The sequence below is a fragment of the Oncorhynchus keta genome, chromosome 27 (assembly GCF_023373465.1).
Source record: "Oncorhynchus keta strain PuntledgeMale-10-30-2019 chromosome 27, Oket_V2, whole genome shotgun sequence".
Classification (NCBI taxonomy): domain Eukaryota; kingdom Metazoa; phylum Chordata; class Actinopteri; order Salmoniformes; family Salmonidae; genus Oncorhynchus; species Oncorhynchus keta.
Genome location: NC_068447.1, coordinates 8077042 through 8221220, shown reverse-complemented (window position 1 = coordinate 8221220; position 144179 = coordinate 8077042). Strand labels below are relative to the sequence as shown.

Sequence of the window (144179 nt, the reverse complement as noted above, 5' to 3'; positions counted from 1 at the left end):
AAAGCAAATTACGGACTCCTCTTTAAATCTGCGTATTCCTTCAAAGCTCAGTTGTCCTGAGTCTGACAACTCTGCCAGGACCTAGGATCAAGAGAGACACTCAAGTGTTTTAGTACTATATCTCTTGACACAATGATGAAAATAATCATGGCCTCTAAACCTTCAAGCTGCATACTGGACCCTATTCCAACTAAACTACTGAAAGAGCTGCTTCCTGTGCTTGGCCCTCCTATGTTGAACATAATAAACGGCTGTCTATCCACCGGAGGTGTACCAAACTCACTAAAAGTGGCAGTAATAAAGCCTCTCTTGAAAAAGCCAAACCTTGACCCAGAAAATATAAAAAACTTATCAGCCTATATCGAATCTTCCATTCCTCTCAAAGATTTTAGAAAAGGCTGTTGCGCAGCAACTCACTGCCTTCCTGAAGACAAATAATATAATAATAAGACAAACAATAGACAATGCATCAGTCTGGTTTTAGACCCCATCATAGCACTGAGACTGCACTTGTGAAGGTGGTAAATGACCTTTTAATGGCATCAGACCGAGGCTCTGCATCTGTCCTAGTGCTTCTAGACCTTAGTGCTGCTTTTGATACCATCGATCACCACATTCTTCTGAAGAGATTGGAAACCCAAATTGGTCTACACGGACAAGTTCTGGCCTGGTTTAGATCTTATCTGTCGGAAAGATATCAGTTTGTCTCTGTGAATGGTTTGTCCTCTGACAAATCAACTGTACATTTCAGTGTTCCTCAAGGTTCTGTTTTAGGACCACTATTGTTTTCACTATATGTTTTACCTCTCAGGGATGTAATTCGAAAACATAATGTTAACTTTCACTGCAATGCGGATGACACACAGCTGTACATTTCAATGAAACATGGTGAAGCCCCAAAATTGCCCTCGCTAGAAGCATGTGTTTCAGACATAAGGCAGTGGATGGCTGCAAACTTTATACTTTTAAACTCAGACAAAACAGAGATGCTTGTTCTAGGTCCCAAGAAACAAAGAGATCTTCTGTTGAATCTGACAATTAATCTTAATGGTTGTACAGTCGTCTCAAATAAAACTGTGAAGGACCTCGGCGTTACTCTGGACCCCGATCTCTCTTTTGAAGAACATATCAAGACCATTTCAAGAACAGCTTTTTTCCATCTACGTAACATTGCAAAAATCTGAAACTTTCTGTCCAAAAATTATGCAGAAAAATTAATCCATGCTTTTGTCACTTCTAGGTTAGACTACTGCAATGCTCTACTTTCCGGCTACCCGGATAAAGCACTAAATAAACTTCAGTTAGTGCTAAATACGGCTGCTAGAATCCTGACGAGAACCAAAAAATGGATCATATTACTCTAGTGCTAGCCTGCCTACACTGGCTTCCTGTCAAGGCAAGGGCTGATTTCAAGGTGTTACTGCTAACCTGCAAAGCATTACATGGGCTTGCTCCTACCTATCTCTCTGATTTGGTCCTGCCGTACATACCTATACGTACGCTCCGGTCACAAGACGCGGGCCTCCTAATTGTCCCTAGAATTTCTAAGCAAACAGCTGGAGGCAGGGCTTTCTCCAATAGAGCTCCATTTTTATGGAATGGTCTGCCTACCCATGTGAGAGACGCAAACTTGGTCTCTCTTCAGTGGGTCATATGATTGAGTGTAGTCTGGCCCAGGAGTGGGAAGGTGAACGGAAAGGCTCTGGAGCAACGAACCACCCTTGCTGTCTCTGCCTGGCCGGTTCCCCTCTTTCCACTGGGATTCTCTGCCTCTAACCCTATTACAGGGGCTGAGTCACTGGCTTACTGGGGCTCTCTCATACCGTCCCTGGGAGGGGTGCGTCACCTGAGTGGGTTGAGTCACTGATGTGATCGTCTTGTCTGGGTTGGCGACCCCCCTTGGGTTGTGCCGTGGCGGAGATCTTTGTGGGCTATACTCAGCCTCGTCTCAGGATGGTAAGTTGGTGGTTGAAGATATCCCTCTAGTGGTGTGGGGGCTGTGCTTTGGCAAAGTGGGTGGGGTTATATCCTTCCTGTTTGGCCCTGTCCAGGGGTGTCCTCGGATGGGGCCACAGTGTCTCCTGACCCCTCCTGTCTCAGCCTCCAGTATTTATGCTGCAGTAGTTTGTGTTCTATAGAGTTTTTCTTAGCCACCGTGCTTCTACACCTGCATTGCTTGCTGTTTGGGGTTTTAGGCTGGGTTTCTGTACAGCACTTTGAGATATCAGTTGATGTACGAAGGGCTATATACATGAATTTGATTTGATCAAATCAATTCTCTGTAATTCATATTACGTGATTAAACTAAAAACGTAAATGTAATTAACTAGGAAGTCGAGGCACCAAGGAAAATCTTCAGATTAAAGTTATAATTTTCGTCATATAACTATTCAGATATTTTAATATCTGATCAATTATTCTTATTAATTAATTATTCTTTACCTCACGTTAGTCTCATTCCAAACATTGTAAATTGTTGGTTATCTGCACGAACCCAGCCTTTACTATGAATCATTCATACATCAATTGTCTTAATCATTTATTTACTAACTAAATAATCACAGAAATGCATAAACAAACAGTAGATATGGTTACAAGGAAATGATAGGGAGGTTCCCTAGTGGGCTAAGCCGATAGGACGACTTGGTTGACAAAGGTAAGTGGGTGTGGACTGAAAAGGCAGGAAAGTACAGAAGGAGTCACTACACAGTTGATAATTCTATTAATTGAAATGCTAATCCTTTGCACATGAACGCTCACTCATTCGGGTATAATTGCAATCAATTTATATATTTATGCCCAGTGTGTCGTCATGATCTCTGTTGGAGAGTCAGTTCATCATCGTCTCTCTCTCTCTGCCTCCCTGAAGATCAAAAGTATTTCCGTGGTTAGAACGGACACTTCAGAAATGTTCTCATAGAATAACTTTTGGCGGTTGTCGTTCTTCGCATCCCAGGTTGACATCATTTCTAGCTGCAGACTTTTAATTAGTATCTATTATTTGCTCTTATTCTGTTGGGATTGATAGTCTCAGAGTTGAACCATTTCCACCTGTGTAGCCAATGCTCCACGTGGTATGGTTAGGAATTCAACTACCATTCTAACCTTAGCGGACATTGATTTTTTTGTGGTCTGAACTCAACCTGCGCCCCATCGGTGTCCATCGAGGTACGCGTGGTCTGAAGAGGATTTCTTCAGGAGGGTTTTTATTAGTAACAGTAGAAAAGGGCTGTTCAATGACGCCAGATCATGTCTGTGCTCACGGCGGCGGGCCAATGACTAGGTTCAACTTTAAAGGGAATACAATTCTCTTTCATCAGAGGTTTAACATTACCTTACATCATTTCACAAATAGTTTCATCATTACTCATTAATTTTATAAAAGACTTAGATGCAAACCTCATAACGGAGGCACCTGTATAAACAGAGTTATGGTCATGTATTGGCTGTATTGTCTTTCATGAGGTCACAAACATGAAACAAAATGGACCAGGTCATAGCTGGCTTCTCCACCGACTGTTTACACATTCTCCAAAACATGGATATTGTTCAGTTCTCAAGTTCTGTGATGTAGAAGGAGTTCCTTTGTTCTACTGTGAAACTCTCTCTCTCTATATACTGCATGGCCAGGAGGAGAGAGTCTCCTCCAGGAATTTACGGCCTGAGATAACAGAACCTGGGTGTAGGAGAGAGAGAGGGGGAAGCCACGATCTATACGCAGAAAGGGCCACGTCATGACAGTTGGTATACACTGTATTGTAATCTGTCACAAAATCCTCTTCCCTATTACAGGAGACAGGTTTTGAGTTTCATTATATTAGTGGCAGTGGCGGTCAGTGGTAGCCTAGTGGTTAGAGAAAAAAAGAAAAAGAAAAAGTGCCGTTTATGATGAGGGAGGACAAAAAAAAAAGCATGGACTTATTTCTATTACAGCATATTGGACGACTGTCATTCATATTCTATTCACCCAGTTCAATGTAACATTGATAGGTTTATGATACTCATGTGGTAGTATTTTCCCAATACCAATCATGAGGTTGCTTCAACCTAGCCTATGAATGAAAGTTTACAATGTACACACAAGTCAAGAGAAACATTTGAGATGACAGACAGTGACACATGGACAGAGAGTGACACATTCAATACCGCCTTGCACACTCTTGCCTGCATCTAGCTGATTTGTGTGTAATCATTAATCCAACAGTTTCAAACGAGAGTTTCTATTAAACAAATTCCGGGTATTTTTTTATTATCCCCGTTTCATTTGCTTCTGTTTAAGAAACGTTTTTCAACAGAATCGGTGGAATGACCCCTGATCACGTGTGAAGCACATTTCACTTTCTTAGCAGCCACGTTGTATTCCTTCTCTCACCTTTTCACTCGGTCGCTTGTGGGCTTCAATGCACAATATCAGCTGTATGTGACCACGAGAAAAAAACCTGCTTCGTTGTCACCTATATTAGCTAAAGTAACGTCCTAGTCAACATAGCTAATAGAACTAATGCGTTAGTAAACCCGCTACAATCATGCAGTAACGTTACAGTGTATAGTCAGTAAGCAGTTTAACATTTACACCACTGGGCCCCGGTGGCAATAAATTAATAAAACCAAAAGTACTGCATCTTTATGTAATATATGTATCACTAGCCACTTTAAACTATGCCACTTTGTTTACATACCCTACATTACTCATCTCATATGTATATACTGTACTTGATACCATCTACTGCATCCTGCCTATGCCGCTCTGTACCATCACTCGTTCATATATTTTTATGTACATATTCTTCATCCCTTTACACTTGTGTGTATAATGTAGTTGTTGTGAAATTGTTAGGGTAGATTACTCGCTGGTTATTACTGCATTGTCGGAACTAGAAGCATAAGCATTTCGCTACACTCGCATTCACATCTGCTTACCATTGTGTATGTGACAAATAAAATGTTGTTTTTTTGGTCTTAAAGGGACACTTGTATTTTGAGACAGGCTTGAATAAGCTAAGTAGCCAATAGGCAGAGGGTAGCATCATTTGTCAGATTCTTTGTTATAATGGTATGGGAATCATAATGCATTTTATTTTGTAATAGTTTTTTGCATCAAACAACAACAATATTTAAAGCCTTCTCCTTGTCTGAAGGACACGTGGATAAACAGATTAATGCCAAGCCCTGCATGTTTTTTTTTCCAGACGTCTCATGGAATGTAGGCCTACATTGAACACCACACATTGGCTGCTACTGTAGGCTTAATGATAGAACAGCTATTTCCATGTTAAAATGTTATGGGATGCATTTTCTCCAATGTTTTTGATGGTATGCCACTCTGGTAAGCCTACATTATGACCAAATAGCCACAGTAGCCTACTTGGCCAAACTGTAACTTAAAGTTGGTACAGCCTCAGTGTTCACAGTAAAACTGTAACTTAAAGCAGGTACAGCCTCAGTGTTCACAGTAAAACTGTAACTTAAAGCAGGTACAGCCTCAGTGTTCACAGTAAACGTGCGCTGGAAGTTGCACACAATTTTCACAACATTCAAGTTTGACATAAATTCTGAAAAAAAGGAGGGGGACTTTGATTGTAACTGCGTATGCATGTCGCACGTGGCTAGTCGAACACCGAACTTTTCATTGAGACAATGCTGAAACATCAATCCCTGGGTAAGTCAGTGCCACATGTTCATTGGTAGGAGAATGAAAATGAAAGAAAAGTTATCTGGCTAGTTCAGCAGGCTTTATTTGACGTTAATTCCGTCTCCTTGTCAAAGCATGAGCACCTTTTTTTTCCCCCCCTCCTGTCGTTTTATGTTTTATGTTCCGGAGTTCTAAATTGAGCAGCTGCTGAAAAATGAGCTCCTGTATATATTGAGATTTAAATTGTTTTTTAGAGTGAAGTACATCGAAAAAATCAAGAGAAAACTGCAAGACTCAATAGAAGACAAAACAAGGAACAAACCAAAAAAGACAGGCTTTTGAAAAATTAACTATTTTTCATAAAATTGTACAGTTATCTTAGCTAGCTGAATTGCTAGCAGAATTGTTTAGTTGTTGCTAAGCAGTTGCTAGGGACTCTCCTGGAAGAAGCTAGCTAGCTTACAAAGAATAACAACAAAAAATATCTAGTTAACAGAAGAAAGGAAGACAAAATAAGGACAAAAGAAGGACAGAAGAAAAAGGAAAAGAAAGAGGACAACAAAGTGAAACAGTCAGCACTTCTATTGCAACTTCGTATTTCGTCGTCCTAACGTAGTCTACACTGCTATCTCCCCAGCAGCTAGCCAGCTAGCAAACGTCCACCGTCTACCGAATAGCAGCACTGTAGAAACTATTACACTCAACTGAACGACTTGATTAGTGTAGTGTTAGCTAGCTATATAGTTGTCTTTGCTGTCTTCGTATCCAAGATAATTGTGTAGTTTAGAGCGTGTAGTCTTAGAGTGATTATCTTAATTTACCGAGGTTAGCTAGCCAGCTATTTGTCGTCCTTAACGTAGGAGACACTGCTAGCTAGCCAACATCTAGCCAACGTCTACTGAATAGAACTTCCGCACTCAACAACCCGGTCGCATTCCGCTTCGCTCCACAGGTAGTATCACATTTTCATTTCATTTCATTACAGCACAACGGTTTGATTTGTTTGATCGCTAGCTACATAGCTAGCTACATAGCCGTCTGTGTATCAAAGATAATTGTGTAGTCTAGAGCGATTTTCTAGGTTAGCTAGCCAGCTATTGTCGTTCTTTTAACGCAACGTAACGTAATCAACACTGCTAGCTAGCCAGCTAGCCCCGAATAGCAGCACTGTAGAAACTATTACACTCAACGGAACGACTTGATTAGTGTAGTGTCAACAACGCAGCCACTGCCAGCTAGCCTACAAAGTCAACAACGCAGCCACTGCCAGCTAGCCTACTTCAGCAGTACTGTATCATTTTAATCATTTTAGTCAATAAGATTCTTGCTACGTAAGCTTAACTTTCTGAACATTCGAGACGTGTAGTCCACTTGTCATTCCAATCTCCTTGCATTAGCGTAGCCTCTTCTGTAGCCTGTCAACTATGTGTCTGTCTATCCCTGTTATCTCCTCTCTGCACAGACGATACAAACGCTCCACACCGCGTGGCCGCGGCCACCCTAATCTGGTGGTCCCAGCGCACGACCCACGTGGAGTTCCAGGTCTCCGGTAGCCTCTGGAACTGCCGATCTGCGGCCAACAAGGCAGAGTTCATCTCAGCCTATGCCTCCCTCCAGTCCCTCGACTTCTTGGCACTGACGGAAACATGGATCACCACAGATAACACTGCTACTCCTACTGCTCTCTCTTCGTCCGCCCACGTGTTCTCGCACACCCCGAGAGCTTCTGGTCAGCGGGGTGGTGGCACCGGGATCCTCATCTCTCCCAAGTGGTCATTCTCTCTTTCTCCCCTTACCCATCTGTCTATCGCCTCCTTTGAATTTCATGCTGTCACAGTTACCAGCCCTTTCAAGCTTAACATCCTTATCATTTATCGCCCTCCAGGTCCCCTCGGAGAGTTCATCAATGAGCTTGATGTCTTGATAAGCTCCTTTCCTGAGGACGGCTCACCTCTCACAGTTCTGGGCGACTTTAACCTCCCCACGTCTACCTTTGACTCATTCCTCTCTGCCTCCTTCTTTCCACTCCTTTCCTCTTTTGACCTCACCCTCTCACCTTCCCCCTACTCACAAGGCAGGCAATACGCTCGACCTCATCTTTACTAGATGCTGTTCTTCCACTAACCTCATTGCAACTCCCCTCCAAGTCTCCGACCACTACCTTTTATCCTTTTCCCTCTCGCTCTCATCCAACACTTCCCACACTGCCCCTACTCGGATGGTATCGCGCCGTCCCAACCTTCGCTCTCTCTCCCCCGCTACTCTCTCCTCTTCCATCCTATCATCTCTTCCCTCTGCTCAAACCTTCTCCAACCTATCTCCTGATTCTGCCTCCTCAACCCTCCTCTCCTCCCTTTCTGCATCCTTTGACTCTCTATGTCCCCTATCTTCCAGGCCGGCTCGGTCCTCCCCTCCCGCTCCGTGGCTCGACGACTCATTGCGAGCTCACAGAACAGGGCTCCGGGCAGCCGAGCGGAAATGGAGGAAAACTCGCCTCCCTGCGGACCTGGCATCCTTTCACTCCCTCCTCTCTACATTTTCCTCCTCTGTCTCTGCTGCTAAAGCCACTTTCTACCACTCTAAATTCCAAGCATCTGCCTCTAACCCTAGGAAGCTCTTTGCCACCTTCTCCTCCCTCCTGAATCCTCCTCCCCCTCCCCCTCCTCCCTCTCTGCAGATGACTTCGTCAACCATTTTGAAAAGAAGGTCGACGACATCCGATCCTCGTTTGCTAAGTCAAACGACACCGCTGGTTCTGCTCACACTGCCCTACCCTGTGCTCTGACCTCTTTCTCCCCTCTCTCTCCAGATGAAATCTTGCGTCTTGTGACGGCCGGCCGCCCAACAACCTGCCCGCTCGACCCTATCCCCTCCTCTCTTCTCCAGACCATTTCCGGAGACCTTCTCCCTTACCTCACCTCGCTCATCAACTCATCCCTGACCGCTGGCTACGTCCTTTCCGTCTTCAAGAGAGCGAGAGTTGCACCCCTTCTGAAAAAACCTACACTCGATCCCTCCGATGTCAACAACTACAGACCAGTATCCCTTCTTTCTTTTCTCTCCAAAACTCTTGAACGTGCCGTCCTTGGCCAGCTCTCCCGCTATCTCTCTCAGAATGACCTTCTTGATCCAAATCAGTCAGGTTTCAAGACTAGTCATTCAACTGAGACTGCTCTTCTCTGTATCACAGAGGCGCTCCGCACTGCTAAAGCTAACTCTCTCTCCTCTGCTCTCATCCTTCTAGACCTATCGGCTGCCTTCGATACTGTGAACCATCAGATCCTCCTCTCCACCCTCTCCGAGTTGGGCATCTCCGGCGCGGCCCACGCTTGATTGCGTCCTACCTGACAGGTCGCTCCTACCAGGTGGCGTGGCGAGAATCTGTCTCCTCACCACGCGCTCTCACCACTGGTGTCCCCCAGGGCTCTGTTCTAGGCCCTCTCCTATTCTCGCTATACACCAAGTCACTTGGCTCTGTCATAACCTCACATGGTCTCTCCTATCATTGCTATGCAGACGACACACAATTAATCTTCTCCTTTCCCCCTTCTGATGACCAGGTGGCGAATCGCATCTCTGCATGTCTGGCAGACATATCAGTGTGGATGACGGATCACCACCTCAAGCTGAACCTCGGCAAGACGGAGCTGCTCTTCCTCCCGGGAAGGACTGCCCGTTCCATGATCTCGCCATCACGGTTGACAACTCCATTGTGTCCTCCTCCCAGAGCGCTAAGAACCTTGGCGTGATCCTGGACAACACCCTGTCGTTCTCAACTAACATCAAGGCGGTGGCCCGTTCCTGTAGGTTCATGCTCTACAACATCCGCAGAGTACGACCCTGCCTCACACAGGAAGCGGCGCAGGTCCTAATCCAGGCACTTGTCATCTCCCGTCTGGATTACTGCAACTCGCTGTTGGCTGGGCTCCCTGCCTGTGCCATTAAACCCCTACAACTCACCCAGAACGCCGCAGCCCGTCTGGTGTTCAACCTTCCCAAGTTCTCTCACGTCACCCCGCTCCTCCGCTCTCTCCACTGGCTTCCAGTTGAAGCTCGCATCCGCTACAAGACCATGGTGCTTGCCTACGGAGCTGTGAGGGGAACGGCACCTCAGTACCTCCAGGCTCTGATCAGGCCCTACACCCAAACAAGGGCACTGCGTCCATCCACCTCTGGCCTGCTCGCCTCCCTACCACTGAGGAAGTACAGTTCCCGCTCAGCCCAGTCAAAACTGTTCGCTGCTCTGGCTCCCCAATGGTGGAACACACTCCCTCACGACGCCAGGACAGCGGAGTCAATCACCACCTTCCGGAGACACCTGAAACCCCACCTCTTTAAGGAATACCTAGGATAGGATAAAGTAATCCTTCTCACCCCCCTTAAAAGATTTAGATGCACTATTGTAAAGTGGCTGTTCCACTGGATGTCATAAGGTGAATGCACCTATTTGTAAGTCGCTCTGGATAAGAGCGTCTGCTAAATGACTTAAATGTAAATGTTAAATGTTTTAAGATAATTTTATCATAATAGTAATTGTATTTGTCATACAAACGTTTTACTGTGCATGAAGATTCAAATGCATTCTGTCATTATTAAATAATGTAATAGGTATGTTAACATTTTAGAATTTTTTAACACACAAAAAACATTTGATTAATACAAATTGTAAAGTCCCAATGGAGTCAAAAACCAAATGTGCCTGTGTTTTATATACACTGAGTGTACAAAACATTAGAAACACCTGCTCTTTCCATGACATAGACTGACCAGCTGAATCCAGATGAAAGCTATGATCCCTTATTGATGGCACTTGTTAAATCCACTTCAATCAGTGTAGATGAAGAGGAGGAGACAGGTTAAAGAAGGATTTTTAAGACTTTTGAAACATGCATTGTGTATGTGTGCCATTCAGAGGGTGAATGGACCAGAAAAAATATGTAAGTGCCTTTGAACAGGATACGGTAGTAGGTGCCAGGCGCACCGGTTTGAGTGTGTCAGGAACTGCAACGCTGCTGGATTTTTCACACAATGGTTTCCTGTGTGTATCAAGGTCCATAAAGCCAACTTGATACAACTGTGGGAAGCATTGGAGTCAACATTGGCCAGAATCCCCGTGGAATGCTTTCAACTCCTTGTATTTATTTTATATTTATTTAACATTTACCTAACTAGGCAAGTCAGTTATCAACTAATTCTTATTTACAATGACGGCCTACCATGCCCCAACGAAACTGAGGCTGTTCTGAGGCCAAACGAGGGTGTAACTGAATATTAGGACGGTGTTCCTAATGTTTTGTACACTTAATGAATGGATGGAATAATCCTGTGATATTGTGAAAATAATGACGATGATAATGGCCTTTTAGTGTATGCTGTTCGAGAAGACGGCTGAAATTTCAGTCTGTTGTGGTGGGATGGAGTTTTGGCCTGCCTGGTGACATCACCAGGTGGTAAATTGTTTAATAGACAAAAAATAAAAAGTTCCAAACCTCTCTGCCAACAGCTAGTTTTCAGTTTTTCCCTCCCTACTCAGACAGTCCTTGTTTGAGAAATTGTTCTTTGCTAAGAAGATATGTTTCTTTTGACCATTTTAATTGAAAACAATCAACAGCAAAGTACTTAACTGTTATGGCTGCAATCCCGATACCGGGATCGTTATGACAACTGCCAGTGAAAATAGAGGGCGCCAAAATCAAACCACAGAAATCGCATAATTACAATTCCTAAAACATACATGTGTCTCATATCATTTTAAAGGTAATCTTGTTGTTAATCCCACCAAAGTGTCCAATTCCAAATAGTCTTTTCAGGGAAAGCACTACAAACGATTATGTTAGGTCTCCACCAAACCACAATAAGCACAGCCATTTTCCAGCAAAATGTAGCATTCACAAAAAACAGAAATAAAGATAAAATGTATCACTAACCTTGAATTATCTTCATCAGATGACACTCATAGGACTTCACCACAGCCGCAAAGATGGCGTCAACATAAACAAGAAATTACATGATAAATATTCCCTTACCTTTGATGATCTACATCAGAAAGCACTCCAGGAATCCCAGGTCCACAATAAATGTTTGTTTTGTTCGAAAATGTCCGCTATTTATGTCCAAATACCTTCTTTTGTTAGCGCGTTTGGTATACATATCCAAACGCTAACTCTGGTCAGCGTTATATCGGACAAAAACTTCAAAAAGTGATATTACCGGTCGAAGAAACATTTCAAACTAAGTACAGAATCAATCATTAGGATGTTTTTAACATATAGCTTCAATAAAGTTCCAACCGGAGTATTCCTTCTTGTCTTCGTGAGCCATGAGGAAAAAGTGCAATCACAAAATGGCTGCTTGATGGACATCTGATATATTCTGCTCTCATTCACTCCCACAACAACATAGAAGCCTCATTATAATTTCTATTGATGGTTGACCCCTAGGCAGTGCAACATCATTCATATCTCAAGGGGATTTCATTGGTGACTCTGGTGAATACATACAAGCTCAGATTTCTGACTTCCTGTTTTGATTTCAACTCAGCCAATATCAAATAAAATCAAATGTATTTATATAGCCCTTCGTACATCAGCTGATATCTCAAAGTGCTGTACAGAAACCCTACAGAAATATGAAATATGAGTTCTGTTATACTCACAGACATAATTCAAACAGTTTTAGAAACGTCAGAGTGTTTTCTATCAAATACTAATAATAATATGCAAATATTAGCAACTATGACTGAGGAGCAGGCCGTTTGATATGGGCACCTTTCATCCAAGCTACTCAATACTGCCCCTGCAGCCATAAAAAGTTAATCAAAACTGATTCGTAGGATACCCCTCTGACTTCTAGGTAAAAGGATACTCTCTCTCTGTCTATCTTTAGGAAAAACACAGCAATAACAGAAATCATCCAGAGACGTGAACCCTGTCGTCCTGGTTACTGGGTAAAGGTCAACACATGCAATATGAGCAGAGGTCGAATAACAGGAAGGATAGGGATCACCATAACAAATCATTGCCTAAAGGCTAATGGCTACCTCGATAGCAAAAACACAGTGATATGATTAGACAAAAACAAAATGCTTTACACACTGAGTCATGAGGCATAGACTGCCGTAGGCTATACACCAGTGGCGGTTGGTGCCATTTAAGACGAGGGAGGAAGATGTTACTGACATTTGTTTTTTAAATTATGACCCTGGCTTTATTTCCATTACAACATATTGGATGACTGTAATTCATATTCCATTCACCCAGTTCAATGTAACAACAATAGATTTAGGCTACTACATGACACTCAAATGTTCCCTAAACCCATAATAATGAGGTTGCTACAACCAAGCCTACGAATGAAAGTCTACAACGTACAGTAGGTGCACAGGTCGAGGGAAAATGGAGTAATCAAGGTGCCTGTGCATGTATTGAATTTGATCTTGGTTGTAATCATTAGTCCAACAGTTGCAAACTGCAGGTATGTTTATCAAATCTAATTTTATTTGTCACGTGCGCCGAATACAACAGGTGTAGGTAGACAAGCTCTGAACCAACAATGCAGTTTAAAAAATAACAATAATAATGAGGGAGTATACAGGGGGTCTATTGCAGTGGTAAAGGTTAGTCGAGGTAATTTGTAGGTAGGGGTAAAGTGACTTTGCATAGATAATAAACAGCGAGTGACAACAGTGTAAAAACAAAGGGGGGTGTTAGATGAATTTATTTCTTATGTGTTCATTAACCAATTCAATTATAACACTCTGTCTTTTTCTAAGAATTTGTAAGGTTCTTATTTGCATAAAATGGACAGAGACCAGCCACCAAAAATTTGCCAATAGCCACTATTACTACAAGTCCAAGGTCTCTCCCCTCCCTGGGTGGGGACAGAATAAGGAACACAGTATTCCAGCCGGTCTGATGATAGCTCCATTAGTTTCTAACAAGGAATATAAAGTCCTTGTTCTAATTCTTGACTAAAACTACACACATTATATTCAGTGTTATGATTATAATAAGATTCATACATTCATACAGTGACAGAGTAGTATTCTGTTTAGTTATAATATAATAATAATAATATATGCCATTTAGCTGACGCTTTTATCCAAAGCGACTTACAGTCATGTGTGCATACATTCTACGTATGGGTGGTCCCGGGAATCGAACCCACTACCCTGGCGTTACAAGCGCCATGCTCTACCAACTGAGCCACAGAAGGACCTATTAGTTCTACGTTAAATGTTATAGTTCTACGTTAAATGTACACATCATTTAGTCATTATTCATAAAAATCCCATAACAGGGGGTCAATGCAAATAGTCTGGGTGGTCATTTGATTAGTTGTTCAGCAGTCTTATGGCTTAGGGGTAGAACCTGTTCAGAAGCCTCGTGGACCTAGACTTGGTGCTCCGGTACCGCTTGCCGTGCGGTAGCAGAGAGAACAGTCTATGACATGGGTGACTGGAGTCTGACATTTTTTTGGGGCCTTCATCGGACACCGCCTAGTTTAAAGGTCCTGGATGGCAGGAAGCTTGGCCCCAGTTATATACTGGGCCATATGCACTACCCTCTGTAGTGCCTTACGGTCGGATGCCGAGCAGTTGCCATACCCAGGGGGTGATGCAACTGGTCAAGATGCTCTCAATGGTGCAGCTGTAAAACTTGGGGACCCATGCCAAATTTTTTCAGTCTCCTGAGGGGGTAAAGGCATTGTTGTGTCCCGTTCACAACTTTCTTGGTGTGTTTGGACCATGATAGTTTGTGAGTGATGACGACACCAAGAAACTTGAAACTCGCGACCCGCTCCACTACAGCCCTCCTTTTCCTGTAGTCCATGATCATCTCCTTTGTCTTGCTCACATTGAGGGAAAGATTGTTGTCCTGGCACCACACTGCCAGGTCCCTCACCTCCCTATAGGCTACCTCATCGTTGTCGGGGATCAGGCCTACCATCGTTGTGCCGTCAGCAAACTTAATGATGATGGAGTCGTGCTTGGCCGTGCAGTCATGGATGAACAGGGAGTACAGGAGGGGACTAAGCTTGCACCCACCCCTGAGGGGCCCCCGTGTTGAGGATCAGTGAGGCAGATGTGTTGTCCAGGATTCAGTTGCAGAGGGAGGTGTTTAGTCCCAGGGTCCGTAGCTTAATAATGAGCATTGTGGGCATTATGTTGTTGAACACTATGCTGTATTCAATGAACAGCATTCTCACATAGGTGTTTATTTTGTTCAGGTGGGAAAGGGCAGTGTGGAGTGTGATTGAGATTGCGTCATCTGTGGATCTGTTGGGTCAGTATGCGAATTGGAGTGGGTGTAGGGTTTCCGGGATGATGATGTTGATGTGAACCATGACCAGCCTTTCAAAGCACTTCATGGCTACCGACATGAGTGCTACAGGGCAGTAGACATTTAGGCAGGTTACCCGAGTGGCACAGCAGTCTAAGGCACTGCATCCCAGTGCTAGAGGCGTCACTACAGACCCTGGTTCGGTTCCAGGCTGTATCACACCCGGACGTGATTGGGAGTACCATAGGGCAGCGCACAATTGGCCCAGCGGCGTCTGGGTTAGGGTTTGGCTGGGGTAGGCCGTCATTGTAAATAGGAATTTGTTCTTAACTGGCCTGCTTAGTTAAATAAAGGTTAAATCATTTTTTACAACTTTGCTTTCTTGGCCACATGGACAATGGTGGTCTGCTTGAAACATGTAGGTATTACAGAGGTTCAAAATGTCAGTGAATACACTTGCCAGTTGGTCGGCGCATGCGCTGACTACATGTCCTGGTAATCTATCTGGCCCCGCAGCCTTGTGAATCTTGACCTGTTTAATTAAAGGTCTTGCTCACATCAGCTAACGGAGAGTGTGATCACACAGTTACACCAGCTCTGTCAGGAGGAATGGGACAAAAATTCCCCCAATTTATTGTTGGAAGCTTGTAGAAGGCTACCCGAAACGTTTGACCCAAGTTAAACAATTTAAAGCCAATGCTACCAAATACTAATTGAGTGTGTGTAAACGTCTGTCCCACTGGGAATGTGATGAAAGAAATAAAATATGAAATAAATTCTCTCTAAAATTATTCTGACATTTCACATTCTTAAAATAAAGTGGTGATCCTAACTGACTTAAGACAGGGAAATTTTACTCTGATTAAATGTCAGGAATTGTGAAAAACTGAGTTTAAATGTATTTGGCTAAGGTGCATGTAAACTTCCGACTTCAACTATATACAGTACTACAAAATATAGCTAGTTCTCCCTCTCACCTTCTCTTCTCCTTAATTTTGGAAGAAATTAATTTGATATAAAATGTTCGACTAATTGTCATTCTCTCTCTTGAGGCAACTACTCACCACATTTTAATTACTACAGTAGGATGTCATTTTAAATAAGAATTTGTTCTTAACTGACTTGCCTAGTTAAATAAAAATGTTTAAAAATTAAAAAATTAAAAATACATGTATGCACTGCTAGCTTGCTGTAGCTTATGCTTTCAGTACTAGACTCATTCTCTGATCCTTTGATTGGGTGGACAACATGTCAGTTCATGCTGCAAGAGCTCTGATAGGTTGGAGGACTTCATATCATAACTACTATGGAAGTCTATGGAAGGGGGTGAGAACCATGAGCCACAATGGTACTACCCTACAGACTGCTGTTGAAGCTACTGTAGACCTTCATTGCAAAACAGTGTGTTTTAATACATTATTTGGTGATGTGTAAATATTAAGCATAGTTTTATCTAAAAAGGATAACTTTAATGTTTCACTATTTTTATTTTTATGAAATTCACGGAGGTGGATGGTCCTCCCCCTCTTCCTCTGAAGAGCCTTCACTGCTATACACTATAGACTGCTGCAGCCTACACAGTATATACTGCTGTAGGCTATACACTATAGACTGCTGTAGGCTATACACTATAGACTGCTGTAGGCTATACACTATAGACTGCTGCAGCCTACACAGTATATACTGCTGTAGGCTATACACTATAGACTACTGCAGCCTACACAGTATATACTGCTGTAGGCTATACACTATAGACTGCTGTAGGCTATACACTATAGGCCAAACACATGCATTTGGGAGATAGGGAATAGTTAGATGAAACTTGTAGATAGGAAAACTGTTCACCATTGTTATGAGACTTTATGTGCGGAGTCGGGATATACTCATGTCCTGACTGAACTCCAGTGACTCATCCCATGTTATAAGTGTTTTAGCTTCAAGTCCTACATTTTCTTTCAATCTTGAGTGGATGGACACACCAGCTATCTGACCATCCAACATAACTGATATCTGATGGGGGAGCGTGTGACATGTCTGCTGGAGGTCAAAGTGTACTATCATGTGTTGTACTTTTTTTCAATCACCATTCACTCCAGCCGCTAATCATCAGTCTGTTTCCCTGCACGTTGACATCTGTCTTGCCTGAAAGCATCTGGTTCAACTTGGGTAACGGTGACTTTTCTCAGAATGTGTCTACGTGACATAATGGGTGATCTCTAACAAACAAGGTGAAGAACCAACCAACCAACCAATGGATAGGCATGCATGAACAAAGACTTGGTGATGAATTTATCATTTTCAAAGATGAGGCTTCTACGGGTTAATGTTTAGTAGTACTCTCACAGGACACAGGAGAAAAAAATATTATCATTGCTTATTAAAGTTATACATCAATCGGAAGGAGATGTGTACACTATACGGGTCAACTGAATGTAATGACACATTAAATCACATTATGTGTCACATGAGCCGAATACAACGAGTGTAGACGTTAAAGTAAAATGCTTGCTTACGATCCAATGATACAGAGTTTAAAAAATCATAATAAAAAGAAAAACGGTGAATACAAGAGGAATAAAATAAAATACACATAAATGGAGCAATGTACACAGAGGCTCCAGGTTTTTATTTTATTTATTTAACAAGGCTAGTCAGTTAAGAACAAATTCTTATTTTCAATGACTGCCTAGGAAACATGGGTTCAGGGGCAGAACGACAGATTTGTACCTTCTCAGCTCAGGGGTTTGAACTTGCAACCTTCCGGTTACTAGTCCAACGCTCTAACCACTAGGCTACCCTGCCACCCCATTAGGTAATAGGTAATTGAGGTAGATATGTAAATGAATACATGTTAAAGTGACTTGGTACGGTGCCGTCAGAAAGTTTTCACACCCCTTCACTTTTTTCCCCATTTTGTTGTTGTTACAGCCTGAATTTAAAATGGATTAAATGTAGATTTTGTGTCACTGACCTACACACAATACCCCATGATGTCAAAGTGGAATTATGTTTTTTTTTTTTTATGTTTTGAAATTAATTGAAAATGAAAAGCTGAAATGTCTTGAGTCAATACGCTTTCAACCCCTTTGTTTTGGCAAGCCTAAATAAGAATTTTAAACACAGATCCAACTGCAAGGACCATTGAGGTTTTCCAATGTCTCGCAAAGAAGGGCACCTATTGGTAGATGTATAATAAAAATAATACAGACATTGAATATCCGTTTGAGCACGGTGAAGTTATTAATTACACTTTGGATGGGGAACTCTATGTCCTCAATACAAAGCGTTATGTTTGGGGCAAATCTAACATAACACATTACTTAGTACCACTCTTCATATTTTCAAGCATGATGTGGCTGCATCATGTTGTGGGTATGCTTGCCAAAGATAAGAAGTTTTTGTTTTTGTAAAAAAATCATCTGAATAGAGCTAAGCACATGCAAAAGATGTTTGGCTCTCACAGACCTGTAACTTCTTCTTTAAGAGGCTCCTCTGTCCTCCACTCGTTACCTGTATTAATGGCACCTGTTTGAACTTGTTATCAGTATAAAAGACACCTGTCCACAACCTCAAACAGTCACACTCCAAACTCCACTGTGGCCAAAACCAAAGAGCTGTCAAAGGACACCAGAAACAAAATTGTAGACCTGCACCGGGCTGGGAAGACTGAATCTGCAATAGATAAGCAGCTTGGTTTGAAGAAATCAACTGTGGGAGCAATTATTAGGAAATGGAAGACATACAAGACCACTGATAATCTCCCTCGATCTGGGGCTCCACGCAAGATCTCACCCCGTGGGGTCAAAATGATCACAAGAACGGTGAGCAAAAATTCCAGAACCACACGGGGGGACCGAGTGAATGACCTGCAGAGAGCTGGGACCAAAGTAACCAAGTCTACCATAAGTAACACACTACGCCGCCAGGGACTCAAATCCTGCAGTGCCAGACGTGTCCCCCTGCTTAAGCCAGTACATGTCCAGGCCCGTCTGAAGTTTGCTAGAGAGCATTTGGATGATCCAGAAGAAGATTGGGAGAATGTCATATGGTCAGATGATAAAGGATAAAGAATGCTGAGTTGCATCCAAAGAACACCATACCTACTGTGAAGCATGGGGGTGGAAACATCATGCTTTGGGGCTGTTTTTCTGCAAAGGGACCAGGACGACTGATCCGTGTAAAGGAAAGAATGAATGGGGCCATGTATCGTGAGATGTTGAGTGAAAACCTCCTTCCATCAGCAAGGGCATTGAAGATGAAACGTGACTGGGTCTTTCAGCATGACAATGATTCCAAACACACCGCCCGGGCAACGAAGGAGTGGCTTCGTAAGAAGCATTTCAAGGTCCTGGAGTGGCCTAGCCAGTCTCCAGATCTCAACCCCATAGAAAATCTTTGGAGGGAGTTGAAAGTCTGTGTTTCCCAGCAACAGCCCCAAAACATCACTGCTCTAGAGGAGATCTGCATAGAGGAATGGGCCAAAATACCAGCAACAGTGTGTGAAAACCTTGTGAAGACTTACAGAAAACGTTTGACCTATGTCATTGCCAACAAAGGGTATATAACAAAGTATTGAGATAAACTTTTGTTATTGACCAAATACTTATTTTCCACCATAATTTGAAAATAAATTCATTAAAAATCCTACAATGTGATTTTCTGGATTTTTTTTCAAATTTTGTCTGTCATAGTTGAAGTGTACCTATGGTTACAATTACAGGCCTCTCTTATCTTTTTAAGTTGGAGAACTTGCACAATTGGTGGCTGACTAAATACTTTTTTGCCCCACTGTATGATGAGTGTATAAGTGTGTGTGTGTTTGTTTTGTATGTGTGTGCAAATCTAGTGTTTTGTGTGAGAGTGTAGTGTGTGTGTGGATGACTGTGAATATAGTGTTTATATATAGTCTTGTGAGTGTGCATAGAGTCTTTGCAAAGATAGGGTCAGTGCAGATAGTCCGGTTAATCATTTAATTAACTATTTAGCAGTCTTATTGCTATTTAGAAGTCTTATTGCTTGGGGGCAGAAGCTGTCTCGGAGCCTGTTGGTCCGAGAGCCGATGCTCCGGTACCATTTGCCGGACTGTAGCAGAGTGAACAGTCTACGGTTTGGGTGGCTGGAGTCTTTGTCAATTTTTCGGCACGCGTGATATAAAGGTCCTGGATGGCAGCGAGGTCGGCCCCAGTGATGTACTGGGCTGCCACATCACCCTCTAACTCTTTGTGGTCGAGGGCGGTGCCTTTTCCATACCAAGCGATGATGCAGCCAGTCAAGATGCTCTCGATGGTGCAGCTGTATACATTTTTTTTGGGGGGGGGAGAATCCAAGGACCCATGCCAAATCTTGTCAGCCTTCTGAGGGTGAAGAGGCGCTGTCGTGCCCTCTTCACGGGTGTGTGGACCATGTTAAGTCCTTAGTGATGTGGATGCCAAAGAACTTGAAGCTCTCGACCCGGTACACTAAAGCCCTGTCTATGTGGATGGGGGCGTGCTATCCCCTCTTTCTCCTATAGTCCACAATCAGCTCATTGATCTTGCTGACATTGAGGGAGAGGTTGTTGTCCTGGCACCACACTACTAAGTCTATGCTTTCCTCTCTTTAGGCCTCTCTGTCTCATCATGTCTCATCATCTCTTTCCTCTCTGTCTCATCATTGTCGGAGATCAAGCCTACCACAGTTGTGGTGTCAGCAAACTAGATGATGTGCGTGGCCACACAGTAGTGGCTGAACAGGTAGTATAGGAGGGGACTGAAAATACATTTGATGGACCCTCGTGTTAATATTGCAGCTTTTCAATTCTTTCAATTCAATTCTGTCTTATAGATGAGATTTGTTCAAAAGTCTCCTATCTTTCTGGACAACTTTCTGTAAAAAGTAAAGATAAACACGTAAAAAAAAGTAACTAACGAGCCTAAGCCTGGTTGAAATGTTGCTCTTCTCCGTCGACGCAATCTTTACAGGAAGAATGATATGATAGCATAGCAGTACTGTTGCGTATTTATAGGCTACTCATGAATGCATGAATCAATTTGCAAAGCCTATATGGATATTGACTTCATAAATATAAATATATTTATATTATTTCATGTAGATCCCATTATCTGAGGGAGGCTGAATCCTGAATCCTGAGATGAGAGTTCTTCAGTGTGAGCTTATACTGTAAGTGAACACAAAGAGAGAGACATTGTTGACGTAGCAGGCTGTGTCACAGCAGTTGGCTAGCTTGGCCAGCCGGCTTTGTCCAGATTGCAGATAAGAATCAACATCCCTTTTCAAATATTTACCAGACACTTCTGTTGAGTTGAATAGAATATGTGTTTTTATAGCACCATGATAAGGACACAGATTGGTGGTGGCTCAGATATGATCCTATCATAGAAGATAACTGCCAAAATAAAGGAAACACCGACATAAAGTGTCTTAATTAACTCAGGAACAACACCCGTGTGGAAGCATCTACTTTCAATATACTTTGTATTCCTCATTTACTCAAGTGTTTCCATTATTTTGGCAGTTACCTGTACCTAAAAGCCCTGTCGAGCATCAGTTGAAGATAATTCCTCCCTCACCAAACACAGGTGATATTTTTCCTCCCTCACCAAACATAGATGATATTTTTACACCCTCACCAAACATAGATGATATTTTTACACCCTCACCAAACATAGATGATATTTTTACACCCTCACCAAACATAGATTATATTTTTACACCCTCACCAAACATAGATGATATTTTTCCTCCCTCACCAAACATAGATTATATTTTTCCTCCCTCGCCAAACATAGATGATATTTTTCCTCCCTCACCAAACATAGATTATATTTTTCCTCCCTCGCCTATCATAGGTGATATTTTTCCTCCCTCACCAAACATAGGTGATATTTTTCCTCCCTCGCCTATCATAGGTGATATTTTTCCTCACTCCCAAACACAGGTGATATTTTTACACCCTCGCCAAACACAGGTGATATTTTTACACCCTCGCCAAACACAAGTGATATTTTTACACCCTCACCAAACATAGGCTAAATAATTATGCACATGTCATGTTGAAAGATTGATTTGTCGAGAGAAGACTTTAAAACATTAAATAAGTGTAAATGAAATATGTTATGTAGGGGAGAGTGGGGTAAGTTGAGCCAAAGGCATATGTTGAGCCACCCTTGTTTGATTTGACCAAATATTTAGGAAGAGGCCATCATTTCATGGAGTCTGTGAAGAAAGAAAACACATGGGAAAAGTGGTAAGCAAGTTAAGTCCCCAAAAAGTATTTTCGCCAAGTCAAATGTATTTGTGTTCGAGGTTTCATGATTGTATGTAAACCAAAGTAGATATTTTTAAGATTGTTCTATACATCAGTTGGGGTCTCTATAAGGTTCATTATAAGGTAATAAACCTAGCATGAAAGTGTATCCTTGTAGCTGTGTGGGCTAATATAGTAAAAATGTTTGCCTTGGGTTAAGTTGAGCCAATGGTTGAGCAAACGGCAAGTTGAGCAAATTTAAGTGTTTTCTTCCCAGGCGTAATATAATGCATTATTGCTGGGATATGGGTTAGCAATAGGGCCTATGTTAAACATATTTTTTTAAGTACAAAGTATTTGTTAGGTGTTATACAACAGGTGGGTCTAGTCCTGAATGCTGATTGGTTAAAACCGCATTCCAGCCATTGTCTATTCCACAAGTTACCACCGACTAAATCTATTACGTTAAATACCTGTTTGCTCTGTTCCATTTGACTGCGCAATACGCTGTCTCATCAGCCGCAATTTATAAACTTGATCTCCACTATAAAAACATTTGGACATTATCTCATATTTATTTTAGACTAACATTTAGTTTTCAACAGCAGAGATTTGTATAAATCTTGCTGTCTGTTGCTCCAACATTTGCACCATTGTTTCAATTTTCAAATTCGATCTCTAGCTGTCCCATAGTAACGAGCGTGTCGGGAGTCTGGATGAGACAGACAAGCAGGCAGCTTTTCTCAGCCAGTTGAAATTATGAATCAGCAGGCATCATTTTTATGGATACATACAAAGAAATGTCTATTGGAATAAAGGTCAAATGAAAAAAGGTCAAATGGAATAAAGGTCAAATGAAACGAAGTGCAGCTAGTTTGCAGTCTTTCCAGCTCCAGTTTGAAGTGATTGTGTTTTCTGTGGTGTTGGCTAGCTCCTCTGAACAACAGTGTCCTGACGAGAGAGCACGGGTAGCAAACAGCTTGGGTAGCAAACATAGATTTGTGTCGGGACCATATATTATCTTGTGTAAGTGTAGCCGATGTGAAATGGCTAGCTAGTTAGCGCTAGTGGCGTTTCAATCGGTGACGTCACTTGCTCTGAGACCTTGAAGTAGTGGTTCCCCTTGCTCTGCAAGGGCCGTGGCTTTTGTGGAGCGATGGGTAACAATGCTTCAAGGGTGACTGTTGACGTGTGCAGAGCGTCCCTGGTTCGCGCCCAGGTCGGGGCGAGGGTAACGGACGTAAAGTCTACACTGTTACATAAGAATGAAATAGTATGAATAAATTAATCAAAATAACATTTTTAATTAAGATATGTCAATCATTATTTGAATGTGTTGGTAACCCATTGTATAAAAGTGATAATGCCCTTGAAGCCGGGGTGTTTGGAGTATATATTGACACAGTTTGCCGACCCTCGACTTCGTCTCTGGCCCAATAACACCCGTGCCAATATATCCTACAAACACCGGCTTCTCGGGCGTTATCACCTAATTAAACCTGTGTTAAAAGGTGCTTACGATGATTAAACGTTTTTAAAAAGCCATTGTTATTGTGTTGAATTGTGTTGGGGAAATAAAGAGAAACATGGTTTTAAAAAAGTAGTGGTAATATTCCCTTCTGTGCAGAAAAGTGTAGTTGGCATAATTTACCCTGTCCCGTGGCTCAACTTTCCCCATAAGTTGTGCCAAGAGAGAACTTTTTTTGAACAAGCTATATTTTCGAAACTGTAATGTTTACATGAATTCTGATTATTTCCAGGGATACACAACATCCTGAAATATTTATAGATATATTTTTTTGGAGAGAATACTATATTTCCCTTGATGGTGTGATGCTGAAAATTTTGCTCATCTTAGCCCACTCTCCCCTAGGCTAAAGTCGATACGGCAGGGTAGCCTAGTGGTTAGAGAATTGGACTAGTAACTGAAAGGTTGCAAGTTCAAATTCCTGAGCTGACAAGGTACAAAATGTGTTGTTCTGCCCTTGAACAGGCAATTAACCCACTGTTCCTAGGCTGTCATTGAAAATACAAATTTGTTCTTAACTGACTTGCCTAGTAAAATAAAGGTTAAAAAAAATGTAAACATCAGGGTGGCTGATGGCACTGCAGTCCCAGGGTGCTCTTCTCATTTTGCTTACTGTAGCTAAATGCACAGTGTCAGCGAGGCTGTAACTCAGCGTGGGATATACACAGTATGCTCATCTATTTTAATAAAAAGGGTCAAATTTGAGTTTGGAATCATTTTCACTGAGTGAATCACTCTGGGATGTATGCACATTTTGTTTATTTATCAATCACTTAAGGCCTAGTTGGTAAAGGATATCAATCTTCACTGGTTCTCAAACATCTCCTCGGGGAGCCTCAGACTTTTCACAAATTTGTTGAAGCACTGAACAAGCTCAGTCGATTCATCAATTCAAGGGCTTGACTCAGGTGTGCTAGCTCTGGAAAATATCAAATACATGGAACGGCTGGGGGATCCTGACTGAGGAGAGTGAGATTGAAAAAGATGATGGAAGTGGATGTTGATGTGGAGCGTGAATATAATGGCGGGGTAATCAAGGAGAATTGGAATATTGTCTAAAAAATTAGAAAACTGAGCAATTAGCAAACAGGGATGAGAATGCCCCTTCTTATCCCGTAGGAATCCATTTTCTTAATGAGGAGCAGCTGATTGGATTACCAATTTTGAAGAATCTATTTGATATACCCAAACTGGTGGAGAGAGTTTTGGGTAAAGTGAAGGCTGTGAGGATCACGAGAGGCCGGCTTGTTTAGATTTTTTTTTTGTTCATCTGAGGAGCAGAAAATGTGTGTGTTGCGTCTCACCAGATTTGAAAAGTTTGATGTGTCCTGTGTGTCTCTTCGGAACAGGGCACGTCTACAGGGGGTAATATCTGGCGTCTTTTGGGAAGTCTACGTTACAGAGATGGAAAATATTCCTGGAGTGATTGATGTTTGTCGGATGAATCGTATGGTCAATGAGGAGAAAGTGAAGAGTATCTGTTCTGTTTTTTTTTATTTAAGTGGAGTCTCTCCCTACTCAAGTGCAGTTTGGCTATATAAACTACAGAGTCAGAGCATGTATCCCAAGGCCAATGCAGTGTGATCACTGTAAAGCTTTTGGACATGTTTTAAGTGTTTGCAGAAGGGAGAAGCCAAGATGTGGAAAAGATAATATCCTGTGTTTTTAAAAGTCATGAAAATGTGACATGTTGCCACTTGTGGTGGGAACCATGAAGCCACATCTTTGGAATGACCAAGGGTGAAAGAGAATGAGATGGCCAAAGACAGGGCTGTCCAGAGCATTTCGTATGCAGCGGCTGTTAAAAGGGTTGAGGTTTTGAATGGTGCTCCTGAAGAATCCATGATGGCAGACAGACCTTCACTGAAGGCTGCAGGCGTTGTCGTTCAGCAGCAGGACCCAGATATGTTAAAGGTTAAGTAGATGGCCTTTTCTAGCTATGGGGATTAATGGCACTGCCATGGTGGAGAGGGAGTTCAGGAAAATGCATATCATTGTTGATGTGACGGAATGGTTCCAAGGACTGAAATAACTTCTCAGTGGAGGAGTTGCATGGAGTATTGTCACAAGCCATTACCACCCTGTCAGGTCATAGAGCCTGAAAAGGGAGATATGGAGATTTTAAGGAATAAGTGAGGGTTTTGGTTTTGTTAATGTGTTTTTTTTATTTGTTTTATTTTGGGTGGATTAAGTTTTCCCTACCACGTATGGGTTGTATTTTTTGCCTTGGTTTTCTCAACCCTGTCCAGTTGGTGGCGGTAACGCACCTTTTTGGGTTGTAGTCTGCCATAAAACCTACAGAAGAAGGGTCCTGAGGAGACGTTTGAGAACCACTCATGTAAAGTGGGGGTAACTTACCAATAAGCGTATATTGTTGTATGTCTATTGCTTTTGGGAGAGAAGCAACTGTTCTTATTTTGTAAAGTTGTGTTCTTTCTCCACCCTCCTTTCCATTCCAGAAAAAAATCAAAAGGAATCGCGTTTGGTGTAATTTAGCCTTCGATGGTTTCCGTAGGAATGCGCATCAGCTGACTGACTCGAGAAAAGTCAGAAAGCAGACAATCACAAACAAATTATCGGTATATGTCCCAGTTATTAATTGCAGATAACGCTATCATAACCATGGAGTCGACTCTCGAGCAACATCTGGATGACACGTACGTGATTATTTGATCGAAAATTATTTGATTGAAAATTATTTGATTGTACCAAATCGTTTAATTATGTGAAAATATTCCTCAAATGTTGTTTTGATATGATAGCATGAAGAATCCAGCCATTGTCGGAGTTCTCTGCACGGACCAACAAGGACATATTCTAGGCTGTAGGTAAAGTCCTCATTTCATGTTGCTGTCTTTTTATGTATCTGATTATTCAGCAGACAAAATGTTTAACTGACGACCACACGCATTCGTCGTCAAATCAATAACATTTATTTCACAATGCCCTGTATCAGCAGTTGTCTCTGTGCTTATGCAGAGATACCCAGAGAACCATAGCGACTATGGACAAACTCCCTATTAAGGCAGGAACCTAGGAAGCAACCTAGAGGAACCAGGCCCCGAGGAGTGGCCAATCGTTTTCAGGCTATGGCGATAGAGTAGATGGCCATTAAGGCCAGATCGTTCTTCAAGATGTTCAAACGTTCGTAGGTGACCAGCAGGATCAAATAATAATCCGTGGTTAGAGGGTGCAACACATCAGCACCTCAGGAGTAAGTGTCAGTCGGCTTCCAGGACAAGGTACTAAGTAGCACATCCGGTGAACAGGTCAGGGTTCCATAGCTAGTCATTCGTCATTGGGGGAAATGCTGCTAGCTAGCTAAACTGTTCTTCAGCCTATGTCTGGTAACTAACATTTAACACTTCAACGGAAGACTAACTGAATGTTTGAAAACTAAGAAAATATATCCTTGAAATGGCAATGGTAACAAATATTAGACAATGCAATGCATCAAATAATAGTATGCTTGCTAGAGCTAAATCCTGTTATCTCTGGTGACGCCTAGCAATTGTGTCAGGTCCACTTTTGATACTAGGTAACTTATCACAAGATCAGCCTACATTTTGACATTCCATATGACTGAATCGGAGTCTACTTTGTCTCCTTGTGTTTATTTCAGGTCGTGGCTCTCTGTCTGATGAGCATGGGGGAGTGGTATCTGTACTGGCCAGACAGGCAGCCTCTCTCACCAGAGACCCTACAGACAGTCCCACAGTGTGCCTGGAGTCAGATTCAGGGTGAGGAATCGCATCCAGTTAATATTAGGGCAAGTTTGTTTTGCATCGCTTGGTGCCCCGGGTGGGTGGGATTTCACTTTAGGATCATCATGGGATTTGTAGTTCAGGATGACAGCCACATTAGCAGCTATGCATCAAATCAAGTTTTTATACAGCACATTTCAGACATGGAATGCAATGTGCTTCACAGAAAGAAAGAGAAAAAAAATACACAACAAACATGAGGATTTAAAAACAAAATAATAACAATACAAACAATGGCTAAAAAGGTGTTTTTAAAATGGATCTTTAAAGATGTCCACAGTTTTGGACCATGTTCTCTAGCAGGCTATTCAAGAGGCTGGGGGCGTAATAATTAAAAGCTGCCTTTCCATACCTCTTGGGCATGGGCTTTGGGATAGTTAAAAGGCTGTTTCTCCATGCCTCTTGGGCATGGGCTTTGGGATAGTTAAAAGGCTGTTTCTCCATGCCTCTTGGGCATGGGCTTTGGGATAGTTAAAAGGCTGTTTCTCCATACCTCTTGGGCATGGGCTTTGGGATAGTTAAAAGGATGTTTCTCCATGCCTCTTGGGCATGGGCTTTGGGATAGTTAAAAGGCTGTTTCTCCATGCCTCTTGGGCATGGGCTTTGGGATAGTTAAAAGGCTGTTTCTCCATGCCTCTTGGGCATGGGCTTTGGGATAGTTAAAAGGCTGTTTCTCCATGCCTCTTGGGCATGGGCTTTGGGATAGTTAAAAGGCTGTTTCTCCATGCCTCTTGGGCATGGGCTTTGGGATAGTTAAAAGGCTGTTTCTCCATACCTCTTGGGCATGGGCTTTGGGATAGTTAAAAGGCTGTTTCTCCATACCTCTTGGGCATGGGCTTTGGGATTTGGGTTTCTCCATGGGCATGGGCTTTGGGATAAAGGCTGTTTCTCCATGCCTCTTGGGCATGGGCTTTGGGATAGTTAAAGGCTGTTTCTCCATACCTCTTGGGCATGGGCTTTGGGATAGTTAAAGGCTGTTTCTCCATACCTCTTGGGCATGGGCTTTGGGATAGTTAAAAGGCTGTTTCTCTATACCTCTTGGGCATGGGCTTTGGGATAGTTAAAAGGCTGTTTCTCCATACCTCTTGGGCATGGGCTTTGGGATAGTTAAAAGGCTGTTTCTCCATACCTCTTGGGCATGGGCTTTGGGATAGTTAAAAGGCTGTTTCTCCATGCCTCTTGGGCATGGGCTTTGGGATAGTTAAAAGGCCAGTGCCAGAGGACCTGAGGGACTTACTGGGTACATAACTTAAAAGCATGTCTTGACATGTATCGGGAAGTGCAATCTGGGATTGATTTAAAAACCAATAGTTTTGAATTTAAGATTCTTCTAACAGGCAGCCAGTCCAGAGACTTTAAAACCGGTGTAATGTGTTCTCTCTGTCTGGTCTTTGTCAGTACCCGTGCTGCAGCATTCTGTGTTTTGCAGTTGACCAATGGCTTTCTTTGGTAGACCAGACAGGAGGGCATTACAGTAGTTTAATGCTGCACCGTGGCAATGTTCCTCAGGGAGTTAAAAGCTATTTTGGTCACATTCCTAATGTGGTGTTTGAAATTTGAGTTCAGGATATAAAATGACACCTAGGTTTTTTTTTAGCTGGTGTTTTATCTGTATTGCCTGTGAATGTACAGCCAGATTCTCTGTGCTTTGGCTCAAGACTATTTTTTTTTTCTTTTTTTTTTAAATCGTTTTATTTTTGCTGTGGTGGTTACGAGAACTGGTTCAGGTTCAAACAATTTCTCCAGAATTTTTGCTATATAGTGAAAGGTTGGAGATTGGCTGACCAATTGCTAAAAGCTGAAGAACAATAGCTTGCGCTTCTTCTGTTTTGCAAATAAAAACTGTTTTGAATATGTTGGTGGGGATCGGATAGAGAAGGCAGTTGAAGGCTTAAGTTGTGATAACTTTCCTGAGCATGTCTGTGTCAACCGGGAGGGGATCCATAGTGCCTTTGCGTGGTAGGTTAGGACACATCATTAAACTTCTCATCGGGTCTTGTTTGACTGATACCCAGCCTAATGTTTGTTGTCTTATAGGTTTGCGGTGGTAGGATTTTATCTGGCTATCCATGGTCGAGAAGCACACTCAAATTATTGTGATTATTAGTGATCAAGTTCGATATGCCAGACAGGCTAATCTTTCTAATTGACTTGTTATATACGCCAAGTTGCTCACTCAGAATATCATAATGGACCTGCGACTTTGACTTTCTCCACTTCCGCTCTGCCTTTCTACAATTTCCCTCTTAATGTATTTGTTTCCTCACTCATCAAAGGGCCTCTCTGTTTGGATGTGGACTTGTTCAACCTTACTGGAGCTATGGCATTAATGGTTGCCTTTCATTTGCTATTAAAGTTATCAACTAAATCATCACAAGAGGAAGGTAGAATAGGTGATGGAGTATTGTTCATACTCAGGTCTGTAGCAACTTCAGAGGTAAGCTGGCGTTTCTTAACGTGTTCAGTATTACCCTGTGCTATTGGCAACAAGGTAGTAAAAAAAAATCCAGTGATCAGATAAAGCAACATCAACAATGGAAGCAATGTCAATAGAAAGCCCCTTGGTAGGGTGGGCCCAGTAAGATGTTGGATAAATCTAAAAATCTGTCGTTCTGCCACTGAACCAGGCAGTTAACCCACTGTTCCCCGGTAGGCTGTCAATGTAATTAAGAATGTGTTCTTAACTGACTTGCCTAGTTAAATTTAAGTCTACACTTGTTTGCAAAGCATGTGACAAATATGTAGATTTGTCCAGTTCATTGACTGTGCTGCCACCTTGTGGATATTATAAGTATGTGCACTGCTTCATATTTATTTAACTTAACTAGGCAAGTCGGTTAATAAGAACAAATTATTATTTACAATGGCGGCTTAGGAAAAGTGGGTTAACTGCCTTGTCGGGGGGGACCTCGCCCAAATGTATACCCCCACTGGAAAATATAAATGTACTGTTTGAAAATGTGAAGAAAGAAAATACGCTATTGCACGTACCCCCAGTTTGGGAATACCTGCTCAACATGTAAACTCTTAATGGAAATATATTCATAGTTTTATCATTGCTAATATTCTTGACTGTTCTACGATCTTCTAATAAGAAAGCTGTTAAAACCAATCAGTGTGTGCATCTTTTAAGGTCTTTGTTATAATCAGTCATTTGTACCCCCCTAGCGTTTTGTATACTTCCTGTATGTATACTTTTGTTTTCTGCTATTTAAAAAAAGAGCTAAAAATAAAGGAATCTAGTGGAAACCAGACACGAGGCAAAGGAAAACCAAGTGAAGCAGTTTTTGGTGACAGTCAGGTTTGAAATCAGCGTATTATATGCGTTATGGTTTGCATATTATCACAAAGTATTACTAGGTAGTGAATTCAACTGTAAGCTAGCAAGGAAAGTTAGCCTACAATTTTAAAGCTGGAAGCTTAGCTACCGGTATTGTCTTACATTTATATAAGTGTTCTAGCCTGTATGGACATTTAGTTTTTGCGAACAGTTTCAACATTTCATGTTGCTTTATTCGAGTGTGTTAGATGCTGTGCTGCAGGAGTGGACTGGGGAGCTAATGCTTCGCCAACAACTCTAGCAATAAATTAGTACTTGGAGCAGGCACTTTGCTCTTCACGCTATAAAGAGGCTGTGCTGACAGACTAACCTCTCAATCACGTGAGAGACATTTAACAGCAATACCGACCGTAAAACAAATTCCAGTTTTTAAAGTACCTATGTTTCGGTGTACCGTGCAACGCTAATGGACAGGTGGGAGCTGCTATCCTACTTTAAGACTCTTAATATGGGCTCTGGTCTTTCAATACCATAGGCAGGTCACATGACATGTTTGCTGTGGCAACTGTTTCCTCATCTCTAAAACAATGCGAACAGTAGTAATACTATACTGCTTTTAATAGTGATGTTTATTTGCATACTGTTGAGTATTTTTGTTGTTGGTTAGTGATTTTGAATATTGCATTTTATTTAGTCATGCCTTGATTTGAAAAGCAATTGATTGGCCACAGGCTTTTTACGATGGTAAACATTTTCATTGATTGTTTCTCCCCCCCACCCCCAACACAGGAATATTCTAGTGAGATCACATGGAGCCATCACTGTAGCTGTTCATAAGATGGCGTCATGAGGTCACCTAATGAAGATAGACGAGGCTGTTTTGTAAATCTGTTTGTTCACTAATGCTAAATAATCATACCCAATATAAAGTCTGGATCTGGGAGGTCACATTGAAGTTGCAGAAGATTTTTTTTTGTGTGTTTTCTTTTTACTGTTTGGCCAAGAGTCATATTTAAAAGTCAAGTACATACATACCATTTGAGTTGTGTTTTGTGTATGTTCAATAGGGCCTGATCTGTTTTTGGGGGTGACTTTCTTATTCAATAACTGGCTAATACTTTTTTTTTGGACATCTGAAATCAGGTCTGATTTTTCAAATCCATGTAGAAATATTGTATATGTTCATATTAAAAGCAATGTCACAGTTTGTAATGGTGTCTATGATTTCTGCAAAGTCGGGACTTGGTTGTGTTTGTACTGTGCGTGTCTGGACTTAAACTCTTTTTAGTGTGGTATGTTTTCAAGTATCATGAAAAATGGGATACTGCAGTAAACTTGGCCTAGAGGTGCTGAATGTGGTAGTTGGTACTCTGTACTTCTATATTGTACTGCAGTATCTGGTTTTTAAATGGGGGGGGGACTCGTTGTACGGTATGTCTGAACTGAGTCTTCCGATGCTGGTCTTGTCAGTTTTCCATTTCCCCCACTAAAGGGTTGACATTAAGGGTTGCACCTATTGCCTGGGGCAAGTGAGCTGAGTGGTCATACAAGTTGAACCTGCTCTGTGATTGGCCCATTAGGCAGGTGATCTACCAAAATGCAAAGAATTCCAGTAAGTAAATATGACCTACAAACCTACAGGAGTTGAACATTGATTCCGGGCCAAGCCTCCAGTCCCCATTACAGCCAGAAGACTTACACCACCCTCACCTCCCACCAATCTAAAGGCCACCCTAGACTCGGAACACACTGACCTTTTTAATGCAGCTAATGTCAGAGGTCATTGTCAGTGATTCATTGTCTCTGTACCAAATAGCACTCTATTCCCTATATAATGGGCCCTAGTCAAAAGTTGTTCACTATATAGTGACTGGGGTGCTATTTGGAACACAACGTGTTCTTGACTAGCTCACTGAATTAACTTAGGTGTGTGTGTGATGCATCACATTCCCTGTAGTTTTATATATTCAAATACTGGAAAAATAAAGAACATATTTACCCCGAGTTAACAGATGGAATTTGGTCACAAGTTCCTTCATAAAATGAGTTGCATGATGTGAGATGTTTATAGATTGGTCTGCTTTATCATTTAGCTCTCTCGCATTCGCTCTTTTTTTATCTCCCTCGTTTTAATTCGATCTATGTTTTACTACAGTGAGCAGGCATGTGAACTGTGTATATCTTCACTGTCTCAGCAGGTGCACATGCTTTCAGTGAACGCGTTTCCAGTTCAATGCATTTCTAGGGCATCTCAGGTCGATAAACTTTAACTGGGATCCGGTCAGTTTAATCTTCTGACCTTCGTGTCCATTTTCTCCTTTAGCTGGTTCAGCATTTCTCTTGGCATCCTGCTGAGGAAATTCTGTGCAAATAATAGGCCAAAGTGTGGAAGGAACGTATTAGTTTTAAAACCTAGTCGTTATATGGTTTTATACCATTTTAATAATCTCATTATTACACAATTGGCTTTCAGGTCATACAGACCTTGCGCCAAAGTTCCTCTGCAGTGGATGGGATGTCCCGTTACATGCGGCGAGACCACTGCAGTCAGCGATAACGCCTAGGCTGGCTGTCAACCTGTAGAAAGACCCTCTATCTCCGATCATCTCTATAATCTGTAACTGTTAACATTGTTCGTGCTCATTCTCAATGTTTAGCCTTTATTAACATGCTGTTTTGACAGAGCAGTGAGACGTTTTTATACTCCTTTGGGAGGTTTTCAGAGCGATCGTTACGTGCCAGTCACGTGTCAGCCCCTGTGAGAGCGACTTTGGTTCACGCGACCCTTCTCAATGAATCGCAAAAGTTCTGTTGAACTCTGAGGGGGAATACACACAGTTAAATAAAGTTATGGCTCATTCATCCTCAAAGGAACGGGTCCTGCAATGTCGATGTGTATGTCAAGGAAACTTCAAGTAGAAGCAGCCTATTAATAAGTGCACTATCAAAAGGACAGTGTGCACCTAAAATGTAGGCATCTCCCATCTAGCTCTTCGAGCGCAGAACACCATCGATATTTCTTACTATTGGAGATCAAGAGGAAAATACTTCAAAATCTGATGGAAGATTAAGGTATGCATAAGTATGTTAAATACTGTAATTTCAGTTTTCATGAATCAATAGCTAAGTGTTCTATACTGAAGTATTTTTGCATTTCTGTATTTATTTTTATAGGGCTTTGGGGATATGGTTTTATTGTTTTAAAAAAAGTCACAAATACATAATAATTTATATGAGGCTATTTTGTTTTCTTGTTGGCTGTAGCCTACTATTAATGATTGCTGCTACACACTACGTTTTATTTGTTGTAATTTCAATTTTGCGCGCGTTGGAGTTCACGGGCACTGCACCGATGTAGTTTGATCGAATCTATCAACCCATAAGTCCTTTATTAAATTAATTAGCGGTGACAATTAGTCGTGATTATCCATCTTGTGTGAAATACTTTGGGAGGGGAAATATATGTTCATATGGTCTTACATAGTAACTTAATGAAGAAATCTGGGATCTGGCTAAATGTCATTAATTTAAAAGTCCCAAAAGTGATGTGCCAATCCCAGATTGCCCATTTAATGTTCAGTTATTTCTGTGTTCTTCACCTGGTCATCTGGTTGTTATAAGGTTACTGTAACTGAATTCAAACATTTATGACCTGTGTGTTTCTCGAACTGAATTCAAACAGCCTAGTGGGTAGTGATTTATCTATTTTTTTCCCCCCCAAACAGAGTTGTGACTGTAGGTAGGGTGAGTGAGGGGCCACAATGCAACAATAAAACTCTGATCTAAAAGAGAGCAACTGATCCAGCAGATTTGTATATGGTAAGAGACCTCTCTATGAGTTTATATTTACAATACTACTGTATGGTCCAGACCTCGGTTCAAATAGTTTTTTTTTTAAATTTGAAACTCTCCCAGTTCAAGTTTATTTAATTATTTTACCAGGCAAGTCAGTTAGGAACAAATTCTTATTTTCAATGACAGAGTTTTTTTTAAATACTGCCTTGTTCAGGGGCAGAAGGCCATTTTTATTTTATTGTTTACCTTGTTAGCTCGGGGATTTGATCTTGCTAGTCCAACGCACTAACCACTAGGCTACCTGCCGCCAAAAGTGGAACCAATATAAAACCCTGACCACCTGGCACTCCCGGTGAGGACATGCAAACACAACGTATTTTAAAGATTTGAAATAGTACTTGAATACTTTGGCGTATGAGTTCACAATACTGTGGTGTGTGGTCGTTCCATTCTCCTTTTCAGGGATAATAAACTAAGCCAAAATCTTTTTCACCTAATAACCAAGCAGCTTCTTAGCAACTTAATCTCACCATTCCTCATGACTAATGCGGATTCAAGAATGTGAGAGTTTGCTATTAGTATTGTGTTGTATTACTATAATATGGAGTCATATGGGGAGGCAAAGCTACAGTAGTTGTGGCTACAGATCTGTGGTCACAGAGCTTGTTCGTACAGTAAATCCTTAAAAAGGAAACTGATACATTATCTCAAGCTATTGTATTCAAAACATACAATGATCAAATATCTTAATTTGAGTTGTTTGCTCTCAAATATTGGAAAACCCTTGAGATGAGAACAATTACTCTGAAATGAGAGAATCTTTCATTTTCCAACGAAACAATGAGTTCAACAGGTTTTGTTCTTTTAATTGAACTCTTATGGTCACCTGACCACCTGACCTGTTTCAACCTGACCAATATCCTGTTTCAACCTGATCTACTCCAGGACAAAGCAATCAACATGCCTAGTAATTAATTGTAATTAATTGCCTGTTAAGCCATTGTTGACGCAACACTCCAAAGGGAGTTGGATGCTGTAACTGAACCCACTGGGCATAGCCAATGTCAATTCGACGTCTATGTGATTACAAAGTGAAGGCAAAAAAAATGTCAATCATATCATTGGACTTCGGTTAAAAGTTGGGTGATTAATTTAAAAAAAAATGTTTAACAATTCTTGAAATGAGTTTACTTTGATGACTTTTTGGTATATCCAATTTATTTTTCAGGGAAAAAATACATTGAATTTTAATTGAAACAGCAACGTGGAAACAACAGCGATTCATCCAGTTTCTGCCCAGCGAGAAAGCTTCTAACTAACATTTTGGCTGACCTGAAGGTTTCCATCATAGGGTTCTTATATAGATAGACAGATGAGACCAGAGCCCCTTGGGAAATTAATATGCTAACTTAGCTATCCAGACATGCTAGCTCTTCACACAGAAGATGGATATGGTAGCTGTCCAGACATAGCACACAGCTAGCTATGTGGCGTATAATGTGACATACTATAGTATGTGTCAATAACTAGCACGCCTCCACCCCAGGGGCCCTAGCACTGCTCAGAGACAGAGATACTAGCAGCCTCAACCTCAAAGCCCTTAGTACTGCTCAGAGTCAGAGATACCGGCAGTCTCAACCTCAGGGCCCTTAGCACTGCTCAGGGCCAGAGATACTAGCAGCCTCAACCTCAAAGCCCTTAGTACTGCTCAGAGACAGAGATACTAGCAGCCTCCACATCAGGGCCCTTAGCACTGCTCGGGGCCAGAGATACTAGCAGCCTCCACATCAGGACCCTTAGCACTGCTCGGGGCCAGAGATACTAGCAGCCTCCACATCAGGGCCCTTAGCACTGCTCGGGGCCAGAGATACTAGCAGCCTCCACATCAGGGCCCTTAGCACTGCTCAGGGCCAGAGATACTAGCAGCCTCCACATCAGGGCCCTTAGCACTGCTCGGGGCCAGAGATACTAGCAGCCTCCACATCAGGGCCCTTAGCACTGCTCAGGGCCAGAGATACTAGCAGCCTCCACATCAGGGCCCTTAGCACTGCTCAGGGCCAGAGATACTAGCAGCCTCCACATCAGGGCCCTTAGCACTGCTCGGGGCCAGAGATACTAGCAGCCTCCACATCAGGGCCCTTAGCACTGCTCAGAGACAGAGATACTAGCAGCCTCCACATCAGGGCCCTTAGCACTGCTCGGGGCCAGAGATACTAGCAGCCTCCACATCAGGACCCTTAGCACTGCTCAGGGCCAGAGATACTAGCAGCCTCCACATCAGGACCCTTAGCACTGCTCAGGGCCAGAGATACTAGCAGCCTCCACATCAGGGCCCTTAGCACTGCTCAGGGCCAGAGATACTAGCAGCCTCCACATCAGGGCCCTTAGCACTGCTCGGGGCCAGAGATACTAGCAGCCTCCACATCAGGGCCCTTAGCACTGCTCAGGGCCAGAGATACTAGCAGCCTCCACATCAGGGCCCTTAGCACTGCTCAGGGCCAGAGATACTAGCAGCCTCCACATCAGGGCCCTTAGCACTGCTCGGGGCCAGAGATACTAGCAGCCTCCACATCAGGGCCCTTAGCACTGCTCAGGGCCAGAGATACTAGCAGCCTCCACATCAGGGCCCTTAGCACTGCTCGGGGCCAGAGATACTAGCAGCCTCCACATCAGGGCCCTTAGCACTGCTCAGAGACAGAGATACTAGCAGCCTCCACATCAGGGCCCTTAGTACTGCTCAGGGCCAGAGATACTAGCAGCCTCCACATCAGGGCCCTTAGCACTGCTCGGGGCCAGAGATACTAGCAGCCTCCACATCAGGGCCCTTAGTACTGCTCAGGGCCAGAGATACTAGCAGCCTCCACATCAGGGCCCTTAGCACTGCTCGGGGCCAGAGATACTAGCAGCCTCCACATCAGGGCCCTTAGCACTGCTCAGGGCCAGAGATACTAGCAGCCTCCACATCAGGGCCCTTAGCACTGCTCGGGGCCAGAGATACTAGCAGCCTCCACATCAGGGCCCTTAGCACTGCTCAGGGCCAGAGATACTAGCAGCCTCCACATCAGGGCCCTTAGCACTGCTCAGGGCCAGAGATACTAGCAGCCTCCACATCAGGGCCCTTAGCACTGCTCGGGGCCAGAGATACTAGCAGCATCCACATCAGGGCCCTTAGCACTGCTCAGGGCCAGAGATACTAGCAGCCTCCACATCAGGGCCCTTAGCACTGCATAGAAACTCAGAGATAATGCTAAGGGCTGGAAACCCCTGACACACACCCTACAGTCCCACCCCCACAATAGCTCATCCTCCTGCTTCTGAGCTCCTCCCTGGTATAACCCGACAGACTGAGCACCAGGTCTGTGGTGGTTCAATACATGTCATGCATGCCAGAGGTGACATTTAGCTTACTTCAGCCCTGGCTTGCAGGAAGGAAATCCAATCCGGCATGATCTAGTTTGAAGCTGCTCGCGCTCTTAAAGCAAAATGTAGAGTAATATTAAGATGCCCTGTAATGACATGACAGTTTTTGTAGGACAGCTTCAACTGACTCTCCAATTTGATTTGAATAATATAACAAAACACAATCTATAGATAATCATCATTTTTCAACCATTTTGGCTGATGACAGAGTGCTATGGTCAGACTATTGCTTTAGATCTGTCTGTCCCCCTCGCCTACCTTATGTCTGTCTCTCTGTCTGTTTGTCCAGAGATGTCTCTGCTTTTTCAGAGTTTCTCAAAGAAAGATGGTCATTGTGCTAGTGGTCATCGTTGACATCTAGCCGAGTGTTTTTAAAAACGGGGTTCTTGCCCCGTTCATTATCTCAAGACTAGTTTAGTCCTGATCCCTGTCTCCTCCTTCGTGATCTGTTCGATCTATTTGATCTCCCCGACAGGAATCTGGAAAGGCAAGAAGAAAGTTGCATCATTCTGCAAAGGTGGTCATTGTGAGAACTCAATCAAATGGATCTCATTTAAATACTGTGTCTTCGTGCTTACGCTTTGATGGGTGGTTATCTGTGTACAACGCTTGCTGACTTCAACTTCAGTCAGGGAAAGTTTCTCTCTCAAGACAAGTCACACGGTTGCCATGAATTTCATTTAATTTAGCTTTTATCGAACCATAAAAGACCTTGAGGTTAAACATTTTCTAGGGTGATTTTCAAGTTATTTCTAACTTGTGTGTATGTTGTTACAGGTGCAAGGCTAACCTTGACACAGCTGTAGATGTATCTCCCTATCCAGACACACCAGAGGATGACGCTACAGTAGACAACAAATCTTTTGAATTCTCTCTGCTGCTGCTGCTTTCACCATGCTACCTAAAGAACACAACAGGTAAAATGACACCTCCGCCTGTATCTATACCTGTACCCACTAATGACTGTAGAGATCCTATGGCTGCTTTTAATGAATCTAATTACCAATAATAATATGTATAAAACAGTATAAATCAGGTCCTTAGGAAACTATGCAGTTATTTGTTATTTTTTTTGTATTATTTCTTACATTGTTAGCCCAGAAAATCTAAAATGTTTTTACATACAGCCGGGAAGAACTATTGGATATAAAAGTGATGTCAACTTACCAACCAGGAACTGGTCTTTCCCAAAGCAGATCCTTTGTTTTTTAACTGTTATTTAACTAGGCAGGTCAGTTAAGAACAAATTCTTATTTTCAATGACAGCCTAGAAACAGTGGGATAACTGCCTTGTTCAAGGACAGAATGACAGATTTTGTCAGCTCAGGGATTTGAACTTGCAACCTTTCAATCACTAGTCCAACGCTCTAACCACTAGGCTACCCTACTGCCCCATCTGAGCTTCACCCTGGACATGGGATCTTATCTCAGCGGCTGACCCAAAACAACGTGGTCGCCGCAGGAGAGGCAGACAGAGCGGCCTACCTACTGGTCAGACTCAGAAGGCGAGCACAGCATCCACCGCTTCCGAGCATATTACTCGCCAATGTCCAATCTCTAGATAACAAGGTGGATGAAATTAGGGCACGAGTTACCTTCCAGAGAGACATCAGAGATGGTAACATTCTCTGTTTCACGGAAACATGGCTCACTCGGGATACGTTGTCAGAGTCGGTACAGCCACCCAGTTTCTTCATGCATCGCGCCGACAGAAACAAACATCTCTCTGGTAAGAAGAAGGGCGGGGGTGTATGCCTTATGATTAACGACTCATGGTGTAATCACAACAACATACAGGAACTCAAGTCCCTTTGTTCACCTGACCTAGAATTCCTTACAGTCTATATATTATTATTATATATATTACAGTCGAATGCCAACGCATTATCTTCCAAGAGAATTCTCTTTGATTAGTCACAGCCGTGTAACCCCCCCCCCCCTAAGCAGATACCTAGTCGACCCTGAGAGGACTTCACTGGACTCTATGTAAACTGCAAACCATACATCCTGATGCTGCATTTATTGAAGCTGGGGATTTTAACAAAGCTAACCTGAGAACAATACTTCCTAAATTCTATCAGCATATCGAATGCGTGACACAAGCCTCTAGCATTCTGGATCATTGCTACTCTAACTTCTGTGATGCATACAAAGCCCTCCCCGCACTGCCTTCGGCAAATTTGAACATGACTCCATTTTGTTGCTCCCAGCCGATAGACAGGAAACGCCCGTGCTCAACCAGCATCATGTTCTGATCAGCTTGATCGACCTGTTTGCGCTCTCTTTTTCTCTGTCTTTCTCCTCTGTTTCTCTTTCTCTCCCTCTCTCTCTCTTTTTTTCTCTGTTTCTCTCTCTCTCTCACTAAAGGGTTCTACTTTCAGCTGGTGCTCAGGCGCTAGTGTCAAACGCACATTAGTTTGCAGTTCCGTCATGTAAAACCTGGCACACCCTGGATAGTTTCGTCAATTTACATCAGCTCGCTTGTACTGAGATGGGAGGGGCGGTAATATTTGAGGTTTGTCCTTAAAAACAATCGCAAAAGTGACCATTTTAAGACTCACAAAAAGCAGGTTTTAACGGTAACACAGTTGAGAGTGGAAGTGCAGCCAATCCAGCAGTGACACACAGGGCCCATGGAAGTGGAAAAATAGGAAAGTAGCCTATGAATAAAGGTGTTTTAAATGGTCTACTGAAAGTGCTTTGAGTTTTTTTTTGCCTTCATGCTTTTTCATGATTCACAATTCACCTGCATACTTCATTTTGCTTATCCATCCCCATTTTCAAAGAGCGCCCCTCGTCCGATTACCAAAGATACGCTCCTTAAAACTATTCAGTCCTCCTAAAATGCCATATTAATGGGGGCTAGTATTTTGTATACAGTACATTCGGCAAGTATTCAAACCCCTTGACTTTTTCCACATTTTGTTACGTTAACAGCATTATTCTAAAATGTATTAAATTGTTTTTTTCCTTATCAATCTACACACAGTACCCCATAATGACAGAGAAAAAAACTGGTTATTGTACATTTTTGCACATTTATAAAAAAGAAAAAGGAAATATGACATTTATTGAAGTACCCTTTACTCAGTAAAGGCATACACAGTGTTGCAGAGATGGTTGTGGAGATGGGAGAACCTTCCAGAAGGACAACCATCTCTGCTGCACTCTATCAGAGTGACCATCGGGTTCTTGGTCACCTCACTGACCAAGGCCCTTCTCTCCCGATTGCTCAGTTTAGCCGGGCGGCCAGTTCTAGGAAGAGTCTTGGTAGTTTCAAACTTCTTTCATTTAAGAAACAAAAGGGGATATCTAGTCAGTTGTACAGCTGAATGCATTCAACTGAAATGTGTCTTCTGCATTTAACCCAACCCTGCTGAATCAGAGAGGTGTGGAGGGCTGCCTTAATCAACATCCACAGCGACCAGGGAACAGTCGGTTAGCTGCCTTGCACAGGGGCAGAATGACAGATTTTTACCTTGTCACCTTTCGGTTACTGGCCCAACACTCCTACCCGCCAGGCCACTTGTCACCCCCTTCCCCAGACCTGTGCCTCGACACAATCCTGTCTTGAAGCTCTACGGACAATCCCTTCAACCTCATGGCTTAGTTTTTTTGCTGACATACACTGTCAACTGTGGGACCTTATATAGACAGGTGGGTGCCTTTCCAAATCATGTCCAATCAATTTGATTTACCACAGGTGTACTCCAATCAAGTTGTAGAAACATCTCATGGATGATCAATGGAAACAGGATGCACCCGAGCTCAATTTCGAGTCTCATAGCAAAGGGTCTGAATACTTATGTATGTTTAATACATGTTTTTTTTTTTATCTAAAAACCTGTTTTTGTTTTGTTATTATGACTTATTGTGTGTAGATTGATGAGGGGAAAAAATATTTCGTCAATTTTAGAACAAGGCTGTAAGGTAACAAAATGTGGAAAAAGTCAAGGGGTCTGAATACTTTCCAAATGTACTGTAAGTAATAGTCAAATGTGTTTCTTTGGAGAAGCGCATCTTTGGTAACCAATTTTGAGAGGTTCTCTTTGATGGGGATGGATACTTGACCAAGCCAAATGAACTATGCAAGTAGGGATGGATACTTGACCAAGCCAAATGAAGCATGCAAGTAGGGATGGATACTTGACCAAGCCAAATGAAGCATGCAAGTAGGGATGGATAACTTGACCAAGCCAAATGAAGCATGCAAGTAGGGCTGGATACTTGACCAAGCCAAATGAACTATGCAAGTAGGGATGGATACTTGACCAAGCCAAATGAAGCATGCAAGTAGGGATGGATAACTTGACCAAGCCAAATGAACTATGCAAGTAGGGATGGATACTTGCCCAAACCAAATGAAGCATACAAGTAGGGATGGATACTTGACCAAGCCAAATGAACTATGCAAGTAGGGCTGGATACTTGACCAAGCCAAATGAAGCATGCAAGTAGGGATGGATACTTGACCAAGCCAAATGAACTATGCAAGTAGGGATGGATAATTTGACCAAGCCAAATGAAGCATGCAAGTAGGGCTGGATACTTGACCAAGCCAAATGAAGCATGCAAGTAGGGCTGGATACTTGACCAAGCCAAATGAAGCATGCAAGTAGGGCTGGATACTTGACCAAGCCAAATGAAGCATGCAAGTAGGGATGTGTGTGTATGTTTTAGGATGTGCAGTATATTTTCAATTCAAGGCACTCTGACGAATAGCACAACATACAAAAAATATATATTTATATTTTTCCCTTTCATGTGATTAAAAACCAAGCCCTCCATAGGATATCTTTAACCTAGGCCTAACTACTGTAATGCGTCTGTGTGGTCAGGGATCAGACAGTATCCATCACTTACAGTGGGGCAAAAAAAGTATTTAGTCAGCCACCAATTGTGCAAGTTCTCCTACTTAAAAAGATGAGAGAGGCCTGTAATTTTCATCACAGGTACACTTCAACTATGACAGACAAAATGAGAAGAAAAAAAAAAAATCCAGAAAATCACATTGTAGGATTTTTAATGAATTTATTTGCAAATTATGGTGGAAAATAAGTATTTGGTTACCTACAAACAAGCAAGATTTCTGACTCTCACAGACCTGTAACTTCTTCTTTAAGAGGCTCCTCTGTCCTCCACTCGTTACCTGTATTAATGGCAGTAAGTAAATGTTTTCCTTAATAAAGCAGCAGTCAGTGCTAGTGCTACTCATCTCATATGTATATACTGTACTCTATACCATCTACTGCATCTTTGCCTATGCCGTGCGGCATCGCTCATCCATATATATATATATATCATCCCTTTACATTTGTCTGTATAAGGTAGTTGTTGTGAATTTATTTGATTATTTGTTAGATATTACTGCATTGTCGGAACTCAAAGCACAAGCATGTTGCTACACTTGCATTAACATCTGCTAACCATGTGTATGTGACCAATAACATTTTATTTGATTTAGTGAGAAAATACAAGTGCAAACTGCTAGGTGCTATTGAGGACTTGTTGTCTAACTGGGATATATGTTCCTGAGGAAGGACGTTGTTAGCAGCTGGGTTGGGCTGGCAGGAATCTTGGAAATGTGGAGGTGTTTCTTGGAATGCTTTTGTGATTAATCTACAGAGCTTCATCAACACAACCAAACATTGGCCAGGCTGACCTACATTGCAGACTGACATACCAGCTAACCACATCATATGATATACAGATGTAGGATCTGAATTTGAGCCAGGTTGCTACAGCAAGAAAATAATCATGCAGCAACAGAAAATGTGGATTATAATTTAATGAAGCAACATTTTTGCAGGGGTTGATATGTTCTTCGTACGGGAAAATCAAGTCTGAAATTTCATAGGTAAAATGTCATAGTTCAGAAGCCTTTTTAAACCTCAGGTAAGCTCTCCTGAAACAGGGTGATCAAATTAAGATCCTATATCTGTAGCAATCGGATGTCCAACAATGCAGCGTCTGCAAAGTAGTTGGAAGGTACTGGTTTCAGGTCAAGTTTGTTTGCATGTTAAAGTGTTTTTTGTCTGGTTTATGGAGCGACCAAGTCCCGGCTTGGGCGTTTGTCCCAAATGTCAGCCTATTCTCTTTATAGTACACTGGTCCAAAGGGAATAGGGCTCCATTTGGGACGCACTGCTAGTCATTATCACCACACAGTTGGCTGGCAGTCATTATCACCCCACAGCTGGCTTAGACAGATTTAAAGAGTCATGAACAAGTCAATCTCCTCAACCACTCCTAATTCCAGGGAGAACCTCACGACACAAGGCTACGGATTCATGTTAGCAAAGCTGGGGTTTTGCTTACTTACTTACACACACACACACACACACACACACACACACACACACACACACACACACACACACACACACACACACACACACACACACACACACACACACACACACACACACACACACACACACACACACACACACACACACACACACACACACACACACACACACACACAAAGCTGGGACCTTGTCCTTGCTGGTGATCCATGACACACACACATAATCATATGTAGCTAGATGGGTGATACATGATAATTTACAGTCTCTAAGAAGAACTCCCAACCTCTCAGTATCCTTAACTCTCTATCTATAGAGTCCCTTGAGTAAAGCGCTGTCAGTAGCATTGCACTTGGCCAGTGTCTATAGGAAATGTACAATATCCTGGGACAAGTATAGTGTTGCTGACAGCGCTTTTACTCAAGGGACTCTATAGATGGTGCGTGTTGAAATATTAACGTGTGCTGCGACATACAGGCCGAGTTCCCTGGGTGGGAGGAGTTTACACATTTTAATTTAGACCATTCTATATGTCCGAGTGTGAAATCTTCAAATTCACCCACAGACAGTCGGACCAAGGAGATCTACTGTACTTCAGACACGTTTTGTAAACACACCTAAAACACTAAAGTGCTTGTTAACCTGTTAACCTGTTAACGAGGGCCGGGACGATACCAGTATCGCGATACTTGTTAGTATCTTAGCAAAGAAATAAAACACGAAGCGGACTTAACTTGTTAAAGAAACATCCCTATTGTTGGCAAACAAACATCATTATGATGTCATCCAGACATTATGACATTATGATGTCATCCAGAGTCACCTGTATTTATTTTCCAGGTTATAGAACACAATATGTTACATACAGAAGGTTTTTAAAGGACCAAAGAGTTTGGTCTGCTTTGGGGTTTTCCATTTTTGCCATGAAAAAAATAATAATATGGTACTGGTATCGTCACAGGCCTTAATGTTAACAACCCTGAAATAATCTGTCCAGGGGCTCTGTCTGCACTAACCAATAGGAGTCAGGAACCTGTCCTTATCCATCACTATTACCAACTGGAGTGGGGGGAATGAAATAGTAGCCACGGTTGATTACTTTAAAACTATTCTTTAAGATATGAAGACATTGCAATGTCTTTGGTAGCTACTGTACAACTAAAGCTTTGTCAGTAGAGGTGAAATTAGAACAAATGAGCCACTACTTTGAGGTTTTTGTATTGATTACATACAGTACATTTGGAGTATGACTTATTTCATAAAATAAATAAAGTGCTTTTCTGACCACAGCTTTTCATGTGCAATATATACCAGTACAGTATACAGTAGATGATATAATTCTATACCGAACATTTTTCTTACGTTCTCATCAAGCGTTTAGCTGAGATTTACTGTATGGCTCATGATTAGGATTATTATCAGAATGCGCTGTGGCTGAGTAACTAAGCCTATAGATGTGGTGGTTTACAGTCCTTTGAAAGTGTTCCATTATGTTTTTTTTGTAAGCATTACATTGTAACATTTTACTTTGAAAGTGTTCCATAGCTATTGTTTACTTTGAAAAGTGTTGCATTGTTGTGGTATGTTTGCAGCGAGCCCAAGGCTGCCAAGCTCAGCCTGTTCAACAGAAATAACGCCCTGAATGCTTGTATGAAGAAAGAGGAGAATAAAGAGAAGGAGATTCATTATGAGGATTCCCCAGATGGTGGCTGGGGCTGGATGGTTGTACTTCACTGCTTCCTGGTACGACTTCTTTCCTCATCTTTGAGTGTTTGGAGGTTCACCAAATGTTTATCTATTGGACATGTTTCTAGATTATTTTTTTTTTTAAATATATATAATTGTTCATATGTTATACAATTATGCAGAATTAGGGTCAATTTCATTTAGATTCCAGTCGATTCGTAAAAGTAAACCGAATTCCAATTTGGAATTTCAGTGTACTTCCTGAATTGACTGCAATAGAAAGGGAATTGACCCGAACCCTGACCCCCCAACCCTGCATTTTGTAGTGTGGCAGATCATGTGTGTGTGTGTGTGTGTGTACACCTCTGCCTACCTGCCTCCCTCTTTCTGTCTGACTCCAGGTGAATGTGCTGGTGATGGGGACCCTGAAGACGTTTGGGATCTTCTTCGTGACATTCCAGGATGAGTTCGGAGGGTCGGCAGAGAGTATCAGCTGGATCGGCTCGATCATGTCTAGCCTGCGGCTCTCTGGAGGTCAGCGTTCACATGACATGAAAACACTCAGACTACTACTGTATCACAGGAGTTTGGTGGCACCTTAATTGGGGAGGATGGGCTCGTGATAACGGCTGGAGAGGAATGATTGGAACGGTATCTAATACATCAAACGCATGGTGTCCAGGTGTTTGATGCCATTCCATTTACTTACTCCATTCCAGACCTTATTGTGAGCCGTCCTCCCCTCAGCAGCCCCCACTGTACTGTATCTGTGTGCGCATGTTTAATTCAGATGTGTGCAGTGTGTGTATGTGTGAGGTCAGAGTTCACATAAAACCAAAGTCTGACCACATCACTCGTCCCTCTGGGTCTGGGGTCTGGGGTTCTGGCTCTTGTGTTGCATCACTGACAACATCTGACACCTGTCTGTCCTACTAAGAGCTTTGTGAATGGATGAATTATGGGATACATTTTCATGTTTTTCTGTTTGTTCCTGTGTTAGGTCCCCTGGCCGCTGTATCGTGTGCGAAGCTGGGGAACAGAGTGACCTCTATAGCCGGGGCTGTGCTGGTCAGTGTTGGCTTCCTCATGAGTGTCTTTGCCACCAGTGTGGTATTCCTATACATCAGCATGGGGCTGATTGTGGGTAAGTTATCAGAGGTTAAAAGAGGTTAAAAGAGCTACAGAGCAGACTAGGCTGGAGTCCAATATATGTGTAAAATACTTGAAAGTACTTGTCTTGAGGTATCTGATATACTTGAACTGTGTTTTTTTTTTCTGTCTTGCATTTTTATTTTGGTATTTGGTGACAAATCATGTTTTTAATGAAAAAAATAGAAATCTGTCTGAATCTGTGATGATCATAAAATACATTATCATAAATACACTGTATGACCAAAAGTATGTGGACATCTAATTCCAAAATCATAAGCATTAATACGGAGTTGGTCCCTCCTTTGCTGCAATAACAGCCTGCACTCTTCTGGGAAGGCATTCCACTAGATTGTGAAACATTGCTGCGGGGACTTGATTCCATTCAGCCACAAGAGCATTAGTGAGGTCAGGCACTGATGTTGGGCGATTAGGCCTGGCTCATAGTCGGTGTTCCAATTCATCCCAAAGGTGTTTGATGAGGTTGAGGTCAAAGCTCTGTGCAGACCAGTCAAGTTCTTCCACACCGATCTCGACTAACCATTTCTATATGGACCTCACTTTGAGCACAGTGGCATTGTAATGCTGAAACAGGAAAGGACCTTCCCCAAACTGTTGCCACAAAGTTGGAAGCACAGAATCATCTAGCATGTAATTGTATGCTGTAGCGTTAAGATATCCCTGCACTGGAACTAAGGGTCCTAGCCCGGACCATGAAAAACAGCCCCAGACCATTATTCCTCCTCCACCAAACTTTACAGTTTGGACTATGCATTCAAGCAGGTAGTGTTCTCCTGGCATCCTGCTGCCAACATACTGACTCAAATCTTGGATGTAATAAATGTATCACTAGTCACTTTAAACAATGCCACTTTATATCATGTTTACATACCCTACATTACTCATCTCATATGTATATACTGTACTCTATACCATCTACTGCATCTTGCCTTTGCCATTCGGCCATTGCTCATCCATTTATTTATATGTACATATTCATTCCTTTACACTTGTGTGTAAAAGGTAGTTGTGAAATTGTTAGATTACTTGTTAGATATTACTGCATGGTCGGAACTAGAAGCACAAGCATTTTGCTACACTCGCACTAACATCTGCTAACCATGTGTATGTGACCAATAAAATTTGATTTGAAGTGTGAATTGTGACTCCAGAGAATGCGTTTCCACTGCTCCAGAGTCCGATGGCGTTGAGCTTTACACCAATGCAGCCGACGCTTGGCATGGTGATCTTAGGTTTGTGCGCAGCTGCTCGGCCAAGGAAACCCATTTCAGGAAGCTCCCGACGAACAGTTCTTGTGCTGACATTGCTTCCAGAGGCAGTTTGTAACTCTGTAGTGTGTGTTGCAACTGAGGACAGACGATTTTTACTCGCTACAGCACTTGTTATTCCAGTTCTGTGAGCTTGTGTGGCCTACCACTTTGTGGCTGAGCTCCTCGACGTTTCCACTTCACAATAACAGCACTTACGGTTGACTGGGGCAGCTCTAGCAGGGCAGAAATTTGACAATCAGACTTGTTGGAAACTATAACAGTGCCCAAGTCACTGAGCTCTTCAGTACCGGCCATTCTACTGCCAATGTTTGTCTATGGAGATTGCATGGCGGTGTGCTCAGTTTTAAATCAAATCAAATCAAATGTATTTATATAGCCCTTCGTACATCAGCTGATATCTCAAAGTGCTGTACAGAAACCCAGCCTAAAACCCCAAACAGCAAGCAATGAAGGTGTAGAAGCACGGTGGCTAGGAAAAACTCCCTAGAAAGGCCAAAACCTAGGAAGAAACCTAGAGAGGAACCAGGCTATGTGGGGTGGCCAGTCCTCTTCTGGCTGTGCCGGGTGGAGATTATAACAGAACATGGCCAAGATGTTCAAATGTTCATAAATGACCAGCATGGTCGAATAATAACAAGGCAGAACAGTTGAAACTGGAGCAGCAGCACGGCCAGGTGGACTGGGGACAGCAAGGAGCCATCATGTCAGGTAGTCCTGGGGCACGGTCCTAGGGCTCAGGTCCTCCGAGAGAGAGAAAGAAAGAGAGAATTAGAGAGAGCATATGTGGGGTGGCCCGTCCTCTTCTGGCTGTGCCGGGTGGAGATTATAACAGAACATGGCCAAGATGTTCAAATGTTCATAAATGACCAGCATGGTCGAATAATAGTAAGGCAGAACAGTTGAAACTGGAGCAGCAGCATGGCCAGGTGGACTGGGGACAGCAAGGAGTCATCATGTCAGGTAGTCCTGGGGCATGGTCCTAGGGCTCAGGTCAGTTGAAACTGGAGCAGCAGCATGGCCAGGTGGACTGGGGACAGCAAGGAGTCATCATGTCAGGTAGTCCTGGGGCATGGTCCTAGGGCTCAGGTCCTCCGAGAGAGAGAAAGAAAGATACTCCTGCTAGCAACGGGTGTGGCCAAAATAGCCCAAATCCACTCATTTGAAGGGGTGTCAACATACTGCTGTCTATATACTGTATGTCATGTAACCCCTCTCAGGCCTGGGCTTTGCACTCCTGTACCAAGCCACCTCTGTTGTCACGGCAACATATTTCCGTAAGAGGTTAGCGACGGCATACTCCATCGGGCGGTCTGGGATGGGCTTGACCTTCGCCCTCGCCCCTTTCACTCAGCTGCTGCTGGATCAGTATGCCTGGCACGGTACTGACACACACACAGATATACACACCCACACATATACACACACATCTGTTATTGGGATGTGAAAATGATTTAATTATTATGGGAATATCATAATGCTCTTCTGGAATGACCCCGTAACACCCCTATGCTCCTCCCATAGGAGCTCTGCTGATCCTAGGAGGCCTGATGTTAAACCTGGTGGCCTCTGGGATGCTGCTAAGACCCATCCACATTAAGCCTGCACCACCCCCTTCCTCATCCTCATCTTCATCCATCCAAAAAAGCCCTCTGATAGATCCAGAGAAGGAGAAGGACCGCCCTCAGAATGGATGCTGCTTTAACAGATCCACAATGTTAACCAATGGCATCACCAAATCAGACTCTTCTCCTTCCACTCCACAACCCCTGCATTGGGACACTGAGACCTCAGAGAAGGTCTCCACACATGGGTTGGGTCAGAGCAACTACATCCCCCCCCCACCTCCACCAAACCCTGAACTGACCAAGCTGGTACAAAACAGCGTGAACAGGGACGTTCAGGAGGCATCCCCTCCCACAGCCACCATAGACAGCCCCAGCCTCATGGAACAGAACGGTACCATTAGCCTAAACGGTTCCGCTGTGTTTGGGTTCTCCTCACCTAATGGTTCTACCACTGTGGATGATCACATCCCACCGGCTGTGAAAAATAACAGAGTCCTAGACTTCTCCCTGTTGAAGAACCCCTTCTTCTGCATCTACACTTGGTCCGTGGTATTCAGCCAGCTGGCTTACTTCATCCCCTACTTCCACTTGTCTGCCCGGGCCAGGAACCTGGGCATAGATGCCATGGATGCTTCCTTCATCATCTCTGTGGCAGGTGAGTCTCAGACAGTCAATCAACCTTCCCCTGAGACAAGGCTGTACACATTCAGTCACCCTACAGGGCAAGTAGGCTGTGGGATTTAGGACACCCTACAGGGCAAGTAGGCTGTGGGATTTAGGACACCCTACAGGGCAAGTAGGCTGTGGGATTTAGGACACCCTACAGGGCAAGTAGGCTGTGGGATTTAGGACACCCTACAGGGCAAGTAGACTGTGGGATTTAGGACACCCTACAGGGCAAGTAGGCTGTGGGCATTAGGACACCATACCGGGCAAGTAGGCAGTAGGGTCTACAGCCATGTCTCAGGGCTTTATCAACCCACAGAATCTCACTTTTTCACGACATTTCCACAGTGCAAACAAGCAAGGATGGTGACCAAAGACAATAATCTCTCAGGATACTCATACTTGTACCCTTGATGATTAAACAGTTGAATTTGAATATACCTTGTTGAATATAGGGTAGTAATAACACCTTCCCTAGTAAAGGGAAAGACCTAGTCAGATGAAAATTACAGGCCTCTCTCATCTTTTTAAGTGGGAGAACTTGCACAATTGGTGGCTGACTAAATATTTTTTTTGCCCCACTGTATATGGAGGTGTATATATGGAGGTGTACATGGAGGTGTATACATGGAGGTGTGTATATATGGAGGTGTGTATACATGGAGGTGTATACATGGAGGTGTATATATGGAGGTGTATATATGGAGGTGTATATATGGAGGTGTATATATGGAGGTGTGTATATATGGAGGTGTGTATATATGGAGGTGTATACATGGAGGTGTATATATGGAGGTGTATATATGGAGGTGTATATATGGAGGTGTATATATGGAGGTGTATATATGGAGGTGTATATATGGAGGTGTGTATATGGAGGTGTGTATATGGAGGTGTGTATTTGGAGGTGTATATGGAGGTGTATATATGAAGGTGTGTACATGGAGGTGTATACATGGAGGTGTGTATATATGGAGGTGTATATGTGGAGGTGTATACATGGAGGTGTGTATATATGGAGGTGTATATATGGAGGTGTATATATGGAGGTGTATATATGGAGGTGTATATATGGAGGTGTATACATGGAGGTGTATATATGGAGGTGTATACATGGAGGTGTATATATGGAGGTGTATATATGGAGGTGTATATATGGAGGTGTATACATGGAGGTGTATATATGGAGGTGTATATATGGAGGTGTATATATGGAGGTGTATACATGGAGGTATATATGGAGGTGTATATGGAGGTGTATACATGGAGGTGTGTATACATGGAGGTGTGTATACATGGAGGTGTGTATAGAGGTGTGTATATGGAGGTGTGTATATGCAGGTGTGTATATATGGAGGTGTGTATATGGAGGTGTGTATATGGAGGTGTATATGGAGTAGTATATCTGGAGGTGTATATATGGAGAGGTGTATATATGGAGGTGTGTATATGGAGGTGCGTATATATGGAGGTGTATATGGAGTAGTATATCTGGAGGTGTATATATGGAGAGGTGTATATATGGAGGTGTGTATATGGAGGTGCGTATATATGGAGGTGTGTTTATATGGAGGTGTGTATATGTAGGTGTATATGGAGTAGTATATATGGAGGAGTGTATATGGAGGTGTATACATGGAGGTGTATATACATGGAGGTGTATACATTGAGGTGTGTATATATGAAGTTGTGTATATGAAGGTGTGTATATGAAGGTGTGTATATATGGAGGTGTATATGTGGAGATGTATCTTTGGAGTTGTGTATATGGAGGTGTGTATATATGGAGGTGTATACATGGAGAGGTATACATGGAGGTGTATACAAATGGAGGTGTGTATATATGGAGGTGTGTATATATGGAGGTGTATACATGGAGGTGTATATATATATGGAGGTGTGTATATATGGAGGTGTATACATGGAGGTGTATATATATGGAGGTGTGTATATATGGAGGTGTATATATATGGAGGTGTGTATATATGGAGGTGTGTATATATGGAGGTGTATATGGAGGTGTGTATATATGGAGGTGTGTATATATGGAGGTGTGTATATATGGAGGTGTATATGGAGGTGTGTATATATGGAGGTGTATATATGGAGGTGTGTATATGGAGGTTTGTATATGGAGGTGTGTATATATGGATGTGTGTATATGGAGAGGTGTATATATGGAGGTATATACATGGAGGTGTATACATGGAGGTGTATATGGAGTGTGTATATATGGAGGTGTATATATGGAGGTGTGTATATGGAGGTGTGTATATGGAGGTGTATATGGAGGTGTGTATATATGGAGGTGTATATATGGAGGTGTGTATATATGGAGGTGTATATATGGAGGTGTATATGGAGGTGTGTATATATGGAGGTGTATATATGGAGGTGTGTATATATGGATGTGTGTATATGGAGAGGTGTATATATGGAGGTATATACATGGAGGTGTATACATGGAGGTGTATATGGAGATGTATATATGGAGGTGTATATATATGGAGGTGTGTATATATGGAGGTGTGTATATATGGAGGTGTATACATTGAGGTGTGTATATATGGAGGTGTGTATATATGGAGGTGTATACATTGAGGTGTATACATGGAGGTGTATACATGGAGGTGTGTATATATGGAGGTGTGTATACATTGAGGTGTATACATGGAGAGGTATACATGGAGGTGTATACAAATGGAGGTGTATACATGGAGGTGTATATATATGGAGGTGTGTATATATGGAGGTGTATATATGGAGGTGTATATATGGAGGTGTGTATATGGAGGTGTATATATATGGAGGTATGTATATGGAGGTGTATATGGAGGTGTATACATGGAGGTGTATACATCGAAGTGTGTATATATGGAGGTGTGTATATATGGAGGTGTATATATGGAGGTGTATATATATGGAGGTGTATATATATGGAGGTGTATATATATGGAGGTGTATATATATGGAGGTGTATATATATGGAGGTGTGTATATATGGAGGTGTATATATGGAGAGGTATATATGGAGGTGTATACATGGAGGTGTATACATGGAGGTGTATACATGGAGGTGTATATATGGAGGTGTATATGGAGTAGTATATATGGAGGTGTATATGGAGTAGTATATATGGAGCGTGTATATGGAGGTGTATATATGGAGGTGTATATATGGAGGTGTATATATGGAGGTGTATACATGGAGGTGTATACATGGAGGTGTATACAAATGGAGGTGTGTATATATGGAGGTGTATACATGGAGGTGTATATGGAGGTGTATATATGAAGGTGTATATATGGAGGTGTATACATGGAGAGGTATACATGGAGGTGTATACAAATGGAGGTGTATATATGGAGGTGTATATGGAGGTGTATATATGAAGGTGTATACATGGAGGTGTATACATGGAGGTGTATACAAATGGAGGTGTGTATATATGGAGGTGTATACATGGAGGTGTATATGGAGGTGTATATATGAAGGTGTATATATGGAGGTGTATACATGGAGGTGTATACATGGAGGTGTATACAAATGGAGGTGTATATATGGAGGTGTATATATATGGAGGTGTATACATGGAGGTGTATACAAATGGAGGTGTATACATGGAGGTGTGTATATATGGAGGTGTATATATGGAGTAGTATATATGGGCGTGTATATGGAGGTGTATATATGGAGGTGTATATTTGGAGGTGTATATATGGAGGTGTATACATGGAGGTGTATACATGGAGGTGTATACAAATGGAGGTGTGTATATATGGAGGTGTATACATGGAGGTGTATATGGAGGTGTATATATGAAGGTGTATATATGGAGGTGTATACATGGAGAGGTATACATGGAGGTGTATACAAATGGAGGTGTGTATGGAGGTCTATATATGGAGGTGTATATATGGAGGTGTATATATGGAGGTGTGTATACATGGAGGTGTGTATATATGGAGGTGTATACATGGAGGTGTATACATGGAGGTGTAAATATGGAGGTGTATATATATGGAGGAGTATATGTGGAGGTGTATATGGAGGTGTATATATGAAGGTGTATATATGGAGGTGTATACATGGAGGTGTATACATGGAGGTGTATACAAATGGAGGTGTATATATGGAGGTGTGTATATATGGAGGTGTATACATGGAGGTGTATACAAATGGAGGTGTATACATGGAGGTGTGTATATATGGAGGTGTATATATGGAGTAGTATATATGGAGCGTGTATATGGAGGTGTATATATGGAGGTGTATATATGGAGGTGTATATATGGAGGTGTATACATGGAGGTGTATACATGGAGGTGTATACAAATGGAGGTGTGTATATATGGAGGTGTATACATGGAGGTGTATATGGAGGTGTATATATGAAGGTGTATACATGGAGAGGTATACATGGAGGTGTATACAAATGGAGGTGTGTATGGAGGTCTATATATGGAGGTGTATATATGGAGGTGTATATATGGAGGTGTGTATACATGGAGGTGTGTATATATGGAGGTGTATACATGGAGGTGTATACATGGAGGTGTATACATGGAGGTGTATATATATGGAGGAGTATATGTGGAGGTGTATATATATGGAGGAGTATATGTGGAGGTGTATATATGGAGGTGTATATATGGAGGTGTATATATGGAGGTGTATACATGGAGGTGTATATATGGAGGTGTATATATGGAGGTGTATATATGGAGGTGTATACATGGAGGTGTATATATGGAGGTGTGTATATATGGAGGTGTATATGTGGAGGTGTATATATGGAGGTGTATATATGGAGGTGTATATATGGAGGTGTATATATGGAGGTGTGTATATATGGAGGTGTGTATATATGGAGGTGTATATATGGAGTATATATGGAGGTGTATATATATGGAGGTGTATATATGGAGGTGTATATATGGAGGTGTATACATGGAGGTGTATATATGGAGGTGTATATATATGGAGGTGTATATGTGGAGGTGTATACATGGAGGTGTGTATATATGGAGGTGTATATATGGAGGTGTATATATGGAGGTGTGTATATATGGAGGTGTATATATGGAGGTGTATATATATGGAGGTGTATATATGGAGGTGTATATATGGAGGTGTATATATGGAGGTGTATATATATGGAGGTGTATATATGGAGGTGTATATTTGGAGGTGTGTATATATGGAGGTGTATATATGGAGGTGTGTATATATGGAGGTGTATATATGGAGGTGTATATATATGGAGGTGTATATATATGGAGGTGTATACATGGAGGTGTATATATGGAGGTGTATACATGGAGGTGTATATATGGAGGTGTATATATGGAGGTGTATACATGGAGGTGTATATATGGAGGTGTATACATGGAGGTGTATATATGGAGGTGTATACATGGAGGTGTATATATGGAGGTGTATATATGGAGGTGTATATATATGGAGGTGTATATATATGGAGGTGTATATGTGGAGGTGTATACATGGAGGTGTGTATATATGGAGGTGTATATATATGGAGGTGTATATATGGAGGTGTATATATGGAGATGTATATATATGGAGGAGTATATGTGGAGGTGTATATGGAGGTGTATATATGAAGGTGTATATATGGAGGTGTATACATGGAGGTGTATACATGGAGGTGTATACAAATGGAGGTGTATATATGGAGGTGTGTATATATGGAGGTGTATACATGGAGGCGTGTATATGGAGGTGTATATATGGAGGTGTATATATGGAGGTGTATATATGGAGGTGTATACATGGAGGTGTATACATGGAGGTGTATACAAATGGAGGTGTGTATATATGGAGGTGTATACATGGAGGTGTATATGGAGGTGTATATATGAAGGTGTATATATGGAGGTGTATACATGGAGAGGTATACATGGAGGTGTATACAAATGGAGGTGTGTATGGAGGTCTATATATGGAGGTGTATATATGGAGGTGTATATATGGAGGTGTGTATACATGGAGGTGTGTATATATGGAGGTGTATACATGGAGGTGTATACATGGAGGTGTATACATGGAGGTGTATATATATGGAGGAGTATATATGGAGTAGTATATATGTGGAGTAGTATATATGGAGGTGTATACATGGAGGTGTATATATGGAGTAGTATATATGGAGGTGTATACATGTAGGTGTATATATGGAGGTGTATATATGGAGGTGTATATATGGAGGTGTATATATATGGAGGTGTATATATATGGAGGTGTATATGTGGAGGTGTATACATGGAGGTGTATATATGGAGGTGTGTATAGATGGAGGTGTATATATGGAGGTGTATATTTGGAGGTGTGTATATTTGGAGGTGTGTATATATGGAGGTGTATATATATGGAGGTGTATATATATGGAGGTGTATATATATGGAGGTGTATATATGGAGGTGTATACATGGAGGTGTATATATGGAGGTGTATATATATGGAGGTGTATATATATGGAGGTGTATATATATGGAGGTGTATATATATGGAGGTGTATACGTGGAGGTGTGTATATATGGAGGTGTGTATATATGGAGGTGTGTATATATGGAGTTGTATATATGGAGGTGTATATATATGGAGGTGTATATATGGAGGTGTATATATGGAGGTGTATATATATGGAGGTGTATATATGGAGGTGTATACATGGAGGTGTATATATGGAGGTGTGTATATATGGAGGTGTATATATATGGAGGTGTATATATGGAGGTGTATATATGGAGGTGTATATATGGAGGTGTATATATGGAGGTGTATATATATGGAGGTGTATATATGGAGGTGTATATATGGAGGTGTATACATGGAGGTGTATATATGGAGGTGTGTATATATGGAGGTGTGTATATATGGAGGTGTATATATGGAGGTGTATACATGGAGGTGTATATATGGAGGTGTATACATGGAGGTGTATATATGGAGGTGTATATATGGAGGTGTATATATGGAGGTGTATATATATGGAGGTGTATATATATGGAGGTGTATATATGGAGGTGTATATATGGAGGTGTATATATGGAGGTGTATATATATGGAGGTGTATATATGGAGGTGTATACATGGAGGTGTATATATATGGAGGTGTATATGTGGAGGTGTATACATGGAGGTGTATATATGGAGGTGTGTATATATGGAGGTGTATATATGGAGGTGTATACATGGAGGTGTATATATGGAGGTGTATATATGGAGGTGTATATATGGAGGTGTATATATGGAGGTGTATATATGGAGGTGTATATATGGAGGTGTATATGTGGAGGTGTATATGTGGAGGTGTATATATGGAGGTGTATATATGGAGGTGTATATATGGAGGTGTGTATATGGAGGTGTATATATGGAGGTGTATATATGGAGGTGTATATATGGAGTAGTATATATGGAGGTGTATATATGGAGGTGTATATATGGAGGTGTATATATGGAGGTGTGTATATGGAGTATTATATATGGAGGTGTATATGTGGAGGTGTATATGTGGAGGTGTATATATGGAGGTGTATATATGGAGGTGTATACATGGAGGTGTATATATGGAGGTGTATATATGGAGGTGTATACATGGAGGTGTATACATGGAGGTGTATACATGGAGGTGTATATATGGAGGTGTATATATGGAGGTGTATACAGTGCTTTATTCAGACTCTTTTTCCACATTGTTTCTATACAGCCTTCCTCTAAAATGGATTTAAAAAACAACAACAATTTATAATAATAATATAATATAATATATGCCATTTAGCTGACGCTTTTATCCAAAGCGACTTACAGTCATGTGTACATACATTCTACATATGGGTGGTCCCGGGAATCGAACCCACTACCCTGGCGTTACAAGCGCCATGCTCTACCAACTGAGCCACAGAAGGACCACTATTTCCTCATCAATCTACACACAATACCTCATAGTGAAAAGGGCAAAAACAGGCTTTTAGAAAATCTTTGGTATTCAGACCCTTCACTATGAAATTTGAAATTGAGCTCACGTGCATCCTATTTCCATTGATCATCCTTGAGATGTTTCTACAACTTGACTGGAGTCCACCAATGGTACATTCATTTGATTGGACATGATTTGGAAAGCCACACCTGTCTATATAAGGTCCCACAGTTGACAGTGCATGTCAGAGCAAACACCAAGCCATGAGGTCGAAGGAATTGTCCGTAGAGCTCCGAGACAGGATTGTGTCGAGGCACAGGTCTGGGGAAGGGTATAAAAACATGCCTGCAGCATTGATGGTCCCCAAGAACACAGTGGCCTCCATCATTGTTAAATGGAAGAAGTTTGGAACCACCAAGACCTTCCTAGAGCTGGCCACCCGGCCAAACTGAGCAATTAGGGGAGAAGGGCCTTGGTCAGGGAGGTAACCAAGAACCTGATGGTCACTGTGACAGAGCTTCAGAGTTCCTCTGTGGAGATGGGAGAACCTTCCAGAAAGACAACCATCTCTGCAGCACTCCACCAATCAGGCCTTTATGGTAGAGTGGCCAGACGGAAGCCACTCCTCAGTAAAAGGCACATGACAGCCCACTTGGAGTTTGCCAAAAGGCACCTAAAGTACTTTCAGACCATGAGAAACAAGATTCTCTGATCTGATGAAACCAAGATTGAACTCTTTGGCCTGAATGCCAAGCATCACATCTGGAGGAAACCTGGCACCATCCCTACAGTGAAGCATGGAGGTGGCAGCATGGGAATGTTTTTCAGCGGCAGGGACTAGGAGACTATTCAGGATTGAGGGAAAGATTAACCGAGCAAATTACAGAGAGATCCTTGATGAAAACCTGCTCCAGAGTGTGCAGGACCTCAGCCCAGGGCGAAGGTTCACCTTCCACCAGGACAACAACCCTAAGCATACATTCAAGACAATGCAAAAGTGGCATTGGGACAAGTCTCTGAATGGCCCTGTGTGGCCCAGCCAGAGACGGACTTGAACCAAATCGAACATCTCTGGAGAGACTTGACAATAGCTGTGCAGCAACACTCCCTGTCCAACCTGACAGAGCTTGAGAGAAAAATGGGAGAAATTCCCCACATACAGGTGTGCCAAGCTTGTAGCATCATGTCCAAGAAGACTCAAGGCTGTAATCACTGTCAAAGGAGCTTCAACAAAGTACTGAGTAAAGGGTCTGAATACTCATGTAAATGTGATATTTCTAAAATAAATATATATATATATTTTTTTTTTTCTAAAAACCTGTTTTTGCTTTGTCATTATGGGGTATTTGGTTTAGGTTGATGATATTATTATTATTTTGATTTTTTAAAAACATTTTGGAATAAGGCTGTAACGTATCAAAATGTGGAAAAATGAAGGGGTCTGAAAACTTCCCAAATGGATCGTATGGATGGGGTATTTTGAGGCCTATATGAAAGGGTATTTTGAGGCCTATATGAAAGGGTATTTTGAGGCCTATATGAAAGGGTATTTTGAGGCCTATATGAAAGGGTATTTTGAGGCCTATATGAAAGGGTATTTTGAGGCCTATATGAAAGGGTATTTTGAGGCCTATATGAAAGGGTATTTTGAGGCCTATATGAAAGGGTATTTTGAGGCCTATATGAAAGGGTATTTTGAGGCCTATATGAAAGGGTATTTTGAGGCCTATATGAAAGGGTATTTTGAGGCCTATATGAAAGGGTATTTTGAGGCCTATATGAAAGGGTATTTTGAGGCCTATATGAAAGGGTATTTTGAGGCCTATATGAAAGGGTATTTTGAGGCCTATATGAAAAGGTATTTTGAGGCCTATATGAAAGGGTATTTTGAGGCCTATATGAAAAGGTATTTTGAGGCCTATATGAGAGGGTATTTTGAGGCCTATATGAAAGGGTATTTTGAGGCCTATATGAAAAGGTATTTTGAGGCCTATATGAAAGGGTATTTTGAGGCCTATATGAAAAGGTATTTTGAGGCCTATATGAAAGGGTATTTTGAGGCCTATATGAAAAGGTATTTTGAGGCCTATATGAAAGGGTATTTTGAGGCCTATATGAAAGGGTATTTTGAGGCCTATATGAAAGGGTATTTTGAGGCCTATATGAAAGGGTATTTTGAGGCCTATATGAAAGGGTATTTTGAGGCCTATATGAAAGGGTATTTTGAGGCCTATATGAAAAGGTATTTTGAGGCCTATATGAAAGGGTATTTTGAGGCCTATATGAAAGGGTATTTTGAGGCCTATATGAAAGGGTATTTTGAGGCCTATATGAAAGGGTATTTTGAGGCCTATATGAAAGGGTATTTTGAGGCCTATATGAAAGGGTATTTTGAGGCCTATATGAAAGGGTATTTTGAGGCCTATATGAAAGGGTATTTTGAGGCCTATATGAAAGGGTATTTTGTAAACCCAGTGCAAATGGAAGGATACGTCGCCATCATCATTAATGAAGGTATTTGAAGGCAAATATAACAAATTCACAAAATATGAACACTGAGTTGCATTATAATGATGCACACATACATATTTATTTATATTATGAAGACACAAAAGATGAAGACTGAGTTTTATTATAGTTTTATTATAGGTGGAGTTCTCCTTACCTTATGCCCATTCCCATGTTTCTTTTTAAATATAATAATTGACTGTGAACATACCATGGACAAAAACTGACATTTGTGTCGTTGAATGTTGATCCCGACTCCCTAGTCTGTCTCCCGACCGTATTCTGTCAATATCCACTAGGTCATTCAGGTAACTTTTCCTTCTAATGACAGAAGCGCAGAAGACGATGCAGTACTGTTTTGGTGCGTTCGTTTTAGCCTGCCAGAAGTGCCGGGTCAGCGCCAGAAGACGATGCGGTACTGTTTTGGTGCGTTCGTTTTAGCCTGCCAGAAGTGCCAGGTCAGCGTCAGAAGACGACGCGGTACTGTTTTGGTGCGTTCGTTTTAGCCTGCCAGAGGTGCCAGGTCAGCACCAGAAGACGACGCGGTACTGATTTGGTGCGTTCGTTTTAGCCTGCCAGAGGTGCCGGGTCAGCGCCAGAAGACGACATGGTACTGTTTTGGTGCGTTCGTTTTAGCCTGCCAGAGGTGCCGGGTCAGTTTTAATCTCGTACAAAGGGAAAACCAGAACGAGCTTTCCGTCTTTGTCCTCTTCAAGTCAGCCGAGTTTGACTGCGCTCTGACCCAATGACAATGGGGGGAGGGGATCACCAAGGGTGACCAATCATATTTCAGGGGAGGCTGATGACAACTCGGGGGGCCTCCCCCTCATCTCGCCCCTGACTGAAATGAGTGAGGGAGAAGTGCGAATAGGCAGTGCGAATGTCTATAGATCGCATCGCTGAGCAGAGGACATGCAGTGCGTCAGAGCAGGGCCGGACTAACGCATTTGGGGCTCCGGGGGACCTACTCCCCAACCCCCCAAAAATAATAACAATATTGTTTTTGGGAAAGCAGATTGTTTTTGTAAAACAGCTAGATTCCTGCATTTCAACACATTTTGCCATGTCCCCCGTGGCAATTTTGCCGATGTGACCAATAGAGCATGACTGGCAAAGTAATTGATCCAAACGACCTCAAGCTGTTGGCAATCAATCTGGAAAGCCAGTACAGTAATTGAATGAGCCGAGTGTTCAAATCTTTCTATGAACATATGCAAGATTCAAAATGTCCAGTTTTCCGTATGCCTAGTCATGTAGAACGAGCCCAGCCGACTACCTAGTTTTCTTTGCATACTATATCTTCGAATGTGTCGTTTTCAGGGCACTGTGTTTAGAGGTAGAACCAGCTTTGTGAAGTTGTGGTTGGATAGATTATTAGAAATAGTTTTTTTAGAAGTGAGGCAAACAAAAAATAGACCTCAGCTATAGTTATCTTGTTCCTCTTACACTATTTATGAATTATTTGTGAGTACTGTCGCAGCGCAGACTCAGACCCTAGCTGCAGTAGTCTTATGTAAAACGTTCTTATATAAAACCTGAACTTTGGCCCAATGGCCCGAGCCGTCGAGTTCAGCCCAGTAGTATCCCCATTGATGAGGCTGAGGCCACTCTGTATGAAAACCAGGCTTGCGTCCTAAATGGTTCTTTCTCCATTATCTATATAGGACCCTGGTCAAATGTAGTGCAGTATATAGGGGCACACCCCAGTATAAACATCTTTCTCCTCTGACCAGACTGCTAGCCTAGCTGTACACACCACGTGCATACTGTAGCTAAAGCCAGATGGCTGAATGTGCTTTTTAACAATTTCAAGTACACACACACACTTACATTTGCATTAGAATAATTTAGCAGACGCTCTTGGAGTACCATGTTAGTAGTTGGTATGGATCTGTGCAACACCGCTTGGTATGGCAACTGCACTGCCCTCGATCGCATGGCGCTACAGAGGGGGGGTATGGACTCCCCAGTACAATCGCTGGCGCCGAGACCCCCATGCCATCCAATACCACTATATCATGCAGTGTGAAAGGAAGACAGGGAAAATTGTTAGACTCCAGCTACCCAAGTCATAGACTCTTCTCTCTGCTTCCGCATGGCAAGCGGTACCGGAGCCACATCTCTGACACCAACAGGCTCTTGAAAAAGTTCTATCTCTTAATCATAAGACTGATAAATAGCTAACAAAATGGCCACACGGACTATCTGACTTGATGCTTACTTACAAACCCTTAACCAACTATGCAGTTTTAATAAAATAAGTATTAAGAAAATATTTACTAAATAAACTAAAGTAAAAAATAAAAAAAGTAACAGCAAAATAACAATAACGAGGCTATATACAGGTAGTACCGGTACTGAGTGAATGCTGGGGTACAGGTTAGTCGAGGTCATTTGTACATGTAGGTCAGGGGTAAAGGGACTATGCATAGATAGTTAGACTCAATGTAGAACTAAATATAACATAAGGTCGAACAAAAACACACACACAAGGGCCGGGACCATACCAGTATCGGAGATAGTTGTTTGTATTGTGGCAAGGAAAGAAAACACAAAGCGGATTTAACGTCATTAGGAAAACACACCTGGTGTTGGAAACAAACATCATTATGATGTCATCCAGACATTATGACATTATGATGTCATCCAGAGTCACATGTATTTATTTTCCAGACTATAGAACACAATATGTTACATACAGAAGGTTTTTAAAGGACCAAAGAGTTTGGTCTGCTTCGTGTTTTTCATTGTTGCCATGGAAAAAAATATTGCAATACTTGTATCGTCCCAGCTCTAACCCACACACTACACACTAGACACACATACCACACACACACATTCATACTGACTCTACACTCACGAACACACCCGCACATACAATCATCATATAAGCTGCTGCTACTCCGTTTACTCATGTATCCTGATGCCTAGTCACCTTACCCCTATACATATTGTATCTGCCTCTATCACTCCAGTATCCCTGCACATTGTAATATGGTGTTGGCACTGACCCTGGAACTGTCCCTGTATATAGTTACCTTACCCCTATACATATCTAACCCTCCCACTCCAGTATCCCTGCACATTGTAATATGGTATAATACCAGTATTGCATTGTTGGGAAAGAGCAAGAAAGGTCTTTCAATACTATTAAAGGGAATATGGTGCCTTTTTGGGTCTAAACCCCATGTGTCTTCAGTTGGCGTGATGAATGTGCTATATTGGTGAGTTGTGATTGATGGGTAACTAGTTCAGCCAAACGTTTTCCCAAGAGAATGTCTGTTACAACAGTCCTTTGCTCTGTGTGTTGTAATGACTGGAGATGTATCTTGTGACAGACTGTCATATTGAGCAGATAGCTAGCTAGTGCACACAATTTGGTTCTGGCTTCTGAGAGGGAATGGGAGTGGTATGTGAATGAATGTAGGTCTAACACAGAGTCCATGTGGGCCGGGAACCAGTCAGTGAATGCCGACCCCAGACAAAATCAACAGTGGGTATGGATGTCTCTATTTCCGTCTTGAACCCAAAGTACCTCTAAACGAGCAGAGGGTGCCCTGGAGAACATAAATGGATGGCCTATGCTCCTCACAGACTTTGTGTATTAAAGTAAGTGAGTCTGAGCCTGCCTGTGAGAGGAGCAGGGATGATAGCATTGAGTTATTCTCAGCACACATGCTTTCTGTCTCACATTCTGCTGCCATGTCATGTTCCATGCTCCCAGAAAGCACACACACAGACAGAGAGAGAGCGACCCACACACGCCACAACAAACCCAATATGTCCCCCAGCCTCCCTCCCCATCTCCATAGAAAGAGGTCCTTTCAGCTAGCTGAGCTCAGACAGAGAGGAGGGCCACCATAGTCCAGACCATATAAATATAATTAATGGAATGCACATTCCCATACCAGTCCATGTTTATGCGTTCTATTATTTACATTTCTATGCTCCAGACCAGGCCTCGTGTCAGGCCACCATCGGCCAATCCACTGGGGTCGCTAGGCAACGGCTTAGTGTCTAAACGCGGTTGCCGTGGCGACAAGAGGGCATTACGATTTATACATTTTTTTTGTCCAATGTTGAAGTGCCTGGTTGATATTGTTCCCTCATAATCATTGAGGTGGTGATGTTTACAAAAGAGATGGGGAGATGAGGCAACAGAGATGGTTTAGTAATGAGAAAGACTGGGGGGAAAGAGGACTGACTAACGTGGTTTAAAACCCTCCAACATTTAAAAAAATACTATAGTATACTATGGTACAAAAACTAGACTATTCACTGTAGTGTTTTTGCGGACTTTACTGTAGTATTCACTGTAGTGTTTTTGTGGACTAAAGACCTCACTGTGTTAAACCCTTTAACTCAGAGCATAGGCCATCCACTAAGGTTCTCCATGCCTGGATACAGCCCTTAGCCGTGGTATATTGGCAATATACCACAAACCCCTGAGGTGCCTTATTGCTATTATAAACTGTCTAGCAACATAATTAGAGCAGTAAAAATATGTAATCCCAATCAGCATTCGGGGTTTGAACCACCAAGTTTATAATGTAGTATTTGCAGACTTCAGTATACTGTAGTATTTACTGTAGTGTTTTTATGGATATTACTGTTGTATTTACTGTCAGGATTTGGCCAGGGTTGTTCCGGTTTTTGGTCACTAGATGCCCCCATTGTGCCTTTTGACCTTTTGTTTTCCCTTGATCCCCATTATTATTTGCACCTGTGCCTCGTTTCCCCTGATTGTATTTAAACCCTTTGTTTTCCTCAGTTCTTTGCTCTGTGTTTGTATGTTAGCACATAGCCCTATAGTACTCTGAACTCTTTTTGATCCCGGTGGACTCTCTTGTGGAATTCTGTTTTTTTTGTTATTGTTTGTTTTTTGAGTATCTTTTGAGGCTTTTTGTGCTTTACCTTCCACCTTGTGGATTTACCTTTTTTGTCTTGGAGGATTACCTTTGTTCTTGTGGAATTCCTTTTGAGGTTGTGGAGTTACATGTTTTCCTGAAGAACTTCACTTTTTACTTCATTAAATACACCGTCTCAAGTACTGCTGTGTCTGCCTCATCTTCTGGGTTCTGCCGACTATTCGTGGCTCAGTTGGTTAAGTGACTGTTTCTCACTCCGGAGACCCGGGTTCGTAACCGGGTCCTGACAATTTACTATATATAATTTTTTGACATAGAAGTGGAGGGTTTCTCTTTTCAGGAAACCTACTGGAGAAACTCTTAAAGAGCTAATTTTCTAGAATCGGTATGTATGACTGGGGTCTGAACAGATAGTACAATGCTTCTGCTTTTTTTTAATAACCTGTAGGGAACACAATACTTAGCATGCAGGTTTCTCACCTCTGGGTGCCACAAATTGCGACACAGGGGAAGGAAATGAGCAGGGTACATGCAAATTCAATGCTGTAGCATTTACTATAGTTAAAAAAGGGAAGTGTTTTTGTGGACAACTGTAGTATTTATTACAGTGTTTTTGTTGTTGCAGATAACACTGTAGTATTTACTGTAGTATTCTACAGGATACTACAACATTCTATAGTAAGTACTACACATGATTGAGGGATACAGTTTACTATAGAATTCTATAGTAAGTACTGTAGTATTTTATAGAAAACTGTAGTATTTTTTTTCATGTGGGCTGCTTTAACAGGGAAACCTCACTAGCACTTTGTGACACCTGCCGATATAAAACAGGCTTTATAAAATACATTTTATTTGATTAAATGTCTGTTTGAAGTGAGAGGAATTGAAAAGCAATCCTTCTGCCTTGTAGTTGGACCTTTAACTTGTTAAGGGTTATCGCTGGGAGGCGTGTAGCACTATAACACATGCCTGTCTGGTTAGATGACTGACAGAGGTGAGAGCCTCACAAACATCTGTGACTTCCCATTCCCAAGCCATTTGGCTTCCAGGAAGTGGAGAGAGAGAGAGATCCTGGTTCCAAATCTGTTTGTGCTGTCCCACATGAAAACATACTATAGTATACTATGATATACTGTAGATACTATAGTATTCACTGTACTGTTTTTTTGCAGGCTTTACTGTAGTATTCGCTGTAGTTTTTTGCAGACCAAAGTCATTAACAACACTACAGTGAATACTGTAGTATTTACAGGTAACTGTAGTATAAATACTCTAGTAATGAAAACTGTAGTATGCAGTGCCTTCATAAAGTATTCACACCCCTTGACGTTTTTGCAGATGTTGTGTCACTCATCTACACACCCCATAATGCCAAACTTGAATTATGTTTTTAGAATTAATTTTTTTAATGAATTAGTAAACAAAAGCTGAAAAGTCTTAAGTCAATAAGTATTCAACCCCTTTGTTATGGCATGCCTAAATAACTTCAGGATTAACAATTTGCTGAACAAGTCACATAATAAGTGGCATGGACTCACTCCGTGTGCAATAATGGTGTTTTTAAAATATATATATTTTTTTACCCCTCTACCAATAGGTGCCCTTCTTTGCAAGGCATCGGAAAACCTCCCTGGTCTTTGTCGTTGAATCTGTACTTGAAATTCATGTGTTATATATATATATTATTGAATATCCCTTTGAAGATAGTGAAGTTATTATATAATACTTTGCAGAGCTGTGAAAAAAAGTTTCTCCCTTTCTAATTCTCTACTTTTGTATATTTTTTGATACTGAATGTTATCAGATCTTCAACCAAAAGATAAAGGGAACAAATAACACAACAATGACATACTTATTTAGTTTATTTTATGGACAAAGTTATCCAACATCCGATGCCCCTGTATGAAAAAGTAATGGCCCCCTTACACTCAATAGCTGGCTGTGACACCTTTAGCTGCAATGACTGCAACCAAACGCTTCCTGTAGTTGTTGATCAGTCTCTCACATCGCTGTAGACGAATTGTGGCCCTCTCTTGCAGGCAGAACTGCTTTAACTCAACGACTTTTCTGGGTTTTCAAGCAAGAACTGCTCGTTTCAAATCCTGCCACAACATCTCAATTGGTATTAGGTCTGGACTTTGACTAGGCCATTCCAAAACTTCGATTTTTTTGTTGCTTTCTATCAATTTTCATGACTTGATTGTGTGTTTTGTATCATTGTCTTGCTGCACTTCAGCTTCAGCTCACAGACGGGTGTGGACCTGACATTCTCCTGTAGAATTATCTGATACAGAGCAGATTTCATGGTTCCTTCTATTAAGGCAAGTCGTCCAGGTCCTGAGGCCGCAAAGCAACCCCAAACCATCACACTACCCTCCATGCTTGACCGTTCTTATGACGCTCTTAAGATGGAATGCCATGTTTGGTTTTCGCCAGACATAACGGGGACCCATGTCTTCTAAAAAGTTATACTGTCCATAGAACATTCTTCCAAGAGTTTTGATAATCATCCAGGTGCTTCCAGGTGCTTTTTTTTTGGCTAAATTAATTCAACTTTTTGGATGACATGTGAGAGACAACTACAGGAAGCGTTTGGTTGCAGTCATTTCAGCTAAAGGTGGCACAACCAGTAATTGAGTGTAAGTGGGCAATTACTTTTTCCACACAGGGGACATTGGGTGTTTCTTAACTCTGTTTAATTAAATAAATAAATAAAACATTTGTTTTGTTATTTGTAAACTCAAGATCCCTTGATTTAATACCAAGTTTTGGTTGAAGATCTAATAACAGTCCGTTTCTATGGAAAAATAGGGAAAATAAGAAAGGGGGCCAAATACATTTTCACATAACTGTATATGGTCTATACTTGGCATACAGGTTTATAACTTATGGGTGGCACAACTTGTGAAATGGGGGAGGGGAGTGGGTGGGGTATATGCTAATTAAATACTGTAGTATTTACTATAGTTTCAAAAAGTGTTGTGTTTTTGGACACTGTAGTGTTTTTGCATATATTACTGTAGTATTTACTACAGTGCTTTTTTTGCTGATAATACTGTAGTATTTACTATAGTATTCTACAGTATACTACCACATACTGTAGTAAGTACTACACGTGATTGAGGGATACTACAGTAGTGTAGTATTCTACAGTATAATACAGTTTAGTATAGAATTCTATAGTAAGTAGTGTAGTATTCTATAGTAAACTGTAACATTTTTTTCATGTGGGGTCTTGAGTTGTCATAAGTTGGCAAGATGGCACAAACTGATCTGGGACCAGGCTAGAGAGAGAGAGGCAGCTCTATTGAAACCCATTGTCCTGCGTTTCTTCAGAAACAGCTGTAAAAAAATAAAATAATAAAATAAACTTCCACCAACCTGCTGTGAGTAAAACAGACAAAAAACACCAGGGCTCGTCTGTTCTCCGGAGGGGGAACAACCTCGGGGCTAGTCTGTTCTCCGGAGGGGGAAGAACCTCAGGGCTAGTCTGTTCTCCGGAGGGGGAAGAACCTCAGGGCTAGTCTGTTCTCCGGAGGGGGAAGAACCTCAGGGCTAGTCTGTTCTCCGGAGGGGGAAGAACCTCAGGGCTAGTCTGTTCTCCGGAGGGGGAAGAACCTCAGGGCTAGTCTGTTCTCCGGAGTGGGAAGAACCTCAGGGCTAGTCTGTTCTCCGGAGGGGGAAGAACCTCAGGGCTAGTCTGTTCTCCGGAGGGGAATTTAGGGCTAGTCTGTTCTCCGGAGGGGAAGAACCTCAGGGCTAGTCTGTTCTCCGGAGGGGAAGAACCTCAGGGCTAGTCTGTTCTCCGGAGGGGGAAGAACCTCAGGGCTAGTCTGTTCTCCGGAGGGGGAAGAACCTCAGGGCTAGTCTGTTCTCCGGAGGGGGGAAAAATTAAATTAGTTACCCATGGCTCATTGGTCAAAGCCTATGGGGAAATGAATGGGGTCTTAGGAGGGTTGTGGGATAAATGCTGAAAATTAAGTCTGAGGTTAACATAGAAGAAAACATATCAGATCTCCTAAGCCTATGTGACACTATTAGTCAGTTAACATGACCTTTATGAATTATGAAGTCATGTTTTGTTCTATGATATACTAAACTCGGCAAAAAAAGAAACGTCCTGTCACTGTCAACTGCATTTATTTTCAGCAAACAAAATGTGTAAATATTTGTATGAATATAACAAGATTCAACAACTCAAAAGTCAAAAACTCAAAACTCAAAACTCAAAAGTACAGTCAGTATCTGGTGAGGCCACCAGCTGCATTAAGTACTGCAGTGCACCTCCCCCTCGTGGACTGAACCAGATTTGCCAGTTCTTGTTGTGAGATGTTACCCCACCCTTATCCACCAAGGCACCTGCAAGTTCCCGGACATTTCTGGGGGGAATGGCTCTAGCCCACACCCTCCGATCCAACAGGTCCCAGATGTGCTCAATGGGATTGAGATCCGGGCTCTTTGCTGGCCATGGCAGAACACTGACAGTAAAATAAAGGTAAAATTAAAATAAAAAAAAATAGGGAATAGGCTGCCATTTAGTATTAACCCATTCTAGATGCATAGTTATTATCAGCCACTAGAACTAATGAATTCAAAACATAATCAATAGCTGCGATGTGACAGATGATCAAGAATACAGTAGTTGATGCAGATCTTATCTACTCATTAGATATTTGTTTTGCTGTCATCTATTGATTTGTCTACCACATTCAGCCGTTGGCGTAAGCTGTTGTTGTTGTCGTCAGCGGTTGTCGTCAGCCGTTGGCGTAAGCTGTTGTCAGCTGTTGTTGTCGTAAGTTGTTGTTGTTGTTGTCAGCGGTTGTAAGGGCATTATGAAGGAACACTCGGTTGCTTATGATAAGCCACTGCACTTATTAACCTCTGTATCTTGCTTTACCTTGAGTAGGAAAACAGTATAGAACCCTGCAGATAAAAACATCACAAATAGAAATGATGTGACTGTCATTCTTTATTCTACACGTAAGAGAAGTTTGTTTACTCCATTGCTGTCATAGTAAAGCCAAACATCACAATGAGTGACAAGGAGTTGTAATAATAGCACAAACAGACTGGCACTCAGGCTAGATAGCTCTCTGTCGGAGTGTTCCACTACGTGGTGTCCTGCTAAATGGAACGTGTTCCTGGACATTCTCTCCAACACGAGACGGAACACGGGACTCCAGATGGGAACTCTGTGGGAGACTGAGTGGGAGGAGACTGAGATGGAGGATGTCACAGATGTCACACATCATGTTTGAAGACTGCTGCAGTACTCTCTCGCTCGCTCTCTCTCTCACTCACTCTCTGTCACTCTCCCTCCCTCTCTCTCTCTAATAGAGGTTGGTCTCTCGCTTTCTTTCTGAATGATTTACTGATTGATTGAAACCTGGACAAAGGCACTACTCACTCAACAGCCCACCCACCTTTAAATAGGACAGGTACATGAGTAATGAAATGATCCGTTGACGACAAAGAACATTATATAAAATCATCATTAAAGTCATCAATAGTCTTGATACAGACTAATACAGATGTTTCTCCTCTCCCTCTCTTTCTCCTTCTTCCTCTCCTTCTCCCTCCCTCCCCTTCTTCTCTTTCTCTGTCCCCTCTCCTTCCTCCTCCCCCTACCCCCGTCTCCCTTCCCCACTCCTTCCCCCTACCCCCCCTCTCCTTCACCCTCACTCTCCCTCTCCTTCTTCCTCTCCTTCCTCCACCCCTCCCTCCCCCTCCCCCTCTCCCCCCCCCACTCCCCCCTCTCCTTCACCCTCACTCTCCCTCTCCTTCCCCCTCTCCTTCTTCCTCTCCTTCCTCCACCTCTCCTTCCCCCTCTCCTTCTTCCTCTCCTTCCTCCACCCCTCCCTCCCCCTACCCCCTCTCCCTCCCCCACTCCCCCCCTCTCTCCTTCACCCTCACTCTCCCTCTCCTTCTCCCTCTCCTTCTCCCTCCCTCCCCTTCTCTTTCTTTGTCCCCTCTCCTTCCTCCTCCCCCTACCCCCTCTCCCTCCCCACTCCCCCCCCCTCTCCTTCACCATCACTCTCCCTCTCCTTCCCCCTCTCCTTCTTCCTCTCCTTCCTCCACCCCTCCCTCCCCCTACCCCCTCTCCCTCCCCCACTCCCCCCCTCTCCTTCACCATCACTCTCCCTCTCCTTCCCCCTCTCCTTCTTCCTCTCCTTCCTCCACCCCTCCCTCCCCCTACCCCCTCTCCCTCCCCCCTCTCCCTCCCCCACTCCCCCCTCTCTCATTCACCCTCACTCTCCCTCTCCTTCTTCCTCTCCTTCCTCCCCCTCCCTCCCCCTCTCCCTCCCCCACTCCTTCCCCTTCACCCTCACTCTCCCTCTCCTTCCCCCTCCAGGTATCACAGAGACTATAGCCCAGCTAGGCTCTGGTTGGCTAGCGGATAAGAACCTGTTCCATAAGTACCACTATCACAAGGCCTACCTGATCCTGTGTGGAGTGGTCAACCTGTTTGCCCCACTGGCTAACACCTACATGCTGCTCATGGTTTACGCTGTCTTCTTTGCCATCTTCTGTGGCGGTTACATGGCACTGCTACTGCCTGTCCTGGTAAGAAAACAACACACACACACACACACACAAGCCTAATCATACAATATATCAATATCAGTGTTTGGGTCCATGTTCTGCGGGAGCTACATGGTACTGCCCGTCCTGGTAAGGAACCAGTCCATCAGGGTTGGTGTCGTTTTGAAGAACTTAAGTCAATTCACGGAAATTCCAATTTAATAATATTTTAAAAATTGCATCTTTTCTATGACTTCTCACTGGGTAATTAGATTATATAATTTAAGAAGATTGCACACTGCTGTGAACTTACTTACGCAGTGTCTCAGCTGAGAGACAATTCAAGGTCAATAATTAATAATCTACTGTTGATACTGGCAAAGCGTGCAAGTACTTATTTTCTTTCAAGGTGACCTAGATACCACCCACCAATCAATGAAGATAAAGAAAGTAACCATACAGGGGAGATGAGCGATTTCTTGAGAAATTGCTAGTACCATTTGTTCCATAGCGATAATGTTTTCCGACAGTTTTTTTTTTAAAGTGCTGACCAACCATTCTTAACAGGATCTTTGAAGGATCTGTTCACTGTTTGCTGATCTATGCCTTCCCAGTCTGAGAATGTAATGTCATGAATATAACTATTGTTTCCTGAAGGAGGGAAATGAGGTACAAAATACTATGGGAAGACTTGTTGGAAGCCCCGCCTTCCACAGGCGTGAAGCTCGGATTCATTCCCTCAATTTAATACCACTTCGCTGAGCCCAATATTATCATTACCAACATAAAGGGAAAACATGCAGGAAAGGGAAACGTGTGTAGCAGGATAGCTTCTGTCTCTCTCCTCGCCTCGAACCAGGGATCCTCTGCACAAAACAACAACTGACACCCACGTAGCATCATTACCCATCGCGCCACAAACGCCACGGCCCTTGCAGAGCAAGGGGAACAACTACTTCAAGGTCTCAGAGCGAGTGACGTCACTGATTGAAACACTATTAGCGCGCACCACCGCTAACTAGCTAGCCATTTCACATCGCTTACACATGCAAGAGAGGCAAAATTACTAGTGAACATCTGTGCTACATCTGAGTCCCTTTACTCGTTCTAATTTCTCAGACAAAGGTCTGTCACAAGATGGATACCTGTCATTAATATAAATACCACCTAACTGACGGTGAGGTTCTCTGAATCTAATCTGTTTCTAATCAGTTTTCTGATTTTCCTTGCCTGATTACACTGCCAAAGGTAACGGTTGACAACTGTAATGTCAACACAGTGGGATTAAAAAATAATAATAATAATAATTAAATCCACCACTTCTGGGTATTCTGCAAAACATTGTAGGAGTTGATCACCTGGATCAGACTTGTCAACCCCACCCATCTGGGGCGGCAGGGTAGCCTCGTGGTTAGACTTGTCAACCCCACCCATCTGGGGCGGCAGGGTAGCCTCGTGGTTAGACTTGTCAACCCCACCCATCTGGGGTGGCAGGGTAGCCTCGTGGTTAGACTTGTCAACCCCACCCATCTGGGGCGGCAGGGTAGCCTCGTGGTTAGACTTGTCAACCCCACCCATCTGGGGCGGCAGGGTAGCCTCGTGGTTAGACTTGTCAACCCCACCCATCTGGGGCGGCAGGGTAGCCTCGTGGTTAGACTTGTCAACCCCACCCATCTGGGGCGGCAGGGTAGCCTCGTGGTTAGACTTGTCAACCCCACCCATCTGGGGCGGCAGGGTAGCCTCGTGGTTAGACTTGTCAACCCCACCCATCTGGGGCGGCAGGGTAGCCTCGTGGTTAGACTTGTCAACCCCACCCATCTGGGGCGGCAGGGTAGCCTCGTGGTTAGACTTGTCAACCCCACCCATCTGGGGCGGCAGGGTAGCCTCGTGGTTAGACTTGTCAACCCCACCCATCTGGGGCGGCAGGGTAGCCTCGTGGTTAGACTTGTCAACCCCACCCATCTGGGGCGGCAGGGTAGCCTCGTGGTTAGACTTGTCAACCCCACCCATCTGGGGCGGCAGGGTAGCCTCGTGGTTAGACTTGTCAACCCCACCCATCTGGGGCGGCAGGGTAGCCTCGTGGTTAGACTTGTCAACCCCACCCATCTGGGGCGGCAGGGTAGCCTCGTGGTTAGACTTGTCAACCCCACCCATCTGGGGCGGCAGGGTAGCCTCGTGGTTAGACTTGTCAACCCCACCCATCTGGGGCGGCAGGGTAGCCTCGTGGTTAGACTTGTCAACCCCACCCATCTGGGGCGGCAGGGTAGCCTAGTGGTTAGACTTGTCAACCCCACCCATCTGGGGCGGCAGTGTAGCCTCGTGGTTAGACTTGTCAACCCCATCCATCTGGGGCGGCAGGGTAGCCTCGTGGTTAGACTTGTCAACCCCACCCATCTGGGGCGGCAGGGTAGCCTCGTGGTTAGACTTGTCAACCCCACCCATCTGGGGCGGCAGGGTAGCCTAGTGGTTAGACTTGTCAACCCCACCCATCTGGGGCGGCAGGGTAGCCTCGTGGTTAGACTTGTCAACCCCACCCATCTGGGGCGGCAGGGTAGCCTCGTGGTTAGACTTGTCAACCCCACCCATCTGGGGCGGCAGGGTAGCCTCGTGGTTAGACTTGTCAACCCCACCCATCTGGGGCGGCAGGGTAGCCTAGTGGTTAGACTTGTCAACCCCACCCATCTGGGGCGGCAGGGTAGCCTCGTGGTTAGACTTGTCAACCCCACCCATCTGGGGCGGCAGGGTAGCCTAGTGGTTAGACTTGTCAACCCCACCCATCTGGGGCGGCAGGGTAGCCTCGTGGTTAGACTTGTCAACCCCACCCATCTGGGGCGGCAGGGTAGCCTCGTGGTTAGACTTGTCAACCCCACCCATCTGGGGCGGCAGGGTAGCCTCGTGGTTAGACTTGTCAACCCCATCCATCTGTCGATTGTAATTGTGGATTCCAGCAGACTGGTGGACCATTTCCCTATTCCAGACACCATCTTGTTGGACTAGCCTTGTTACTGGAGTGGAATCATTTACATTGTGAAAATTGGAATGGCAAGCAACAGTATGTGTGTCTCTCCACTGTATAGCCGATACATTGCCCACTATCCTACACCAACACATATCTCCACCCCTCGGTTTGACGCTCCCACTTTTTAAAGTACTTAAATGCATCAGGCAACTGTTTCCAGTTTACCGTACAAGTCCCAAATGCATTGGACCCCTGATCTCTGACTACTTACGATGCATAAAATTTGTCGAACCAACCTTTTTAACCTTGGTTTTCATATGTCTAATTCCTCAACCACACGACCATCCCGTCTGCTGGTTTAAACTTTGACGTCTAAGTGTAGCCTGTGTCAGATGAAGCAAAACATCATCTTAATCCCCACCTTGTCCTCCGTTTCATATACTGCTTGAATCCTGATTGCCCCTTTGGATTTGACCATGTGTTCATCAATGGCTATGTGTTGGTTTGGCTGATAGAGCTTTTTACAAGTCTGTTATCAGGTGGTGCAGTGAGTACTGCAGTTTTCAAACCCTATCTGTATTATCCTCAGTGGCAGGATCCACAACGTGTAAAGAAGCCAACAGAGCTTTGAAGTGATTAAGCAACATGAAAGATCTAGTCCAAGAACCCCGAGAAGACTTTGTACCCCAGTATCAATGAAGGTCAGGCAGTTCGGTAAATCCCGTGTAAATGAGTAGTCCAAGAAACAGGTCGAATTCTGTAGGTGTAACCTCTAGCCACGCTCAGAGGGAATCACCATAGGAAGGGCACTTCAAAACAATACCCCAACCTGGATTATGAACCCACAAACCTCTCCCTCCAATGCCTGTGTGACAAACATTACATAGAAGTCTATCTCCTTTAAGTCTTTCCTGAGTGGTTGACAGGATTGCCTGACGTACCCTGCCAAGATCTAAACCAACTGGACGTTCAGGCCTGAAAGGGATGGATTCCGGTGCCGGTGTAATCAACATCATACGACTGAAACATGCTATCAGGCAAGACAGAGCGTTTACGCTTACAGGGACGTGGAGCACGAACAGAAAGACTTAGATTCAAGGCGAGAGATATCTAAGTACACAGTACCAGTCAAGAGTTTGGACTCACCTACTCATTCAAGGGGTTTTCTTTATTTTTTACTATTTTCTACATTGTAGAATAATAGTGAAGATATCAAAACTATGAAATAACTCATATGGAATCGTGTAGTAAGCAAAAAAGTGTTAAACAAATCAAAATAGATTTTAGATTCTTCAAAGTAGCCACCCTTTGCCTGGATGACAGCACACTCTTGGTATTTTCTCAACCAACTTCATGAGGAATTCTTTAAAACTTTAAAACTCCAGGTAAAAATATACTTGGCTTATATCTTAATCTGACTTTGAAATGGTTACTTCCAAAGTAGCAATATCAAAAAAAGAAAGTGTCCAGATAAAAATTGTAATTATTAGATGACGCTTACCTAACACACTTGTCTAAATTGAAGGGTAATGTGAAGGAAATGCTATAACCACCCCACAGCCACATCTAGCTAAGTAGATGGGTCACTATTGTCTAGACATGTACACACGTCAGTGAAAATACAATAGATGGTCTTATTCACCCCCAGACACACCTGGCTAACTCAACTCGCAAAGTGAAGTCTTTTGTTTACATATGTAGCTAGCTAGATATCTAAACAACGAACTGGCATAATCCCAACTCATACTACTACCAATACAAACATTGTCATAGCTGTAGTATGAATCTCCAGGTAGCTAAAAAGCTAACCAACTAGGTCTAATGTTAGCTAGCTAGCTAACATTAGGCTATAAGTAGCAATTCAAATGGATTTCTGATTCTAATAATATTACTTCACAGATTGTACATGTAACGTTTGCTAGCAAGCCAGCAAGCTAAAGTTTGCTAGCTAGTGAACGTTATACTTTAGCTTGCAATGAAAATTACTTTCTGACAAATTGTTTAACGTATAATATCTGAAAATGTAACTAGACGGTTACCGGTATACATGGATGAATGCTTCACGGCAGACTGGGACCATTTAACTTCATTTGGTTTTGGCCAGCGTTGTGTCAAGTCACTCCGGTTCACACTGACCGTGGAATGTGCAGAAAGTAGCCCGCCACTTTTTCCAACTGATTTTTCCACTTCAACCGCCTGCTAAATTCAGGGCATCAATGTTGTTGAGAAAAGTAGCAAAACTTGTGGTTCTCAATGCAGCTCACGTTATAGACAGAAGCATGCTACATGACAGACCAATCCAAACTCATCTTCCGGCATATCCAGCCTATCCATTATCACAGCCAATCATAGCTAGCTGGAAGGTTCCTGTCTTTCTTTCATGGCTAAACCAACTAGGCTCGCAATTTAACAATTTAATAAATATTTACGGATGGAATACACATTAGTTATTAAAGCACATGAAAGTTCACATGTTCCAGAAGGCATTTCTGCCCAAAAAAAACGCATTTTGATAAAACATTTATTTTACATTCAAGTGCCTCTCCTGTGAAGTAGTGACTTGCGACATACACCTAGTTTCCTGAAATGAGTCACATTTGAGAAAACATATAATTGCATATATGATAGTCCATAACTGAAATATTAGGACCAATTTATGCCTTTAAGTAGCAAACCAGCTAGACCAGGAACATTTAGTTACCAAGCTGACCACCACAATGTCATTATTTATAAGCTATTATACATAAAGGTTTAGCTAGTAAAATATAGCCATCCAATTTTCCTTCACCATTAGCCAGTCACTTTTTTTTAGCTCTAATATCTAATGACAAATACATTTTATTTTGTACAGTTATCAAAGAAAATTGTAACATCAAAAAGACAAGACGAGTTAAATGAAGTAGGCTACCTTGCTCCGTCTTGGGTGACTGACTTGACCAACACAGGCTAACTAGCCATCCTAGTTAGCAAGCAATCTTGCTAGATAGCCAACACTACATTTCCGATTCAAAGCTTTTCATGTACTTAAAAACATATCGATGTCATTGATCAGATGATATTAATTTTTACTTTAGAAATGGTCAACTCACTTTCAAGCTGATTCTACTTTTCAAGTCTACTCAGTGTGATAGCTAGTTAGGTCACCAGGCGTCAAAATGTCATTTCACAGAGTCATCTTGTCTTTCAGAACAAATACTCTAAGATGTAAATATTATCATTACCAACATAAATATTTATTATACAGTTTATTTACCTTATTGTTGTCCAAATCTGAATGATGGCCTTGCCACATTTTGTTACAACCTGTCAGATTGAGAAAGGGAGAGGTGCGTCCCTCTGGCAGCAGTATCAAATGAGCCATTTTCATGTTGAGTTTTTCCTTTTGAGAGAGAGCCTAATTCCTGCCTCTTAACCCATAAACCAATCATATATTATTAATGCAGATATCGTAACCTATCGAAAGGAGATTTTATGAGAAAAAAAAGTTATTTTTATCACAGATATATTGACGTGACAACCATCAGAAACATATTTCCTATTCTTTTATGGACGGCTGGAAAGGGTTAAAGTCGGGTTCACAGAAGATTAAGAAAACTTTCCATTAAAACAACAAGAACACATTAGTAATGTTCAAAGAACATTCTAAGAATGTTATTCTGAAACATAAATTCCGTTCTCAGCGTCAACAAAGCTCTCTCTTTCCTCCATCTTGTTAAACAACAAGAACACATTAGTAATGTTCAAAGAACATTCTAAGAATGTTATTCTGAAACATAAATTCCGTTCTCAGCGTCAACAAAGCTCTCTCTTTCCTCCATCTTGTTAAACAACAAGAACACATTAGTAATGTTCAAAGAACATTCTAAGAATGTTATTCTGAAACATAAATTCCGTTCTCAGCGTCAACAAAGCTCTCTCTTTCCTCCATCTTGTTAAGTGTGTTCAGGTGTGTTGGCGATGCCCACTAATTGGCCACACCTGATCTTAATGAGTGCTTGTTTCTTTTTAAATGGGGTCTGTTTGAGAATACTAAAATGAACAGTTTTGTTTGAGTTAAAAGAAACATGGTCTCCTAGCTTCATCCTGTTGGCGTGGTGGACTAATTCCATGGATAAAGAACAGAACATCATAGGTTCAAATCTCACTGATGTGTGTCACAATACAAAATAAATGTGTTTGCATTATTAATGCCCAAGCAAGGTCATTTCCATGTGGCCTATGCTTGGAGTCCAAAAGAGTTAACCCAAACTAGCAGTGTTATTAAAAGTCTTACTGCAACATGTTCTCAGAATGTTATTTAATTACCTTCAAACAACCTAGAATTTCCATTCTCAGAACGTTAATAAAACCTTTCAGGGAACCATAGTAAAATGTTCTCAGAACCTCCCTGCAATTTAAAAATGTACGTTCCTAGAACAGGCTAAATTTTCACATCCGTTCTAAGAACGTTTGAAAGACTTTCAGTTTTACCGATCAGGAAACTTATGGCTTCATTCCCAGAACCAATGGAACCAAGTGTGCTTGCTGGGAACCATGTTAAGTTTGGCATTGATGTCTTAAAAATAAGCAAACTATTAACCATTAACTTTTTAGACTATGTAACGCTAATGCTTAAAATAATCATCAAAAATCATCTTCTCATGGACTAAAAGTCAGATTCAAGCCAAAAGTGGTATTTGGACTCATCATAATTATCCCTAAAGAGTTTGATAAAATAACATTGATGCTTTCGAAAGAAGACCACACTATACCTGTAGATACTAATGAGCACATACATGAGCACAAAAATGCTCAAAAATACTTAAAATACCTTCTTCTCACTAACCATAGGACCAAATGACAACAAATGTGGAAAGATATCAAAGATCCCAAATGTGGAAAGACACCAAAGATACCATTGTACATGTCTCAACTTACTTTGAAAAAAGCTAAGGGATTGTTTAAAAGAGGATATTACATGTCCATTTAAACCACTGTAAATCCACTCCACAGTGGCCTATCAACTTGACACTTGTCGTCGCTATCATGGATGTCCCAAATATGACCCACACTGCATTTCGTTAAGATATCTCAAAAAACAAGGAAACTATTAACAACATTCGTGTAACGCTAACGCTCAAAATCATCTACAATCATCTCCTCCTCATGAACCATGTGTCAGATTCACTCCAAGTTTAGCATTTAGACTCTAATGGGAAAAATGGTTGCTGCATTAAAATAAATGTCCGTTATTGTACATTTTAGATGCAAGTTAGCACGTGTGCTAATGCTAAAAATACTTTCAAAATGTTGTTCTCGTGAACTATAAAGCAGATTGATTCCAGATTTGTTATATAGACTCAATGGATTAGCCTCTAATGAATTTGAGAATGATTAGTCGCTGCACTCAAAGTCAGCCAAACTACACCACTAGGCGTCACCATAACACACCAGGGCTATAAGAACTGAACCCTTGGTTGTGTGAATTTCGAATTCATACCTCTGAGTCAATACATGTTAGAATCACACTTTGGTAGTGATTACAGCTGTGAGTCTTTCTGGGTAAGTCTCTAAGAGCTTTGCACACCTGGATTGTACAATATTTGCCCAATTTCTTTTTTTAAATTTTTTTAAATGTTCAAGCTCTGTCAAGTTGATTGTTGATCATTGCTAGACAGCCATTTCTTGCCATAGGTTTTCAAGCTGATTTAAGTCACAATTGTAACTCGGCCACTCAGTAACACTATTATTGCATACAGAGTGAGTCCATGCCACTTATTATGTGACTTGTTTTTATAATTGTTTTACCTGCTGAGTCAATCCCCACCTTCCGGAGACACCTGAAACCCCACCTCTTTAAGGAATACCTAGGATAGGATAAGTAATCCTTCTCACCCCCCTTTTAAGATTTAGATGCACTATTGTAAAGTGACTGTTCCACTGGATGTCATAAGGTGAATGCACCAATTTGTAAGTCGCTCTGGATAAGAGCGTCTGCTAAATGACTTAAATGTAAATGTTAAATGTCTGAACTTATTTAGGCCATAACAAAGGGGCTGAATACTTATTGAGTCAAGACATTTAAGCTTTTCATTTAAAAAAAATTCTAAAAATTCTAAACATGTCTATAAAAATAATTCCGCTTTGACATTATAGGGTATTGTGTGTAGACCAGTGAGACACAATTTCAAATGAATCCATTTTAAATTCAGTCTGTAACACAACAAAATGTGGATGATGTCAAGGAGTGTGAATACTTTCTGAAGGCACTGTACTAAACCTGGGTTTGTGTTCCTACCTAGATAGTTTGGTAACAAACACTAGTTCGTTTTTGACTGGTGGTGTAATGTTTCTTTGTTAATTCTTTCCTCAGGTGGATCTGGTAGGGCAAGAGAAACTCAACAACTCCATGGGATTTTCTATGTTCTTCGTAGGCCTCGGCTGTCTGACAGGACCTCCTCTCGCAGGTGAGGGAGTGTTACACACAAGAAAGACACGTGTGCACGTGACAATAAAAACGTGGAACTTGAAACACACGCATTGCATGCATGCACATGCGCGCACACACACACACACACACACACACACACACACACACACACACACACACACACACACACACACACACACACACACACAATGACAGATGAGTGATTTATTTTTCTCACTTGTAGTGTGTGTGTGTGTGTGTGTGTGTGTGTGTGTGTGTGTGTGTGTGTGTGTGTGTGTGTGTGTGTGTGTGTGTGTGTGTGTGTGTGTGTGTGTGTGTGTGTACGTGCGTGCGTGCGTGTGTGTGTACGTGCGTGTGTGTGTGTGTGTGTGACCACAGCTGTTCTTAACTAACTGGTGAAGTTTGAGTAGATTAGCTAACATGTGTGTTCATGTTTCGAAAACAGAAACAGCCAGGTGAAAATCAACCTATAGTTAGCCGTTTGTGGGTTGATTGACAGAAATGCATAGCGATCAGCCCTTCTAGGCAAGCTAAGCCATAGAATAACATTGTCGGGCCTCCCGAGTGGCGCAGTGGTCTAAGGCACTGCATCGCAGTTGCTAGCTGTGTCACTAGAAATCCTGGTTCGAGTCCAGGTTCTGTTGCATCCAGCCACGACCGGGAGACCCTGAGGGCAGCGCACAATTGGCCCAGCATTGTCTGAGTTAAGGGAGTGTTTGGCCGGCAGGGATGTCTCTGTCCCATCGCGCTCTTGCGACTCCTGTGGTGGACCGGATGCATAACACGGTCGCCGGTGTGTTTACTCCGACACGTTGTTGTTGTTGTCCTCTCCCGGGTTAAGCAGGGATTGTGTCAAGAAGCAGTGCGGCTTGGTTGGATCGTGTTTCAGAGGACGCATATCTCTCCATACGGGTAGTTGTAACTACAAATTGGGGAGAATTAGGGGTAAAAAGTTTTTAAAAACAAAGTTGTGTTCATTTCATTTTTCCCGCATGAAAAAAATACTATAAAACACTGTAGTGTTTTTGCAGACTAAAGTCATATTTACTGTAGTATACTTAAGCAATAAGACCCAAGGGGGTGTGGTATATGGCCAATATACCACATCTAAGGACTGTTCTTATGCACGACGCAACACAGAGTGCCTGGACCCAGCCCTTAGCCGTGGTATATTGTGCATATACCACACCCCCTCTTAGAAATTAGAAATACTGGGGGGAAAGAAGACTGACTAACATGGTTTAAAACCCTCCCACATTAAAAAAGAAGACCCAGACCCAGAGAAGACCCCTGTAGTATATTTTCATGTGGGTTGTAAGGCCAGCTAAGTCTTACTTGATTTCAGTCCAGACTGTTTTGACTGTTCACATTGGCCATTTGTTTGGGTTTACAATCTGTTTTCAATCGCCAGAACAAGTTTGTGCTTCAAATGTTCTAAAAAAATTAAAAAAAGGTCACGTTTACACCTAAGGGCCCGTATTCGTGAGTAGGAGTGTTGATCTAGGATCAGGTCCCCTCTATCCATGGTCCTTCTGTGGCTCAGTTGGTAGAGCATGGCGCTTGTAACGCCAGGATAGTGGGTTCGATTCCCGGGACCACCCATATGTAGAATGTATGCACACATGACTGTAAGTCGCTTTGAATAAAAGCGTCAGCTAAATGGCATATATTATTATTATATTTATTATTAATCTTATTGATTATGATCTAAATAAACTCAACTAGATCAGCACTCTTACTCTGAGATGCTTTGTGAATATGAGCCCATGTTAGTAGGTTGTTCTGGGTTACGCAATGCCCACACCAGCCAAGACATTATCTAAGAAGGGCTTTCCTCTCTTTCGCTGCCATTGATAAACTGGTATTTCATCATCTAAACTAGTCTAAATGTACAATAACAAAAGTCAAAAGTGATTTTATTTGTACTATTTTCTACATTGTAGAATAATAGTGAAGACATCAAAACTATGAAATAACACATATGCAATCATGTAGTAACCAAAAAAGTGTTAAACAAATCATTATATTTGAGATTCTTCAAAGTAGCCACCCTTTTGCCTTGATGACAGCTTTGCACACTCTTGGCATTCTCTCAACCAGCTTCATTTTTACAATTCATTTAGTCTACTAGATATATATGGCAAACTAAAATAAGTTCAAAACACCTTCACATCTTTGAACTGTGATCTATGAACACTGGTGTTCCTATTTCCAGAAGAAGAAAAAAACACTGCATTCCCCTAACTGCTGACTTTTGACTTCAATCTGTAGGAGAGGGGTAAGGGGCTTGTAAGCAAGCATTTCACGGTAAGGTCTGCATGGGACAAATAATATTTGATTTGATTTGAGGTACTATTTGAACTTCCAAGTTTCAAAATATATTCGCCACGTACACAGGATACAACTTGTGTAAAACAGTACAGTGAATTTCTTAACTCCAGAGCTTTTTCCCCAATAATGCAGTGTTAATAATATAGATAGTAATAGAAAGTATAATAAAACATTAAAGTAATAATAAAAACTACACAGGAAGTTACGACGACACGATTGACACAGAGAGAAGGGGGGGTTGGTTTGGTGGGAGAGGTGGGAGGGTCTCCCACTTTGTCAGGCTGTCCTGAGAACTGAGAGGGGATCTGTATTCCAGGGTCTGAGAGGAGATCTGCATTCCAGGGTCATTGGGGTCCGGAAATAGCATGCTGCTGTGTTTGCCATTCATGCTGCTAGTCCTGCAGGATGAATTCAACTCACCATGACCTGGCACCATGACCTGGCACCCCCCCCTTCCCTCCCCACGACCAGCTAGCTATGTTAGCTGTGTTAGCGTTCCCCCTCCCCCTCCAGCTTTATATGACGTGGCGCAGCGGTCTAAGGCACTGTATCTCAATGCTAGATGTGTCACTACAGACCCTGGTTCGATCCTGGGATGTATCACAACCGGCCGTGATCGGGAGTCCCATAGGGCGGCGCACAATTGGCCCAACGTCGTCCGGATTTAGGGGAGGGTTTGGCCGGGGTAGTCTTCATTGTAAATAATAATTTGTTCTTAACTGACTTGCTTAGGGGTAAACAAACATATATACAGACTGTGTGTTATCTATCCAATTCCTGCTGGAATGGGCTAGCCCTAGCTGTTCTCTTCCCTTCAGGCTGGTAACCTGAAGAGCCATAACGATGAACTACAGATCTAACATGGCCAAAAATAGAGCTTACTTATTCAGGACGTGATGTACCATGTCTCCATCTGTTCCATTCAGATATTACCACCACTTTTAGATTATATCGTGGGTCCTTAAATTTAGAGTAGCCTCGTGTAGAATGTATTTCAGTGGTTTAGAACCCCCCCATGTATTGTTCAGTTGGCATAATGATTAAAAGAGTGCCGTTAACTCTGACATATATCGTCATGTGGGGCAGCAGCGTAGCCTAGTGGTTAGAGCGTTGGACTAGTAACCGGAAGGTTGTGAGTTCAAACCCCCGAGCTGACAATCTGTCGTTCTGCCCCTGAACAGGCAGTTAACCCACTGTTCCCAGGCCGTCATTGAAAATAAGAATATGTCCTTAACTGACTTGCCTGGTTAAATAAAGGTAAAAAAATAAAAAATAAATAAATAAAATGTGAGTAGTATGCTGTTATTGAATGACGTTACTAACGTGCTCCCTTTGCTGTGGTGTCTTCTTTCATTATAACGTGTGGTGTCGGGGGATGTCAATTTCTCTCTGGTATTGCTGACGTTATTAATGTGTTTGTAAAAAAATAATCTAAAATGAGGATTATGTGTTGTATATTGAGGAGCAGGCCACAGTATGTGTTGTATATTGAGGAGCAGGCCACAGTATGTGTTGTATATTGAGGAGCAGGCCACAGTATGTTGTATATTGAGGAGCAGGCCACAGTATGTGTTGTATATTGAGGAGCAGGCCACAGTATGTTGTATATTGAGGAGCAGGCCACAGTATGTGTTGTATATTGAGGAGCAGGCCACAGTATGTGTTGTATATTGAGGAGCAGGCCACAGTATGTTGTATATTGAGGAGCAGGCTATTGTATATTGAAGAGCAGGCCACAGGCTGTTGTATATTGAGGAGCAGGCTGTTGTATATTGAGGAGCAGGCTGTTGTATATTGAGGAGCAGGCTGTTGTATATTGAGGAGCAGGCTGTTGTATATTGAGGAGCAGGCCAAAGGCTGTTGTATAGGCTGTTGTATATTGAGGAGCAGGCCAAAGGCTGTTGTATATTGAGGAGTAGGCTGTTGTATATTGAGGAGCAGGCTGTTGTATATTGAGGAGCAGGCCACAGTATGTTGTATATTGAGGAGCAGGCTGCTGTATATTGAGGAGCAGGCCAAAGGCTGTTGTATATTGAGGTATGTTGTATATTGAGGAGCAGGCCAAAGGCTGTTGTATATTGAGGAGCAGGCCACAGTATGTTGTATATTGAGGAGCAGGCTGTTGTATATTGAGGAGCAGGCTGTTGTATATTGAGGAGCAGGCCAAAGGCTGTTGTATATTGAGGAGCAGGCCACAGTATGTTGTATATTGAGGAGCAGGCTGTTGTATATTGAGGAGCAGGCCAAAGGCTGTTATATATTGAGGAGCAGGCCACAGTATGTGTTGTATATTGAGGAGCAGGCCAAAGGCTGTTATATATTGAGGAGCAGGCCAAAGGCTGTTGTATATTGAGGAGCAGGCCAAAGGCTGTTGTATATTTAGGAGCAGGCTGTTGAATATTGAGGAGTAATGATTCTTCTGTGTCCGTTGTTTCTCTCATTGAGGAGTGATGTTATTGGCCTCCTCCCTTCGCGGTGGTGTCTTCTGTCCTTTTAATGTGGATGTCCATTTCTCTCTTTTCATTGAATGACTTGTCTTCCCTTTGTCTTCCATCCTCTAGGTTTCCTGTATGACTACACACAGACCTACGACTGCTCCTTCTACCTAGCGGGGGTGTGTTACCTGCTCTCCTCTGTCTCTCTCTTCCTGGAGCCCGTGGCGAGGAGGTGGCAGAGCAGAAAGAGGAGACGCGAGGCCCGAGATGTAGACACCAGCCGGAAGACTAACGGCTGCTTCTGCCCTGAGCTTCCTGTCCTAAAGAACAGCAACAACAATGGCGTCGTCTAGAAGGTAGTTTCACCCCAGCTAGCACATTTGGTTCCTTGGAAGTTCGTATGCAAAATAACCATAGGGCAATCACCATGCCTTAACAATCACTACGGGAGCAGTATGCTAGCTGGGGGACATTACCATACTCTCCTTCATTAAGCCTGGAATCATGTAGATGGAGGGAGGACAGGGTTGGCTTCCTGTTCCTAATATATGTCATTTAGCAGACACTTGATAATTATTCAAAGTGACTTACAGTAAAGTGAGTACAGACATTTTGGGGATTTGTGATCCCAGCGGGTATCGAACTTGCGACCTTGGCATTACTAGCACCATTGCTCTTACTGAGACACACGTAACCATGTAGAGGGAGGGAGAGCAGAGCTGGCTGCTTCCCCTTTCTCTCTCCTTCCTTAAAACAAGCATGTGCCAACTGTGCCAGTTACCCAGCTTTTGGGTGGACTGAAATGACCCTGCTGCTTTGGCGAAAGCCAAGGAATACCCAACTGACTGTCTGACTGACTGTCTGACTGAGGAGAAAGCCAAGGAATACCCAACTGACTGACTGTCTGACTGAGGAGAAAGCCAAGGAATACCCAACTGACTGACTGTCTGACTGAGGAGAAAGCCAGGAATACCCAACTGACGGACTGTCCGACTGAGGAGAAAGCCAAGGAATACCCAACTGACTGACTGTCCGACTGAGGAGAAAGCCAAGGAATACCCAACTGACTGACTGTCTGACTGAGGAGAAAGCCAAGGAATACCCAACTGATTGACTGTCTGACTGAGGAGAAAGCCAAGGAATACCCAACTGACTGTCTGACTGAGGAGAAAGCCAAGGAATACCCAACTGACTGTCTGACTGAGGAGAAAGCCAAGGAATACCCAACTGACTGTCTGACTGACTGTCTGACTGACTGTCTGACTGAGGAGAAAGCCAAGGAATACCCAACTGACTGTCTGACTGAGGAGAAAGCCAAAGAATACCCAACTGACTGTCTGACTGACTGTCTGACTGAGGAGAAAGCCAATGAATACCCAACTGATTGTCTGACTGACTGTCTGACTGAGGAGAAAGCCAAGGAATACCCAACTGACTGTCTGGCTGACTGACTGTCTGAGGAGAAAGCCAAGGAATACCCAACTGACTGACTGTCTGACAGAGGAGAAAGCCAAGGAATACCCAACTGACTGACTGAGGAGAAAGCCAAGGAATACCCAACTGACTGTCTGACTGACTGTCTGACTGAGGAGAAAGCCAAGGAATACCCAACTGACTGTCTGACTGACTGTCTGACTGAGGAGAAAGCCAAGGAATACCCAACTGACTGTCTGACTGAGGAGAAAGCCAAGGAATACCCAACTGACTGTCTGACTGAGGAGAAAGCCAAGGAATACCCAACTGACTGTCTGACTGAGGAGAAAGCCAAGGAATACCCAACTGACTGACTGACTGAGGAGAAATTATTATGACCACAGCAATGTTACTGTAATAGCTTAAAAATGGTTGTAGATATAACGAAGACTTTTCATTCAGTCCATAAAGACAGGCAGAAAACGGAGAATCCTGTTTTGTAACTTTTTGAATACGAGACAAATGTACACTTATTCTGCTAGGCCACATGTTATCCCTCATGTTCTCATGGCATCGCCTGACGCCTGCTACACAAATCTCATTGTAGTGTGGACTAATGTGGCTGGAACACTTGACGTCATTTTTCTGAGGAATTGAACAACACAACAAACTTCTGACACGACACAACCACCATTGTCTACACAATCACATCCTATATTCATCAGAAACGGTACACTTCTGTGTTAAATACAGTAGAACGTACAGTATAACGTACAGTACACCCACGAATGAGTCTTGGGTTCCGTCCCAAATGACACCGTATTCCCTATATAGTGCACTACTTTTAACCAGGGCCCACAGGGGTCCCATGGGGGCTGGTCAAAAATAGTGCACTATATAGGGAATATAGAGTGTTTTTTGGGGGGGCACGCAGGGCCCTGTACACAGAAAAATGTTGAGATCATGTTATATATGATATGGGTTACTGTATGTACCATATAGATGATGCACCATATGTCTGGTATTATACAGTTCATTCAGAAAGTATTCACACCCTTTTGACTTTTTACACATTTTGTGGAATTAAAATTAATTTTATTGTCCCTTTTCTTTTGTCAATGATCAAATGTGAAAGTGGAAGAAGAAATAAATACATAGATACATATTCAACCCCCTTGAGTCAATACATGTTAGAATCACCTTTGGCAACGATTACAGCTGTGGGTGATTTCGGGTAAGTCTCAGAGAGACTTTTTGCAAAACTTCAAGCTCTGGTTGTTGATCATTGCTAGACAGCCATTTTCAAGTCTTGCCATAGATTTTCAAGCTGATTTAAGTCAAAACTGTAACTTGGCCACTCAGAAATATTCAATGTTGTCTTGGTAAGTAACTACAAAGTATATTTGGCCTTGTGTTTTAGGTTATTGCCCTGCTGAAAGGTGAATTTGTCTCCCACTGTCTATTGCCCTGCTGAAAGGTGAATTTTTCTCCCACTGTCTGGTGGAAAGCAGACTGAACCAGGTTTTCCTTTAGGATATTGCCTTTGCTTAGCTATATTAAATGTATTTTTATCCTAAAAAACTCCTTAGTCCTTGCCGATGACAAGCATACCCATAACATGATGCAACCACCACCATGCTTGAAAATATGTAGATTGTAACTCAGTGTTGTGTTGGATTTGCCCCAAACATAACACTTTTGCCCCAAACACATAACACATAACACACAGTTCATGTCTTTGCCACATTTCTTGCAGTTTTACTTTAGTACCTTATCGCAAACAGGATCCATGTTTTGAAATATTTATATTCTGTACATGCTTCCTTCTTTTCACTCTGTCATTAGGCTAGTATTGTCGAGTAACCAAAATGTTGTTGATCCATCCTCAGTTTTCTCCTATCCCAGCTATTAAACTCTTTAAAACTCTGTTATCACCAAATTATCACCATTGGCCTCATGGTGAAATCCCTGTTACCTTCCTACAGTATCCGGCAACTGAGTAAGGAAGGACGCCTGCGTCTTTGTAGTGACTGGGTGTATTGATACACCATCCAAAGCGCAATTGATAACTTCAGCATGCTTGAAGGGACATTCATGGTTGGCTTTTTATTTTAATTATCTACCAATAGGTGCCCTTCTTTGCGAGGAAATGGAAAACCTCCCTCGTCTTTATGGTTCTGTGTTTGAAATTCCCTGCTTGAATGAAGGACCTTACAGATAATTGTATGTGTGGGATACAGAGATGAGCTAGTCATTTTTTTTAAATCATGTTAAAACACCATTATTGCACAGAGTAACTCCATGCAACTTATTACGTGACTTATTAAGCAAATCTTTACTCCTGAACTTGTTTAGGCATGCCATAACGAAACGGGTTGAATACTTATTCTAAAAACGACATTTCACTTTGACATTATGGGGTATTGTGTGTAGATCAGTGACACAAAATCTCAATTTAACCCATGTTAAAATTCAAGCTGTAACAATAACAAAATGTGGGAAAAGTCAAAGGGTGTGAATCCTTTCCAAAGGCATGTAAGTGTTCCCACCTAGACCATTTTCTGCCACTGTACCAAACCGTTTAGCCCATCCCACTAATCAAAGCCCAATTTCACAATACTACACAAATGTCTTAATGAACAATGTTCACATAATATCACCAAGGGTTGCAGTCAATCAGACCCAAAAATAATAGTTTGGGAATCGTACCGCTGCGCCACGCAATATACTGAACCGCTGCACCACGCAATATACTGAACCGCTGCACCACGCAATATACTGAACCGCTGCACCACGCTATATACTGAACCACTGCACCATGCAATATACTGAACCACTGCACCATGCAATATACTGAACCACTGCACCATGCAATATACTGAACCACTGCACCACGCAATATACTGAACCGCTGCACCACGCAATATACTGAACCGCTGCACCACGCAATATACTGAACCACTGCACCACGCAATATACTGAACCACTGCACCATGCAATATACTGAACCACTGCACCATGCAATATACTGAACCACTGCACCATGCAATATACTGAACCACTGCACCACGCAATATACTGAACCACTGCACCATGCAATATACTGAACCACTGCACCATGCAATATACTGAACCACTGCACCTGCACCATGCAATATATGCAATATACTACTGAACCACTGCACCATGCAATATACTGAACTGCACCACAATATACTGAACCGATGCACCACGCAATATACTGAACCACTGCACCATGCAATATACTGAACCACTGCACCATGCAATATACTGAACCACTGCACCACGCAATATACTGAACCACTGCACCACGCAATATACTGAACCACTGCACCACGCAATATACTGAACCACTGCACCACGCAATATACTGAACCACTGCACCATGCAATTTACTTAACTGCAACACCATGCAATATACTGAACTGCTGCACCACGCAATATGCTGAACCGCTGCGCCATGCAATATACTGAACCACTGCACCACGCAATATACTGAACCACTGCACCATGCAATATACTGAACCACTGCACTGCAATATACTGAACCGCTGCGCCGTGCAATATACTGAACCGCTGCGCCATGCAATATACTGAACCGCTGCACCATGCAATATACTGAACCACTGCACCATGCAATATACTGAACCACTGCACCATGCAATATACTGAACCACTGCACCACTGAACCGCAATATACTGAACCACTGCACCACCGCAATATACTGAACCACTGCACCACGCAATATACTGAACCACTGCACCATGCAATTTACTACTGAACCACTGCACACGCAATAACACCATGCAATATACTGAACTGCTGCACCACTGCAATATACTGAATGCGCCACGCAATATACTGAACCACTGCACCGCTATATACTAAACCTGGGCACCACGCCTGAACTGCTGCACCACGCAATATACTGAACCACTGCACCACCATGCAATATACTGAACTGCTACAACAATGGACTGCTGCACCACGATATGAACCACTCCACTGAACCACTAGCTATATACTGAAGTGACTGAACTTGCACCACGCAATATGCTGAACCGCTGCACCATGCAATATACTGAATGGCTGCACCCCTGAACGGCTGCACCATGCGATTTTGCACCACATATTTGGCTTACACTGAACCACTGCAGCAATATACTGAACCACTGCACCACGCAATATACAACAATGGACTGCTAGATATATCCACTCTTAGCAGTGCATTTGGAAAGTATTTTCACTTTTTCCACATTTTGTTACATTGCAGCCTTATTATACAATTTATTACATTGTTTTTCCCCTCAGAAATCTACACACACAACCCGATATTGACAAAGCAAAAACAGATTGAATTTACCACAGAATGCATCGGAGCTCAATTTTGATATCTCATGGCTAAGGGTCTAAATACTTATGTCAATATATATATATATATATATATATATAGATATATACATTACATTACATTACAAAATGCTCTCCAAACCTGATATATATATATTTTCTAAACCTGCTTTGTCATTATTGGGTATTGTGTGTAGATTGATGATGATGATGAAGAAATGTAATTGAATCCATTTTAAAATACGGGTGTTTACGTAAAAAAATGTGGAGAAAGTCCAGGGGTCTGAATACGTTCTGAAGACACGGTAGTTACCACAAAGCTGTTTTTGAGTCAGCAAATGTAGATCTGGGTTAGCGTTAGCATCTCTGATTCACAGGTGCTCAAACAGTATTAATGTACAGTAGTATTTCCCAATACGACACACATTCAACATCGTAAAGGTATCATATTACCATTCAACTGGATCTGGAGTTAGTTCAAAATAGTTCACTATTAGTGTAATCATGAGAGACCTATTTCGGTGTGTATGGTATACCACTGAGGGGCGATTACTTTGTACACAGACCCTAATTTAGGTTAGCCTGGTCCCAGATCGGTTACTTTGTGCCGTCTTGCCAATGTTTGGCATGCCACATGACAATCACACATAGAAGTTGTCAAGGACCAAGCTGGGTGGAAGAGTATATCACATAGGGTGAAATACCTGGGTTTACTTGGTATGTAACATGGTGGACAGCCATGCTGGTTGGTGCTGTTGTACTGTGTAAACTACTGACCAAGTGCTTTTAAAAGACAGACAGTTTATTTGCTTCGCCTGAGTACCCGTCTGTTTTTGTTGTATTGCCAATGAAGGGATAGGAAAGGGGGGGGGGATACCTCGTCAGTTGTACAACAGAATGCCTTCAACTGAAATGTGTCTTCCGCATTTAACCCAACAACTCTGAATCAGAGAGGTGCGGGGGGGCTGCCTTAATCGACATCCACATCTTTGGTGCCCGGGGTTAACCGAGTGACAAGGAGTTGGCAGATTGGCACTCAGGTTTTATTATTTGCTTATTATTGCCCAGATAATATATCTTCTTTAGATGGTACTACCCATATACCTTAGTAAGGCTGGTACAATGAGGAAATGAAATGCTGTTGAAGGCTACTTCAGGCATATGACATGGGAGAGCTATGACATGGGAGAGCTATGACATGGGAGAGCTATGACATGGGAGAACTATGACATGGGAGAGCTATGACATGGGAGAGCTATGACATGGGAGAGCTATGACATGGGAGAGCTATGACATGGGAGAACTATGACATGGGAGAACTATGACATGGGAGAGCTATTCTGCCCTACCAAGCAAAAAGGCAGTAACTGCTCATAATGTGGAACTGAGAAACATGTGTTTTATTTACCTTGCCCTTACCTGTTTTTATTTACTTCATGCAGTTACTGCTAAACATTTTCTCCAAAACACAACATGAGGCAGGATACTTGTCCACATGATTAAGCATTTATTTAATGACATTAACTCATTTTCGACCAAATGAGCAGTCACTGTCTTTTTGCTCTTTAGGGCAGTGTTCTATGGGAGTTTAGTCTGTCGTTTAAATTCTGTTATCTACAAGGTTTTATATGTTGTTCTTTTGTTACCATAGTGATTCCCCCATTCTTCACTAAATGTTCCTAAGTATATATTGTGTACTGTATGTACCTAGTTCAGTGTTTTTCCAATGAACAACAATGATACCACGAAACAGAATGTAAGCTCGTGAGATCAGGTTCGTACGAGGCTATGTTCCTGAGAAACACTGACCTGGTCCTTTGAAAATTGAGTGATAAAACATTTGTTTTTGTTTTCTACTGCCCCCTAGTGGCGCTAAAAAGCTTGAACTCAAAGAACACTTCATCAGTACCAAATCGCTCTTCCCCCTCAACTCACTCTCACAAAGCTCATCAACCTGCCTGCACAACTCTGTGTGTATCGTCTCAGCACATTCTTCCATTTACCATTATTCACATGCGGCAGCTCTGCTCGCTCCTAAAATGGATGCCAAGAGAGCCCTGTGGGTTCTGGTCAAACAGTTTTCTATATAAGGAATTGGGTTCCATTTGGGATGTGCAATTAGTGTGTTCACTTCCTGTGTGATTGAGGGCCACTGAAAGTTATGGTAAAATGTATATTTTGATGATTTAAAAGTAGATCTCTTTATTTTGTTAGTCTATTCTTTACTGTCTGAACCCAGTGTTTTTTAGGAAGGAACTGTGGTTTAAAGCAATATCCTGAAAAAGCTATTTTGTCCAACAATTGTTTTCAAGAAAACAGGAACAAATACAACCCTTAAACTCAACAAGTGCTTAAATGTCATTTTTGTAACACCTAGAAATATATTTGATATTGTATTCTGATTACAATAATTTCATGTTGGACAAGACTTTACATTTGATATATATTGGTTTCAGGTGTCATTTGATTAAGGCTTACTACATGCCTAACCAATCATATTCCTAATAGTTACTACGACTATCATCTAAACGCGTTCTTTTTGTATGCCTTTTAACTGACTGTACAATCAGCTGCAATAAAGTGACACGTGACATGGATGGTGAGGTTTGTTAAGATTCTTTTCTGCTTCTATTCAGGACACCTGGAGAAAAATAATTCTCACACAAAGAAATTGCACAAAAATTTACTTTTTTTATTAAGAATGAATGAATAATACAAAAACAAATGTATATCGGACCAATATGATAAGTAACATTTACATTCTCTTTCATCTCGTATGATATCAAATTAAATTGCTTTAAAATACAATAAATACTCGTTGGGAAATTTAAAGAGAGGGGTAAACAGGATTTGGATTGTTCAAATCAACAGCACCGAGTTTGGAAAGATTCCATTATATAGGGAGTAACACTTTGTCTGAATAGCAGTATAAAAATAAAAACTACATGTTTTACTGTCACATACACCGGATCGGCGCAGTGAAATGTGTTGTTTTACAAGGTCAGTCATAGTAGCATGGCACCCCTGGAGCAAATTAGTGTTAAGTGCCTCGGTCAAGGGAACATCGGCAGATTTTTCACCTCGTCCGCTCAGGTATTCAAACCAGCAATCTTTCGGTCATCGGCCCAACACTCTAACCACTAGGCTAACTGCCGCCCCACTTTAAAGTATTTCATTAAGCCCAGTACTTACAGTCCGAGGTGTCTTGGACGGTCCAGCGGCAAGATACTCTACAGGGAACAAGCAGAGAATATAATACAACAGAATAGATGCTTTATTGTCCATTCACATCCCTGCCAGACACACATGTAGAGAGGCACAGGGTCAGCCAGAATGCAGCGCCTTGCACATGGGCACAACGGCAGATGGTCTCGGGTCTTTACCTGCAGCCATTTTGTTTCCAGTTCAGCTCCTCATATTTTTTTTTTTACAATCGTGCCACAGGATTTGAACCCGCAACCCCTCCATCTGCCTTTATACACAATATATTTTCATCTGGAACTTACCATCTCAGCCTTGGGGCAATCTGTTGTCACATCTGTTTTGATCTAGAACAGGAAGTCATAAAACATGGTGGTTATCTCTGTAAGTGTAATGTTCAATTTGAGTAGTTTGAATGAGCCTCCCTGGAGAGTCAGATGGGTGGGTGACTATTCCATAGGTTCCAATGCACCAGGCTACATAAAAGTACTACATAATCATCCTTTCAGCCACAGAGTACTACAACTACTACTGTTAGCAGGTGCTACTACAACACAGTTACTGTTAGCAGGTGGTATTACAACACAGTAACTGTTAGCAGGTGCTACTACAACACAGTTACTGTTAGCAGGTGGTATTACAACACAGTTACTGTTAGCAGGTGCTACTACAACACAGTTACTGTTAGCAGGTGGTATTACAACACAGTTACTGTTAGCAGGTGCTTCTACAACACAGTTACTGTTAGCAGGTGGTATTACAACACAGTTACTGTTAACAGGTGGTATTACAACACAGTAACTGTTAGCAGGTGGTATTACAACACAGTTACTGTTGACAGGTAGTGGGGTTAACATGGGCCAGGAGAGAGAAGGTCCCAGAACTAGGATGTTTCTAGTGAATTTCTCCAGATTAAGGTTGTATGGTTAATTCAACATTTTCACCACCGCCTCTGTTTACAACGGTAGTGTAGGTGGTATATAGGAGGGGACACCTTCTCTCACAATACCCAGGGTTTACAAAACGTGCGGAGAATAATAGTGTCGGAGGTCACATGGTGCTGCTTGGATACGGTGGACATGTTTTGTTTGGGGAGTTTAAATTCAATACATACCTTTTTATTTAGTCTTACAGAGACTGTAACCACTTAGTTGCTTCATAAGTGTTTATATTCATGACAGTGTGGAATTGGTGAATAGACCCAGTGCTTCCTGACACTACTGTAGACCTATGGCTGTAATGTAACAAGTAGTAATATAATAAGTTGTTAGTGAATTCGATTACAGCCAATGGAGGTGGAATTAATGTTCGGTTTTATTTTAAGTTGCCTACCAGAATAGACTGAATGGATTGTAGGTGCTTGGTAAAAAGAGAGGAACCACTTATATATGGTATCCTACTTACTGTAATATAATATTGGCATCACCAGGGTCTCCTATTCCTGTCATTTGTGGGGGGCGAGTTAGAGGAATCTTAGCTGGGGCTGGGCTGAGGGCTCCGGCTCGAAATGGACAACAGCCATCAACCATTATTTTGGGGACACTCCATGATTAGATTTGGCGGAAATCCGAAATACCCGTACACTTTGTTTTCCTGGAGCTAAGGGAATTTTTTTTATTTTACCTTTATTTAACTAGGCAAGTCAGTTAAGAACAAAATCTTATTTTCAGTGACGGCTTAGGAACAGTGGGTTAACTGCCTGTTCAGGGGCAGAACGACAGATTTGTACTAGTCCGGTTACTAGTCCAACGCTCTAACCACTAGGATACCCTGCCGCCCCGAATAGGATTTATCAGAAGTCATCAAGAAACAGATTCCTGCTCTGAAAACAGTTGTGGGGCATATTGGATCTAATGATATTCTGCGTGTGAACTCTGTAAAGCTAAAAGACTATTTTCTTACAGCTCAGATATTAGCAAAACATATCATTGTCTCGGGCTCAATTTCATGTTTTAGTCGTCTTTTGGTCTCGTCACCAGTGGTTAATGTGTCTAAGGAATTGGGCATGTCCTTCGTCGTCAATTAATGACTCCTTCTGGAATAGGCCTGGCTACTTTGTGGAAGACTGAATTCATCCGGGTGAAAATGGCTCCCGGCTGTTGTCATCAAACATTGGAAAGGTTGTTGGTCAACTAAATTGATGTGAGGACAATATTAGCATTACATGTCAGTATGTTTTTACCATCTCCTCTTTGGTCATTGTGAGAGTTCCACATGTTGTATCTGAAAGTGGTGACATGCCGAATGGTGCTTAGTGGATAAATGTCATTGCTATTTTCCTAAAAGGTATAATCCAATCTTTGTTCTATTTTCCTAATAGGTATAATGTTGTTCTGAAATCTCAAAGTAAATCTGACTTGTATTGAAACTGCGTGTGATTTTAAATGCGGAAAAGCTATGACATTTTTACATATTAACATTTGTAGTTTATTACCTAAAAATGGATCATGGCAATTGATCTGGGTCTCTCAGGCAGAACCTGGTTAACTGATAAAACCCTGGACTCTGAGGTTGCTATGGATGGTTACAATGTGTTTAGGGATGATAGGAAAGGCAAAGGGGGTGGTGTTGCTATTTACACAAATACTCTTCTTTCTGTGTCTCTGTTAAAGGCGACCTCCGGTCCTAAACAATTTGAATTGTTGGCTTTAAGTCTTCAGTTGGGTTCAAACTCAAAAATAGCAGTTATAGGAATCTATCGTCAGCCCTCCACCTTGAAGTGTGTACTAAACGAACTCACTGATTTAATTGCCATTTTTACTACCCTAGAGGTGTTGATTGGTGGAGATATTAATCTTGCATGGGTAATGCAGGATGCTGACTGTTTAAATGATTTTTGTACTAATCTAAATTTGACAAAGCCTATTCGTCCAAATTTAAAAGGAATCGACTTTGACTGACCTCATATTCACCGATACTCCAGAGAAATATAATGGGAGTGGGGTATTTGCTTTGGATATTAGTGACCACTGTCCCATTGTATGTGTCAGGGATATACGGATGCCTAGATCCAAACCTCGTTTTATCAACAAGAGGAATTTTAAACATTTTAATGAAGGCCTTTTATTGTGACCTTTATTTTGGTGACTTTGATTGTATTGCATCTATACCTGACCCAGAGTTGGCTCTGAACCACTTCTCAAATGTATTGTAGATAAACATGCTCCCTTTAAAAAGCTGATCATTAAAAATAGGTATTGCCATTGGTTCAGTCCAGAGCTATCTGAAGTCATACAGAACCGAGATGCTGCCTGGGCCAAAGCTAGATCCACAGAGTCAGGCCCAGACTGGCACTTAACAAATCAGATAAATACTTAATTTCTCTTTCGCAGTCTTTCAGGCGATTGAGAAATCTGTGTGTAAAACTAATTTAAAAAGCAAATTCAGATTATTATGTTAATACACTATCTGATGTACAGGGAACCCAGCTAAATTCTGGAAAGCTGTTAAATCACTGAAGGGTTGTGTGTCCTCTTCTCTCCCCCAATAAACTAACTCAGATTCTGTCCCTATTACTAAAACATTGATATCTTTAATGCATTTAATCACCATTTTATCTCTGCAGGCTTTTTATTTGAATGTATTTCAAAGCCAGCTCTTGAAAAGTGTAGTTTGGACGTTGAGTTTGGTGTAGTGTCGTTTAGAATGATACTGAAAATGCTGGTCAGGAGTTTTATTGTTGGAAATTAATAGACAACAACAAAAAATCCACAGGTGCTTATCATTTGGAGCCTGGTCTGCTTAATTGTGCAGCACCCATTAATGCTGGCTCAGTAGCCCACATCTTTTACTTCACATTGTTATCAGGAAGTATTCCAAAAGCCTGGAAATCTGCATATGTGCTGCCACACCATAAGGGTGAGGATACAAATGATCTTGACAACTATCGCCCCATAAGGGTGAGGATACAAATGATCTTGACAACTATCGCCCCATAAGGGTGAGGATACAAATGATCTTGACAACTATCGCCCCATAAGGGTGAGGATACAAATGATCTCGACAACTATCGCCCCATAAGGGTGAGGGATACAAATGATCTTGACAACTATCACCACATTTCAAGACTAGTATTGTTTAACTGAGATTCATGAATCCTTGTTTAATGTACAACTTAGTTATTTTTATCTGATAATTGTATTTTCAATATAAACCAAATGAGGCCTGGGCAACTATCAGCCACATTTTAAGATATTGTCAATGTTTAACTAAAGATTCTGTGCTGCCTTGTTTATTGACCTGTCAAAGTTATTTTTATCTGATCATTCTGTTTTCAATAAGAAAATCAAATCAGGGTTTAGCCTGTTTATGGTTTCAGAATTATCACAGCAACTATGAACTCAGCCCATCTTTAGATGGGGTTAAATCTGAATTATCTTAGCGACAGAACTCAGCCCATCTTGTAGATGCCTTGTTTATTGAATTATCTTAGCGACAGAACTCAGCCCATCTTGATTCTGTTTTGCTGAAGAAATTATCAAGAACTCAGCCCATCTTCATAGATGGGTTTAAGTTTCAGAATTATCTTAGCGACAGAACTCAGCCCATCTTCATAGATGGGGTTAAATCTGAATTATCTTAGCGACAGAACTCAGCCCATCTTGATAGATGGGGTTAAATCTGAATTATCTTAGCGACAGAACTCAGCCCATCTTGATAGATGGGGTTAAATCTGAATTATCTTAGCGACAGAACTCAGCCCATCTTGATAGATGGGGTTAAATCTGAATTATCTTAGCGACAGAACTCAGCCCATCTTCATAGATGGGGTTAAATCTGAATTATCTTAGCGACAGAACTCAGCCCATCTTGATAGATGGGGTTAAATCTGAATTATCTTAGCGACAGAACTCAGCCCATCTTGATAGATGGGGTTAAATCTGAATTATCTTAGCGACACTACTCAGCCCATCTTGATAGATGGGGTTAAATCTGAATTATCTTAGCAACAGAACTCAGCCCATCTTGATAGATGGGGTTAAATCTGAATTATCTTAGCGACAGAACTCAGCCCATCTTGATAGATGGGGTTAAATCTGAATTATTTTGAGATTCAAAAAGATGTTCCTCACAGGGTTTGATTTTGGGTCCATTATTGTTTCCTTTTGTATATTAATGACATAGGAAACACTTAATACATGTAACATTCATCTCTATGCAGATGACACAATGTTGTATTCCTGTGCCACCTCGGTGCTGCAGGCCATTCGGGAACTTCAACATAACTTTGATTCAATTCAGAATTCACCATACAGATCTTAAATTGGTGTTAAAATACAAGTAAAACCAAGCTCATGTTCTCTAAGTCACAAAATGTTGACCCTGAGGACCTGCATATGTGCGCTACAAATGGATCCCAAATTGAGCTTGTTTCTCAATATAAGTATCTGGATGTCTGGATTGATGACAAGTTGTCCTTCGTTAAGCATATAGAAAATGTAAAAATCTGACTAAGAAGCTAAGATTGTTTGTTTTTTTTATATTGAAGAAAATTAATGCCTTAGTATTGAAAATAGGACAAAGATCAAACAACACTTCTCCCTGAACTGGATTTTGGTGATATTGTTTACATGCACGTGGCACAACCCTTGGCTGCAGTCTACCATTCAGCAATACGTTTTATAACAGAGGACAATTTTAGGACTCATCATTGTAGTCTGTATAAAAAATGTGGGATGGACCTCTCTGTCTGTAAGAAGAGAGCTGCATTCTCTTTTATTTATTTACAAAGCAATCTGACAGAAACGTCCTCTATATGTAACATCATTAATTAAGATAGGAATCAGAAGTTACCAAACCCGTTCTCAGGAATGGATAACACTAGAGATCCCTCCAGTCTCCACAGATTTGTGAAAATCTGCATTTTGTTGCACTTAATTTGTGGAACAATCTGCAGAGTTCACTGCAGTTAGTTGTGCTGTGGCCACTCAGTTTAAATTATCGATGTAGAACCTCTATGTAGTTGAATGCGATTGCTTGTATTAAATATGTTTATTTTGTTATTGTGTACTGAATGAGGTTTTTATATACATGTGTATTTTGTGTTATCATTCTGCTTTTATTGTAATGTATACAGGGCTCTCTTTGTAACAGAGCTTTGTAATCTGGGTCTTGCTGTTTAACTAAAGGTGCAATAAATCAAATATACATACCTCTGCTTCTTCCAGACTTATAATAAAGGCCAGGCAGCAGACTCCTTATTCCCCAACAGGGAGTGACAGCAACAAGCTGTCTCTCTCCATGCCATCAGTGTAGTGTAGTGGCTACCTATGGCTCTTACAGTAGTTACAGCAGCCTCCTCTGGTCCTGCAGTTCCTCCATGATCCTCTAGAGGTCATTTCTCCAGTGGCAATGTCTTTTTCCTCAGCAACAACGGCAGGTGGGATTTAATCTCTGCTATTATTGCACTTGTACTGGGGGGAGGCCGTGATGCACTCATACTGGGTAGGAGCTATAGGGGATAAATATGAAATATTTCTTCATTTGGATAAGAGGCCTTTTGGTTGAACTGTCACAAAATAAAAACAAATTAAAAATATATATATGGATCCTTTCACGACGTGGAAATGTTGAGTCAAACTACTCACTTGATCTTTTCTGCTTAAATTCCCCTTGTTCACGTGAAATGTGAAGTAGATGATGTCGGATGTTATTCTGCGGTCATCGTGGGAAACCGTAGCAGAACAAACATACTCCTGATCCTCTTTCAAGAAAAAGATTCAATCAATAAAACCACAGCGACAATAAACAATATTCCTATTCATGACAAGGGGGCGATCTTCCATCCATTCACTGCATACATGGGAGTCAAATCATAAACTGAAGAAATCTAAATTATGATGGCAACAAATAATCATTCTTCTGGGAGATGTTGACAGGTCACTTGGAAAAGGTCACAGGTCAAGGTGACTCCCTCAGCAGTGCAACAGCTTGCAGTGGTACTGTAGAGCTGCTGTGCGAGTTAAGAAACTGCACCCAAAGAGGTGCATTATGTGTGGCAGCCGGTGACAGGACCTCTGCTTGTGTAGGGAACCGTGGACAAGGCGGAGCCACAGACACACCCCAGGCTGTGGTCAACTCAAACAGACCAGCATTGTAGAGGACAACAGTGAAAGGCATGGGGGCATGCTGCAAATCCAGCCTGTGAAGACTCAAACCTTGTAGAGGACAATGAAATGAAAAGGAGCTGCTACTGTATTCCAGCTCCATTCTCCCACATACTGCACTAGTGTGTCAGCCTGCCACTGTTCCACACAGGTGAGCAGCAGGACATGGGCTGGTGGTTGAAAACCAGCAGGACACGGACACAGTGGGCACAGTGGGAGGCTCCTCCATTGATCCTGTGATTCCTGCCCCACTGTGTACTGGGTTCACCTGCTAGGGCAGTAGGACTAACACGAGGAGCCCGGCCCTGGAGGGGTAAAAAAAAAAAGGTACTGGGTTCAAAAGGTATGCTATTAATTAGCAACAACTTCTGAACAGCTCCTGTTAGCTAAACAGATTACCAACAGCTCCTAAAAAATGTGTGTATAAGAGAACACACACAGGCGATGATCAGTCTCTAACAATCAGCAAAGAGGTGTTTGGTTCACTTCTCTTGTGCAACAATTCAAAGTGATAAACCATTTCCTGTTTGGAAACACAATAGACGTGGTAGTCAGAGCAGTTCCCTCTGTTCAATTCATTTCCAGGGCAGAAACAGGTTTCCCTCAAATGAAACAATTTATTGATATTTAGAGGACTAATAAGTGCGTAAATGCACTTTCTCTTTGAGTGTTTAAACAAATTGGCAGTAAGACGAGTGTGGGAAGAGGATTTTCCATTTCTTGTCTTCCCAATGAAATCAGGTAAACAAGCACAAAGCGAGAGGGTCCTAATTATTCCACTTTAAACAACACAAAATGACACCACAACTTAAAAGCTGCCTTCTCAGTGAAAATGTAACAAATACTAAGTAGTTTCCTTCTCTTCAGAGTTTCCTGTAAAGGTTTTAAAGCCATAAAAAAAGTCCACAGGTGAGGCAGTGAACTTGGAAGAGAAATACATTTTTTTTTTCCTCAGACAATTTTGTCAACAGATAAAACTAAACCAACCTCATCTTAAAACTTCATATAGTCATATAATGGTACCAACAGTAGGCTATAAAAATATAACTGTTGGCTGACAAAGGGGAAAACTGTGGTTAAAAAATAAAAAAAATCCTACAAAATAATAGCACTACAACTTATAAAACGTACAATCCCCCCCAAAAAACTAAATGATCCGTTTATATATTGAATACCTTTTTACTTATTGATTATTAGGTTTACTGTATATAACTTGTTAGCAAATAGCATTAAAATATTGTCATATTCAGACAATCTTGGCGACAGAGCATATTGATTGAATGAAACCGGACCAACAAATAAAAGTCTGTTTTTTCGCTAGTGTAATCTTATCACACATTATAGGTCAAAGGTTATAGGTCACAACATACTACCAAGGGTCAAGTGGTGCTAAAGACAATGTACACAATAAAATCTACCCGTAGCATCTCTCTTAGTAGGCTATATGTTTGTCGCGTCATTTGCGTCATTGCATTGATGGACCCATCTATATCAGCTGGGCAAAAATCACTTCTAAATTCCTCATTCAGCCTCTCAATATGTCCAAATATTACTGGAGAGTCGCTTAAACATTAAAACACATCTGAAAACCGATTGAACACACTGTATTTAAGCTACACCACAGCCAAGTTAAGAATTTACACTCAGCAACTAAAACCCATGTATAGGTGTTTCAACCTCTGTTACACATTTTTGTCACAATCCACTTTGTAGTGTTCCATTAACCATTCCATGAACACAGGATTTTTAGGTGAAACCAAACCAGTTACACAGGGTAAAACACCAGGTGTAACCAAACCAGTTACACAGGGTAAAACACCAGGTGTAACCAAACCAGTTACACAGGGTAAAACACCAGGTGTAACCAAACCAGTTACACAGGGTAAAACACCAGGTGAAACCAAACCAGTTACACAGGGTAAAACACCAGGTGTAACCAAACCAGTTACACAGGGTAAAACACCAGGTGTAACCAAACCAGTTACACAGGGTAAAACACCAGGTGTAACCAAACCAGTTACACAGGGTAAAACACCAGGTGTAACCAAACCAGTTACACAGGGTAAAACACCAGGTGTAACCAAACCAGTTACACAGGGTAAAACACCAGGTGTAACCAAACCAGTTACACAGGGTAAAACACCAGGTGTAACACAGGGTAAAACACCAGGTGTAACCAAACCAGTTACACAGGGTAAAACACCAGGTGTAACCAAACCAGTTACACAGGGTAAAACACCAGGTGTAACCAAACCAGTTACACAGGGTAAAACACCAGGTGTAACCAAACCAGTTACACAGGGTAAAACACCAGGTGTAACCAAACCAGTTACACAGGGTAAAACACCAGGTGTAACCAAACCAGTTACACAGGGTAAAACACCAGGTGTAACCAAACCAGTTACACAGGGTAAAACACCAGGTGTAACCAAACCAGTTACACAGGGTAAAACACCAGGTGTAACCAAACCAGTTACACAGGGTAAAACACCAGGTGTAACCAAACCAGTTACACAGGGTAAAACACCAGGGTAAAACCACAGGGTAAAACACCAGGTGTAACCAAACCAGTTACACAGGGTAAAACACCAGGTGTAACTGAACCAGTTACACAGGGTAAAACACCAGGTGTAACCAGTTACACAGGGTAAAACACCAGGTGTAACCAAACCAGTTACACAGGGTAAAACACCAGGTGTAACCGAACCAGTTACACAGGGTAAAACACCAGGTGTAACCGAACCAGTTACACAGGGTAAAACACCAGGTGTAACCGAACCAGTTACACAGGGTAAAACACCAGGTGTAACCGAACCAGTTACACAGGGTAAAACACCAGGTGTAACCGAACCAGTTACACAGGGTAAAACACCAGGTGTAACCGAACCAGTTACACAGGGTAAAACACCAGGTGTAACCGAACCAGTTACACAGGGTAAAACACCAGGTGTAACCAAACCAGTTACACAGGGTAAAACACCAGGTGTAACCAAACCAGTTACACAGGGTAAAACACCAGGTGTAACCAAACCAGTTACACAGGGTAAAACACCAGGTGTAACCAAACCAGTTACACAGGGTAAAACACCAGGTGTAACCGAACCAGTTACACAGGGTAAAACACCAGGTGTAACCGAACCAGTTACACAGGGTAAAACACCAGGTGTAACCGAACCAGTTACACAGGGTAAAACACCAGGGTACACAGGGTAAAACACCAGGTATAACCGAACCAGTTACACAGGGTAAAACACCAGGTGTAACCGAACCAGTTACACAGGGTAAAACACCAGGTGTAACCAAACCAGTTACACAGGGTAAAACACCAGGTGTAACCGAACCAGTTACACAGGGTAAAACACCAGGTGTAACCAAACCAGTTACACAGGGTAAAACACCAGGTGTAACCAAACCAGTTACACAGGGTAAAACACCAGGTGTAACCAAACCAGTTACACAGGGTAAACCACCAGGTGTAACCGAACACCAGATAGCCTACCGTGCATATAGGTACATTCAGATTTCTATGTTTAGAACATGTTCATGTATCAGAGAAAGCCAGTAAGGACATATCCAAACATTAATGTCCTCAATCATTTTTTTTAGGAGAAATCCAAACGGAATGATTTATAGCCTCACCATACCAGTCAAAACAGGGCCTGATGGTATCTTTCTCAAAATGATTTATAGCCTCACCATACCAGTCAAAACAGGGCCTGATGGTATCTTTCTCAAAATTATTTATAGCCTCACCATACCAGTCAAAACAGGGCCTGATGGTATCTTTCTCAAAATGATTTATAGCCTCACCATACCAGTCAAAACAGGGCCTGATGGTATCTTTCTCAAAATGTGACATTTAGAATAAAGAAATGGTTAGTGAACAAAAGGTTTTGAGGTGACTATTTTGCTAAAAATATATAATTAACTTTAAATGACGCCAACTGATTGTAATAAGCATAAAGTAGTATAACATATACATAATACAACCAAACACTAACAGCAGAGCAAATCTTAAGAGAGAAGTTTAAACTTTTACAAACAGCGGTTGGTTCAAGTTTTCCTAAACGAAAACAAAAAAGGGGCCATTATAATACCTCATTTTAAATTACAGTAGATTTTTCATTTTATTTATAGAATGTCCCCCTTTTATAATATTCCAGCAGAATTGTTTCTGCAAATACTGGCTAGAAATGATCACACCCTTTATAAAACAGGGTTCCAAAATTACACATTTGTTGACTTTCAGGGGGACATTTTATACTTATTTTGGTGGGAAAAATAGTGACATAGCCTATCTTCCCCATAACCCTACTCTCTAGTAACACCCCATGAGGCAGAACTCAACACACAGCATGCAATAGTAGTTTTTTTTCTTATTTTTTTTACAATATCATTGATGTTTTGCTTCCTCTATCTGATTGTAGTTATGATGGCCCTCGCACCACGACCATCACCAGATAGTCCTCGTCGGTTTTGGCCAGAGCTTTAGCCGAGGCATCAATGAACTGCTGTGAGAACTCACAGGGAGGGAACGCATGGAGAACACCCTGGTGGTCCTTATCCCGGCTGCCTCCAACGGGCAGGCTGATGACTCCAGCTGCCTGCTTCTGTTTCAGGTAGGACACCAGATTGCGGAGAGGACGCTGGGTGGAAGCTGCAGGGTCCGTCGACGACACCTCCTCGCCACCGGAACCGGGAACCGCCAGGAGGACGGCGTAGCCGCCGGGGCCGGCCGCTTTGATGCGTCTGGAGACCTCGTCCAGCTTGGGCTGGTCGAGGCGGAGACGCTGGGTGATCTTGAGCTCCCCAACCTGTCTCCCAGTGGGGCCGTCGACGAGGAGGTCCTTGGCCACGCCCTGGTGACCCTCCAGGAGGTGCATGTTGGCGGGGAAGTTGCTGTTCTTCAGGAGGAGCATGCCGTGCCAGGCCAGGCTCAGCTTGGATGACTGACTGCCTTTAGAGCCGCCCTGGTCTGAAGAGCGATCCCTCTTAGCTCCGGGTCCTTTGCTGCTGCTGTCGCCGGCTTTACGTTTCCGCTCCCCTGCTGAGGATGAGAGGCCACTGCTGGAGGCTCCTCTTTCGGCAAGACTCCCCTGGCTCTTTAGTCTCCTGTCCCCCCCGCCAGGATGCTCCAGACTGAGGCGACGGTCTCGTCCAGGGGAGGGTCTGTCGTCACCGCCACGAGGGGTACGCTCTGAGTCACTGAAGCGGCCCCCGTTGGGGCTACCATCTGGGGTTGGACCCCCTCGGTGTCGGCGTGCCGTGCGGTCAGTGCTGTCAGGAGAGACGTCAAGATGGCGACCGTCATCCATAAGGTGTCGTTTCCGTCTTGGGTCGCAGCCGCGCCCCGCCAGCTCTCGCTCCAGAGACCAGGGCTCCCTCCCTCCCGGCCGCCGGTCCCGCTCCAGCGGCTCAAAGGTCCCGGGACGTACCCGCTCACGCATAGCCGGGATGGGGGGCCACTCGGCCCCGGGGAAACCCAGTTCTCTCTCTCTGAAGTGGAGCAGTGGTGGAGTCCTGTCCCTCGGGGGCTCAGCTATGGCGCGGTGGATGAAAGCCTCTGCCACCATGTCGAAGGAGGGTAGAGGAAGAGGCTGAAGGAACTGCTGCTGGTAGTGGTGCTCTGTGTCTGCAAAGTCCACCCTGAGTCTCCTCTCGGGCCCCCCCAGAGGGAAGCCACGCATGTGCGTGCACGCAGCCTGAGCAGCGTCAAGGCTCTCGTACTGTATGTAAGCCCAGGTGTCCCCCTTTCTGTAGTCAATGGTCCTTATTGTACCAAAGCGGTCAAACTCTCTGGCCAATGCTGCTAGGGGGACCCAGGGTCCGAGCCCACCCACCCATAGGCGTGTGGTGGGGGTGGCCTTACCATAGCCAATCTTTATGGGGTTACGGCCCACTATCTTCCCAGACATGGTGAGTTTGGCGCGGTGGGCCATGTCGAGATTCTCAAACTTGAGGAACCCGTATGTGCTGGTCTGTCCCCGTGTGGGCTTAATATCCACCTCTGTTATCAACCCAAACCTGTCGAAGGCCCGTCTCAGGTCTGTCTCTGTGACAGTGATGTCCAAGTTGCCCAGAAACAGCGTTCTGTTAGCTCTTTGGTCATCCTCTGGGGAGATAAAATCCTCATCGCGGAAAGCAGAAGCTCTCTCTGCAATGAAAGCTGGACCTGGGCGCACCCTGGCTTCAAACAGGGCAAACTCCCTCTCCCGCTCTAGGTCTCTGGGCAAAGGAGGGGGTGGGGGAGGAGGGAGGCGCCCAAGGGCCAGCTGCTGTAGTCTGTAGTCTCTGTATCCAAGCACAGATGGGGAGAGGGGTCTCTGGGTGTGTAAGTGTCTGTGACCTGGGGCTCCAACATATGGGTCTCTGTCAACTCGTTCAACTGGAGAACGGCTTCTCCTCCTGTTAATGTACACTGCATCGATTTTCAGAGGTCGGTCATAAAGTACTAACCTGCCCCGTGCGTGTTTAGCAGCTCTGGCATCCTCGGGCTTTCTGAAGTTGACAAACGCAATTCTCTCGTCGTTGCTGCGGCTTATTTTGACACTCACGTCCCCGAATTTTTTGAATTCGTGGAAAAGTCCATCTTCTATGTCTTCATCGCTCAACTGGGTGCCCAGTTCACTGATTTTGAGAGTTTTGTACTCACTCTCGTTGTTGTTAGGTGGAGGCGGAACACGCTCGCCGCGAGCATTAGTCCTTGCCGCGGCTAAATCGAGTGTCAAACCCAGGTTGTGGTTCTTACCGGTAGAGGTTGCAGTAGCAACGGGATAGCTATGGTTACTTCCACCGGTTCGACTCGATACATGTCCATCAAAATCCCGGCCTCTCTTGTCACCCAACAAACTCCTTCTCGTAGATCCTCCGTCACTTTTAGTCGAGCTATTCCCATTATTACTCCCACTGGAAACCGAGATAGCCCTCATTTTCTTGCTGGGCGGGTGGCCTCCTCCCCTGTCTCGGATATCATCCAAAGCCCGAGAACGCTTTTTAATCGGTGACCTTTCTTTGCCTTTCATTGCAGATCACCATACAACGATTATGACTTGTCTTATATTATTTCTGTATAATGTCTTGCAGTAAATCAGTGAAAAGGTGAACTCCGATTATCACTGACCCTACCGCAAATCAACAACATCCGCCATTTTGTCTAGAATTCTATCAGAGCCCGCCCCTTCGAGCTGATTGGACTGAAAACTGTGTGGAAAACAACCACCATGTTTACAGTGGATGTCAGTCAAATCCGAAATAACAGAAACTCTAACAATATTTTTTTGGTTAAAAGTTATCTATGTTTTAAAATAACTATTATTATTGATCATAATAAAGTGTACTACACATTTTTTGTAAAACACTGCACAGAGGAGGAATACAACACCATTCTATTTTGCGCTAGGTTTTTAAAAGGCATGCATTGTGAGAGTTTTTTTTTAATGAATTGTATAAAACTATTTCAGTGGGGTTAGAAAATTGACAATATCTTTTTAATTTCCAATTTTCTCTGTCTAAAGCGGTACTTTTGCAATCTCTCCACATGATGGTGCCATCTGAGTAGCATACTAAAACTTACTTGTAACCATGCAGTGGTTAGTGTCTTGTAACCATGCAGTAGCGGCTTAAGCAAATACATTAACTACTGTATGTGTTGTGTTTTTCAGAATATACTTAAAGTGCTTTTGGTCAAAATGTTTATAAGACAGCCAATAGTCAGTCTCAGTAGGCCTATATCAGCCTGTATGTGACAGGGTATGAACCTTAGTTTTGGTCAGTGTTTCCCCTTGGGATGGGCTCGATTGTACTAAGTAGGCAGGCCTATGTTTTAACTGGTTATCATTGTTTGTTTTTTCCAAGATTGACATACACTACAGGACCAAAAGTATGTGGACACACCTTCAAATTAGTGGATTCAGCTATTTCAGCCACACCCGTTGCTGACAGGTGTATAAAATCGAGCGGATGGCCATGCAATCTCCATAGACAAATATTGGCAGTAGAATTGCCCGTACTTTGCTACCAAGTGGCGCAGCGGTCTAAGGCACTGCATCTCAGTGCTAGAGGTGTCACCACAGAAACTGGTTAGATCCCGGGCTGTATCACAACCGGCCGTGATCAGGAGTCCCATAGGGCGGCGCACAATTGGCCCAGCGTCGTCCGGGTTAAGGGAGGGTTTGGCCAGGGTAGGACGTCATTGTAAATAAGAAATTGTTCTTAACGGACTTGCCTAGTTAAATAAAGGTTCAATCAAAATAAGAGCTCAGTGACTTTCAATGTGGCACCATCATAGGATGCCACCTTTCCAATGAGTCAGTTTGTCAAATTCCTTCCCTGCTAGAGCTGCCCCAGTCAACTGTAAGTGCTGTTATTGTGAAGTGGAAACGTCTAGGAGCAACAACGGCTCAGTGGTAGGCCACACAAGCTCACAGAATGGGGCCGCTGAAGTGCATAGCGCGTAAAAATTGTCTTTCCTCAGGTGCAACACTCACTACCCATTTCCAAACTGCCTCTTGAAGCACTGTCAGCACAATAATTGTTAATTGCGAGCTGCAGGAAATGGGTTTCCATGGCCGAGCTGCCACACACAAGCCTAAAATCACCATGTGCAATGCCAAGCGTCAGCTGGAGTGGTGTAAAGCTCGCAGCCATTGGACTCTGGAAACATGTTCTCTGGAGTGATGAATCACGCTTCCCCATCTGGCAGTTCAACGAATGGATCTTGGTTTAGCTGATGGCAGGAGAACACTACCTGCCCGAATGCATAGTGCCAACTGTAAAGTTTGGTGGAGGAGGAGTATTGGTCTAGGGCTGTCTTTAATGGTTTGGGCTAGGCGTCTTAGTTCAATACCATGACATTCTATATGACCCTGTGCTTCCAACTTTGTGGAAACAGTTTGGGGAAAGCCCTTTCCTGTTTATGCATGACAATGCCCCCGTGCACAGAAATGGTTTGTCGAGATTGGTGTGGAAGAACTTGCCTGACCTGCACAGAACCCTGACCTCAACTCCATCACACACCTTTGGGATGAATTGGAATGCCGAATACGAGCCAGGCCTAATCGCCTTACTACATTAGTGCCCGACCTCACTAATGCTTTTGTGGCTGAATGGAAGCAAGTCCACACAGCAATGTTCCAACATCTAGTCGAAAGCCTACCCAGAAGAGTGGAGGCTGTTAAAGCAGCGAGGTGTGGGGGGTGTAATGAGATGTTCGATGTTTTGATAGCAGTGTTTTTTGATACCTAGTAAGTCTTAACTAGGTATTAACTTCACCCCCCCTCCATTCAGATCAGCTGCTAAATATATTCTACCCTTTCTTCTCTCTCCTTTGAAATAAAAACCAAAGCAACCTGACACTTATAGCTGATCTCAAATTATAATAATGCTAAATTGATCCTAGATCTGCACTCCTAATTTGAGATACTTAATGATTACTGGCCTAGATCACAGCAGTTAATTGGGGGAGGACGGGCTTGAATGGAATGGCTGGAACGGTATTGAATGGAATGGTATTGAATGGAATGGTATTGAATGGAATGGCTGGAATGGTATTGAATGGAATGGTATTGAATGGAATGGCTGGAACGGTATTGAATGGAATGGCTGGAATGGTATTGAATAGAATGGCTGGAATGGTATTGAATGGAATCGCTGGAACGGTATTGAATGGAATGGCTGGAACGGTATTGAATGGAATGGCTGGAACGGTATTGAATGGAATGGTATTGAATGGAATGGTATTGAATGGAATGGCTGGAACGGTATTGAATGGAATGGCTGGAATTGTATTGAATGGAATGGCTGGAACGGTATTGAATGGAATGGCTGGAACGGTATTGAATGGAATGGTATTGAATGGAATGGCTGGAATGGTATTGAATGGAATGGCTGGAACGGTATTGAATGGAATGGTATTGAATGGAATGGTATTGAATGGAATAGCTGGAACGGTATTGAATGGAATGGCTGGAACGGTATTGAATGGAATGGCTGGAACGGTATTGAATGGAATGGCTGGAACGGTATTGAATGGAATGGCTGGAACGGTATTGAATGGAATGGTATTGAATGGAATGGTATTGAATGGAATGGCTGGAACGGTATTGAATGGAATGGCTGGAATGGTATTGAATGGAATGGCTGGAACGGTATTGAATGGAATGGTATTGAATGGAATGGCTGGAATGGTATTGAATGGAATGGCTGGAACGGTATTGAATGGAATGGTATTGAATGGAATGGTATTGAATGGAATGGCTGGAACGGTATTGAATGGAATGGCTGGAACGGTATTGAATGGAATGGCTGGAACGGAATTGAATGGAATGGCTGGAACGGTATTGAATGGAATGGTATTGAATGGAATGGCTGGAACGGTATTGAATGGAATGGTATTGAATGGAATGGCTGGAACGGTATTGAATGGAATGGTATTGAATGGAATGGCTGGAACGGTATTGAATGGAAGGAATGGTATTGAATGGAATGGTATTGAATGGAATGGCTGGAATGGTATTGAATGGAATGGCTGGAACGGTATTGAATGGAATGGCTGGAACGGTATTGAATGGAATGGCTGGAACAGTATTGAATGGAATGGTATTGAATGGAATGGTATTGAATGGAATGGCTGGAACGGTATTGAATGGAATGGCTGGAATGGTATTGACTGGAATGGCTGGAACGGTATTGAATGGAATGGCTGGAACGGTATTGAATGGAATGGTATTGAATGGAATGGCTGGAATGGTATTGAATGGAATGGCTGGAACAGTATTGAATGGAATGGTATTGAATGGAATGGTATTGAATGGAATGGCTGGAATGGTATTGAATGGAATGGCTGGAACGGTATTGAATGGAATGGCTGTATTGAATGGAATGGTATTGAATGGAATGGCTGGAATGGTATTGAATGGAATGGCTGGAACGGTATTGAATGGAATGGTATTGAATGGAACGGTATTGAATGGAATGGCTGGAACGGTATTGAATGGAATGGCTGGAACGGTATTGAATGGAATGGCTGGAATGGTATTGAATGGAATGGCTGTATTGAATGGAATGGTATTGAATGGAATGGCTGGAACGGTATTGAATGGAATGGTATTGAATGGAATGGCTGGAACGGTATTGGAATGGGAATGGAATGGTATTGAATGGAATGGCTGGAATGGTATTGAATGGAATGGCTGGAATGGTATTGAATGGAATGGCTGGAACGGTATTGAATGGAAGGAACGGTATTGAATGGAATGGTATTGAATGGAATGGCTGGAATGGTATTGAATGGAATGGTATTGAATGGAATGGCTGGAACGGTATTGAATGGAATGGCTGGAATGGTATTGACTGGAATGGCTGGAACGGTATTGAATGGAATGGCTGGAACGGTATTGAATGGAATGGTATTGAATGGAATGGCTGGAATGGTATTGAATGGAATGGCTGGAACAGTATTGAATGGAATGGTATTGAATGGAATGGTATTGAATGGAATGGCTGGAATGGTATTGAATGGAATGGCTGGAACGGTATTGAATGGAATGGCTGGAACGGTATTGAATGGAATGGTATTGAATGGAATGGCTGGAATGGTATTGAATGGAATGGCTGGAACGGTATTGAATGGAATGGTATTGAATGGAACGGTATTGAATGGAATGGCTGGAACGGTATTGAATGGAATGGCTGGAACGGTATTGAATGGAATGGCTGGAATGGTATTGAATGGAATGGCTGGAACGGTATTGAATGGAATGGTATTGAATGGAATGGCTGGAACGGTATTGAATGGAATGGTATTGAATGGAATGGCTGGAATGGTATTGAATGGATTGGCTGGGATGGTATTGAATGGAATGGCTGGAACGGTATTGAATGGAAGGAACGGTATTGAATGGAATGGTATTGAATGGAATGGCTGGAATGGTATTGAATGGAATGGTATTGAATGGAATGGCTGGAATGGTATTGAATGGAATGGTATTGAATGGAATGGCATTGAATGGAATGGTATTGAACACATTAAACACATGGTTTCTGTATGTTTGATGCTATTCCATTCACTCCATTCCAGCCATTACTATGAGCTTTCCTCCCCTCAGCAGCCTCCTGTGGCTTAGATGCCTGATCATGAGCATGATGTGAGAGGTCAGAATAGCAGCACAGACACGGCATCACTAGTTTATGATTCAGGGCAGTCAAGGTACGTCTGTGGCATAGATCAAAAGCTTGGTGTACTTCTTGAAACTACGGTCGGAACGACAGCTTTGCAGATTTAATGACACGTTCAGAGGTATTTCTTTGGGTAATGAGGTCAATATATGTATGTACAGGCGCCAGTGACAGCCCTCACCCAATGACCCCGAATAAAGAGCCTGTGTGTGTGTGTGTGTGTGTGTGTGTGTGTGTGTGTGTGTGTGTGTGTGTGTGTGTGTGTGTGTGTGTGTGTGTGTGCGTGCGTGCGTGCGTGCGTGCGTGCGTGCGTGTGTGCGTGCGTGTGTCGGACATGGATGAGGAACGTTTGTCGCACACCTAGGACCTAAGCCACCACTCTATGGTGTTTTTGATGGATGACACTGTTGCACTAATGATAAACAGCAACGCAGGGTAGGCCTGCATATTTTAGCCTGGTTCACTGAGTTAAGATACACTAGCTCCTGTACTCCTGAGTTTACTTGGAATGCAACTTAAGTAGCTAATTCAATGAGCTCTACACACTTTTTTCCAGTTAAAATAGTTCATTTTCACTCTGACTGACTAGGCTTTAGAGAAATGTTGAGTCATCTTGTCTCCAGAGTATTTTGCAATGAATAGGGACAGATGATGAACTACTGTCATTTTAATACAAAACGTTTATAGTACTCACTGTACTGACTGGCGTTTTTTACAATCGCCTGAAGTAAAGCAAATGTAATGACACATTTTACATGTCAATTTCACTGCATCATCCTATGTAATGTTAACTCTTGTCTGTTTTTTATAGTTTAACACCTCTATTTTGAGAGTCTGATACCTCAACTTTAAACATTACAGTAAATGTTATTTTGAGAGACCACATGACTCATTCATTGTGAGTCGGAGGCCTATACGCTATTACACTATTTCCTCTTCTTGTTTTCCACAGGCCATTCATCCGTCTCCTTAATTTCTGCTCTGCTCTGAAGGCTCCTCTTATCTCTTCCACTTCATCTGAGGTTTAATCAGTGCTGGGGCTGTGCAGCTGGAGAGTGAATGCCGGGGTGTATTCATTGGGACAAGGGAAAACGTTTTAAAACAGTCTGAAACAGAAAATGAAAATGTGCATTTCTTATTGCACAAGCCCAAGTAGTCGTCCCTCCCTGTTTCCATCTGCTTTCTTCCATTTGGTGCCTAATGAATATGGCGCTGCTGCTGTCTCCTAGGGTCTGGCTGGAATTTGAAAGCTGTATGTGGGTGTGGAAAGTGTCTCTGACGGGTTTGCTTTTCACTCCCTCTACTATGCTCAGCTCCTCTATTGAAACCACATGTCGGCTTACACAAAACAAGGCACAGATCAGGGGAGGCCGGGAGGGGACTAGCTGGCATCTAATCTGTTCCAGCATTGCTGTCATAGCACTGAAGTAATGAGAGGGAAGGGAGGATGGGAGTAAGAGAGAGAGCACCAAATATTTGCCCATAGCAATCTAACCACTTCGGGAAGCAAAGTAGCTTTGAAGGATCTGTCTTTCACTGTAAATCATTTTAACCCAGAGAAGATGCATTACCAAAAAAAATCTCCCAGATTGTCCGGTATGGCTAGCTGACACGTATTGGGCATCTTGTCATGTTCATCATCTTGTCATGTTTACCATCTTGTCATGTTTACCAGATGGGGTGGTGCCACGCAACTCTACAGTTCAGAGCAGCAACAGCCATTGATGAGAAGACATTACACACAGAAAGAGCATGTAGTTATCTTCATCTTCCTCCAATCAATAGTAGCCAGCAACCACACCATCCTGCTGCATCCTACTGCTGGCTTGTTTGCCTCTGAAGCTAAACTGCCCTGCAGGGTTGGGCATGTTCGACCCTTGGATGGGAGACCAGGTGTTGCTGGAAGTGTTGTTGGAGGGCCAGTAGGGGCCACTCTTCCCTCTGGTCTAAGGAGACCCCAATAACGGTGGTGTATAAAAATGACAAGGCCATGCATTTACCACCAATCCCTTCTTATACATTGCTCTCCATTACATTTATTTTTGTATGGGTCATTGTCACAGTATACATGATCCCAATATTAGCGCCAAGACACCGCTAATTTAAAAAAGAAAATGTAAAGTGGATTGTGAGGATTTATTGGCGCATTGAACCATGCCTTAGTTGGAAAACCATTTGGATATGTTTAAAACAATGACGTCATGTCTGAACTCCAACATCTTTGTGCACGTTCGGCCATTGTCTCCATGAGTTACAGTAACTCATGAAGGCTTTCCCTGGGTCATTGAAACCCATATGTAATGTGGAAAATCATGCCACACCACCACTGTGTCAAGTCAAGGGCCTATCAGTATACAGTAATTAATCACCTCTCCATAAAATACTCCTTGTGATAAAAAATAAATAAATGAAGAAACGACCAGGGAATTACAACCCCAATTTCTTCATAGCTCATCATTCATTTGAGTTTTTGGGTTGACCCTCTCTGTTGCCAGATGTGAACTAGGTAGACCCTGCATTCTCAATACGGAGCGGGGACTCTGGAGGGATGCCTGATAGCCGGCCTACACTTCATCATCAATGGCATAGTGCAGTCGCTCAGTTAGTTTTTCATTAATAGGCCTACCACTTTAAACTGATGCATGGGGTGCCATCCGAAGGCGTCTTGATGTGAGGCCAGCTATACTGCTACATACACACCACACACACACACACACACACACAGAGCCCCTCCCTCAGCACACCTCAATGGACAAACCTGGACGTTGTGTAGGAATATTGTTTATTCTGTACTTCTTTTCACTCTGTCAATTAGGTTATTATTGTCGAGTAACTACAATGTTGTTGATTAATCTACAGTTTTCTCCTATTAAAGCCATTAAACTCTTAACTGTTTTAAAGTCACCATTGGCCTCATGGTGAAATCGCTGAGAGGTTTCCTTCCTCTCCGGCAACTGGAAGATAGAGGACGGACGCCTATATCTCTGTAGTGACTGGGTGTATTGATACACCATCCAAAGTGTTATTAACAACTTCACCATGCTCAAAGGGATATTCAATGTCTGCTTTTTATTTTGACCCGTCTACCAATAGGTGACCTACTTTGCGAAGCAATGGAAAACCTCCCTGGTCTTTGTGGTTGAATCTGTGTTTGAAGTTCACTGCTCGACTGAGGGACCTGACAGATATTTGTATTTGTGGGATACAGAGATGAGGTAGTCGTTAAAAAAAAAAAAATGTTAAACACTATTATTGCACACAGAGTAAACTTATTATGTGAACTGTTAACCAAATATTTCCTCCTGAACTTATTCAGTGTTGAAAGTGTTGAATACTTATTGACCCAAGACATTTCAGCTTTTCATTTAAAAAAAAAAAATTAGTAAAATGTTCTACAAACATACCGTACATTACCAAAAGTACAGTACTGCAGATGTTTTGGTACCCTCTCCCAGATCTGTGCCTCGACACAATCCTGTCTCGGAGCTCTACGGACAATTCCTTCGACCTCATGGCTTGGTTTTTGCTCTGGCGTGCCCTGTCAACTGTGGGAGCTTATGTAGACAGTGGTGTGCCTTTCCAAATCGTCCAATTAATTGAATTTACCACAGGTGGCCTCCAATCTAGTTGTAGAAACTGCTCAAGGATGATCAATGGAAACCGGATGCACATGAGCTTAATTTCGAGTCTCATAGAAAAAGGTCAGAATACTTATGTAAATGAGGTATTTCTGTTTTTTATGTTTAATACATTTGCTAAAATGTCTAACAACCTGTTTTCTCTTGGTCATTATGGGGTACTGTGTGTAGATTTATGAAGAAAACAATGTTTTTAATATATTTATATATTTAATATATATATTTATGCCCAACTAAGCAAGAGACGCCTCACAAGTCCTCAACTGGCAGCTTCATTAAATAGTACCCGCAAAACACCAGTCTTAACATCAACAGTGGAGAGGCGACTCCGGGATGCTGGCCTTCTAGGCAGAGTTGCAAAGAAAAAACATATCTGACTGGCCAATAAAAAGAAATGATTAAGATGGGAAAAAGAACACAGGCACTGAACAGACGAACTCTGCATAGAAGTCGCCATTTCACTGTTAACGTTGAGACTGGTGTTTTGGGGGTCCTATTTAATGAAGCTGCAAGTTGAAGACTTGTGAGGCGTCTGTTTGTCAACCTAGACACTCTAATGTAATTCTCCTCTTGCTCAGTTGTGCACCGGAGCCTCCCACTCCTCTTTCTATTCTGGTTAGAACCAGTTTGCGCTGTTCTGTGAAGGGAGTAGTACACAGCGTTGTACGAGATCTTCAGTTTCTTGACAATTTCTCGCATGGAAAAGCCTTAATTTCTCAAAACAAGAATAGATGAACGAGTTTCGGAAGAAAATTCTTTGCTTCTGGACATTTTGAGCCTGTAATCGAACCTACAATGCTGATGCTCCAGATACTCAACTAGTCTAAAGAAGGCCAGTTGTATTGCTTCTTTAATCAGCACAATAGTTTTCAGCTGTGCTAACATAATTGCAAAAGGGTTTTCTAATGATCAATTAGCCTTTTAAAATGATAAACTTGGATTAGCTAACACAATGTGCCATTGGAACACAGGAGTGATAGTTGCTGATAATGGGCCTCTGTACGCCTATGTAGATATTCCATTAAAAAATCAGCCGTTTCCAGCTACAATAGTAATTTACAACATTAACAATGTCTACACTGTATTTCTGATCAATATGATGTTATTTTAATGGACAAAAATGTGCAAAAAACAAGGACATTTCTAAGTGACTCAACTTTTGAACGGTAGTGTATATATACTGTATATTTATTTTCTGGAGTCTGACATTGCTCATTCGGATATTTCTTAATTTCTTCATTTTTATTTTTGGAATTTGTGTGTATTGTTTGTATTGTTAGGCATTACTGCACCTGTAATAACATGTGTAAATGACCAAAACTATTTAACAGTACAGTAGAGTTCACTTCAGTAAAGTAGAGTTTAGTTCAGTACAACTCACTGTACTGTACTGTACTGTACTGCACTCCACTGTACTGTACTGCACTCCACTGTACTGCACTATACTCCACTGTACATCCTGTACAGTACTACACTGTACTCCACTGTACTACATGGACATCCTGTGTTGGTCGGTGCTCAGTGGATTAGAATGCTTGTTACAGTAAATGGAAAGAGAGGGTGCTCATGGGTAGGTGTCAGTAAGAGGTGGGAGAAGTAACATTAACTGGAGAGTGAGAGAGTGAGAGAGAGAGAGAGACAGACAGACAGACAGACAGACAGACAGACAGACAGACAGACAGACAGACAGACAGACAGAAACAGAGAGTGAGTGAGACAGACAGAGAGAGGGAAAGGGGGGTTGTCCGGACAGACTGTTTTAACACTCTTGCTTTGACCACCAGATGATGAGCTGAACATAACAGTATGTCAGTGGAAGGGAGGACAGTAACAGGAGACACTATGAGCTGAACATAACAGTCAGTAGAAGAGAGGACAGTAACAGGAGACACTATGAGCTGAACATAACAGTCAGTAGAAGAGAGGACAGTAACAGGAGACAATATGAGCTGAACATAACAGGAGACACTATGAGCTGAACATACATTTTACATTTACATTTAAGTCATTTAGCAGACGCTCTTATCCAGAGCGACTTACAAGTTGGTGCATACACCTTATGACATCCAGTGGAACAGCCACTTTACAATAGTGCATCTAAATCTTTTAGGGGGTGAGAAGGATTACTTACCCTATCCTAGGTATTCCTTGAAGAGGTGGGGTTTCAGGTGTCTCCGGAAGGTGGTGACATAACAGTCAGTAGAGGAGAGGACAGTAGCAGGAGACACTATGAGCTGAACATAACAGTCAGTGGAAGGGAGGACAGTAACAGGAGACACTATGAGCTGAACATAACAGTCAGTAGAAGGGAGGACAGGAGCAGGAGACACTATGAGCTGAACTAACAGTCAGTGGTAGAGAGGACAGTAACAGGGGACACTATGAGCTCTCCCGCTATCTCTCTCAGAATGACCTTCTTGATCCAAATCAGTCAGGTTTCAAGACTAGTCATTCAACTGAGACTGCTCTTCTCTGTATCACGGAGGCGCTCCGCACTGCTAAAGCTAACTCTCTCTCCTCTGCTCTCATCCTTCTAGACCTATCGGCTGCCTTGATACATGAACCATCAGATCCTCCTCTGAGTTGGGCATCTCCGGCGCGGCCCAGATTGCGTCCTACCTGACAGGTCGCTCCTACCAGGTGGCGTGGCGAGAATCTGTCTCCTCACCACGCGCTCTCACCACTGGTGTCCCCCAGGGCTCTGTTCTAGGCCCTCTCCTATTCTCGCTATACACCAAGTCACTTGGCTCTGTCATAACCTCACATGGTCTCTCCTATCATTGCTATGCAGACGACACACAATTAATCTTCTCTTTTCCCCCTTCTGATGACCAGGTGGCGAATCGCATCTCTGCATGTCTGGCAGACATATCAGTGTGGATGACGGATCACCACCTCAAGCTGAACCTCGGCAAGACGGAGCTGCTCTTCCTTCCGGGGAAGGACTGCCCGTTCCATGATCTCGCCATCACGGTTGACAACTCCATTGTGTCCTCCTCCCAGAGCGCTAAGAACCTTGGCGTGATCCTGTCGTTCTCAGTAACATCAGGCGGTGGCCCGTTCCTGTAGGTTCATGCTCTACAACATCCGCAGAGTACGACCCTGCCTCACACAGGAAGCGGCGCAGGTCCTAATCCAGGCACTTGTCATCTCCCGTCTATTACTGACTCGCTGTTGGCTGGGCTCCCTGCCTGTGCCATTAAACCCCTACAACTCATCCAGAACGCCGCAGCCCGTCAGTTCTCTCACGTCACCCCGCTCCTCCGCTCTCTCCACTGGCTTCCAGCTCGCATCCGCTACAAGACCATGGTGCTTGCCTACGGAGCTGTGAGGGGAACGGCACCTCAGTACCTCCAGGCTCTGATCAGGCCCTACACCCAAACAAGGGCACTGCGTTCATCCAGCCTCCCTACCACTGAGGAAGTACAGTTCCCGCTCAGCCCAGTCAAAACTGTTCGCTGCTCTGGCCCCCAATGGTGGAACAAACTCCCTCAACGCCAGGACAGCGGAGTCAATCACCACCTTCCGGAGACACCTGAAACCCCACCTCTTTAAGGAATACCTAGGATAGGATAAAGTAATCCTTCTCACCCCCCTAAAAGATTTAGATGCACTATTGTAAAGTGGCTGTTCCACTGGATGTCATAAGGTGAATGCACCAATTTGTAAGTCGCTCTGGATAAGAGCGTCTGCTAAATGACTTAAATGTAAATGTAAATGAGCTGAACATAACAGTCAGTGGTAGAGAGGACAGTAACAGGAGACACTATGAGCTGAACATAACAGTCAGTAGAAGAGAGGACAGTAACAGGAGACACTATGAGCTGAACATAACAGTCAGTAGAAGAGAGGACAGTAACAGGAGACACTATGAGCTGAACATAACAGTCAGTGGTAGAGAGGACAGTAACAGGAGACAATATGAGCTGAACATAACAGTCAGTGGAAGGGAGGACAGTAACAGGAGACACTATGAGCTGAACATAACAGTCAGTGGTAGAGAGGACAGTAACAGGAGACAATATGAGCTGAACATAACAGTCAGTGGAAGGGAGGACAGTAACAGGAGACACTATGAGCTGAACATAACAGTCAGTGGTAGAGAGGACAGTAACAGGAGACACTATGAGCTGAACATAACAGTATGTCAGTGGAAGGGAGGACAGTAACAGGTGATTCAACTGTGGTTTGTGACTACTACGATTTCCTATCGTAGCCAATTCACTTGCAGTCATTACGTTACAGATTGCTTGGTATTTCGAATTACGCATTTTAATCACTTAATACGTCAAAAACAAAATTTGATATCAGTAAAATCACTATAACTAATTGGTATGTCTCATGAAGGAGATACAGTATGTGGCTGTTTGGTAACGGAATTACAAATTACAATTACAAAGGAAATATTTATTATACTTACAGATGGTACATTTAACCAAAACTAAAAGTAAGTGTTGATATTAGTTGGCAGGGGTCTTTATACTACAATATTATTGTGTTTTGATGTATTTCTGATACCTTTAAAACGTTTTTTTTCTGGTAGATGTTTTCTAAGACCCCCTTTGTCCAGAAATCAAAGCCTTTACTTTATGACAAATGTTCAAGATGGAAAATGGTTTCTATGCATTCATTTCCCCAAAAATATAGACTCTTAGTTTTCATTTGACACCCAGTTTAACCTGTTCGTATTAACTTTTACATGTTGGTCCTTTTTACATGGAAATGCCCAGGGACAAAATACCTAAAAAACTCAAAACTGTTTATCATGTCATGTTTTGAAGTCTGTGGGTTTACGTTTTCGGGAGAAAAATAGCAGAGTGTGTGTATACATATTATAGTGAACCACAGGAGAGAGTTTTGACTTCTTCTGTTATCAACATGCAGCAACACAAACACATGTGGCCATAACTATCCATGGCGTAGCTAGTATACAAGATTGAGTTTGGATGTGTGTGTGTACATTGGCTCAGTCAGTACATAGTAGGGCCCTGACACTGTGGTGATCATGTAGGCCAGGATAGAAGACTCCCAGGGTCCTTAGCCTTCATCCGCAGGGCCAACAGGCTGGATGGCTTATACTCTGTCTCGGGCCCTGGCTCAAAGGAGTGGCCCCCGAGGGCCCCAGGGAAGCTGTGGAGAGAGTAGAGGCTATTGATGCCAGGGTGGTGTGGGGGGTGATGGTGAGGGTGGTGGGGGTGGCTGGAGGACGGGGGCATGCCCATGAAGCCCATGGAGGAGAGGTTGCTGTGGGGATGGGGGTAGGGGCTCATACAAGAGGAAGACATGCTGTCAGGGCTCAGGACACAGCCCCCGCCGGACCCCCCGCCCCCTCCTGCACCAGCTCCTGGCCACAGGTTGCTCTGCATCTAGAGAGGAAGAGAGTACGTCAGATTAGATTGAGGGATGAGCGTGCGTAGGAGTGACGCCACCTGTCGGAAGACAGTACCTGGTAGGTGGAGATATCATATGTAGTAGCAAAGTGAACTATGTGTGTCAGTGTGTACCTGGTAGGTGGAGATATCATATGTAATAGCAAAGTGAACTATGTGTGTCAGTGTTTACCTGGTACGTAGAGATATCGTACGTAGCAGCAAAGTGGTTTCGCACCTCCTGGATCTTCCCGTAGCGTTCCCTCTTCCTCCACTTGGCCCGTCGGTTCTGGAACCACACCTGAATGGAGAGAGAGAGAGAGAAAAGGGATCAGAGGACATCTGCCACTTACCGTAATTCACTTTCAAATGCCAAAGTTTGTTGTGAGGCAACAAAACAAAAATCTTAATTTAAAAGGACTGAGCAGCAGTTCTACTTTGCATTTCTGCACATAAATATTGTAGCCTATAATCTGGATGTATTAACTGTATGCAGGATGGTACTGCAAACTATTACAGTTGCAAACTGAGATAGTTACTGTAGCAGCCAGGATAGGGGACTGAGACAGTTACTGTAGCAGCCAGGATAGGGGACTGAGACAGTTACTGTAATATAATAATATAATATATATGCCATTTAGCAGACGCTTTTATCCAAAGCGACTTACAGTCATGTGTGCATACATTCTCCTGTAGCAGCCAGGATAGGGGACTGAGACAGTTACTGTAGCAGCCAGGATAGGGGACTGAGACAGTTACTGTAGCAGCCAGGATAGGGGACTGAGACAGTTACTGTAGCAGCCAGGATAGGGGACTGTAGGATATGTAGGATGTGATGAAGAGGGGGATTACCTGTACACGGGCCTCTGTGAGTTCGGTCCTAAGGGCCAGCTGTTCCCGGGCGTAAACATCAGGGTAGTGAGTCTTCTGAAACACCTTCTCCAGCTCCTCCAACTGGAACGTACTGAACGTGGTACGGTTACGACGCTTCTTGTTCTTGCCCGATAGGTCGATGGAGTCTGCGATTGAGTCCCCTGTTTGGAGACCATTGGTTGGCTCCTTCAGCTTGATGCAGAAGTCTGAACCAATCACTGGGTAGCCCATGGGCTTGGGACCCACCTTCTCTCTGGCTGAGAGCGGGTAGAGAGAGAGAAAGGAGGAAGATAGGGCTTACTATAAGAAAATGTGTGTGTGTGTGCGTGCGTGAAAAAAGTAAATTGCTGTGTTTAAGCGAGGCTCTGATGTCTATCAGTGGTAACATTGTCACACAGAGATATTCAGATTAAACAGCCAACCTAACATTAATGTCCACTGAGGCATCAGCGTAATATTCTCCGTTAATAATAAACAGGATTCATTAACGTCCACTATAAGAGGCAGCAACGTAATATTCTCTGTTAATAACAAACAGGATTCATTAACGTCCACTGTAAGAGGCATCAGCGTAATATTCTCCGTTAATAATAAACAGGATTCATTAACGTCCACTATAAGAGGCAGCAACGTAATATTTTCTGTTAATAACAAACAGGATTCATTAACGTCCACTGTAAGAGGCAGCAACGTAATATTCTCTGTTAATAACAAACAGGATTCATTAACGTCCACTGTAAGAGGCATCAGCGTAATATTCTCCATGAATAATAAACAGGATTCAGCCACGTAGACTTGTCTTTTCTCAGAAGATTTGACTAAGATCTGAAGGACGACGTTGGTTTGGAAAGGAGTGAACGTTCCTATGTTGTCTCAGGGGTCCCACTGGTCTCTTACAGACCCCTGATAAGAGGTGAGAAAAACAGGCCAGATGAGCCACGGATACAAGACAAGCAACTATATGAGCAAAACACTAAGTGAGCTGCTGACGTAATTGTTTTACAGTTATGCACAAATTTGTATGAGATAGAGTTGGAAATAAACATGCGTTGCTTTTAAAACTTGCTTTTTTTTCTCTTAATTTAGTATCTTAGTTTAAAGTCTCCTTGTTATGGTTTTAATCAGATCTGACCAGACACAACATTCCAGACCACTGCAACACTGTTTGTTTTGACCCGCATTAAATGAAGGTCAAGACCCCCTGAGCAGAACTCAAACTGATGTGTTTTGGGTTTGAGGAGGTTTCACATGGACCTAGTGTTTTGGGATCATGTTATGGACAGAATATACCACAGATTCTTCCAACTAATTTAACAAGTTCAAAGTTTATTTTTGAAGACTGAAAATCTCGTTATGTGATATCTCTTATTGCAAATAATCATTTGAGTTTTTAATTAAATTTAGAAAGTTAGACATTTGACCAAATTTGATACAAAGTATCATTGTGTGTATAAAATAATAAGGCATGGTCAAATATATGCATTTCATGACTATGATAGATATGACACACAGACCATCTATTCATTTATGTGATACAAGTCACTTCCTTGTAACTGTACTGGACAGTACCATTATGGACTGGGTGGGTTTGGATCACTGGACAGTACCATTATGGACTGGGTGGGTTTGGATCACTGGACAGTACCATTATGGACTGGGTGTGTTTGGATCACTGGACAGCACCATTATCAACTCCCTGAGTGTTTGGATGACTGGACAGTACCATTATGGACTGGGTGTGTTTGGATCACTGGACAGTACCATTATGGACTGGGTGTGTTTGGATCACTGGACAGCACCATTATCAACTCCCTGAGTGTTTGGATGACTGGACAGTACCATTATGGACTCTGGGTGTGTTTGGATCACTGGACAGTACCATTATGGACTGGGTGTGTTTGGATCACTGGACAGTACCATTATCAACTCCCTGAGTGTTTGGATGACTTGACAATACCATTATGGACTGGGTCCATTTGGTTGACTGGACAGTACCATTATGGACTCTGGGAGTGTTTGTTTGACTGGACAGTACCATTATGGACTATGTGTGCATTTGGATGACTGAACAGTAGCATTATGGACTCCCTGAGTGTTTGTTTGACTGGACAGTACCATTATGGACTGGATGTGTTTGTTTGACTGAACAGTACCATTATGGACTCCCTGAGTGTTTGGATGACTGGACAGTACCATTATGGACTGGATGTGTTTGTTTGACTGAACAGTACCATTATGGACTCCCTGAGTGTTTGTTTGACTGAACAGTACCATTATGGACTCCCTGAGTGTTTGTTTGACTGGACAGTACCATTATGGACTGGATGTGTTTGTTTGACTGGACAATACCATTATGGACTGGATGTGTTTGTTTGACTGGGCAGTACAATTATGGACTGGGTGTGTTTGGATCACTGGACAGTACCATTATCAACTCCCTGAGTGTTTGGATGACTGGACAGTACCATTATGGACTGGGTGTGTTTGGATCACTGGACAGTACCATTATCAACTCCCTGAGTGTTTGGATGACTGGACAGTACCATTATGGACTGGATGTGTTTGTTTGACTGGGCAGTACCATTATGGACTGGGTGTGTTTGGATGACTGGACAGTACCATTATGGACTGGGTGTGTTTGGATCACTGGACAGTACCATTATGGACTGGGTGTGTTTGGATCCCTGGACAGTACCATTATGGACTGGGTGTTTTTGGATCACTGGACAGTACCATTATCAACTCCCTGAGTGTTTGGATGACTGGACAGTACCATTATGGACTGGGTGTGTTTGGATCACTGGACAGTACCATTATCAACTCCCTTAGTGTTTGGATGACTGGACAGTACCATTATGGACTGGGTGTGTTTGGATCACTGGACAGTACCATTATCAACTCCCTTAGTGTTTGGATGACTGGGCAGTACCATTATGGACTCTGGGTGTGTTTGGATCACTGGACAGTACCATTATGGACTGGGTGTGTTTGGATCACTGGACAGTACTATTATCAACTCCCTGAGTGTTTGGATGGCTTGACAATACCATTATGGACTGGGTCCATTTGGATGACTGGACAGTACCATCATCAACTCCCTGTGTTTGGTTGACTGGACAGTACCATTATCAACTCCCTGTGTTTGGTTGACTGGACAGTACCAGTATGGACTCTGGGAGTGTTTGTTTGACTGGACAGTACCATTATGGACTATGTGTGCATTTGGATGACTGGACAGTACCATTATGGACTCAGGGAGTGTTTGTTTGACTGAACAGTAGCATTATGGACTCCCTGAGTGTTTGGATGACTTGACAGTACCATTATGGACTGGATGTGTTTGTTTGACTGGACAGTACCATTATGGACTCCCTGAGTGTTTGGATGACTGGGCAGTACCATTATGGACTCTGGGTGTGTTTGGATCACTGGACAGTACCATTATGGACTCCCTGAGTGTTTGGATGACTTGACAGTACCATTATGGACTGGATGTGTTTGTTTGACTGGACAGTACCATTATGGACTCCCTGAGTGTTTGGATGACTGGACAGTACCATTATGGACTCCGGGAGTGTTTGAATGACTGGACAGTACCATTATGGACTCCCTGAGTGTTTGGATGACTGGACAGTACCATTATGGACTCCCTGACTGTTTGGATGACTGGACAGTACCATTATGGACTCCCTGAGTGTTTGGATGACTGGACAGTACCATTATGGACTCCCTGAGTGTTTGGATGACTGGACAGTACCATTATGGACTGGATGTGTTTGGATGACTGGACAGTACCATTATGGATGTCATTGGACTAAAACATTATGGATGTTTCACTCGGGCTGTGTTTGGATGTTGTTCTTCATGTTAATGATGGGGTCCCAGAATATAATTATTCTCTCTCGGTCCCCTTTGTCTTATCTAGACTTTCCCCATGTCCTATCATTAGGCTCACGCAGAGGACAGTTGAGAGCAGTCATTCAGCATAGTCCTAATTAAATTCCTGTCCCAAACAGAGAAGTATTTTCTTTGAAAAACCCTATTCCCTACAGAGTGCACTTCTTTTGACGAGAGCCAATAGGTCTTTGCTCAAAAGTAGTGCACTATTTATGGAATAAGGAGTCATTTTGGGACGCACCCCTGATGTTGGTTTAGAATAACCTCACACCATAGTTCATCTGTGGTATTGTGTGACAAAACTGCACATTTTGAAAATGGCGTTTTATTGTCCCCCAGCACAAGGTGCACCTGTGTAATGATCATGAGGTTTAATCAGCTTCTTGATATGGCACACCTGTCAGGTGGATGGATTATTTTGGCAAAGGATAAATGCTCACTAACAGGGATATAAACACATTTGAGAGAAATAAGCTTTTGCTGCATTATCAGATGTCACACATATTTTTGGTAAAATGTCAAATTTCGAGAGCATTGAATTGGGTTTCACGGTTTCTTAGAATTTAAAATATATATATTTTTTCAATTTTGTATTATTCATTTTTGGACTGTGCAGTTAAAGAAATGTCAACATGGATGAGATCTGGGGGTTAGGAATATCTAGTCAATTCATCATCCCTCTAACTCGCAATGCTTATATACTTCTTTATATAACATTTTAGGCTATGTGCTATACTATCCCCCCTGCTTTTCAATCTCTAAACCCTAACCCTCTCCCCTTCCAAGCACCAATAGACAAAACAGGAAGACTAGTCTGCCTTTGAAGGTGTGTGAGTCTGACTGTGTCCCAGAATGTTGGACAGCAATCAAGTGTCATGTGGACACAACATATCTCTACTCAAATCTGAGTCAGAAAAACAACACTCAGGTTAAATTCACAGACAGACTGACGCCAAATGGATTATCTTGTCCAAAAAAAAGTATTCTAATCGTACCAATATTTGGGGCTTTCTGTATCTCATTCTTATATGGTCCACAACCCCATATTTTAAAAAAAGTTGAATGAAAACCCTTTCATTAAGGGTTTAAAAAAAGTGCAATTCCATTGTAACAGAATTGCGATTTGACACAGATCTTTCACTTTAACATGTATGCCATACAAAAAACATTGATTTTAAAGTTAAACAAACTGTGCACTATGCACAAGGACTACATTGGACAATTTACATTAAAAAATCTGAACCAATCATAAATGTCTATGTTTTACAAGTTTGGACGTCACAGTACAACACAGCACAGTAGATTTCCGTACAGTACAGTAGATATGTCCAATACTGTACATTGTACCGTACTCTACTCTAGTGTGCTCTACTCTACTGAACTCTAATGTACAGTACTGGACTCTACTGTACTGGACTCTACTGTACTGGACTCTACTATACTGTACAGTACAGTACTCTACTGTACTGAACTGTACAGTACTATACTCTACTGAACTGTACAGTACTCTACTGTACTGAATACTGTACTGAACTCTACTCTATTGTACAGTACTGTACTCTTCTCTACTGTACTGTACTCTTCTCTACTCTAATGTACAGTACTCTACTCTAATTTACTGAACTCTACTGTACAGTAGTGAACTCTAATGTACTGTACAGTACTTTTTGGTAATTTCGTTACCAATTTGGTAACAGAATTACAAGTTTGAATCACTTAATTATTCATAAACAAACTTGATATCAGTAAAATCACTATAACAAATTGGTAGGTCTACCTTTACTTGTTACTCCTGTGAACTTTCATTATCCTCCCTCCTCGTGAGCGAGAGAAACTAGAATATATCTTAAAGATCAGTGGGTGTTTGGTAACAGAATTACAAGGCACAAGGCAATATGTGTTGATATTAGTTGGCAGGTGTCTGTATACTACAATATTATTGTGTTTTGATGTATATAAACAGAAAGGAAAGGGGGATATATAGTTAGTTGTGCAACAGAAAGGAAAGGGGGATATCTAGTTAGTTGTTAGTTGTACAACAGAAAGGGAGGATACCAAGTCAGTTGTCCAACAGAAAGGGGAATATCTAGTCAGTTGTACAACAGAAAGGAAAGGGGGATATCTAGTTAGTTGTTCAACAGAAAGGGAGGATACCTAGTCAGTTGTCCAACAGAAAGGGGGATATCTAGTCAGTTGTACAACAGAAAGGGGGGATACCTAGTCAGTTGTACAACAGAAAGGGGGATACCTAGTCAGTTGTACAACAGAAAGGGAAAGGGGGATACCTAGTCAGTTGTACAACAGAAAGGGGGATACCTAGTCAGTTGTACAACAGAAAAGGAAAGGGGGATACCTAGTCAGTTGTACAACAGAAAGGGGGATACCTAGTCAGTTGTACAACAGAAAGGGGGATACCTAGTCAGTTGTACAACAGAAAGGGAAAGGGGATATCTAGTCAGTTGTACAACAGAAAGGGGGGATGCCTAGTCAGTTGTACAACAGAAAGGGGGATATCTAGTCAGTTGTACAACAGGAAGGGGGATACCTAGTCAGTTCTACAACAGAAAGGGGGATATCTAGTCAGTTGTACAGTAGAAAGGGGGGATACCTAGTCAGTTGTACAACAGAAAGGGGGATATCTAGTCAGTTGTACAGTAGAAAGGGGGGATACCTAGTCAGTTCTACAACAGAAAGGGGGATATCTAGTCAGTTGTACAGTAGAAAGGGGGGATACCTAGTCAGTTGTACAACATGACATTTTGCCATGTCATCTCAGGGATTCGATTCAGCAAACTTTTGGTTATTAGCCCAACGCACTAATCACTGTGTGTGTGTGTGTGTGTGTGTGTGTGTGTGTGTGTGTGTGTGTGTGTGTGTGTGTGTGTGTGTGTGTGTGTGTGTGTGTGTGTGTGTGTGTGTGTGTGTGTGTGTGTGTGTGTGTGTGTGTGTGTAAGCGTCTAAGTGTGTTTGCATGTGTATAAAAAAGTATTAATTCAAGACCAAAGAAATAGAAAAGTATTCATTTTAAATCAGACCATGGTATTATCTAAGATGAAGATTAAATGTAGAGATAGAGTATCTCTATCACACGTTGTCTTTGGCAATAACATGAATCAGACTGCTCTATGTTATTCTGCACACACAGATATATCACTGTCCTTAACAGAACGCACATCCCTCAATAAAAGCAACTTTAGAGGATAGATTACAAACGTAAATAAATAATACTGAAGAACCACGTCATTTCCTAAGACTCGAGTTCACGGGATATTACGTTTACTAAAGTGTTTCAACTTGGAACGTTGTGTTGGTGCATGTCTCAGGCCGAAGAAAATGATCTTTATCTTTAAGTTAACCTAGTTCTTTAAGTTTATTATTATTTAGAGAATGTTCTGAATGTGCTTAAATATAATAGATAATATTGCACCTGAAAAATATGATGTAAAAAAAAAAAAGGGACAGGGTCTTCCAGAGTCAATATTTGCAAATAGGGCCTGTTGCATAAAACACATATTGAGAATCTAATGAGGAAATGTGTAACTTTTTTTGCGCTTCAGAAACAAAACATAACTTTTTGATTAAGAAACCTTCTCAATTTAAAATGAACTCAAGTTGTATTCAGTTTTTGTTTGTTTCGTTTATTACTGTATTTTGTGCAGATACATATGATTAGTGTGTTTATAAGATGTGTATGGCACGGTGGAAGCTCCCTCCACCGACGCCGTAATCACGCACCTAGACGGCTCAGGCTAAAATAATGACGTTTTTTGATGTCGTTGCACATTCATTTGAGTCGGCCGTGCCAATTTCGGTGGGCTGGCTATATTATGTTGTAGTCGTCGTCTAGGCCTATAATATTCCATGACTTTAAAATCGTGTTTTAACATTTGATTCACGTTTGATTTTCTAATAATTCGAAAGGGCAACATTGGGGATATTAGGTTCACCAAAACAACTAAATTCTGAAAAGGAGCTCGCAAGGAACAAAATAACAGGCCTAATTCAAGATGTTCAATATACAAAGGCATAGCAGCATTCAGGGTCTCGTTTCCCAGAGCCTTCGTAGCGTTAAGATAGATCATAATTAGAACAATTTTACGATGTATCTTTAGTAGCCGAGCCGTTTCCCAGAGCCTTCGTAGCGTTAAGATAGATCATAATTAGAACAATTTTACGATGTATCTTTAGTAGCCGAGCCGTTTCCCAGAACCTTCGTTAGTAACGCTGCTGTTAAAAATCTTCACACGTCTACGAGTGATCCAGACCACTCACAGAGCAGCCAAAGTGCACCATTAGATGTGTTTGCCCCTTCCGCGTCACTTTATTCACAGACATCTCAGCTAGTAACGCGAGCGGAGTGGTCAGTATGTTAGAGTTAAGTTTAGGCAATATTCCGAAATCTTAATTTAGGCATTAACTCTGAGTTCAGGTAAATTCAGGTAAGGGTTAAGGTTTGGGTAAGGCTTTAAAAAAATATCCTAAAAACAACTTTCTATCGCCTGATTCGATAGTGTAACCTTTGGAATCAAAGACAGATGCTTGAAGGTAACAGCGCTCATGGTTCCCTCCCGATGTCCCAGACATGGATGACCGTTGAATACTGACTTGCGTGGGTGACCTGTCCTGCCTGTGTTTAGGCTGGATATCTGTCTGACTTTGACGGCTGATAACTTCAGAGCGAAGTGGACTACAAATACAAAGTTGCCAAAGTATTTGCAATTGTTACAAACAAGTGAAAGATAAAACAAATCTTCAAACGAAAACCGTGATGACAACATTAAAATGTAAATAGGCTAAGCCTAAATGGGTCGATATATTTCAATCATATTTAAATCATATTGAGCTTTATTTTGCCACGAGATTTAGATTTGAATGGAGAAAGCTGATCCGACAGCAACGCGGCTTATTCTTTCGATCCAATCAATAGGCTTACTAACCACACGACACATGGTCTAACGATGCACTGAGCGAAGGTACTCTCGACTTGTTTGTTTGGGACACACTTAGAAAGTTGGCTCGTAAATAATGATGCAACTGGTACGATCATCGTAATGCTTAAATTACATCGCAACTGGGAAACGAGGCCCAGCTCTACAAAGTCATTCCGTTATTTTTGAGGGATTTCTTCAGCCGGGGCCTGCTGTGTGGACTAATAAACATCCGTCCTTTGATGGTCCTTTGGAACGTTATCCTAAATAATAGAAAACAAGCTAAATAATTAGGTGAACAATTAAAAACAGACATTTGGTGAAAAGGAATCGCGATCATTAGACTGTACATAATGATTCAGCCCCCCAAAAAAAAAAAAAAATGTAGGATTTTCACATAAAAACGCAGGTTCCTGGTTTTACTTCAATATTTGAAAGTGTTAATTCAATTTAATGTATTGTTTAATTTACCATTTTTGTCTTGACATTTACTCTCAATTTAAGAACTTGAGAGTACTTGCCGTGTAGCTCAATTTTGTGGGTAATACATTTTTTTTTGTTACTTTTATTATACTCTTAAACAACATTATATGCAAATTTACGTTGAAAAATGAGATGCCCCATTCCCACTTTAAACAAGGTCATGCGCATAACTGCGCATAACACTTCATGCTGGAGGCACATTAAGCATCTTACTATGCTTGCAGTTCCACCTCCACTTCCGTGTTCAGCAATGCGTGATAAAGTGTGTTAAAATGGCAACAACAACAAATCAACATTAACATATGATCACTGAAAGTAACTGATCAAAAAGAGGAAGTAGATCTAACGAATAGTTTGGGAATTAATACACTTCTGTTGGAACTACGCCCTTTTTTTTAGACGCTGGACTTAATTTATTAGTGTTTGTGAAACAGCAAAAGTGAAATATATTATACATCAGAATACCTCATGTTGGAAATACTAAAAAAAGATGATGTAAATAGTTACGTAATTTAAAAAAAGGTAGAACTAGCACAATATTGTTTACAGTGTTTACGAAGTTTTTATCCAAGCCCTTGAAACATATGCATAGGCTATGTGCAGCGCCAAAGAAACCCTGAAAATATATTTATCCACTGATCTACAAAATAGGTGAAAATGTAATTTTGAAACAACTTGAAGCTGACAACAAATGTTGGTCGCAATTATCTTATCACGGGTATGTATCTTCTTCAGAGTGGATATGCCATAATGTTTGACAAGTCAAACGGTTTCCACACGCAATAGAACATTATTCAGTTAGGCCTATACCATTTAGGTAAATACATAATTATTATAATTATTGTGAGTATTATTATTGCATTTCCCCCTATTTTCGTAGAGAGGCTATATCTTTTTCACAGTTAGCCTCACACTGATGGCCGTGATTTTTTTAATAAAAAATAAAAAAAAATCTCCACTTACCCTCGGAGTTGTTTTCATAAAACGAGCCCTTCCCGCTTATTGATAAACCATTTTGATCCTGATTAATATTTTCCATATATTTGCTATGTTTGTTGGGCGAGGCGCGAGGGTTCGTGGGAGCTGCCCCGTGCGTAAAGTCCGCGGGTGCGCCGTCATTAAATCGTCCCACGGAGCTCGAGCTGTAGAAGTCACCCTGACCCCGGAGACTCAGGCGGTGCGCGAGAGGAAGGTGTGCGTTTTTCTGAAGTTCGTCACAGGGAAGAAACGAACCCGAGGAACTATGCTGTTCCAAACCCGGTGAGTTCTCTGGTGGTGTCCGGTTTGGCTGCGAAGAGAAAGACAAACAACTATCCGTCTCCATCATGAGGTTGGTCCGGAACGCACTTTAACGCCTACCGGTTACAGTGAAATCAAGGCGCCTGTGCGAGCCCGAGAGAGTGGGTTTTTTCTTCTTCTCTTCATTTCAAATGGGTGGGATTTAGGAGATCAGGAACAAAGACCCGTGAAACAGGGAGGACCAGGCGGGACAGCGGGCAGATAGGCCTATGATCCGCCAATAATTCAATCACGTGTGATTCCTGTCGCTACAATTAACAATCGAACTCCTCTTTCATTTTGTTGCAAAAGCAAACATATTACAAATCGGGGCAGGGATAGAGAGAGCACTTTACGCAAGGCAAATTACGCACAGATCCAGGCCTTTTGTTATGTTCAGTGCCAAATGGCCAAATACGCACAAGGAAAATAATGTTGCCAATGATGCCCTAATTTTTTCCACAGGGTTTACAGGTAACATTCTCGTTACATTACCTGGGTTTATTAAATGTCAATGTAACAGTAAATTGTAGTGATTTGAGGTCAGGGAATGTAGGAGATATCTATGAATATCTCTTGTATTAGTTTGGATCATAATCTATTGGCTAATGCATGCACAACACTTGATTTATAAGCAACCTCAAAATTCGATATTGTTTTTTTGTACGCATTTCTAATCTAAATGGCATTAGATACATCATTTCAGGATAAAACTGCCCAAACAGATTGAGCGATTTGAAGAAAAATAATGGTGTACCATTTGTTAGGTAACAAAAAAAAAGAACATTGAAACGACATGGCTACATTTTCAACAAAATTGAACTAAAGCATTTTGGTTGAAGATAAATATTACCGAAATCTACTAAATAGACCAGATAACAGTAATGCGACAGCTTTTTTTTTCTTTTTTTTGCCCATCATTGAATAAAACGCAGGCCATCATAGAACCAACCGTTCAAGCAATATCAACAGGATTTGACTATCTACTTCTGGGGAAGTTGAATAATGCATATAGTACAAATAAAACGGACACTCAATGAATTATTTTTGACCACTTCTATGTGCCAATCAAAGTCTCTGGACCATCTGAGCGTGTTGACAGCGTCGGTCATGTGCAACCTCTGTTTTCTAAGGCCTACAAGAAACTTGTTTTCATAATGATAAGAACAATAATAGCTATGTCATTAACAAAATATTTTAAGACCAGCGTGAATATTCTTTCCCTAGTCTATATTGTCAAACATGTCGATATGATGAGACCAACATTTAATTTTGTCAGTGTGAAATTGTTGATCTCATTACATGTTTCAGTTGAGTAATGGTAATAATATTTGTGGTGATTAAAAAAAAATCAATATAGCTATTTATTGCATTCTTGTGGCGTTTGCTTGTATTCATTTATATATATATTTTTTTTATAAAGGAAAAAGCACGGAATCAAATCGGGCACCAAATAAAAGGACATTTAACAAATGTTATGCGCTAACTCAGTTGCAATTGGAGAATTGCAAATCAGAAAGGTCAAAACAAACAGGCAGTTGATTATTTCAAAGGCCCGATGTAAATAGAAACGGAAGATATTCAGAATACCTGTTCAAAATATCGAATTAAATTAACCAGATACATTAGAAAGACCCTACACGTGTTAGAAATGTCCGTGGAACACATCAAACATATAAACTACAAATACTCTGATTCATTAGGCCTACTGAAACAGTATTTACACCAAAACATCGTAAATCACTAGCCATAATAGGCTACATTGAAAATAAAGACTTTATTTAAAAAAGGTTCGTTAAATAGTTGTCAGATCACGAGGGCCTAGGCTATATAGGATACTTTATAATAAGCACATCACTCAATTTTTGTTGACTATTTTCGAGGCTAAATAGTGCAGGTGGGCATCGCCATTACCTGAAACTTTAGTTAATAATTTGAGTGTAAAATCACCGAAGTTTTGATTTCATTGAACATATATTAGATTGTAAGGGAATCATTTTTAGGCCTATACAACTGAACAAGAAGAGATTAACCAATTTAGGACACTGTAAAAATTAAATGCTTCCCAGTTAGCTTTCAAATTCAATTAATTCAATCAATTCACTTTTCACTACTCATAAATATATTTCAATGTGAATGGAAGGAACCTTGAATAACGTCAGCTTCTAGTGAAATTGTGCTTGGAACTTGAGTTTTTGACAACAACTATAAAGTTACTGGAAATACTGAAAAAGTTACCTCTTTACTGTGACAAACAAAATGTCACTATACATATAGACATATAAACACGCTCTTAAAATTACAACTTTTTTTATGGCAGTCCAGGGTAAACTATTATTTATTGTTTCTAAAATAAATAATAGCTACAGGATTGGCAAAATAAAGTTAACGCATGAGCAAACAAGACATACATGCACTCATTTTCTGATTAAAATGTTCACTCTAAAATATAAAACACACACAGTTTGACTACTTTGTAGAGACTTGTAGCCTGTAAGATTAAAGGAATCTGACTATTGAGGTTGACATGGGATCTCTAATCTGCGCCTCCATCTCTAAACACGGTGCACTTACGGAGCTCAGATGGCAACTTTGGTTTTGAAGACGTCTCATAATCTTTCTGAATACCTATGGAGGCCGCATGGAGCCTGAACTGATGGACAAGTGTGTAAACACCCGGTCCATTTGGCTATACAGGGGACATAAGCGTCGTTTTATTTAGTGTGGAAGCCAAAAAAGTACAACTGTCGACAGAGAAGGGGAGCGTATCACTTCACTATAAGAGACCAACATTGCATGACGTGTGCAGTTATAGGAAAAACATGTCTACCATTGAATAACTAGTTTTCTAGTTTCTAGTCTAGTTTATACTGTATTACTAACATCTATGCCTAAATTCACTTTTCTGTGCAGACTACAGCCTCCACCAACCTATTTGATGATCCACAACCAGCCACACTCCCAAGTTGGTCATTTGATAACACAATTAAATGTCAATGCAACAGTCACAAACAAACATCTGCATTTTTAGCTTTTACCCTATGGACCCAAAAGGAGCAGTCATGATGCAAAGCCAGAGTGCGAGCTGGTTCTAAAAGTTGCTCACACAAATTACAAAGACATGACTATTTAACAAGTGAACAGGACTGGCTGCTTTAAATGTCCAATGCGGATGTTGGTGTTTTTTTTTCAATATGAAATTATTTTGGGGCAATAATGAAGTAATATACTGTAAAAAAAAAAAAAAAAAAAAAAGAAGAAAATAGCTTCTTAGCAAAGATACATTTCTCAAGCAAGAATTTTGCTAGGACTGTCTTGGAGTTGTCTAAGTGGGGAGGGGAAATTGGAAGCTAACTGTTATTGGCAGAGAGGTTTGGAGCGCTTTCTTATTGGTCTATTAACTAATTTACTACTAGTCATGTCACCAGGAAGGCCAAAACTCCTTCGCACCAAAACAGGCTGAAATCTCAGGTGGTCTTTTCAAACATCTATTACACTAAAATGTCATTATCATCATTTTCACAGTATTATTCCAACATCAGTGTGAAAATATCTAGAAAACACAGGAAAATCACGTTTTTGACAGCACTGGGCCTTTAAGATTGTTATAGAGAAATGAGAAGGAAAATAAACATTTTAAGATAGAAACAGGAGGACACGGTTAAAATGTTGTTGCTTAAATCTCATGACAACCATGTCCACTCAGCCTGAGGCGACAGAGAGCTCTGGAACTCAAAAACCCAGCTGAGTAAATGCATTCCAGATATGCAGAGTAAGAGGAGGGAAATCTCTGTGCTGCTATGATCTCTGGAGTATTTCCTCAGGTAACAACATTTTCACAAATCTTGCCTAAAGAGAGAGGAGGAGAGAGGATGATGTTGGAAGAGAGAGGACGTTGTTGAGGGTTATGGGAAATATGAGTCTTCGTGTACCTCTGTGCACTGTGTTGTTGGCCTAGGCGAGGGGTTTCTTAAGCCAGGTCTCTATTTGTATATGCTGCAGGGAATCCGAGCCAGGTCTCTATTTGTATATGCTGCAGGGAGTCCTACCTGACCCAGAGGTATATACACTCTTAGAAAAAAAAGGTTTCTTTGGCTGTCCTCATAGGAGAACCCTTTTTGGTTCCACATCGAACCCTCTGTAGAAAATGGTTTTACCTGCAACCAAAAAGGGTTCTTCAAATGGTTCTCCTATGGGGACAGCCAAATAGCACCTTTTTTTCTAAGAGTGTACTATACATCCAAATGCCCCTTTACCCACCATGATCCACCTTGACCCCCTTGACCCACCTTGACCCACCTTGACCCTCCTTTACCCACATTGACCCACCTTGACCCACCAATCTATATAAACATGTGCATAGTGTTTTTGGGCTTCATGTGAGCTCTTCCTGAGTCCGACATAATTATATTACTCTGGACTCCGGCTTATGGTACTCGGGCCCAAATTTGCTTAACAAATCGCATAATAAGTTACATGGACTCATTCTGTATTCAATAATAGTGCTCAACATGATTTTTGAATTAAGACCTCGTCTCTGTACCTCACACATACAATTCTCTGTAAGGTCCCTCAATCAAGTAGTGAATTTCAATCAAAGATTCAACTACAAAGATCAGGGAGGTTATTCAATGCCTCGTAAAGAAGGGCACCGATTGGTAAATGTGTTAAAAAAACGCAGGGTGAATCAATTAATGACACTTTGGATGGTGTATCTATACACCCAGTCACTACAAAGATACAGGCGTCCTTCCTAACTCAGTTGCCGGAGAGGAAGGAAACTACTCAGGGATTTCACAATGAGGCTCATGGTGATTTTAAAACAGTTACAGAGTTTAGTGGTTGTGATATGAGAACAATGAGGATGGATCAACAACATTGTAGTTACTCCACAAACCAAAATGACAGAGTGAAAATAAGGAAACCTATACATAATTAAAATATTCCAAAACATGCATCCTGCTGACGAGTACTTTTGTCTGCTCACAGGAGTAATAAAGGCCTAGTTCACAAATTCTATGATTAAAATATTTGTAAGCTTTTTATTATTATTTGTATTATTATTTTGATTTATCAGGGGCTGCAACACCCTCAGCATCCCCACTTCCGTGAGGCTATATTCGGGCTGAGTCCACTTCATCTTACACCCCCGATTAATTTATTCACGATTAGGGCCATTTGAGCTTTTTATTCAGCAGGTGATGGAATGCCAGTTGAAAAAAACAAATAAATATGACATATTTCACATCAAAGTCATCGAATTTGCTAGGTCATTAGAAAGTAAATATTTGTGACGGTCTCTGCAGTCCTATAGCTATCAGAGAGATGGTCCCTAATTTAGAGAATCCTGGTGCCGTAAACACTTGTTATTTACTACAGGCTATGGCAATGTTTTTTGTAGTTGCAGTCCACTCAATTGAAAGGTGCACATTCACTTCCATGACATTTGTTCTGGGCTACCAACACATAGCCTAAGATAAACATGCACAATAATACAGGATACCCTTTTACAAAAATTCCCTGCTGTTAAAATACAGTAAAACTGCAGTACAATTAAAAAACGGTTGTTTAATTAATGATATCTGGTAGCTTCATTTAGTGATTTTAGCATGTAAATTGTTGATGGGGCAAACTCGTGAAAAAAAAACACGTATTAACTCAATTATGTGTTAATTTTTTTACTTGTTTGCAAACTGATATGTGACGTGCAGTTGAAGTCGGAAGTTTACATACATTTGGGTTGGAGTCATTAAAACTTGTTTTTCAACCACTCCACAAATTTCTTTTTAACGAACTATAGTTTTGGCAAGTCAGTTAGGACATCTACTTTCTGCATGACACAAGTAATTTTTCCAACAATTGTTTACAGACAGATTATTTCACTTATAATTAATTCACTGTATAGCAATTCCAGTGGGTCAGAAGTTTACATACACTAAATTGACTGTGCCTTTAAACAGCTTGGAAAATTCCAGAAAATGATGTCATGGCTTTAGAAGCTTCTGATAGGCTAATTGACATAATTTGAGTCAATTGGAGGTGTACCTGTGGATGTATTTCGAGGCCTGCCTTCAAACTCAGTGCCTCTTTGCTAGACATCATGGGAAAATCAAAAGAAATCAGCCAAGACCTCAGAATTTGTTTTACAGACCTCCACAAGTCTGGTTCATCCTTGGGAGAAATTTTCAAACGCCTGAAGGTATCACGTTCATCTGTGTAAACAGTAGTACTCAAGTATAAACACCATGGGACCAAGGAGCCGTCATACCGCTCAGGAAGGGGACGCGTTCTGTCTCGTGGAGATGAACGTACTTTGGTGCAAAAAGTGCAAATGAATCCCAGAAGAATAGCAAAGGACCTTGTGAAGATGCTGGAGGAAACAGGTACAAAAGTATCTATATCCACAGTAAAAATAGTCCTATATCGACATAACATGAAAGGCCGCTCAGCAAGGAAGAAGCCACTGCTCCAAAACCACCATTAAAAAAGCCAGACTACGGTTTGCAAATGCACATGTGTCAAATATCATACTTTTTGGAGAAATGTCCACTGGTCTGATGAATCAAAAATAGAACTGTTTGGCCATAATGACCATCATTATGTCTGGAAGAAAAAGGGGGAGGCTTGCTAGCCGAAGAACACCATCCCAACCGTGAAGCACGGGGGTGGCAGCATCATGTTGTGGGGGTGCTTTGCTGCAGGAGGGACTGGTGTACTTCACAAAATAGATGGCATCATGACACAGGGAAATTATGTGGATATATTGAAGCAACATCTCAGGACATCAGTCATGAAGCTAAAGCGTGGCCGCAAATGGGTCTTCCAAATGGACAATGACCCTAAGCATACTTCCAAAGTTGTGGCAAAATGGCATAAGGACAACAAAGTCAAGGTATTGAAGTGGCCATCACAAATCCCTGACCTCAATCCCATATAAAATGTGTGGGCAGAACTGAAAAGGCGTGTGCGAGAGAGAAGGCCTACAAATCTGACTCAGTTACACCAGCTCTGTCAGGAGGAATGGGCCAAAATTCACCCAACTTATTGTGGGAAGCTTGTGGAAGGCTACCCGAAACGTTTGACCCAAGTTCAACAATTTAAAAGCAATGCTACCAAATAATAATTGAGTGTATGTGTAACGCTCGTCCTCTTCTTCTGACGAGGAGTAAGAGATATCGGACCAATTTGCAACGTGGTAAGTGTCAATTTTAATATGTAAAACTGAACACTACAAAATACAAAATAACAAAGTGAAAGAACGAAACAAACGAAACAGTCCCGTGTGGCACAAACACTGACACGGAAAATAAGCACCCACAACTCAAAAGTGAAACCAGGCTACCTAAGTATGGTTCTCAATCAGGGACAACGATTGACAGCTGCCTCTAATTGAGAACCATACCAGGCCAAACACAGAAATCCCAAATCATAGAAAAAAGAACATAAACAACCCACCCAACTCACGCCCTGACCATACTAAAGCAAAGACATAATAGAAGAACTAAGGTCAGAACGTGACAGTATGTAAACTTCTGCCACACTGGGAATGTGATGAAAGAAATAAAAGCTGAAATATATCATTCTCTCTCCTTATTATTCTGACATTTCACATTCTTGAAACAAAGTGGTGATCCTAACTGACCTAAGACAAAGAATTGTTACTCTGATTAAATGTCTGGAATTGTGAAAAACGGAGTTTAAATGTATTTGGCTAAGGTGTATGTAAACTTCCGACTTCAACTGTATTAATGCCAAAATAACATGCAAAACAGGCAACAACAATGACGGTTCGCCACTGGGTAGCTTGCTGTGTGTGTTGGCTTCTAATTATATGACTTTGTTGACGTTAATTGCACTGTTTATTGTGCTGCACATTTTCTTCTGTTCCACTGAATGCAATTTAGATGTTCTATTTTGACTCTACATTTGTTTTCAGAATATAACACAGAACACATAGGCCTATTTTTTAAAATTTCAATATCCCACAATCCACCAGGATTAACAAAACCCTATTGTTATCCCATTAATTTCCATCAATAATTAGTCAAAAATAATTGCACCTGAATTTATCCCTGAAAATATGAGAATTATATTTCCCTTAAAGCTTTTAACCAATTAACATTATGTATTAACATAATGTGTGCTGCAATTTCGAATTGTAATATCAGTAGCTAAATAATGAGGTAAGCATATAATTTCCAGCTTAATCTTGGTTTGGGAATCTATGCCTCGCTTAGCAATAGATCTCTGTTTCAGCCTGCTTGCTCGAGGACACCCGTCAACATTCCATACTGCCTATTGGGACAAAATGCCTAGTAGGCTATACAACAACGCAGCTGGAAAACAACCACAGATTCTTGAAATAAACTCAGCAAAAAAAGAAACTATTTATTTTCAGCAAATTTAACGTGTAAATATTTGTATGAACATAACAAGATTCAACAACTGAGACATAAACTGAACAAATTCTACAGCCATGTGACTAACAGAAATGGAATAATGTGTCCCTGAACAAAGGGGGGTCAAAATCAAAAGTAACAGTCAGTATCTGGTGTGGTCACAAGCTGCATTAAGTACTGCAGTTCATCTCCTCCTCATGGACTGCACCAGATTTGCCCGTTTTTGCTGTGAGATGTTACACAACTCTTCCAAAAAGACCCCTGCAAGTTCCCGGACATTTATAGGGGGAATGGCCCTAGCCCTCACCCTCCGATCCAACAGGTCCCAGATGTGCTCAATGGGATTGAGATCCAGGCTCCTCGCTGGCCATGGCAGAACAATGACATTTTTGTCTTGCAGGAAATCACATACCGAATGAGCAGTATGGCTGGTGGCAT

At 42.1% G+C, this 144179-nt stretch overlaps 6 protein-coding genes, 1 long non-coding RNA gene and 1 other non-coding gene across 19 annotated transcripts in view; 4 read left to right on the top strand and 4 right to left on the bottom strand.

Annotated features, from left to right (window-relative positions):
• Positions 1–26010: 26010 nt before the first annotated feature.
• LOC118359529 (ragulator complex protein LAMTOR5-like) lies at positions 26011–31938 on the top strand. The gene is made up of 5 exons (XM_052481477.1): positions 26011–26025; positions 26147–26344; positions 26450–26511; positions 27310–27427; positions 31521–31938. Exons 2-5 carry the CDS (start codon positions 26271–26273, stop codon positions 31579–31581), a joined length of 315 nt encoding a protein of 104 aa, XP_052337437.1. The 5' UTR covers positions 26011–26025; positions 26147–26270; the 3' UTR covers positions 31582–31938.
• Positions 31939–33464: 1526 nt separating this feature from the next.
• Positions 33465–89188, top strand: LOC118360252 (monocarboxylate transporter 5-like). 2 transcript variants are annotated; one of them, XM_052481469.1, is made up of 11 exons: positions 33465–33803; positions 34457–34550; positions 38724–38863; positions 45846–45996; positions 46341–46473; positions 46940–47083; positions 49598–49759; positions 49902–50600; positions 72286–72497; positions 81767–81860; positions 86737–89188. In XM_052481469.1, exons 3-11 carry the CDS (start codon positions 38841–38843, stop codon positions 86961–86963), a joined length of 1845 nt encoding a protein of 614 aa, XP_052337429.1. In that variant the 5' UTR covers positions 33465–33803; positions 34457–34550; positions 38724–38840; the 3' UTR covers positions 86964–89188. The 2 variants fall into 2 exon arrangements, with proteins under 2 accessions (XP_052337429.1, XP_052337428.1); XM_052481468.1 differs by lacking the exon at positions 34457–34550.
• On the top strand, positions 60051–61172 carry LOC127912408 (uncharacterized). 7 transcript variants are annotated; one of them, XM_052481473.1, is made up of 3 exons: positions 60051–60340; positions 60629–60748; positions 60797–61172. In XM_052481473.1, the coding sequence occupies exons 1-3, from the start codon at positions 60069–60071 to the stop codon at positions 61074–61076; spliced, it is 672 nt and encodes a 223-aa protein (XP_052337433.1). In that variant the 5' UTR covers positions 60051–60068; the 3' UTR covers positions 61077–61172. The 7 variants fall into 7 exon arrangements, with proteins under 7 accessions (XP_052337433.1, XP_052337432.1, XP_052337431.1 ...); XM_052481472.1 differs by having other exon boundaries at positions 60051–60364; XM_052481471.1 differs by having other exon boundaries at positions 60051–60388; positions 60629–60724.
• On the bottom strand, positions 66253–66307 carry LOC118360354 (U7 small nuclear RNA). Its single transcript, XR_004820834.1, has one exon. It is a non-coding gene; the product is annotated as a U7 small nuclear RNA (small nuclear RNA).
• Positions 89189–95009: 5821 nt separating the features above from the next.
• LOC127912407 (uncharacterized) lies at positions 95010–104535 on the bottom strand. The gene is made up of 3 exons (XR_008082319.1): positions 102184–104535; positions 101749–102047; positions 95010–95943 (listed from the first exon to the last, which is right to left on the bottom strand). It is a non-coding gene; the product is annotated as an uncharacterized LOC127912407 (long non-coding RNA).
• Positions 104419–106357, top strand: LOC127912406 (neurofilament heavy polypeptide-like). 4 transcript variants are annotated; one of them, XM_052481466.1, is made up of 5 exons: positions 104419–104560; positions 104597–104848; positions 104909–105196; positions 105650–105865; positions 105960–106357. In XM_052481466.1, exons 1-5 carry the CDS (start codon positions 104434–104436, stop codon positions 106265–106267), a joined length of 1191 nt encoding a protein of 396 aa, XP_052337426.1. In that variant the 5' UTR covers positions 104419–104433; the 3' UTR covers positions 106268–106357. The 4 variants fall into 4 exon arrangements, 3 of the variants coding, with proteins under 3 accessions (XP_052337426.1, XP_052337427.1, XP_052337425.1); XM_052481467.1 differs by lacking the exon at positions 104909–105196; XM_052481465.1 differs by lacking the exon at positions 104909–105196 and having other exon boundaries at positions 105362–105865.
• A 397-nt stretch (positions 106358–106754) lies between these two features.
• On the bottom strand, positions 106755–109881 carry LOC118359530 (RNA-binding protein 15-like). Its single transcript, XM_035738034.2, has one exon. It carries the CDS (start codon positions 109722–109724, stop codon positions 107130–107132), a length of 2595 nt encoding a protein of 864 aa, XP_035593927.1. The 5' UTR covers positions 109725–109881; the 3' UTR covers positions 106755–107129.
• A 12283-nt stretch (positions 109882–122164) lies between these two features.
• The window catches only part of LOC118360253 (homeobox protein aristaless-like 3), a 26481-nt gene continuing 4466 nt past the window's right edge, over positions 122165–144179 (bottom strand). The window contains exons 1-4 of one of the 2 annotated variants that reach the window (XM_052481464.1): positions 135028–135478; positions 124736–125013; positions 124077–124184; positions 122166–123880 (exon numbers count right to left, since the gene is read on the bottom strand). In XM_052481464.1, coding sequence (XP_052337424.1) covers positions 123518–123880; positions 124077–124184; positions 124736–125013; positions 135028–135391 — 1113 coding nt within the window. In that variant the 5' untranslated portion in view covers positions 135392–135478 and the 3' untranslated portion in view covers positions 122166–123517. Of the gene's footprint in view, positions 123881–124076; positions 124185–124735; positions 125014–135027; positions 135479–144179 lie in introns of those variants that run through there. The other variant, XM_035739551.2, reaches the window with a different exon arrangement.

What these genes read in the sequence shown, in the direction of transcription:
- LOC127912406 (XM_052481465.1), top strand. Translation starts at nt 104,434, where the DNA reads ATGAACACAGGATTTTTAGGTGAAACCAAACCAGTTACACAGGGTAAA. An exon ending in TACACAGGGTAAAACACCAG is followed by an intron (nt 104,561 to 104,596) that starts GTGTAACCAAAC and finishes GTAAAACACCAG; the next exon opens with GTGAAACCAAACCAGTTACA. An exon ending in TACACAGGGTAAAACACCAG is followed by an intron (nt 104,849 to 105,361) that starts GTGTAACACAGG and finishes GTAAAACACCAG; the next exon opens with GTGTAACCAAACCAGTTACA.
- LOC118359530 (XM_035738034.2), bottom strand. Translation starts at nt 109,724, where the DNA reads ATGAAAGGCAAAGAAAGGTCACCGATTAAAAAGCGTTCTCGGGCTTTG.
- LOC118360252 (XM_052481468.1), top strand. Translation starts at nt 38,841, where the DNA reads ATGCTACCTAAAGAACACAACAG. An exon ending in GGATCAGTATGCCTGGCACG is followed by an intron (nt 49,760 to 49,901) that starts GTACTGACACAC and finishes CTCCTCCCATAG; the next exon opens with GAGCTCTGCTGATCCTAGGA. An exon ending in GACAGGACCTCCTCTCGCAG is followed by an intron (nt 81,861 to 86,736) that starts GTGAGGGAGTGT and finishes TCCATCCTCTAG; the next exon opens with GTTTCCTGTATGACTACACA.
- LOC127912408 (XM_052481470.1), top strand. Translation starts at nt 60,069, where the DNA reads ATGAAAGGGTATTTTGAGGCCTATATGAAAGGGTATTTTGAGGCCTAT. An exon ending in TTTGAGGCCTATATGAAAGG is followed by an intron (nt 60,389 to 60,628) that starts GTATTTTGAGGC and finishes CTATATGAAAAG; the next exon opens with GTATTTTGAGGCCTATATGA. An exon ending in TTTGAGGCCTATATGAAAGG is followed by an intron (nt 60,749 to 60,796) that starts GTATTTTGAGGC and finishes CTATATGAAAAG; the next exon opens with GTATTTTGAGGCCTATATGA.
- LOC118359529 (XM_052481477.1), top strand. Translation starts at nt 26,271, where the DNA reads ATGTCCCAGTTATTAATTGCAGATAACGCTATCATAACCATGGAGTCG. An exon ending in GAGCAACATCTGGATGACAC is followed by an intron (nt 26,345 to 26,449) that starts GTACGTGATTAT and finishes TTGATATGATAG; the next exon opens with CATGAAGAATCCAGCCATTG. An exon ending in ACAAGGACATATTCTAGGCT is followed by an intron (nt 26,512 to 27,309) that starts GTAGGTAAAGTC and finishes TGTTTATTTCAG; the next exon opens with GTCGTGGCTCTCTGTCTGAT.